A 121,810-nucleotide genomic window follows, 5' to 3' on the forward strand; every position below is an offset into this window, starting at 1 on the left:
CGTTTATTCGATGTGATGATGATGATTGATAGTGGTATCCCCTTTGTAGCGCTTTAATCACGCAGCGCTTTCTTCTGCAGTAGTAAAACTTCGTTTTTCCTGCCAGCTTTTTGCTTTTATTATGGAAGCTTCCCTGTGCAGTGGATCTTTGGTTACCGGCATTAGCTCTCATTTCATTGATCCTGCCTCAAATTCTCCATATTTCGCTTAACTCGAAATTTTCAGCGGATTTTACGACTTTGACTTAACGAGAGATTACAGTACACAAAGCTTTCCATAGGTCCCGTGATAGGGCCGGCGTACGCTGACGAGAGAGAGGGGAAAAGAAGTGTCCAACAGAGCCCAGACTCAAACGCACACATACAAAAGCACTCTTGCAGAGCAAAAGAGGCGGTGTATCAGACGCCGCCGCAGTCAATTGCCGCTCGGGCAAGCACCTGCGTGGCCGAGACGGTTCTGATTCTGCCCGCATACGAAGTTGCCTGAGCGCTGCGAGTGTCTTTCTCTTCCGGCACCAATGCTATGCGGGAAGGCATCTCGGTGCGCTGTCGAGCTGTCGAAGCCCGCGCACCGCGTCAACGCACGCACACACAGTCGGTTCGTAACAAAAGCGTCTCTGTCATTCATGTGCAGAGGTTCCGTCTTCGCTTCCTGGTGCCAAGTATTGTGGTTAGAGACCAGCTCTTACCTCAATTATTCGGCTAATCTTTATATTGTATTATAATTTCCATGGTTTAGGTTAGTTTTCTGGGTTTTAAATTATTGCTTTCTGTTCGTTAGGTTATGTTACGTTGCGTTAGGGAGACCGATGTAGTGCGAGACGCGGCATTCTTTTTGATGAAACGCCGGTGTTCGTCGATAAAGTGGAGTGCGTATAGCACCGTCGGACGTACAGACTTTCATTAAAATCAGAATACCGTATTTTTGCACGTATAACTCGCCCCTGTCTATAATCCGCACCCTCACTTTCAGCCCGCCGGATGATGATGTATAAACTTTATTTGAGTCGAGGTGCTGATGTTAGGGCACCCACACGGTGGGAGGCTTCGTTAGTCCTGGTCTATGCTGGCCATCCGCGCCCTCTCCACCAATCGTTGCTGGTGTGAGAAGTCGGAGCTGGTCAGCAGCCGTACCCACTGCTTTTCTGACAGGCACTGCCGCCGGAAAAAAAAAAGATCCTCACGTATTGTCACGCACATTTGTTACAGTAATGGTTGCACCAAAGCTAGTGCTCAAGCAACGCATCACATACTATGTAGACCGGAAAAGAGTATATTTAGCAAGTAGAATACACCGACTGCAAGCGAAAGTCACAATTCGATCAGTGTCAGCGCTCTCGCTAGAGCTATCACTTGGGCCGCGGTCCTCACTGTTGTACACAAGGTCACGGCACAACGCGCATTTGCACCAAAGCTAGTGCTCAAGCAACGCATCACATACTATGTAGACCGGAAAAGAGTATATTTAGCAAGTAGAATACACCGACTGCAAGCGAAAGTCACAATTCGATCAGTGTCAGCGCTCTCGCTAGAGCTATCACTTGGGCCGTGGTCCTCACTGTTGTACACAAGGTCACGGCACAACGCGCATTGCCGTGAAGCTGCACTAAAAGAAATACCCCGCGTGTTTTCCGCACCCTTACTTTGCCACCAAAATTATCGCATTATTGGTGCGGGTTATGCACGCGAAAATACGGTATCTCGCAGCTCGCACTAATAAACACGCCTGTCAAAGTAGCCATGAAGACAAAACACAAGTATGTTTAATTTAGAACTTCCCTGTGGTAAGTCAATCAAATCGTTTCCATCTCGGACAGGGATTTCTTTTTTTTTTTTTAGCAAAGAAATGTATGGAATATTGCCAAACTTCGACAAGCGTTCTAAATTCGCAGCGTCGGATGTTATGTAATTGGAAAAATAGTGAAAAAATACTGAAATTCGTTGCCCTAAGGTAGTGCGCTCAAGCGACGGGAGTGCCACGCTTGATTATTCTTGGTTATTTTGTTCCTTTTTTTTTTTTTTTGGTTCAGCCACTCTTTCGGCATCAATCGACGCACGTTAAGAAAGAGATCAAACTTTATTTAAAGCGGCCCATGCCCTGGCTGCCGAAAATGGGGTTCTGGTGGGCCTGGAATGTGTTCAAGCGGGAATTCCACAGGTGTCAGGGCCCCGCACGTGGGCAATGTGCCGGGCGAGGCGAGGCCAGAGAATCGGGCGAAGATCAAGCGGAGGAGCGGCCAAGCTTTCCCATGAGTATGGAGTGTGGAATGGTAAAAGGTGTGGATGAAGAAAGTGGGGTGATCGCCTGGCGCGAGGACAAGTCCAGTAAGTGTGTTTAACGTCGGGATATATGCACCGCACACCTGACAGTGAAGCGTGCCATCTCGGGTCATTATATAGTGAAGAATTAGGTCACAAGGGAGGGAGACAGCCTGAGCCTGGTGGATGTAAGTGCCTTCGCGGCGTTGAGATCAGAAGTGGGAGGAGGAAGATTGCGGCGAGAACGGCGAAGGTCCTTCAGCTGTTGCCTCCGGGCCTTGCAATGGGCGGCGCGTTCTTCCCTAGGGCTGTAGTCCTGGGGCCAGGGTTGAGGGTCGCTCGGGTTTCGATTCGCACGAGCAACGGCATGAGCCCTTTCATTCCTTAAGATTCCCTGGTGTCCGGGGACCCATTCTAGAAAGGCGTGCAGCTGACTGTGGGCTGCCATGTAGCATGTCAGCTCGTGATGAATGTGCGCAGGTAAGGAGTCAGTTGCGAATTCTCAGAGGGTTGAGCTTGGCGTCGTTTACGCTGCTGTGAAGCTCGACGAGAGCGACGCTGAGCACCATTGTTGCTCGAAGTTCTCAGCCCGGCCGCTCCGTGAAACTATTGCAGATGATAAAGGCAATCGAGGCGAGGCGTTGCTCAAAGACGTTGGGGCACGTCCATGGGGTTTGTGTGCTGGGAGTCGGTGGTTCGCGAGAGAGAGAGAGAGAGGTATATGTATATAAAATTTATTTTGTGGAAGTGTCTCGAGGAGAATCGAAGTCCGAATGGTGGCGGCAGATAACGGGCTGAAGGCCTGCCCCCTCCTGGACGTCTTCTTCTTGACTTAGGTTGGAGGTCCGTGTTGGACGTTTGCTGGTGCCGTTTGGCGACCTCTTCCGCCCTCGTGACCAGGCGGACCTGTAGGTCCGGGTCGGGGCTGCGAAGCGAGGCCTCCCACCTCTCCTCAGAGGGGATTTCGGGGAAAGGGTCCTGGGGGCATGCCCACATAATGTGGGCCAGGTTGGCATGGGCGCCACATAAGGGGCACGCTGAGGTTGGATAAAGGCTGGCGTGGATATGGGTCATGGTGGCCGGACTGCGGAAGACTCCCGTCTGGAGTTGGCGCCAGACGCGACTTTGCTCTAATGTGAGGAATTTGTCCGCCCGAGAATAGATCCGGCGGGAGAGGAGGTAGTAGGCGGTAATATCATGAAAACCGATCAGACGGTCGGTCCCTTGCGGACCCGGTTCCGTGGTAAGGATACGGGTTCGGCCGAGCCCGGATAGTAAATCCTCGGGCTAGGTCATGGGCCGCCTCGTTTCTCTCGAACCCAGAATGCGCGGGGGTCCAAATCAGTTGTACTGGGGATTGCGGTGGGTTCCTGAGCAAAATTTTGAGCGCCGTTTGGGATATGCGTCCAGCGGCAAAATTTTGGAGGGCAGTTTTACAATCTGTAATGATTGTTGCGGGTGTAGGGGTGAGTGAAAGGGCGAGCGCTATTGTTGCCTCTTCCGCCGGTTCTGGGATGGGCGTCCGGACTGTTATATAATCGAGCATGCTGGTGTCGGGGTAATTTTGAACGGCGATTGCGGTGAAAGCCTCCTTGTGTCTATACTCTGCTGCACACGACTTGCGGATCATTTTTATACTTCTTGTGCAGGGCGCGGGCTTGTTGTTTCCTGCGCTCGGAGTGTAAGTGGGGTGCATGTTGCGGGGAAGCGGTTTGGCTACAATATGAGAGTGAATACTAGGGGGAACTGTACACGCATCCTGATATAGTGTGTGGTATCCCATTCCTTGTTTTCTGAGTATGTGTCTCCCTGTGGGTGTGCGAGCGAGGCGTTCGTATTGTCCCATTAGGTGGACCCGTCTACGATCGGGATCGATGACTCCTCAGGCGACGTGGCCGTTTCCATCGCATCAGCCATGCTTGCGTTCCTCGGTGGCAGATGGACGCTGGGCCTCCTCGCACAATGCACTTAGGCTTGCACGAGTGTCCCTCACTAGGTTTGGTGATGCCACACTTTGGGGCACCTGGCCGTTGGGTTAGGGTAGACGTCAAGTCTGCGTCCTCGCTGCCAGCACTGCGTGCAAGCTTCTGTTTTGTGTCGGAATGGTGTGCGGCGGTACGTGGTGTAGCCGTACCGAATCGAAAACGCAACCTTGTATCCGTCGAATAATATTTGAGCGGCGCCTAGGCTTCCGAGTCGTTTGACCGATAGGACGGGCAGGTCTGGATTGAAGTCTACCATGTTCCGAGTTATTTCTTCGGGAGTATCGTCTTCGGGAATTTCGAAAATAATTCCCAGCACCATGTTGGCGGGGGCCGAGACATGCGTAGAGATTTCGTACTGCTTGTTGTTGAGAACAAAATATTTGATGCTTGTGAAATTGCGCGCTCCCATATGGTCACCCGCCGCGGTACCTCAGTGGCTAAGATGTTGCGCTGCTGAGCACAAGGTCGCGGGTTCGATACCCGGCCGCGGCGGCCGCTTTTCTGATGGAGGCGAAAAGCAAAAACGCCCGTGTGTGCGAGATTTCGGCGCACGTTAAAGATCCCCAGGTGGTCAAAATTAATCCGGAGCCCTCCACTACGGCGCGCCTCATCGCCTGCGTTGCGTCGGCGCGTTAAACCCTACAATCAATCAATCCCATATGGTCGGGGGTACTGATCAGAATGTAGTTGGAGTTTTGGTGCACCCGAACTTGGTCTTCTGAACTCAGGGGGACTGGTGCCGATTTAGAAATGGTATTTGGCGATAGTTGCCGGCGCTACTGACCTTAGATCGAGCCCTCCTCGTGGTCGTAGGACAATTTTGATGTCGGTCTCCGTTAAGCGCTCCATCGGTGGACCTCGACGACGTAGAGGCCGGCTTTTGCAGGTATTCGGTAAGACCACTTCGGGTGACGTGTTGGCATTTCCGGTGGTTACGGTCCTGTTTAGGGTCAAGGCTCGTTGCCTGCGCCGAAATTCGGTCAATTCCTCGCTTGCGAGTTCCTCGGAGGGGGGTGGGGGGTCCCTTCGCCGTTTACAAAGACCTCCATCGCCGCAGCGCGAAAGCGTTCCTCAGGCGTGATGGGAGGCGGGGGAGCGGGCACGTGGCGATCCCCCGCGGCGATCGCCCGGCAGTTAACAGAACCAAGAAAATTCCGAGCTCTCGTCTGTGCGTGCCTCGCGGAGACCACCCAGCGTCCCCGGCGCACATTTGTCTAGCCAAGCATACCCACTTAGGTAGATTGGCCAAGATTGGCAAAAAGAACTCTAGCGTTCGCCGCAATCGTAGCAAAACTTGCTCGGAACGAAAAAGACGCGTCATAGCCCCTCCAAAGTGATTCCCAATGATTAGCACTTCCAAAAAAGTGAAGGAATCTAACGCTTATAGCAACAATGATGGGGTAGAGGTCGTTGCGGTAGCGAAGAAGAAAATCGGCTGCAATCGTGGACTTAAACCGTCGTGAGAGTTGTGAAGCTCGCGTACAGCTTCACCATACCTGCAAGTCTTACGGGTTAGTGTGAGCTTCTTTCGGTTTTTGATTGAGAATACACGTTCCATTGGTTTTAACGACAGCAAATGAAAAAGAAAACAACGCGTCAAAAACGGTGGCGAAGACTGATGAGATAAGAACAAGCACTTAAAAAGAGCTGGAGCTCGAGCTGTCCCAACCACCAAGGAAAGAGCTAGAGCATGTAAGTAGCACGAACGCGGGAAAATTGTATTGAATTGGGCATACCTGCAATACATCCACTGTGGGATGAGCTAAAGGGAAGGCGAAGATGCGGAGATAAGACGGAGTGTTTTGTGGCAGAGGCAGAAATCTTTCTACAACACAATGCAGCGAAGCCCGCAGACACGCAGTCAATTTTCTCTCTTCGTTTAGAGTGCGCATTTTCCATCCGCTTACGATGCTTTACAACTTTTATTCCAGAATTTTTGGCGATTGTAGTGGCCTCTGTTAGATACAGGGACCGGTCACTGCTCAGAGGGCGCGACGAATAAAGTACATCTAGCGCCGCCCCGCGGAAGCTTGAGCTAACTTTGGGTCGGTGAGAGCCAGACGGCGGGCGCGCGTTCATATATATTCTGCACCTCTCGGTTGTTTGTTTTTGCGATCCTGCGATTGTTTTTGAAAGGTGTCTCGTGCTTGAAAACTGTTCCGGCAAATAGTTTCCCCGTGTCTCAAGTGCTTCTGTGCGATTTCCGGACAATTACGGGGCTGAACTACTACTGTCGGCCTCGCGTGCGCGAGGAGTTACATAGATTGTAAGTTCCCGCGCGCGTGTACGCCGTGAAAGAAATTGATGGGACAGACATCGTTGCGAAGTCCTATTCAGCAAGGGAAGCAATTTTTTTCTTATATCACAGCCTAATAAAGTGTCCCCAGCGCATACAACGGCGTTCCACGACAGAAGCGTGTTTGTGTTGTTTCCTCTGTTCGCACAACCATACTACAGTTACTTTTTCGGTTGCCCTTCTTCAGCTCGGTTGCTGTTGTCACTAATTAACAACGGATTCCAAACGTTATTAGCTGATGACAAAGTAAACGCAGTTCCACGCAGTTGCAAATCTGCTGCAGAGCCGTGGTTGTCTTTACGAAGATTCCGCTTAGTTTCGGCTTCTATCTTGTGAGTAATGTTAGAGTCGTCTTAGCGGCTAATTGTGATACAGTTTGTTCAGGCCGTCCGGAATTCTCCAAAAACGTATTTCCTCCTCCTCCCTATCCTCTGCTTAAACAATAATAACCAACTTTCAGAGTACGCAAAACGCATTATAGAAGTCAGCGCAAATGAATGCAACCTTGCCTTTGATAGCTTGCCACGCACTCGCTTGGAATGCGTGGCCGAACTGTGTACACTTCGGGAACAAAGTAGGGCAGTAAGCGGGATGCGTATTGACCGTCTTGACATTGCTTTTGGCAACACCCGCGGAGTGCTGTGAACATATTCTTGTGTCGCCTTTTGGCATCCATTTGGTGCCGTGAATGTCGCTAAAAAGGTTACTGCTGATAAAACAATAGTGGCGGAAGCCGTAATACTTTGTTTTATGCAAATACTACGACGGCATGCGATTCATCGCAGCGCGCGATGTGTATATAACACTGAAAGTAAACGTTTTAGTTTTACGGCCCTTCGTGTCTGCGCTGCGCATAAACAGTCGTCGTACTCACAATTTTACTCCTTCTACTGATTGATTGATTCTGGGGTTTAACGCGCCGACGCAACGCAGGCGATGAGGCGCGCCGTAGTGGAGGGCTCCGGATTAATTTTGACCACCTGGGGATCTTTATCGTGCGCCGAAATCTCGTACACACGGGCGTTTTTGCTTTTCGCCTCCATCAGAAAAGCCGCCGCCGCGGCCGGGAATCGAACCCGCGACCTCATGCTCAGCAGCGCAACGCCTTAGCCACTGAGCCACCGCGGCGGGTTACTCCTTCTACTAATGTCATGGCTTTCTTACTGCTAAAATCCATTTCTTGCGACGCTTATTCTCCATGGCTGCCGGAGAAACCTGTACAGAACAATGGCAGGCTGCCTTTCGCGATTGTGGCGGTCCTTCACGCAGCAGTAGCGGCGCTGCCACTAATTCTTTCCAGCAGCATTTTGATCATTTCGGGCCCTGCAACTTGCAATTATAACTATGTTTCTTAAAAAACTTCTGCCACACAACGTCGAACCGCATGCAGCGCGCGTGTTTTTACGTGCGCTGAACGGCCGGTCGCGACATCCACCGACCCAGAGTTGCTAGGCGGGGACGAGAGGCGGCGCTGCAGTCGCGCGCAAACTTCAGTTTCCGGTGCCTATTGGCGGTGAGCGCGAACACAGGTCAGCTTAGGGATTCTCGCATTTGTCGTCTGCTTCACTCTGTTTCTTTGCGCTCGGTCAACGTCTGATGCTTGTCCGCACCAGAATTGGCGTGTGGGTAACTTTTTATCATAATAATAGGCTTAAAATCGCATACACTAGCTCATGGTGTCAGTTAAAGTATAGTTTTGGATACCGCTACGGGAGAAACATTGCCGGCGCCGCCCCATTCCTTGCGAAGCCGGTCCTGTGCGGAGCGCGAAGAATCGGAGCTAGGCGTCAGCTTCTCATGTAAGCATTCGAATAAAAGGAACAGTCAGCTGCTAATAACCGACAACAGCGAAAATGGAAGACCAAAACAAATTCTAGGCCTTCAGGGCTGTCGGCTTTGGCAGAAGGCATCACGATTCCCGGTAATCATATGTAAGGTAAAACAGTTTTTGCAACCTTGCCGAACGCTCGAATGCGTTTTGTCACATCACTTTACGTTGTCAAGGCATGAAAGTTTGCCGACATGCACTATAGACTGCAAAAACTGTACGTTGAGTTCCAAATAACCCAGTGTGTATATATGCGCGTGGTGATTCTATACCAGGCATCTAACCAGTATGGAGGTTTACTGGGCAAAACGAGTCACGTCTTCGTTAAATTTACAGTGACACATATATGTTTGTTAAGACCTGGAGGGATATTTCGGAACATTTTGCACAGCCATATCTTCCCGATATTCGGATATGCGTTATAGGAAAACTGCACTCAAGAGGAGGAGGAGGAGGAAGGGGAGGAGGAGAAAACTTTGTTTAACAATTATATCGATCTGGTTAGTGGGCCGGGTACTCAGTCCAAGACAAGAGAGTAAAAGTAATTTTCTTAAATCATAGAACGCCATCCCGAGTAGAATATGTATTGTTCTTCACGCCTGGAAGGGTTGAAAAGCAATAAAGAGCTACTTGGAATTCTTCTTCGGTTTCGAGTCTTGTAATATATGCAGGTATAATATTTATTACGTTAGTTAGCGAGTATATCATGCCTTCAACACCGTAATCATGTCATCATTGTTCGAGTTGAGAGTCAGTTCGTTATGATAACGATATAATTACGATAGAAATTCGAAGCACAAAAGCCGCCTTCGAGTACTGTAGACCACGTTGTTTAGGGCGCGATCGCGGTGGCGTAGCACAAACCTTCTCATTGTATTTGCATGTGAATAAACAAAGCACACTGCGGATATGCACTTTCTTGCACACAGCCGCAATGAAAGCCAATTTGTGAAGAAGGGAATGTATGCCATACAAAATGAAGGAAATATCCACACGACCTTTGTGAGGCTCCCAAACATCCCGAAACCTCCTAATAAGAAGTTGGTGACGGCGCAGAAAAATTGATGTGTTGGGCAGAAAAAAAAAAGCAAGAAACATTAATCCGATACAAGACAACAACGAAAGAAACAGAAGAAAGCCGCTTTATTTCCTGCTGTGCGATGAGAGTGTAGAGGCCGCTGCTTGGTACGTAGTATTAGACTGTTGAGTCTTCATAGGAGCATCTCAAAAATACTGCACGGAAGCCTACGCATTTTGAATACTTATCGAGAAGCTCTGATCGCTGATCCTCGCGAATAAGCAAGAAAGGACGAGTTAAACACGATCTTCTGACCGATACTCTGAAGAAAGTTGTTCTCTATCTCTTCGTGTGTTGCAAACTTGTGCGGGATACAGCTTCAAATTATTCAGATGCGTCAGAAGCTGGCAAAATAACTGAGTCGCTCGAAATACGCTTTTTAACGCACTACAGCAACGAAGGGGGCGATTTCTAGCCCAGGCACAGTTGCCCCTCACAAGCGTAGTGTAGCAGACGACAGCGGCGCGAATCCCTAAGCCGACGTCAGAGCCAGGGGGCGCCACTCAAACATCTCACCGCCAATAGGCACGACCAGACTTACGCCATAGTTTTCACTGAATCTCCTCCTCTTTGCCCGGCCCTGTTGTCACCTACCACACCAGCTCTGCTTCGAGCCCCTAACTTTTGGTTTGCCCTTACCTTCACGATAACTTCCTTTGATATGGGCGCCCGTGGGCATGCAGGCGTCTTTCTTGATGCATCGGTGGACGCTGTGGCATTGGATGCTGTGGAAGTGGAGGTATAGTACGCCTATCAATTTCGTAACTTAGGCGTGGTTTCGTTGATTTAGATCACTGCCGCACGGCAAATTCAATGTCATTCGTTGAAAATGACATTTGTTTGCTGCCACACGAGAACATGTAGTGACATTCGATCAAAATGACATTAAGGACCGAATGAGTTTGTGGAACCCATTCAACTGCGTTCTGCCAACAAATGTATTATCTTGACACCAGCGACTCGGTGGGGATGCCCACCGAAAACAGATTACTAAACCACCAGTAGCATTATAATATATTTACATGCGTGTAATGTATGTCATTTATTTATTTATATGAAACAAGCCGAACGTATACCAAGCTTGACTTGGCTTGGCCCATCATGTTTAATCGTATTCAATAAGTTGCTGCAACGGTGCAAGTGCATCGAAAAGTGCAATAAAGGTGTTTAAGCGCTTTTCGCTCCATTTTCGCAAATATGGAAGCACTTACTAAAATATTTTCTCTATGCAAGTTTTTACTCGTGGCAACTGTCATAATTTGCAAATGACACTAATTTTGGCCGTGTAGCAGCGCGTCAAGAAAATGGCATTAAGTCGAACGAAGGACATTCGATGGGAAAGACATTAAATTTGCCGTGTGGCAGGGTATTAGCCTTCTTCAAAGCACGGCTTACTTGCGCTGATCCAAAGTTTGAACACCTGCGGTGCTTGCGGCACAGCCGCATTAAGATGACCACAAACTTGCGACGTCACTCTCGCGAGTTCTGGCTGTCGTGTCGCGAATTTGACGCTTCGTTGCTCTTATCTTGGCCTCTCCGTGTTTTGTAATAAAGTAGAAATAATGAAGCATTTTTCCCTCCTGCCCTCGGTTAGAATTCCCGTTCAATGAATTGTTATAACTCGCTTTCTGCACTTCAATTCGACCATTCAGGGCTAAACTACTGGGTTCCGCGGTCACTTCCACGCGGTTTACAAACTGATTTCACAAAGAGCTGGTTTACTGCGCTAGTTGCATGCAATCTTGTCGGGCTCTTTCTTCAAAATGCGTACACAGCTCAGTCGTATTCGACGCCTCTTCTGTCGTCGCTTTGTCTCCCCCGCTTTCCAATTCCGTTCTCTTTCATTCTTGCCTGCGCATTTCAACTGATTTTATTGTTTTTTTCTTCGAGGTGGTAAAAAAGCATTTTTTAACACAAACCAAAACAAATTAGGATGTGTGCAGCAATGGGGTAGCCTGAAATATCTTTCGGAGAATGTTAACGCCGCAGATAAAAAGAAACCGGGCATACCCAGCTTTCTCGCTCAAAATTACAACCTCTCGGGAACCTAGAAAATCCACTTTAGGAAAATGATATTTGGCATAAAGCTAGAAGTCAACGTGAAGATTAAAAAGCTAAAATAACATTTCAGGTTTCTGAATATGTGTTTGTGTAATTCGCTGTCAAACCTAACTCCCCATGCATTTCTATGGGATAATTCCCATGGCTCAGGAACCCAGTCGCGCAACGTGCGCGACTTGAAACTGTGCACAAAGCAAGTATTCACCCCAAATATTAGCTGTGCAAAAAGAACTTTTCATTTCGCTAACAAATTGCAGAGTAATCACTGTTGAAAGGACTGCCATGAGCGGGAAAGCTGCACATGCATCTCCACTAACGTGAAACCTGGGGAGAGGCGAAGCATGCAGTGTATAAGTATATTCTTGGCGCATTGGCGTTTTTCCCACGGAGATGAAACCGTTTGGGGGGTAGAGGTATACAGCTTTGCTCTAAAAGTCTTTTGTCTGTGAAGCACGAAGTTCTCTAGCGCGAGGCGTTGGAAAACAGTTCCCGGTGTGTTCTTTAGGTACGCGTTTTTGCCCGCGGATATTAAAACGCTCTAGCGCGAGGCGTTCGAAAATGGGTGTCCAGGTGTTTTAGTACCGTGACTGCATGAAACTACGACGACGACAGCTAGGAGTCGCCGACAGCCCGAGCACCTAAGGGGTTTCGCCGCTAAAAAAAGAAAGATTTCCAGTGCCCCAACAAAATTTTAATCATTTTCGGCGGGAACTAACTGACGCCCTCCTTATTTTTTCTTTTTATATTATGTTATGTCGAGTCGGTGTGTAAATAGCCTAGGCGAAAATAAGGACGAAAGGAAGGGGTGGGGAGGGAGGCTGCACTGAGAAAATTTGGGAGTGTTCTGACGTCGAACTCCGAAACACTGAAATCCGTACATATGGGGCTACGCTACGCCGTGGTTGTACGGATAATGTGTCCGCGATACAAGAGCTACAGAACTCCAACGCAGCAAGCAGTCTGACCCGTACTGTTAACAACACATGGCAGCGACTGATCGATCTCTAAGGCATCTTTGTCTTCATGGAATGGACCCCTGTACACCAGAAGAACCCGGGGGCCACTCATGATATGTCATCTGCAGCGCCAGGGCCGGCTTTACCTCATCGGACGTCCTGTGCGAACTGCTGCCAAGACACCCACCCCCTTCTCCGGCTCATCGAACTAATTTTTACAGCGGACGGCTAGGATCCAGCAGACCGTTTAGAGCGATGTAGACAAGAACAGCGCGCGAGCGTTGCACCATTTTGCGATCAGCCAATCAGCCCACGGCATCAGCATAGTCAATAATCAGGGACTGGAGCTAGCTTCTGCTTCTATACCTACCAAGGACAGCGACACCGCCGAAGAAGCAGCCATTGCCGTTGCAGCTACCACTGGCAAAGAACATGTCACCATCATATCAGACTTCCAGACAGCCTGTCGAAACTTTCGATTCGGACGCACTTCTTCAACAGCAGCAAAAATTATATCGCCACACACTGATTTACCTGACATCTCTATCATATGGACACCGGCTCATTCACCCCTGGAATACACACCGGGCGCCTCCTTCTGGGATGACAGCCAGTCCTTCCATAAGCCCAACACGAGAAATAATCCCCAGAAGGTACAGTGACATCCTGGCCCACTACCGCTTGGGACGAAGAACCTTCCCGCCTCCACATCTAAACATGTCTCGCGAAGACACGGTCATCTACAGACAGCTACAAACTAACACATTTCCACATGCTACGCTCAATGCATCCGACATTGTACACACACACCAGTAAATTCTGCATAGAGCCATGCGCTCTCTGCCACATGGTATGGCAGTGCCACCACACACCAACCCTTGCCCCAAATCCAAATCCCTCATTTGAGCAGTGGGAGGGTCGGTTGACCAGCTGCAACCCGGATCAGCAACAATCTCTGGTAGACCAGACAAGACAGGCCGCGAAGACCCAGGGCTTCCTGGACTAAGGAGGTCCCCCATTTAGCGATCAACCCAACAACATTGACTGCTCAATTAAATGTTTATTCCTCCACCTCCTCCGATTTAAAATCACACACTTCCCAGTGAAGTTGTAAATTTTGGCGAATTCTGTCTGCTGTCAATACATGAGCTTCTACGGGAGGGAAACGAACAGGCCATGTTTGTGCGCTGGAATAAAACTCCAGTCCGTCCGAGTTCAATTCAGGTAAATAACTTGGAAGTATGCTCGATCGCAACTTTCGAACAAACGGGTATTGTTTTGTGCTCTCGTTGGACTGCACCCCGGTTAAAGCATATTGTTGCCCACGTTGCGGCTGGGCACCACAACTTCGCAAGTCATCCTTCTTCACAGGGAGGAAGGACATTAATTTCTTAAGCGAAACCTCCCTGGTGGGACCGATGGGGGCCTGTAAAAAAACTAATGCATTTTCCCATAGACTAACTGCCGGCCGATCTGGTTGATCCTTCTTGCATAGGAATCGGTAAAACACGAAAGTGAGGTGTGCCTTCACACGAGCATTTGAATGTTTATTGTGCGTCGATATGAACCTGCGCATCGCTATTTATATTTTGTCCATATGGCACCGTTAGACGCATCAACATCAGACACTGGATTACACGTAGCGCAGCATTGCGTAAATCCGATTGAAACCCCAGTCGCCGCCGTTCCAGTGAAACTTTTTCTCAGAAAAAGTTTCACTGGAGCGGCTGACATCACCAGGTGATGTCAGTTCCGTGGCGGATATGACGTCGGTAAGGTTTGTGTGCCCCGGCATGCAGCACTATCGTGTTAAAAAAAGGAGGTCTTAGGGCCTTCATATTTTGAAATAAGACGTCTTAAATTGCTCCTGAGAAGATGTCTTCCCAGTAGTGCGTTCATGTTTAGTGCTGAAGCTAACTTTCAAGGTATCGGTGTAAGCTTTGGTCTTCGTAAGTTGGCCTCCCGACATTACCTGCTCTGGAGTAAAGCATGACCATGTTCAAAAGGAGTATGATTACAAAAAGTGGCTCTAACTCTTCTGTTATCAAAGTACCCCCAAACAAATTACATGACAATTACCCGCTAAGGCAGCTCTACAAGCGTGAAACCGATCTTCTATTGTGTTAAAACGGTCAGTCGAAAATTACGAATATAGCTGGCCGCTGAGGCCCACGAGCTGACGCCCGCGGCCACGGATGCCCAGGCAGCGGCGGACGACTCCCGCCTGCTTATACAGCGGCACGTGCGGGCACAGCACCCGGACCCACGGCTGGCTGCTGGAGAGGCCCCACCACCTGTGCGGGCTGCACGGCTGCCCCGACAGCAGCGTTCGGCAATCCTGCGCCTCCGCGTGGGGGCGGTGTGGACGGCGGAACGAAAGCACCGCCTGGGGCTGGCAGACAGCCCTGCCTGCCGGCACTGCCGCACACCTGTTCAGTCCCTGCCGCACCTGCTCTTCGAGTGCCCCGAGTATGCGGCAGGGAGGCCGGAACTCCTGGCCGCCCTGGGAGGAAGGGCTCGGCCGCTAGACGAGCTACTATGGCCGCCGGGCAACACCAGGGAGAGGGACAGCGTCCACGAGGCGCTGGGCGGCTACCTGGATGCCTCAGGGCTCAACCTGGCACTTGACTCTCTGGCACAGTGACTGTGTGAACTTTTACGAGACTGTGCGAACTTTTTTTTTCTCTTGCTTCAGACTTTGTGTGGGTGTGGGAGTGAGTGTTAACTTGTAAATATGCCCCTCTCTCTCTTCTGTTCTGTAAACATGTCACCTCTATCATCTGTCTCTCCTCTCTATGAATCTGTCATCCTCTGCCCCAACCCCCACACCAGCAGGCGTTCCGGTGTCCACCCCTAGGTGTGACAATTTACGCCTGCTGGTGGTCTTTCCTTTCCTTTTTCTTGACAATAAATTCATTCATTCATTCAAATGGTTTTAGATAAGACAATATTTGCATCGATCATGAAGAAGGAGTACGAATATATATATGTATATATATATATATATATATATATATATATATATATATATATATATATATATATAGTCGTGAAGTGGAGTCCTTAGTTGCTGCAGGAATACGCACAAAGTAGAAGCACGCTCTTCGGAGACTTTATTTCCAACGTTTCGACCTGAGACAGGTCTTCCTCAGGATTCCTCAGGAATCCTGAGGAATCCTGAGGAAGACCTGTCTCAGGTCGAAACGTTGGAAATAAAGTCTCCGAAGAGCGTGCTTCTACTTTGTGCATATATATATATATATATATATATATATATATATATATATATATATATATATATATATATATATATATATATATATATATACTATATATATATATATATATATATATATATATATATATATATATATATATATATATATATATATATATATATATATATATATATAAATCACGTATCGGTATACATTTAGATTGCTGGTAACTTTTAATGGCCAAAAAATCGTCGCTTTCGCGCTTCTCTCAACTTTCTTTGGGAAGGATGGTAGATTTCTTATAATTACCTTTTCTCGATCGGTTCTTTTGTTTTTTGGGAGCATGTATAATCGCAAAACAAAATTGTGTTTGACAGTTCATTCACGCCAACTACATATCTCGGTGGCTGAAGCCTGCGACGGGGACCGCGAATCAATGTGCCAGTCAGAATTGGGACCTCATGCATGACACCGCCTAAGCTCCGATCAGGTCACAGACCATGTACATTTCAGGAAGACAGTGCTGCTTAAAGGAGCCATGAAGAGAAAAGACAACTTCGTTTAATTTGAAAGAACTAGGATTCAGTATCTCACTCAGCTCCATTACAGCCACAGATTATGTTTTTTAACGAAAAAAAAAGCAAGAAGTATTTAAAAGCTTTCAAATTTTGCGCCACAGTGATGTGTTATGAGCAAGAATGACGTCATACGGGCCAACAATAAAACATAACTTTCAGTGCGTTAACTGCACGTTAGCATTCAAGTGATGCGGTCAAATGGAACTAGAGGCCCCGTTACAGACGTCCAGTCATGTCTCGTCGCGACAGGTCAGTTAGGCGACCGCCAATCGCACAAACAAGGTTCAGTGACGTCATAGAAAAGTTGCGGTAAATTGGCTAGGGGGTCGCGACTGCTTCACACGTTTTCTTTAATATCTCCGTTATTTGTTCGAAGATTGTGATGATATTAGTATCATTGTTATCAGGACTAAGCAGTCTTTCTAATAAACCTAACTTGTATTTTGTCTTGAGGGCTCCTTTAAAATGCACAAACAAAAAAAGGCTTGCCACCAAAAAAAAGGTTAGTTGTATCAGCCATAATTCCACACAAGCGCAGTTATTCATTGAGAAGCTAGCACGCACTAGCGAAGACACAGTATTGACTGATTGATTGTCTGATTTTGTCGGTCTGATTTTAAACCTTCTGTTGACTGACTGATGCTTTAGGAGCAACCAACTAGTGCCAGGGGCACGAATACGACGGGCATTAAAGCGAAACAAGTATACTGCTATAGCGGCGCTTAAATAGCGGGAGCAGGAATAAGGTCTCCGCACTAAAAGAACCGATAAAGCGTCCGTTTTTTTTTCTTCATGCCATTTATCCAACAGACTATCCAGCCATCAGCTACTGCCCAGCGCCCGTTGCCCTATAGATGGTATTCACTGAGAAGTTGAGCTGTCAATTTCTTCGCTTGGCAACACAGGAAACGGCCACGGACATGGCCGAAGCGCCACGGACATGGCGCGGCTCGTGCCAATGCGCCCGCACCATGCAGGCAAAAAGAACACCGGTGTGCGTCGTCTGCTCCGTTTCAACATTATTCTCAATGGTGGTGTCAACAGATATGTTATTAATTGCACTGGCATTTAAGTCGAGATATTACTTCGGGTTCGATGGGGTAGAATTTGGAACGTCCAACACACATAATGTGCTTATTTGCACATTACCGCCATCCCGCGGAGCCCGACGTAATCAGCGACGGCTCACTCACACGGTTGCCTGAATGCGTGCCTCGCCAGTGAATACAACCAATACCATCAGGTGTGGGAGTGCCAGCAAACACAGGACCTGCCACCAATCTCCAACCCCTCCATATGCGCGGTTGACCAGCGAGGTCCCTACGTCCCAGTTTGACCTGGGGAAAAAGGCCCGCGCAGGCAGCCGCAGACAGGGGACCCGGGCTAGGGATCCCCTCCAACAACTGCACCTGCTGTTCTCAATAAAGATTTTATTCATTCATACGTAGGATACGCCCGTAAAATTACGGATTTTTCTATAGAACCATACACGCGCGCCTCCTCACTGGTTAAGCTTGCTGCGCAGAGGACCAGACAGTCAAGAAAACAACGGCGAAATGTGGAAGTGGGGGTCTTAGTACTAAAGAACTAAAACAGAGGGTGCCACAGCTTCAGGTAGACACCTCGGGTAACATATTGACAGAAGGACAAAGTGTTTTTTGTCAAACTTGATGACAGGGGAGGGGGGGAAGGGGGGGGGGGCACCTTTTGGCTTTTGCATACAAAATGCTCATATATCATTCTTGTAATGAATCATGAATACCACCAGCGAGGGAGAGAAAGCGTTGATTGAACGGGTAATATTTACATGGTGAAGTTTTACCTCTCAACAACAGTGGGCACAGGTCTCGCCACACCACCAGCGAGCAGTTTTCTTTTCTTTATTTTTTTCTCACTAGCCCCTCATCCTTCGAGGCATGGTGTTCGACCTCTCCTATCTAAATAAATTCAATCATTCATTCATTCAGCATTGTTATTCGCAAGCTAAATATCGTCTGAAGGGCAGAAATAATGATCCAGCCATTTTAAATTTACCGCGGCTCTGCGACGTCTGCAAGGTACAAAAAAGACCTACGAGAGGGCGCCACATCCGCTGTTTTTGTTGTTTTTATTATTGTAGTCGTTTCAATCCGCGCGGCAACTAGCCAATCCGGTGCTGCGGCCAATGCAGCTGCGGAAGGCGACGGAAGCAGCGGCTTGTCCCGAAGTTGTATGGAGTTGGGCGAGTTGGGGATTTCACCTTTGCTCGACACCGGCTGTCATCTGAGGGTTTCTCCGGAGCATCAGACGCACCGCAGTCGGCTGGGCGGCCCGCAGTTGTGCCCGCAGGTGCTGGACGAGCGCAACGCCGCCAATGTCATCGTGCTCCTGAGGCAAGTCGTCTTCTACCTGCAAACCCTACTGAACACCGTGCTCGACAACGTCGGTGGTGGCGGCGATACGATGAACGATTTCGCCAAGTTGGGCAACGCGCGGCCCGCGCTGCAGCCCAAGTCGGCGCCCATCACGCAGGATTACTCCATCTCGGACCAAGTGCTCGGACTCGGCATCAACGGCAAAGTGGTCGAGTGCTACAGCAAGGCCAAAGGTTCCAAGTTTGCCCTCAAAGTGAGTCTATTTTGGTGACACGGCAAACTGCGTGGCAGCTGAATCGGGGGGAGCCTTTGCTGCCAGTTGTTGTTGCAGCCCGATCTCTTGCCGTGTGCGTAGGCCGATTACATCTCGCTTGCCCGCGCACTAACCACGTTCAGGCGTCGTTTTCCGTTAGCTGATAGCGCGCGAATGAAGAGGAAAGGTTCAGCGGAAAATGAGGGCCTGTAGAGCCGGAGATACCCGGCCGCGTGGTCTGTGCTGGGAAACACTGCCGCGGATTTGCGCTGGCGGAAAACCGGGACGCGATTACGGGCGATCGGTTGCGGATTCCGCCGCCACGGCTGCGTGTTTCTCGTGTTTGGGATGCAATGGATGCGAGTCGAACCGTATTTGCACAATCGCCGTGATGTTTAATTGTTTAAATGGCACAATAGGCGCGTCGGCGCTACCCTTCTCAGCCATCCTTTATAAATGCCATTTGCGCTTTGTAGAGTTTTATCGCGTTTCGGAGATGACGGGCGCCTCGCCAGCGGAGTTCAACGCTGCGCGCAGCACCTTGCCTTGGCCTTTCGCGTGTGCCTGGAGCGAGACGGTGCGTAAAAAGCGTCGTAGGCCGAAGACCGGGAGTTGTCGCAATAACGACCATCCTTATCGGTTGACTAGCCGCCTCGCTTATCGCACGAGCGCACCGCTCGCTTCACTGAGACAGCGCGATGCTAGCCGTGGACGATGATTGCACCGGGCGCAGGTCTGTTGCAGCAATCTCTGCTAGCTAGCTCGGTGTTTATTCGCGACGGGTACAGGCTCCCCCCGAAGCTCGAGCGAGCAACGCCGGCAGTTCTGCTTGCCTCGTACACACAAAACGCGCGCGGTGCAGCACTGCTTGACCTATTTCTTCTTCCAAGACCCCGTCCCACCGGTTTCCAAAATACCGCTGCCCGGGGGCGTCGTCTGATAAGTCGCTCCTGGTCCCCGGTGACGGCATCGGAAGTGAAATCGGGTGTTGCCTCAGCCTGCTGGCAGCGTTGATCCCGACTTCGTCTAACGGTGGTGCTCAGCATATTGGGAAACGTTAGTGCCGTGCCGCCAAGCTTGCACTGCAGAGTTGTTTCATCTTCAGGAGTAAGTTGTTTGGCGAAGTGCAAACGTCTTGCTCGAGGGAGTGGATTGTTACAAGCACCCACAAAGTAACAAAAGGCAAGCTGAGTACTAGATTAATGTGCTCACTAAAGAATAGCGTTGATTTCGAAAATCAAATTTAACGTGAGTTGAAATCCAGAGTTGCACTTCTACACCCAATCAAAACGAATCGATGCCAGTCCACTGTATTGTGGCCAATGCTCCACGACCAGTTCTCGAAAACTTGTAATAATCCTAGTGCCAGTGAGAGTATCAGGATAATTGTACACTTCACGGTTCTTGTGGAGTAAGGACCACAATAAGTAGCACTGTCTCCACAAACTTTCTAAGCAGGAAGTGACAATGTGTACATTTTGTGGCATTCCCATGAAAACATTAATAAACGTTCTCTCTCCAGTGGTATGTCAGAAGAGGTGGGAGGGGTCAACACAAGCGGTCTGCTACTGTAATGAATGTCAAGTGCTCACACTAACGACAAAAAATACTCAAGCCTTTTGGGGTATAGAAGTCACAAGCACGTACTCACGGCTGACATTGACATTATTCTGAGGGCTAGATTCTGAGGCCACTCCTGCGTACTTCCGTAACGGCATTTGTTGGAAGGTTTTCGGAGCACTTTGTCATGGAGCTGTATAACCAGAACGGGGCAGTGCAGTGAGCTAGCTTGAAGCTTTTTGTCCGCACGCTTTTCCCAACATTTTTGTTTGTTTTCCGAACACCGCGCACTGCTTGACTCATTGCTGACACCTTCAATCAAGGGATGCTTGCTCAATCAACCGTATACCAGACTGCATTCCTTGCTCAGTTTATGATGAATGCTTGGGACACAGAGTAGCAAACATTTCCAGCGGCGAAAATTGTTTCTGATGTCTTGTTGAGCTCAAAGCATGCGGGACGAGACGGAAACATTAAACTACGGGGTCCACTACAAGCTGACTAGTTGGACGCCCGAAAAAACAAAGAAAAAAATCCTTGAACTTGACAAGGGTTGTGGAAAGACAGTGATGCACGTAGCATTGTTGTCTCTCAACAGTGCTTGTCAAGTTTGTGGAGTTTCTTCCTTTTTGGTGATGACTCAGCCTGCTAGAAACTTGCCTTTTAGTGCGTGTCTCGACTGTAGTGCTGGCACTTGTTTTACTTTTGCTGTTAGCTTAGCGGTTTGTCGAAACAGTGACAAGGCACTGACACCTACATCGCTTCATGTGAATGGAACGTTGCCAGCGGCATTATCGAGTTTTGTTTGGAAGTTCGCACATTTTGTGGAGTTTCTTCAATCGTAGGTGTGCACCTTAGGAAGGGCTACTGGGATGTCGCGCTTTCATCTTTGTAAACACTAAGCAAATTTATCCCCACTTCTGGTCAAAATAATAGAATTCCCACGTGTTGATGGTTAAATTTACTTACACTAAAAAAATGTTCAAAGTGTAGAGCTGTTTGAAACGACTTGTTCTCACACAAGAGCCACCAATCATCAGTTTATGTGTACTGAATCGTCCATGGAGCCAAGGCAGGGTTAGGAAAGGACTTCATTTTAAAAATAAACACGGTTAAAACGATTCCTTCAGAATTCATGATCAAAGGAATCAACTACTGGGTGTGGTGCCTAATTGTCTTGGCAGCTACTACCTGTGTGCACTTGTGTTGCTTTGCTTATATATTCGTTGGTTTATTTTTTGTCGTTTTTATTTTGGGAAACTAGTCGGCAAACTATTATCAGGAAATTATGCTTGCCTTGTATTTTTCTCGCTGATATTAAAAAGAGTGACAGCAGCACAGAAATTATAATATTTATAAACATTATTGTTTTCGTGGCAATAAGTGCAGTATTTTGTAAATGCTCTTTGTCGTTAACGGTAAACTAATAATTCTGGTCAGCCTTCAATGGACGCTCCCACAAATCTGCCCCTTTTGCTTGACTCCCCACGTACGCATCACTTTATGGTCATATTAAAGAAAAATTGGTTAAAATAACCTTTAGCAAATTGTTTACCTAATTTCACTAACAGAGTTTCTTGGTTCACTTTATGGTGGAACAAGAGAAAGAAGCTCTACTTTGGGCTTTCTTTTAAAGGAGCACTGACACGAAAATTTCATGTTCCACTTTTATTGTTTTTATCGATGCTTAATGGTCTGGCGAACCCGAAACAGCCCTTCAAATACTTCAGCGCGCGATAGTTAATTACATTGAACGGCCTGAAAATCGTTTGTTTCAAATTCCCGCGCTTTCATCCCGAACGGCGCATATGACAGACTCCCGGACAGACGTCACCGCTTTGTGCGGACGTCACCGGCGCCCGCTTGAGAGGGTGTTGCGCCCACTCGCCGCTCGTGGGGTCGCGCGCGTGAAGGGACGTCACGAGTTTTTGACGAGCGCTGTGCGCGTCACTTCTTTTCCGCTCTTGGATTGACGTCACGCTGATGTCCATTTGCTGAGTGCCGCTCCGCGCGCTGCTCCGTCGGCGCGATAAATGAGATCCAATTGAACTACGTTCTTCGCGTCGCAGGCCGCTCATATTTCAGCCAGGGTATTATGTTGAGTGAAGGAAGCGAACTGTGCAATAATATTAACGCCGAAAATTGGTGTCAGTGCTCCTTTAATATGCTGATGTAAGGTACATGAGCGATTGAGCATCATAAGTGCTGATTTCGATTTCTGAGATCTTTTCCTACAATGAAACAAGGAGCAGCATTGCTCGAGTATGCACTTCGAATAACAATGTAGGCTGTACACTGATAAGTTCAGCATATCAAAAAAAAAAAAAAAGCAGGGTAAACCAAGGTACAGTTAAACCAGGATGTAACGAACCTCTGGTAGTGAATTCCTGAATTTAACGAGGTTTTTCAATTCTCCATGGCTACTCCCATTAAAGCCTGTGTGTTTGCAACCTCTACGCAACAAAGGCGTTGCAATAGTTAAGGTTAATGTAACAAACTCGCTAAGCTCAAAAGTCATGGATTTTTGCACTTCTACTAAAAAATCGGCCGGAGGACTGCACTAATTGAGCAGGTCGATTGATTGTAGGGTTTAACACGCCGGCACTACACAGGCTCCGGATTAATTTTGACCACTTGGGCATCTTTTAACATATGCCGAAATCTCGAACACACGGGCGGTTTCGCTTTTCACCTCCACCAGAAAAGCGGCCGCTGCGGCCAGGAATTGAACCCACGTCCTTGGGGTGACCAGCACAACACCTCTGCTACTTAGGCACTGCGCCGGGTTAATTGAGCGCGTCCTTGCAGTGTTGTAAAGAGCTAGCAGCTGCGGAAACGTCTAGAATCGCCAAAAAAAGAAATTCGTCATGATGATGATGAACAGAGTGGCTAGCGCTATCACGTGGCTAGCTGAGCAGTCACTTCTGGTTTTGCTTGTGTAGTGTGACACCACAAGAGATACACTTCACTTTTTTTTTCGCCCGCACCGTAAACTACCTTGCATTTTCATGTGTGAGGGCGGTGTCCGTTAAGAGACTTGAGGTTTGAGGTGCTAGAACTGCTTGTCGGCCTGTAGTCGCGCGTCTCCACTGCTATCTGGGGGCTCGATGGTGTTTTCTAATGCCAGAAAACAAAAAGTTTTGCCTCTCCGAAACAAGCTCACAATTTTAAATGCCGTGTCCGTCGGCGAGAAAGAAAAATGTTGCCACCCAGATTATCCCAGCTAGCACCCTCTCAGCAGTTTTGAGGGCAGAAAAGAGCATCAAAGTTCGTGAAAACGTGCCCTTTCAGCATACGTTTGGTTCTTTAAACGTGGTGAGGCACCGAAAAGGGTCAAAACGCAAAAGTGATGCTTAAGTTACGTTTGTGAATGGGGGTAAGTGACCTTGCTTTTTTTGCGTGCCGTGTAGTGCCTAAGCTCGTGCAAAAGCAGCGAGCGCAACTCACGCAGTTTTTGATTGCGGAATAAATCCTTGAAGCGCGAGTTCACCATCACTGATGTCTATAGCATTTCGCTTTCATTTCTGCTTCGTTCCTGCGAGCCTTATCTTGAAACGTGCATGTAATGAAAAATAGCGAGCTTTTGTTAGCTTCGTTACATCCAGGTTTAACTGTATTTGGAAGAGGCTGTGCTAAAGGAGCAAGACTGGTGTAGTGGAGAAACAAATGTGCAGTTTCCATCATTGCAAAACAAAATCTACACACTCATGCACATTTCCTCCCATTCAAGCAACCGTAGTAGAGCTCTTTCTGTGCATGTTTTCCTTGTGCTCGTGCATTTATTTCATTCACTCTGTGGATATTGTCCCCAAGCTTAGTACCTCACAACTCGAAACGTTTACCAGTTCTCTTAAACTGCTGAGCAAGCTGCCTTTCCAAGTGGGAAAAGCTATGAAGCCAGTGGGTCTCTTCCCATCACGTACGCGTAAAATTTCAGCTTCATCTCCGTAACATTACCCTAGAACTTGTCGAAACGCATAAAAAACATTCTAATAAAATGGGCCTTTATTTTTCTCTGGCCCATAAAAGAAAAGAAAGAAAAACACGAAAACTGTGTGCAGGTATGCAGACAATAAAGGAACATAATCGAATGAGCTCAACAGGTAACTAAGTTTATAAGACTTAGTACAATGTACAGCAAAAACTTAATCAGTGAGAAAGCATTCAATTATGCCAATCTAGAAAACACGTCCCTTGCGATTACGCTGTCAATTCGATATACTAATTGCATTGATGGTGGCATTGAAGAAAGAGATTTGAAAAATTAACCAACGTCCCTGCAAAGGTGTCCATGGGAAATGCAAGTTGAGCCAGTGCCTTTCTGCTAATGCTGACCCACTAGGTCTTTGAAAAGGGAATGTTTAAGGGTGGCATCTAGCTTTTCGAACGTCAAAGCACAAAAGATTTCATTGTAAAGCCAGAAGTGCAGGATATTTAAACTACTGACGCCAAATGAAACAGACCACAGCTTAACTAGCGTGCAGGGACCTTTCCTGTTTCATCTTACTTATTCCTCTTATTGCCAGGTGAGGAACATTGCTTTTTAGCCACGAAAGGTCTTGCTAGCGAGTCAGTTCTGATTGCTTTTGTGCGGGGTCGGTAGTGCAGTTTTCCGCAGTTGTCAGGTTTCATGGTGACATTTTGTTTTTGTGTTGATAATTCAAGATGCTGTCCTCAAACTTCTGCTTGTATAGGTTAAAGTGAGCAAGTCAGCGTGTATGCTGCCCTTGATCACATTATTAAAAAAAAAAGAAAGCCAGTGGCGGCAGCCGTCTTCCTGATAGAAGCGAAAAATGCAAGTGCCTGTGTAGCGAGATTTCGGTGCACGTGCAAAATCTCCAGGAGGCCTAAATTAATCCGGAGCCCTCCACTACTGTGTGCCCTGTAGTGCAGCTGTAGCGTCTGTCTGTAGAGCCGCCCAAAGAAAAAAAGACTGCATGGGACCTATCTGCAGATTGTAAAGGGGCAGAAAAATTGCTTTAAAGGGACAGACAACCGATTTTTGTCAAGTGTATATTCTCTATCCCAAATGAAAGGCCACCACTTAAAACACCTTGACGAGAAATGGCTTTGCTGATAACGCCCTAGAACTTTTCAATTAGAAATTTTTACATCTACGAGCCATATGTGTCCCTCCCAAAAATAATGCTGGCAACCATGGCATAGAGTAGCTCGGCAACATACTTTTGTCTGTATGCGAAACGAAAAACGATACTTAAAAACTTGTCCCCAGCTAAAAAGTTTGAATCGCAGGCTTTCCTGTGCCTTTATGTGCTTTTTTAATGCAACGGTCTATTTTGCACAAATGCGCAATCTGTTGGGATAGACGATAGGTAGAATCTGGCATCACGTTGTGGAGGTGGGAAGTTCGACTCTCCCCGGGCGCGACGTGTATTTTTTTTTTTAAGCTGCCGTTTTCGTATTTGGAAACTGAAATCAAATATTTTGGCAGAACAAACGCCCCTGACTCAGGCAGAATCGTCAAAGCTCCTTCACTGGGTCTGTTTACTGAACGCTGCCGTTGATTCTGGGCAAGGAGTCTCAGTTAGCCACACTGAGAGCAACCCAGCGACGGTGGGCGGCGTGTCTTAAAAATTTTCAAAATAATGTTTAGAAATACATATACAATTTAACCTTGTACAAACACTTGTGTTAAAAGGTTTTCAATACGTAAATAAACGTTTGAGCAGTTAGAGTAGCTGCTAGGTTTGCAGGTCACGTGACAGGGACACATATTGTAGTGTCAAGTTTCGACACTACGAACCGCCACCCTTCCGATTTCAGGAAGTTTGCTGCCAAATTGAAATTATTTCCGCCAATTTTTTTTAGAAATTGCTTGTGGTTACCGGGCTATATGAAACGCTGGCTTTCATATGAGCTAGAGAACATATACGCGACAAAAATCAGTTGTCCGTCCCTTTAAAAGGTTACAAGAATACAGCAGCTCAAAAGCTGTAGTCTTCCATAATTTTTGATAAAATCAAGAAACTTTTACTGTGAAAATTGCCAAATAATTGACGAAATAATGCGGGAAAAGCAATGCCAAAAGATTTCAAGCAGGTCCTCCTTAAAACCAAATTCTGTAAGATAATTTTTGAAATGCTATTCACTGTTCTGTACATTGATTGTGAATGTGGCATTATTAGTAATTGTAAGGCACTTTTGTATGCTGCCTCATCTTGCCCCTGTGGGGCAATTAGAAAGTTTCATTGTAAACCAACTAGTCCAAGGCCTCAATTTTTCGTACTGCTACGATGCTACGGGAATTAGCGGTGTGCTGTAGGCACATGACATGCCCCATGCTTTGGTAGCCACTGTGGAGAAAACGGGGCAAGGTAATTTATTGTTCATTTCCCAGCATTCCACTTTGTGTAAAAAAAGGAAGGCGAATATAAATGAGAGCAACTGAAAGCAATTGACATCGTTGCTCATGGGTGGAAGCGTGCTCTTGTTGCAGGTGCTGAGGGACAATGTGAAAGCACGACGAGAGGTGGATCTCCACTGGCGAGCCAGCAACTGCAAACACATCGTGAACATCGCAGATGTCTACGAGAACGTCTACGGTGGCAACCGGTGCCTCCTGGTGGTCATGGAGTGGTAAGTGCAGCCAAGGTTTTTTCGGCGACCATCCAAGTCAGTCATTTTGTGAGAGGCACCCTTTGCTGTGTGCAACGGGCCACGTTGAAGCTATGCCATCGGTTTCTGGGTTATTTGGATGCCGCGGGCGTTCTGGGGCATTTGTTCAAGTTCACCATCTTTGCGAAACACAACCACTGACTAAAAATAGTGATCTGGCTACTTAATCACGGCTAATCCAAGTCAGTGCTCACCAGGGCCTGAGAAACCGAGACCGTATTCAAGCCAGTAACCATCTGTGCTGGCTGAGTAGTCAAGTGTAAGCCAGGACTGTGATGCACGCAGCAAATGTTGCGCATGCACTCAAGAAATTTACCTTCTGGCAGTGGGACAGGGGCTGCGGCTACGGCTTGATGTGCTTCACAATCCGTGGTCTCTCGTTTTGGCCTCACTGCCTGTCCCGTCATCTGCGTCACATTTGCTCTGATTGGCCCGCTTGGGGCTGTGTTCCTTTTTGTGTCATCCACTGCATTTGTTGACCACCCAAATAGCTCACTAGAGCACCCAAATAGGTTCTGTGATCGCATAAGTGGATGATGACAACAGACATCGCAGTGGCGTTGTGCTGCTGAGCACGAGGGCACGGGTTCGATTCCAAGCTGCCGCGGCTGCTTTTGTGATGGAGACGAAAAGCAAAAACGGCTGTGTGTACAAGATTTTGGTGCATGTTAAAGATCCCTAGGTCTAAATTAATCCGGAGCCCTCCAGTACAGCACGCCTTACCGCCTGCGTCGCGTCGGCGCGTTGAACCCTACAATCAATCAATCAAAACATCGCAGTACCAAAAGGCGTGGCTGAGCTGATTTGTGTGCGACAAACACAAATGCTTCTTGATGACATGGTTTAAGCCGAAAGTGTAGAACACTTGCCTGAATTCTTGTGGGATTTTTTTGGTCGATATAAAGAAGGCGTCGCGTTGGTTTTCCTTATTGTTATTGGCATGTGGGAAGTGGGGCTGGTCGACTGAACCAATTGACACCCCCGGTATTGTAGCGGTGCGGACGACTCTTTCCTTTGCATTTAGTGATCGCTTGAAAACTGCACAAATGACTCGCTTCGGCCAGTGTCTCGGGCCATTGTGCAAGATCCTTGATGTGTTTGGTTGGATCATCCTGTGCACTTCACAAAAAAAATCTTCAAGTGGGCAACGCCTGTGCCATCGATGCCTTTTGTTGCTTGTAGGTGTTTCGGCCTTAGGGTGTACTTTGATCATTATTATTTTTGTGCACAGGGGTGTTCAGATGCATTGCAGCTTTAGAATTGAGGTGGGTAAAGTCGTGTTCGTTCTGGTACAGGTATTCGCTTTAAAATTCTTCGATCTGGCTAGCCGCGTTCAGCTCACAAAGGGTGGTCATTTTAGTAGCTGCCAAAACAAGCTGCGGAACTAAAATTTTCTGAACCACGTGCTAGTCACAGCTACTAAAGTTATGACACCTTTTTACAGGCAGCACTAGTCAAGGCTACAAAGGGTGGCCACGTCATATTTAGTCGGTGTCTCAGGACAGTCGGCTGCTAGCCAAGTGTTAGTATGGGGAATTGTGGGTCATGTTGTAGTCAAATTATACATACTTAGGCTTCCTGGATAATTTGGTTTGTACCGGCAGCAAAAAGGGAGCGTCACTAAGGTTTTGTTCTTTTACATCTAACGGACGTCACCACGTCCCTTTCCCAACAGTTTGAGCAAGCAAGCTAGCTATGTGAAACCAGTAGTTCAATCTCGACATAGCCTAGCAACAACTGTTGTCTCGACCTCCCAGGGGTATCACTGCAGTAAACTGTTTTGTACTACTTTGGTGGCCATTCAAGAAGTAGCTGTCCACTCCTGAGATGCTCTTCATTTGGTGGCGGAGTCGACGTTTTTGTCAGCAACTCGGTGCCAGTCAGATAGCATTCGGTTTCATAATTCGCAGACATCATAACAAGATATCGCTTGCACGTGGTGCGTCGCTATCTGGATGCCGCCGTGTGTCCGAAGTGGGCTCTAGAGGTTTGTTTTTCTGCTTTTCACGACTTATCAAAAAGGACAAAATAATAAGAGGCAGGGCTGTTGTATCTGTATCTGCGCAGGATGTCAGCAAGGGCTAAGCATTTTTGTGTTGTTTGAGGAAGTATCGTTAGCCTACAGTGATAACACCTGGGGGTATTTTCGTGAAAAAAATTGCAACCAAATAAATGCAGTGTGGTCGTCAAGGCAGGCTGTGATAACACCACTCTGAAGGAATATCGTAATTTTGTCACTGATTCCTAATAAAATAGCATTGACGCAAGATATAAGTCTGCGTGCATCTGCCAATGATTTAATTTGTATCTATGCACCCACCCAGATTATTTACAAATTCCTTACAACCCCGTATCAATAAATGGTGTGAATTATGTTTCAAGATACTGTCAGCTTATTAACCTAACTGTACTCCGCCAGTTCACAAACGTGGCATTATCTCCATCTTTTTTAGACAGAACATAAAATTCATACCAGCTTTTCACTTTGAAATCCTCTGATACCTCCAGAATTTCTTTTTATTTTTCTTCAATGCAAATTGTGCACGTAAGAATGGGCCGGCCTAAGCGATTGTGCAATAGCCCGTCTATGACCATCCAACCAGAGCTAGAGTGCTCAGCGAAGGCGGTGTGTGGCAGTTATCGTTTCTCCTTCTGTCACTTGCTTTTCTTTTCTTTCTTTCCTATTGCGAGCGAGATGTGTGTATGCATGTGTGTATGTGCCAGATGCACTATAAAACCATTTGTTGAAAGTTGGTGCTTGTCGTGTCCTACCTTCATCCTCTGTCATTACTGCACCATGTTTTTGTGTAACGCTATACAGCTTTAATGCTTGTGCGGGCTGTAGACAAGCATTGAACGGTTGCATCCACTTTACATAAAAGATAAATGCAGTTGTGCTTCACAGCATTTCAGCTACTGTGCTTTGCAGTGTATTGTTCACAAGGCAGTAATGGTTGATACAAGAACAGAGCATATTGCACACTGTGCAGACGGACAAAATTTTGGGGCAGCCTGTGTGCACATTACCAAGGACACCAACTGCCTTTTTTTGTTTAACAGGTTGAAGCGGAAGTTTATTGGCTCAAAATTTTTCCACCAGTTTTGCGGTGTAGGTGTATGTGCTCGGCATTTCTTCATGGTGAGCAATGCTACTCAGCCCCACTAATGACAGTGCCTGTCGCAGGTGTGTCAGACGTGTCCCGCGCAACTGGTGAATCACTCTTAACCACTTGAAACAGCTGCAGCTCAGTTTCCGCTATTTTTTTGAAGAAAAAGAGAATGAAGATAAGAATAATGCATGTTGTGAAAAACTTCCTGCTCAGATAAACACCTCTATGCTTGCAGAAGGTCACAGGCAACATGACGTTCTCTGCAATAGAACCATTTTAGGGGTGAAGCCCCTCAGGGGCTGGGGCTGTTGCCGTCTCCTGTCGTCGTTGTTTCATGTAGTCACAATACTAAAACACAGGGACACTCATTTACGCCTCGCGCTCGAGGGCTTTGTGCTTCAAAGACAAGAGACTTTTACAGCAAAGCTGTATACCTCTACCCCCCAATGGTTTCATCTCCGTTGGCAAAAACGCCAAGGCGTCAAGAACGCACTTATACTTTGCATGCTTCCACGTTAGTGCAGGTGGCCCCGGATTTTTTTGTGTGTCCCAATAATTGCTTGGTTCGTGAGCAAGCTAACATGAACCAATGATTTTCAGTGGGATGCCAGTCATTGGCTCGTACAGCAGATTAAGTAGTGGCGCAGTTTTGGAACACCACCAGCAGTGGTGGTGGTGATGATGATTGACTTTCTCTTTAGGCCCATGCCACGTGCTGTTGGACCTGTCATTCATTCCTCAAGCTGCGTGCCGCACAGTGGATGCTACATGGCTCTCAGCAATCCTCATACAGAGAGCGTCTAACTCGCCGTGACGTTCTATTTTGGCCAGCGGAAAAGAAGTGGACGTAGCCATTGGCTTCATGGAAGATTTTAAATGCAGAGCATTTCAGTAACTCACGATGTCACCCGCGTTGTCCCGTCGTAGTCCGCACCGTCCTTGTCCGCACCCCTCCCCCTACACTATATAAAAGAAAATACTATCCGGCGCCAGGTTTCGATCCCTCGACCCTGCGGGCGGAACACAATGTGCATGGTGCTCTACCGACTGTACCACAAAGCCGACACAGAACGGGGCGCTATGAACGCGCCTTATATCGTTGACTCATTCAAATTACTGCTGACGAGCGCTCTCTCGTCAGCAGTTGCCACAAGTGCAACTACATTAACGTAACGCAAACTACTTAACGTCGTGCGCCCCCGGAAATGCTCTGCATTTGATCGTGCCCCTCGCGAGGGGGATGTTTATACAGGAACTCCTACTTCTAGCGGACTCCTGGCGCCCTCTTTCTGCCATTGTAGAGACTATGAGGCGGTCTTCGAAGGGCGCCAAATTTGAATTCTACAAAATCGATTTTTTCTTTTTTGTCCCTTCATGGGGCAGCTTTTTTTTTTATATTTATGTTTAACTAATTAGAGTCGTTCTAGTCGGCGCAGCGGGTCGGGCTGAACCACAGTCCTGTAGCCGTGTGCTGTGAGCGGACTATTTTGCGGTGCACCCAGTAGTCGTGCGACGGAATTATTTTACCGCTACGGGATATCGAACTTGTGACCCCACATTTTTGCCCTCATCGAGGCTCGTTTATCTGCGCAAGCAAATCGCGCGAAGAGGGGTGCGATTAGTTCCACCGCGTTCGGCCGGTGGCTCTCGCGGTCGAGTGTGCGCTGGTTGGCAGGCGGCCGGGCAACGTTCGCGGTCGTCGCTGCAACGCCGTCGCGGCCGGCGCGATATCGTGCGACCTTGATGGGGAGCCAAGTGCGTCCCTGCACGGCTGGCTGCACGGCGACCCGGAGCGTAAACTAATGCAGACGGGACGACGATGGGCGCGTTGATTGAGGTCTGGCACTTACGGCCCCGCATCGGCGACTTGCGTTGGGCCTCGGCGGCCGCCGCCGGTTCTTGCCCGGAGGCAGTGTCAGTGCGGAACAGACGCGCACTGTGCCGGCTTGGATCGCTTATCATAGCGAGCGCGGAAGGACGTGCAACACCGCACCGGAGGAGACTCCCGGTAGACCGGGCGTGCGGCGGGCCCACAGTGCGATGAAAAGCGATAGCGGACACGCTGTAGAGTGGTTTTTTGAGTTCGCACGAATGACCTCCAAAATGCGCCGCAGGAAAGCCTCCTGAGTGAACCCCCGTGTGCAGCGGACATAGATAGGTCTGCGCGCCATAGTGCGCACGCCCCGCAACTAAACGCCAACTGTCAAGGGCGCCGAAGAAGGTTGTCTGTACTATATTTTTGCAGTGAGATAAATATTAGGTATATCATACACGACGGACAAATTGAAGGAAAACGTGCGCACCAAACCTAACCCACGAAGTTTCGGTGCGTGCACGTTGCTCTACGCTGCAGTTTTAACCTATTTATTTAAGTGACCAAAGAGGCTGTACTACACTCGGTTGTTTTGTTCTTTTGTGCACTTGAAGCCTGCACTGTTTTATTTTCTCTCAGTGTTCTTCGGTGATGCCTCGGCGGGGTGTAGCGTATCTCGTCGAACATGAGGCGAGATCGTCTCAAAGCCGGCGTCCTTCTGAGACCTTTTTTTCACGGGACTCCGGACAGCAACCTTTTGTAGAGATAAGGCAGATGGCAGCCCCACTTCGGAAACGAAGTGGAATGCTGCAGGATGGCCTCGCAGCCCTAGATGGAGGCACCGTCCGCCCACCTGAAGTGCTGGGTGTTACCGCCGATGGAAACGTTAACTGGAGCGGAAATGTTTCACTTGCGAGGTATTTGACCCTTTCCACACAGTTTTTTGGGCTAGTTGTTGAGGAAACTTCGGCGTGGTAAAAGAGCGCAAAAAAAGAAAAACATAAAACGGGGACACAACAAACAACACTCCTACCACCGCGCCCGTCCTATGTAAGGGTTTTTTCGTGTCCCTGTTTTCTTCGCGATTTTTACTGTGTCGAAGTCTATGACCTGCGGCACTGCAAAGGAACCAACGCCCGCCTTGCTTGTCTTGCGTCATATACGAGTCCTCTGCTCTTAGTTAATCAGAGCTCGCTCGAGGAGGACACTTTGAAGGGGACATAAAATGTACGCAACTAGAGCTCCGCCCCTTGTCTGCTGTGGCGATTAGCAAAAGGCGATGAAGAGGGAGTTGAAAGGACGTCACAACCATTTTCAGTCCATAATCGAAAAGGAAATGCGAGTCTTAGTTATAAAGAATACGCAGCTGTAACTGAACTCCTTGCGCAGGCGAAATGGAATTTCCCGTATCACTGAGTTCGAAGTGGGACGCCTCTAACCGTCATCGCCGTCATAATGTATGCTTTCGCTCACTGCGAGCCTCTAGTTTCCCGTTGGGCTGCAGAAGTCAAAAGCGCTGACTCGCTCAACAAGCGAAAGTAGCACGAGCGCTGGTGGGTAAAAAAAAAAAAAAGAGAGAGAAAACTCTTATATGGAGTCCCACATCTGGCTGCAACTCCTTCAGTTATGGCACATTACACGCTTTTTATGCCTCCCTCCAGGATAAAGGAAAGGCTGTAATCTGTCTGTATTCGCCTGTACCCGCGTACCCATGTAAAGGAGGCGTTATTTTAACAGCGAAGCTGGTTAGCGAATCGTAATTTTTCGTGTCCGCAGTTCAAAATACAAAAAAATTGCCGAGCCCGCGCACGTGAGCGCGGGCCTCGCGGCGCCCGCCCGCCCGACAGTTAACAAAACTAAGAAAATGCCTAGCACTCGTGTGTGCGTGCCTCGCGGCGACCGCCCAGCGTCCCCGGCGCACGTTCGTCAAGCCAAGCATATCCAGTTTAGGGAGACTGGCCAAGCTTACGGTGAACCCCCGGACGTTAAAGAAAAAATTACACCATTTTCCCCTGGGGAACCCTGATGAGGATGCGAAGCATCATGGGGGTTCCGTGTGGTTGCCGTTATGTTGAGTGATCGGGTGTTTAGTAGCGCCAGAGGGAATTCCGCGTCCGGGCCCACACCGGTGGCAAAGGCACGCAAGTACTGTTGTGTTACGGTGAGTAGGCGGTGGTTCTCGAGGCGCCGAAACTCTTCCATCATGTTCTTGTCGATGTTGTCGTCTCTGTGGTAGAATAGGTGTTCTCAGTCAGTGTTGGTGAGGTTAAGGTTGTTGACGTTGGCGCACCGGCTGAGAGCAACGTACACGTCCTTCTCATCGCAGATTTGTCTTCTTCTCCTCCTTCTCCAGCGGTTCCCCTACGGGAAGATGACGACGGTGGTTGAACGCGAACCTATCTCGTGATGGATTCTTTGGTTGGCCAATCCCTAGGGGCATCCTGCCACAATCATCATCAGAGGCGCTGCGGACGGGGCACGGACGCGGGACATCCCCCCGAGCAAGAGATGCTTCGCATCTAAAAAAGAAAATATCGAGCGCTCGTGTGTGCGTGCCTCGCGGCAACCGCCAAGCGCACGTTTGCCAAGCCAAGCATGCCAACCATGCCAAGCAAAGGGAAATTGGCCAAAAAGAGAAAAAACTCCGGCGTTCGCCGTAATCGTGGCAACACTTGCTCGGATCGAGAAAGATACTTCATAGCGCACGCTCCTCCAAGGTAATGTCTGATCATCATCGCTCCAAAAAAAATGAACGAAGCTCACACTTATAGCTACAATGATGGAGTAAAGGTGGTTGCGGCAGCGAAGAAGAAGCAAATCGGCTGCAATCGGGGACTGAACCTTCGTGATGGTCGTGAAAGTTGCGTACACCTTCGCTACCTTCAAGTCTTACGCGTTAGTGTGAGCATCCTTTCATTTTTTTTTTTACCCGCCGTCGTCACCGGGCAACCACGACGCGTCGAGAGCTGTAACATGAGTTACACGACACCGAGGTGATATTGCCTTAATTCCTTCCATACGAAAAGGGCTTTCCCGGGGCAAATTCTCGAAATAGGCGGAGAAAAAGCAAAACGTTCAATGGCTAATCCGGGTTTGCGTTCTTTCAAAGGAAAGAGCGGATCTCGCCAGCTGAATCCCTTTGAAATAGCACCTTTTTCCCACTGAGTATTTTAATTAAGTCACGGCCGCACGTCACGTCGAGCACGGTCGCAGTCGGCACGAGCGGCGACTTCCTTCCCGGTAAAGCGTGCCGAGAAAGGCGAGACGCTCGTCCGCTCTCACTTTGAGTTCCTTCCTTGTCTGCGCCCTTTGTCTCCGCAATATGGGCCGCTCCGTATGCATGTGCGTCTACGAGGAAGCGAATAAGGGACCACACAATGGTCGGTCCCCTGTGATGGGCCTTGCACCTTAGCCTGGGGAGCCTCGGAAACTTCGCGTTCTATAAAATGGACGCCATAAGCGGGCGCGTACGTGCGCCGAATTTAACGTGTTTTTTTTTTTTTTTCGCCTCGTGACGCTGAAGAGCTCTCTCGCGCCCGTACGAGGTCTTTCTTCCGCAAGACCTTGATGAAGTTCGCGCTGTGCGGTTTGTATTTCGTTACCACTTCGTTGTGCGCGTGAACACATTGCGTGGTTCGCGCATGAAATGCCTTACGGGACTTCCAGCGGTTGACGTGCTGTGCGCTGGCCGCTGGCGAGCGTCCAACATCCTTAACCCTGCGAGCCTGGGAAAGCCGCGTATTTTGTATGTCTCAGAGCGGTGTCGACACAGCAGACATGCTTGGAATCGGCTCGAAAAAAAAAAATGACAAAAGAAAAACGTTCTGCCGTTTGCGTCATGTTTCGTGCCAGCAGGGGGTGTGGTACCACTATCGCGATATCTCGGCGATCGCTTCATTTCCTGCGACGTCTTCGCGCCGCGGTGATTGAGCGACTTCTCTCGCGCCTGCCTAAAATAAAGCCACTGTAGTAAACTTAGCTGTGATGACTTGCGCAATGCGATCACTCCGCTGTTCGGCCTTTCTCGTTCGGTTTGTCGAGCCTTGAATGTATTTGCGGCTGTTTTATGTTGTTTTCTTTTTTTTTTTTTGTGGTTGAGGCGCACGTTAAAAAAAGGGAGAAAGAAGAAGTTTAGGTTGCGAGCGCTAAATGGGCTAAATTTAAAAACGCTACTCGATCCTTCCAAACATAATCTCATCCTCGCCCTCGAATCGATTCAAAACCGTGCTGCTTGTTTCGTATTTTCTAACTATTCTCGCCATTCTAGCGTAACTGCAATGAAGAAGTCGCTAAATTTGCCTGATCTGTCATTTCGTCGTAAGTGTTCACGGCTTTCACTCTTTCACAAAATCTTTCATCACAACCCCATTTTAAGAGAACAGCTTTTCACAAACCCCTCCTATATTTCATCCCGTTTGGATCATGGTTTAAAAGTTGGTGTGCCATCTAGTCGAACTAATCTTTATCATGACTCTTTCATTCCACGAACTAGCAGGGACTGGAACCACCTTCCCGCCGCCATCGCCTCCATCACGGACTTATAAATAACTTCAAAATCATCACCCAACAAGAAGTGCTTTGAATGTATTGTTTGCACTTTTTTTTTTTGTTCTCAAACCCCACTCCTTTCTGTAATGCCATCGGGCCCTGAAAGTAAATAAATGAAATGAAATGTGGCAGTGGTTCGTGAAGCTGTCGTTCTATGATAAAGGGGCCATCAAGAAAGACAAAATACACGTTTGGTTTATTAAAAATATTGCTTCATCTCTAAACAGTAGCACCTATGGTATCGCAAACTTCAAAACAAATACAGTCGAACCTCGTTGTTATAACGAACAGGTATCGGGACAGTAAATTATTTCGTCATATCCGATATTCGTTGTAACAGTAGAGGTAAACATCGCGCGTAACAAATCAGCTAAAATAAAAGGCTTAGATAAAAAGGGGCATTTACTAATTCGAACCCACGCTAAACGAGGTAATCCTTAGTTGTCTCCTTGTGGCATTCTAAACTATATAGACCGGTCATGAGAAGGTGAAATTACAACAGAACTAAGTTCTTTTGACAAAACAGGCCTGCGTGAAGCTTGTCTGGTCTTTGTCTGGTGGCTTACCAGAGCACTGAGCAAAAATGAAGTTTTCCGCAGTGTCCACGCACGAAAGGGCCTTTACTTTGTCTGTAGTTTTTCAAGCCGCTAAAAATGGTTGTGTTTTCTTTCAGTGTTTTCCTTTGTTTATGCTAGCTTTTGAGTTTTGAGCCTCGCGCGCACTAAATATTCCTTCGTTACAGCCGATATCGCATGGCGCCCGCGGTTTCGGTTTCGTGACAAAAAGAGCAAGTACCATTGAAATGAAGTGTGAGCAAACAAACTTCGTATTTAGTTCGCTATATCCGGTAATTCGCTATATCAGTGTTCGCTATAACGAGGTTCGACTGTAACGAGATGTTATGGAAAACATGTCAAACAGGGGCAACTCCCGAGCGACTTTCTAGTGACTTCTCTGTGACGTCACAAAAACGTTCTTGCGCGGTTGGCGGCCGCCCTGCTTAGCCCTCAGTAAAGAAAAAAAAAACATGACTGGGCACTACAGTGGGGCATCTATATTCCCGTTTGATCGTATCGCTTCAATGCTAACGTACTAACACCGATAACTATGGCTTTATGACTGGCCCAATCACGTCACGCGTGCCCGAATTACGTCACTGTGGCGCTAAATTTGAAAGTTTTTCCTTATTTCTTGCATTGCTCGGGTTAGAAAGCGTCTTTCGTGGTTTCAAATTAGCCGAAGGTTTATTTTGTCCTCATGGCTCCTTTGGTCATATACATGCGCGCTGTTGGTCGCTGTTGAACTTTGGTTTTGAAACGGTGGATTTCGAACCTAGAAAAGGCGACGTGCGTACATTTCCGAGTTGGGACAATATGTCAAATGCAGGAAACGACACGGAGTATGCGCGCGAAATACCGAATTCAAAACATTTAAATGCGGGCAGCGAGAAAGCTGGACTTCTTTTGTCCGGCTATACCCGGAACCTTTTACGCCGTTTTCGTGGAGCCTGGTATGACCTCCACAGCTGCTGACGGTTATGTTTGGCTATAAAATGTGAACCGCGCAGTGTTCCGTACCTCTGCAGCAGAACTTGGATCACACTCCCGCATCCTAAAATTAATATCGTCTGGGCGATGTGTTTTTCACTCGGCGAGAGGTCGGTGTACTTCAAGGTCTTTTACCCGTCGCGGTGACGCACGACGGCGGGGGTTTGATTTTCCCGCTCATGGCGTTTCTGATAAGAGGTGGGAGTATCCCAGGCGTACGAAGTAATGAACCTTGCGCGGTTGAAATAAGACTGTCCTGCGCGGCGCTGATTTGAAGCCCACGCATGCTTGATTTGGCCGCTGAAGTTTCGTCACAGCGCCACCATGTTGGAAAGTTGCCCGATGTATCTGCGGATGCTCAAATACTGAGTTACTACTTGTGCTCACATGGAGGCGAAAAGCGAAAACGCCTATGTGTCGAGATCTCGGCGCACGTTAAAGATCCCCTGCATGTGGTCGAAATTAACCGGGGGCCCTCCACTACGGCGTGCCTCATTGGCAAGGTGGAGCTCCGGTGCGCTAAACCCCACAATTGGACCTGTGCTCGCTATAAGCTGAAGATCGCTTGATGTTCACATTTTGACGTGTACTAATGTATCAGAATAACGGCTTACGATAAAATTTGAAGCGTTGCTTGAAGCGTTGAAGCATTGCTAGATAGAAGTTGTGCGTCAGTGTACCGTTGCTGTCCTTGGTCAAGAGGAAAGAGGAACGAGAAAAAAAAAAACAGAAAACGACACAAAAACATAAAACCGCTATTTCTCTCTTGAGGGGTGTGCGTCGTGGTTCTGTGCCGCGCGCGTGACATCGCTTTCCGCCCGTGGAAGAACGAGACGAAGCGGCGCGCGGCCGCTTTTAAGTGTGCATACGTAAATGCCATGCAGTGGTGTTTCACGCCTGGCGTCATATCCGAGCGTTTCCGTCTCGTCTAGCAAGACGCCACGCGTCGGGCAGGCGTGGCGGCTAAGTGGCGGCTCGACCGCCCCGCTGTCTCGCTGCCCGTTTCCCGTCGACTCAGCCCACCACTACCGAGAACAGCCGGGCGTGATGTCACTTGCGGGAAGACGCGCTGAAACTGGGGGCGGAATTCTGAGTTCCGTCCACTCACTTTATGGCCGCTTCGGAGTGCCCACTTCGAGCGAGCCCTGATTGGCCGAGAGCCTCGGACGATTCGGATGTGACGCGGCGTCAGTTTCTGTGCACGTAATCGGTCGCAGTCCTTGTAAGTGCAACTACGTCACGACTGAAATGGACGCGAAGTGTACATTCGTGAAACGGACGCACAACTCAGAGTTCAGCCCGAGGGGAGGAGTTGTGAGTTTTGTCCATTTCGTGTCCGCTTCGAAGTGGCCACTCGAACGAGCTCATGTGATTAGCTGAGAGCAGACGGCACGCATGTGAGGCAAGATCGGAAAGGCAGTAATACAGCTTAAAGGGGCCATGAAAGCAAAATACAAGTTCAATTCACAAAATGGCTGTTTCGTGTTGATATCAACAATACCAATGTTATTGCCAACTTCTGGCAAATATTCGAGATATTAAATAAAAAATTCAACAGTGGCGACTGCACAGCCACTTTCCGGCACTTTTCTATGACGTCACAGAATCTTGTTTGTGCAAATGGCGGCCGCCGACCTAAACTACCGCCGGAAAACTTGGCTGGGTGAGAGGGGTCGCTGGTTCTCTTTGATCGCATCACTTAATGCTAGCGCGCAGTTAACACACTGATAAAAGTGCTTTTAGTTCCGATCGCTCCTGCCCATATACGTCACTATGGCGCGAAGTTTGAATTTTTTTTTTCAATATTTTTTGCATATTTTTTTTTTTTGCTCGAGTAAATATTCGCAGCTGGAATAAAGCTGAGTGAGCTACCAAAGTCAAGTTCTTTCAAATAGCACGAAGTCGCATTTTGTCTGCAACTACGTCGCGTCAATTGAAATGGACGCGAAATGAACATTTGTGAAGCGGCCATAACCGGGAATCCCGCGCCTGTGATCTCGTCGGTCGTGAAGAGAGCGACGTCCTGATCTGACTGGGGCCCTTTCGTGACTTCCCTTGAGGCCGGGCTTGTGTATTGCTTGCAAGCCTGTATACAGCCGTAGTACGGTACGCCGATTGGCCAATGTTAAAAAGAAAAGCACGAAGAAAATGGGACGATAAATCTCGTCTTGTGAAGTAAAAACAGGATGCTTAGATCGAGAAGTTTGTGGTCGGGGTGTTCTAATAGCGAAATTTTCGAAACGAATACGAGTGTTCGAAAAATGGCGGTTCGAATATTGCATCGAGTGCCGCCTGTTTTTTCTGTCTGCATTATGGCGCTCACACACTCCAAACGCGAACTGTGCGTTTGCGCTTCCACATTTGCCGTTGTGCCACATTGGTCTTATCTATCCCCATGTGCTGGGTTTCTGTACCACGACCGCTACAGTACTCTAGCTACAGCGTGTGTACCAGTGCCAGTGTACCCGGGAATTTGTTGTATACGCCGGAATATTAGGCCACAGCCGAATGCTTATTTTCGGATTGCGCGCGAATCCAATAATAAGGCCTTTTAGATTCGCATTCAGAATTTCCAGTATTCGCGCGTGGATAGACCTTGTCACACGTGTGGCGAAATGGGTGGTGTTGGGACGATTGATGCAAGCATGTGCGTGGTCGTTTGTCAGAGCGCCCCTCACCTCTCAACGTGCGGGCGTGGCCTGTATTTTTTATAGCGCCGTTATCGTGAAGAGGTGATACCGTCCTCACGCGCCTGATAATCGAAGCTGAACAAATAGGCTGTGACAGGCATGCCTCAGCTTAGCCTTCACCACGAGGCAAGAATAAGATAGGAGGGGAAACGGAGCTTCCTAGCGCGGCCAGATAATGTCACAAGTGCTCGTCAGAGGTTAAGCTAGCGGCATCTGCCGCGGGTGAAGAAACTGCGCGGCCACCGCGATCGTCATTGCACTGCGCAGCCAGGGAATGAATTGCGGCCGCTATCAGTTCGTCCATCAGGTGCCGCTACCCTCTCCTTCGCCGTCTCAGCTACGAAGCTTGGCACCCCGCCTTGGTTTTTAGTTGTGACATTATCTGGTCGATCGCCCGCGCTTGCTCCGTGGCCTTCACTGTCGAGGAAGTTCAAGAAAGGCTTTTTATCTCCTTTCATCGTTCGCCCATATTATACGCAAAGTTATCTGTGTAGTGACTGGGCGTCGATTAAAAATTTTAATTCAATTTGCCGAATGCCTTTAATGGATTAATTAATCGATTAATTTGACGTGTTACTTCAGAAGAAAAATGCCTTAAAAATAGCCCCATTTTAAATGGGTGTTTTCATTGTTAGGTTGCCGGTGCTACTTTACAGGCCATTTTATGCGATCAGCGGCAATTCGTCCGGTTGCGAAGTCCTAGAAGTTCGTTGACAATTTCCGGCAGCAGGAAGTTTCTTCTCCTGTCGGCAGTCATCCTGGCTGCGCTGAACACACGCTCGCATTGAGCACAGGAATTGTAAATGGGATTAAAAATGGCGTTGAAGTCACCGGGACGCACGGAATCATTTCTACAGTGGGTGCTAGTTCTAGAAAAGATTGAGTTCTGCACATACCAACCTTCCAAGGGATCCGGGTCGTCGTTGGCGCGTGGCTCGCGCGGACTTCAATCGATTAACTGACTAAAAAAAAATTAGTCGCGACCAAAACATTAACTTTTTCGGGCCTGGCAGAGTCAATTGGCACCACCACGTAAAAGTTCCTATTGGCGGTGAGCGCGACCACGGGCGGCGCTGCGGAGCGCGCCTCCGTGACGTCGGCTTAGGGATTCTCGCATTTGTCGTCTGCTTCACTCGGGCTCGCTCTCTCTGCTGTTTCTTCGCACGCGGTTGACTTTTTGTGCTTGTCCGTAATAGATCTCACGTATGCGCAACCTTTTTTCGTAACGAAAGACTTAAAATCGCATAAACTAGCTCAAGGCGTGATTTTAAGTATAGTTTTTGATATCGCTCCGGAAAAAAACATTGCCGGCGTCGCCCATGCATTGCTGCGAAGCTGGTCCTGTGCGGAGCGCGAAGAGTCGGAGCCAGGCGTCAGCTTCTGTATTCAGCAATCTTTCGAACAAAGGTAACCGCCGGAGTCTGACAACCGACAACAGGGAAAATGGACGACCAAAACAAATTCCAGGCCTTCGGGGCTGTCGGTTTTGGCAGAAGGCATTACGATTCCAGCTAATCGTATGTAAGGTAAAACAGATTTGGCAACATACCTAACGCTCGAAACTATTATATCAAGTCACTTTACGTTGTCACGGCATGAAAGTGTGCCGACATGCACATGGGGCACAAATAATGTAGGTTGATATCCAAAAAACCTGCTGTGTGTATAGGCGCGCGCTGATTTTATACCAGGCTTCTAACCAGTATGGAGGCTTATTGAGCAAAACGAGTTACCTGTATGGCAAACATACAGTAAGACTATGTTTGTTGAGATTTGGAGGGATATTTCGGTGCATTTGCCGCAGCCATATCATCCCAATATTCAGATAGGCGTTATAGTAAAACTGCACTCAAGAGGGGGAGGACGAGGAAGAGGAGAAAACTTTAACAGTAAAATCGAGCTGGTTAGTGGGCAGGCTCCTCAGACCAAGACGAGGGAGTGAGAGTAATTTTCTTCAATTCATCGAACGTCATCCCGAGTAGGCCAGGATTTGTTCTGTGCGACTGAAGGGGGAAAACTATAAAGAGCTGTTTGGACATAGTCATCGGTTTCGAATTGTGTTATACTGAAAACCGGCATGTATACTATTTATTAGCGTTCGTTAGCAAGTATATCAACCCTTCAACACCGTAATCATGACATAATTGTTCGGGTTGAGATTGAGTTCGTTACGATAACGATGGTTTGATAGAAATTCGGTGCTCAAAAGCCGCCTTCGAGTACTGTGAACAACGTTATCTGCGCCGCTTCGCGGCGGCGTATAAAGCTGAAAACTTCTCATTGCATTCAAATGTGAATAAACAACTCACGCTGTGGGTATGTACTTTTGGGCGCAGCCATAGGAAAGCCCATTTCCGAAGAAAGTGCTGTATACCTTACAGCCCGAAGAAAATATCCACACGAACTTTGTGAGCCTCGCAAACATCCCCAAACCTCCTAGGACGTTTGGGACGGTGCATAAAAATTAATGCATTGGGCACAGAAAAAAACATTCATCTAACACAAGTCAACAACAACGAAAGAAATAAAAGACACCCGTTTTATTTCCTGCTGTCCGACCCGCTGCTTGGTGCGTAGCATTATACTGCTGAGTCTTCATAAGGGCATCTCAGAAATAGTTTAGGGAAGCCTACGCATTTGGAATACTTATCGATTAGCTCTGAGCACTGAAACTCGCAAATACGCTAGATAGTACGAGGTACACGCGATTGTCTGAGCGATGCTCTCTGAAAGTCGTTCTCTGTCTCCTCGTGTGTTGTAAACTTGTGGGGTATAAAGCTTGAAATTATTCAGAGCTGTCAGAATCTGACTGAAAATACGCTTTTTAATGCACCACAGCATCAAAGCGGGCGATTTGTAGTACAGGAACCGCTGCCAGTCGAGCGGGCGGTCGCGGCGCGGGTGTAGCAGCGGCGCGAATGTAGCAGACGACAGCGGCGCGAGTCCCTAAGCCGACGTCAGAGCCAGGGGGCGCCACTCAAACATCTCACCGCCAATAGTGCGTACAGAACGAAACAAAAACTGCTGCTTTTTTGGGTAATTGTTCTTAAAGGATGCCTATTGCGGTAGACATCACCGTTTTCGCGTTTTAGCGGGAGCTGGACGCTACAAAGAAGAAGCTGCGGTAAAGACAACACTACGACATTGAATATAAAAGAAACGGAGGTCCTTGTTTTATTTCAAAGCCTGTAAATCTATAAACACGTGCATTACGAAGGTCATTTTTTTGCTTGTAATCTCATGTAACCATAAAATTTAGGAAAACATGCAAAAAAAAGATGTTTCTGCTCAACAAAGTTTTTGATTGCGAGATTCGCTAATTAATTTCCTAGGTAATAAATCAAGTAATATTTGCACTACCAGCTTTTTTGTTTGTTTGCGGACTTATGGGGCTCTACAATTTAAGAAAACACTCAGAAAACATTGTTTTGCTTCAAATAAAAAAGTCAGGGCCGGAAGGGTTAATAGATTGGTCGGAGAATTAGACAACCAATCGCCCGCCCCTACTATGTAGCGAGTAAAATGTCGATATAAAATGCAGGGCTACTCCGTAGTGTGTCACACCGGTCTTCTGGCCTTGTGCCAGATGCGTTGGCTTTTCCTATCAGATATCTTCTGCGGCGTTCCACGTGTATGTGCGCGCAATGAACTTCACTGAAACACGCCGCTGGGCTCGTTAATCAGTTCGAAAGAAAAAAAAAGCCACAAGGACGATGAAGGACGAGACAAAACGGTGCTCAAGACAGCAGCGTCGTTTTGTCTTTATGCATTGTCCCCTTAAGTGCTGCTGTCTTCGATTCTTCGTCCTTGCCTCATCGCTTTTTTTTTTCTTGCGGTGATTGACCCTATTAACACGCAAGAGAGAGAGAGAGAGAGAGAGAGAGAGAGAGAGAGAGAGAGAGAGAGAGAGAGAGAGAGAGAGAGAGAGAGAGCAGAAAGAAGGAGGTTATCTTGGATCTCAAGGTGTCAGCCGTGCGGGCTGTCGTGCTTGTAAAGAAGGCAGGTTGATTTGAGAGGGAGTGGGGAGTATTTGCAGATGAAACTTTCGCGCAGTTGTGAACGGTCGGTGCCAGGTAGCCGGACAATAGCATTTATTAGGGTGCCAGCCCCGTTTAAAAAAGCTGCAAGTGAAGTGACGTCGTTGTTCAATTACGAAGGGCTTTTGTGGAGTTCGCATTATGGGTGCACGCGTGAAATTGAAGCAGGTGGGAATTGTGTGCATCAGATGAGCGCAGCTCTTTTATAGTTCTCGCGGAGTGTAAAAATCGTGTTCGGTTTGGTACCGTGTGCCACTGAAGGAAGGTTGAAGCGCCAGCAGTGATGTGCCTCTGCCGCGTTCGAGGGAGCCCAATGCCGAGGACATCCACGCCTAGCATGGTGGCGGCGCGGCATTCCGTTTCCAAGTCAGAGCTGGCGGGGTGCTTCCTGCCACACCTAGCGCCGTCCAGTGGTTAGCTTTGAACGCTGCCGCAATCTTCTTGATCAACTGCTAAAACGAACCCAGACCTTACGTCCTGGGTTCGAACCCCAGCAATTCTGCTTTTTTTTTTCTTCGGGGATTTTTTTTTTTATTGGAGAGTTGCTCCCTCAGATCAGTTCTACATACGCATTCTTTTCGTAGATGGTGGTGGTTTATTATCCTTTAGATCGTTTCAGTTAAGGGTTTATTGATTGATTGATTGTACATTCTTTAAAAAAAATGTCGGGGCACTTACTAGCTAAACACTAACCAGTTACTTGTCCCAGTATTGACTAGGTACTTAGTTGCTTTTACTAACTGGTCATGCATGACCCAGTAAAAAGCTACGCGCAACAGTGTGGATCTGCCGAGTGCGCAGCGCGACATAGACACGTTCATCACGCACACATCACACGTGGACAATCAACAACTGAATTGAGCAAGAGAGCCCACGGGATGCACGAGGAGAGCGAGTATTACTTAGTTACCTTATAAAGCATCTGATCTTGCTTTTATAGCCAACAGCTTGAGGTCCCCTGAGGGAGTAATTATGCATTTTAATGGGAGCGTATACAAGACAGCATGTGGATTTGCAAAAGCTTTTTAATCGTGATTTGGTGTGGAAAAAGAGCTGTAGTTATTATGTTCAATAATTCATAGAATTTGTTACTTCAGTGAATGTTAGTATCAAACCAGTAGCAGTTACTAAGTGCACGGTCTAGAGTAGTAACGGTTCCACGCTTAGTGGTAGGACCTACCTACCGTTCTGGGGGGTAGTAAACTCTGAGTTAGTAAATACAACCGTTACGACCCTTTTACGAGCTTTTTTGTTAAGAGTGTAGGGTTTAACGCGCCGACGCAACGGAGGCGATGAGGCGCGCCGTAGTGGAGGGCTCTGGATTAATTTTGACCACCCGGGGATCTTTAACTTGCGCCGAAATTTTTTCTTTCCCATATGGCCTAGCTGAAGAAGCTGAACTTATGGGTGTCCTGGGGGCTGTCCATTCCATCCGCGACAATTGTGACTCACTCTCATCCCGGAAATTTCGCATCATTACAGATTCTCACGTCGCCCTTAAAGAATTGAACCAAACATTTTCACCTAATTATACGGCCACGAATATACTACATGCCATCCGAGACCTTCAACTGGAAGGCATCACCATCCGCATCGTCTGGTCCCCGGGACACACGCCTGGGGCACATGGCAACCACGCGGCTCACACCGCCGCCCGGGAGAGACTTGACACACCTCCAGTGGTTTGCAGTGCCCCATTGCAACACCTACCACGACCAGACTGGCAACTTCATCTGCGGAAATTCAAGGCAGAGAGTCGCAAGAGGCTTCAAGATACCACCCCGGTGGGTGTGCTGGGCCCGCTCAAAACGCTCACACGCTCGGGCGAGGTGGTAGCTAATAAGATTTACGCTAACACGGCCCTAACACCTCATGTACTACATAAATGGACCCACGGAGCCAGCTCGCACATCCAACGCTGCCCGTACTGTGACGAGAAGTGTATTCCTAACCTGTACCATTTGATATGGCACTGTGAGCACTTCAAGACCGATCGCGAGCCACTATTGGACCTCGGTTCCCCACCCGGAGATGAAGAAACGCACCTGCAACGCGTTCGAGAGGACCCCTCAGTGCTTGAGAAAGTTATTGAATACGCACTAACCAGTGGTCTTTACAAGCTGGTGTAATAACCTGGACCGACACCTATAAAAATCGTCGCACCTATCTCTTCACGGTTTCTGCGAACTACATGTTCACGGACTTTACAATGCTATCCACCATTTCAGGTGATTGAACCTTGAACATTGTTCTTTTTTCGATTATTCCCTCCCTTCTTTCATGTCCCTTTCCTTCCCCAACAGGGCATTCATGCCCCCTCTGATAATAAAGGCATTCCTCCTCCTCTTTCCCCCTCCATCAGAAAAGCGGCCGCCGCGGCCGGGAATCGAACGCGCGACCTCGTGCTCTGCAGCGCAACGCCTTAGCCACTGAGCCACCGCGGCGGGTGGTTGAGGTAAGGGGAGCAGTCTATCACCACGTTCTACATCGCATTAAAAGCGCCCGGCCTGCAGTGGCTTGCAAAGGGAATGCCGCAATGGCCGTGCACGGTGACAGTGCCTCGTCTTGCGGCACTGTTGTGCAATGGCACAAATGCTTTAAATGCCGTCGAACGGTCCCGGACGCTGCGAGACGCTTTCGAGGCAAAGCGTGGAGGAAGTTCGGGCAAGGCGCCCGTCAGCTCCATGACAACGCACCTGGTCGAGTCAGCTCAGGTGGCACGCGCGGCGTTTTTTATAGGCTACGAAATCTCGCCTCAGACTTCTCCATCTTTCACGCGTGCAAAGAGCCCATTGGGCGGGAAGATTTTTCGTGGCGGCGAGGAAGTATAGCCACTCAAGTGATCACGTTTGAGAATGAAGCTGTTGTACGAGCCTTAAGTTCGCCATTGCAGGAAAAAAAAAACACCGAGAAAAGGTGGAGCGCTCGTGAGTGTGTGCCTCGCGGCGACCGCCGAGCGTTCGCGGCACGCGCAGTGGCTTTAGCAAAAAAAAAAAAAAAGAAAAAAAAGGGAAACATTACGAGTAGCGAGAAAATACCGAGCGCTTGTAAGCGTGTGCCTCCCTGAAATGAGGCATAACGTAGACTGTCGCGTCGTGCGCATTCCCGGCTGCATTTGGTAAACAGCAACGTGGTTGGTATCAACACCTTTCGTTCCGACCTCCCCTCTCCCCCTCCCCTCTCCCCTCCTCTCTCTCTCTCTCTCTCTCTCTCTCTCTCTCTCTCTCTCTCTCTCTCTCTCTCTCTCTCTCTCTCTCTCTCTCTCTCTCTCTCTCTCTCTCTCTCTCTCTTTCAAGGCTACTGAAGTCTTGGGGACCGGGTGTGTGTTAATAATGCAACGCATTTCAACAGTGGAATTTCAGAAACTACATTTAATGCAAATAACTCACCCCCAGTATTTTTGAGCAATTTGGAGCGATTTCAATTCTGCGATTAATTCTTCGATAACCAGGAAGGATAATACAGTGCATGAAAGGCAGGGAGGTTAACCAGGTTACAGTCCGTTTGGGTATACCCTACGCATGGGAAGTGGGGAATGAGAGATTTAAAGAGAAAGAAAGGGTATTGGAAAGACAGGAAATATTGCTTGAGGAACAAGAAGAGAAAAATTAAAGATAACTACAAAATAATAAAGCCTAAACTGAAACGATAAACTAACCAAATGACAGATGAACAATGGTACACAGTGTCTCTACAATCGTTCAGACAAGCCTGTCACCTTTAAGAAACGAAGTAATATTTTTGTGGCCTTTTCGGACTGTGATGGGCAACGCCTGTGACACAGAACAGTTTGCGCAGTTAATGGCTGGTTGTCGAGTTTCCGGAGAGCGGTTGACAGGTGCAGTCTCTGCGTTGCAAGTCGGGCACAGTGACATAAGAGGTGTTCTGTTGTCTCGTCCATGGCGCACACGTCACAAGCAGGGCTGTCAGTCATGCCGATAGTGAACGAGTAAGCTTTGGTGAAAGCAACCCCAATCCACAGTCGGCACAGTAGTGTGGCATCCGAGCGTGGCATGTTAGTGGGTAAGTGGCGTTGCAGGTCAGGGTCGAGCAAGTACAGGCGGGAGTTTGAAAACCCTGGCGTATTCCAAACAGTCAGCGTGATTTCGCGGGCGATGGAGCGCAGTGACCTTGCCGCATCATGGCGCGATAACGGGATGTCGGCCAATTGGGCACTTCCATGGGCATGATGAGCCGCTTTGTCTGCACATTCATTCCCAGAAATGCCGCAGTGGCTAGGAAGCCATTGAATATTGTGCCCATGCCTCACTAGGAAGTCATACTCCTGACGAATCTCGGCCACAAGCTGTTCGTACGGGCCGCGGCGAAGAGCTGAGTGCAGACACTGGAGAGCTGGCCTGGAGTCGCAAAGCAGAGCCCATTTTTGTGGTAATTCTTGCTTTAGGTACAGAAGAGTCTCGCGAATAGCCGTGAGTTCGGATGCAGTTGACGTTGTTAAATTGGACAGCTTGAATTGAATGTGTACCGATCTGGGTGGCACAGTTACAGCTCCCGCAGAACTGGAGTTCGTTACCGAGCCATCGGTGTAGACATGAATCCGGTCTCTGTAGGCTTCGTGTAAATGCTTCGCATTTAAGGGCAATCATGCGAAGGGAAAATTTTTCTTACAGTTTTGTTTTTAGAGGAGCACAGTAGTCGCGATGAAGAAGCTCTTTTACCGCCACGTATTATTACAAAATACGACTTCGCTCAATTTGAAAGAATTAGCCTTTGGTAGCTCAATGAGCGCTATTCAAGCCGTAAAACACGTTTTTTTAACAGAAAAAAAAGCAAAGCAAATGATTTAAAATTTTGCCCAGCTGTGATACACCTTTTTTTTTTTTTTTTTTTTGCGCTTCTAGCTACCGCCGATTCTGAGCACCCTTCCCCTGCTTTCGGAAAGAAAAAAAAAATTGGAAAAAGAGTTTCCATGCGAATCTAAGCGCACCCCCTTCTCTAAGAAACCATCTCAAGGTGGATTTCAGACGCTTGGAAGCAGGTCCAAGTTGACGTTGTGGCCAAGTAATTTCTGAAGTTTTCAATTACAAACCACTTCAACGGAACAAGATAACCTGCTGGGGGGTTTACTGATAGCGGCGGCACAAGCGACACAATGTAGGGAGGGGGACTTAGAATCAGTCGTAAGTGGTGGGTTTATTGTCAGTGCCTATTTTTCTTTTGAATGTTTGCCAATTATGACATTATTCCTTGCACCCGTTTCGTCGAGATACGACCGCAGAAAAAAAGAAGGGGGGGGGGTAATTGAAGTTTTTCAGTTTTTCGCATCTAAGCACCCCCCCCCTTACTTTGGGCATCGCGATTGTAAAAAAAGAAAAAAAAGGGGTGCTTGTAATCGAGCGAATGCGGTATTATGAGCAGTGATGACGTAATACGGGTCAGCACTACAAATGCAGTTATCATAGTGGTAACTGCACGTTACCATTCAAGCGATGCGATCAAAAGGAACTAGAGGTCCCCACTACAATCGTCCAGTCGTGTTTCTCGGCGGTGGCTTGTGCCGGCGGCGGCCAATCGCACAAACAAGATTCTGTGACGTCATAGAAAAGTGCCGGAAAGGGGCTGGGGAGTCTCCACTGCTTCGTCTGTTTTCCTCAATATCTGCACTATATTTGTTTGAAGTTCGCGATAACGTTGGTGTCATTGTTATCGCGACAAAAGAGTGTTTCTCACGAACCACACTTGTATTTTGTCTCCACAGCAGCTTGAAACAAAATCACTTCGAAGAACGCGCGTCGTCTCTCAGGGTGTCGCGTGAGATTGTGTTGTTGCATTCACGTGCCTCGAGAAATTTATGTTGTTGGCATGTAATCGGCGGATGGCTCTGCTCCGCTGCAACAATGTCGTGCTTCGTGTCCGGCCGTCGCGGTATCATGCACACTGCTTTGTACACCCGCCCCTCGTGACGGCCGCGCTGACCATTGTCTCGCGGCTACAAGGAAGTGCCTGCTGTTCCCGGCGCTGGGCGGGCTCTGTCCATTCACTATACACCGTGGGGATTGCCGCAGCGTTCGTAACAACCTGTCCCACACGGACGCCGCCCGTCTGATCGCGGCGCTTGACAGGCGAGGTCGTTGGTGGGGCGTTACGCGCGGAGCCATCACTGGATCCATTCGTGGGCCCCCCTTTCATACCCTCCGCGTCGCCACTGTGCCCTTTGTTTTTGTTCGGAGCGCACTGGCGTTTGTAGCTTTAAACGCGTAGCCTTCCTTAGCTACTTTTCACACAGGTGGTTTCTTATCATGGACCGCGGGGCCTCTAATGTGCGCTCATCACGCCATAGCCTTTACTGCAAGAAGCTCTACACACGCGCTCGCTCACTTGCTCGCTCTCGTGCGTTCTAAAAATAAGAAAATTACCGTATTTTCGCCCGTATAACCCGCCCCTGCATTTAATCCGCACCCCCACTTTCAGCTCGCCGAAAAAAAAAGTCCTCGCGTATTGCCCGCACATTTGATGCAGGAAAGGCTGCACCAAAGCTACTGCTCAAGCAACACATACATACTACGTGTTTAGCAGTGGAATAGACTGACTGCAAGGCGAAAGTCACAATTCACTAATAAAATTCAGTTGTTACAGTGCGCTCGTGCTTATTTTTTCTTCCTTGTCCTTGTATGTCTTGCTGGCATAGAAGGCTTATTCAGTGTTACGTCGTAGGAGCTTCACGGCACAACGTGCATTGCCGTGAAGCTGCACTAAAGGAGAAACCCCGCGTATTATCCGCACCCCTGCTTTGCCACTGAAATTTTCGCATTTTTGGTGCTAGTTATACGCGCGAAAATACGGTATGTGGTGATCTGACTCACATTCTTTGTAGGTGCGCATGAACCCGTAATCTCCGTTCGCGTTACTAAGTCGGCCGGAAAGTATCTTAAACGTCCTGATTAATGTGTGTGCATTATTCAGATTGTGTTCTTTCTGCGTCTGTCGTCCCTCTCCAACAGTCGGATTGAAGCCGCTTCATTCTCTGGCACCGTTGCTGATCGCGGAGGTCGTACCCAGTACCAGAGTCCGTCAATGCTTTTCTCTGCCAGTACGTTCAAACACCCTCGCGGCGCGTTCTGACCTCACGCGTCTCCTTCTCGGCTGTACCATCTCCGGCCTTCATTCGCTCTTGCCGAGGCTTCGGACACATGCACAGGTGTCTTGTGGTCAGCCCGCCTAGTGCTTGCGCACATTCAAATACCTCCCCCTCGCCAATTCGTTGTTTAAAGGTGCTTGTACCGCCTCCAGATAAATGTTTTTTTCCAGTATGTCATTTCTGCGTAATTGTGAAGCCGACTCCAAGGGAAGCCAGTACATAGCAGTCAAGCTCACTAAACGGTGACTATCTGCGTAAAGTCGGCTTTCGTACAATATTTCGGTGTATTGCAGTGTAAGCTAACAAAATGCTTGCACTTTGGCAAGTGGGCTTTCTAGCAGCGCACCAACGCTAAGCGCGGAGCGTGCTTTACAGGATACTGGTATGCCGTACTGAAGGCGGTCACAATTGTTAATTTGGATGCCCTGGCCCGACTTACTCAAAAAAAGAAAAGAAGAGCGAAGAAAAATGAGCCGTCTGGGCTAAAAACGGCGTCGAAGAGAGGTGAGAGAAAAGCAGAAGAAATAAAAAAAAAAGTGCAATGTCGCGTGTAAGAAGGGTGTTAACACATCAGGAATGTTTTTGCGTGTGTTGAGTGAGCGGGTAACGCTAACAGGGAATCACCGTGATTTCGTCTCAGCCTGCGGTCGCCAACAGTACTTACTGCCAGCGGTGCACCTTGCGATGTTCCGCATGCCCCGTGCCCGTACCCAAACTCCTTCGTGTCCATTCCCAAATATGGCACATACCGACGCGGGAGATCCGCCGAAATTGCCTACTCTATCGAAAAAATCCGTAGGAATTTCATATAGGGCTGTAAAGCGAGCTGTGTAGAGCTCTTTCTACCGATCCGGAGTGTATAGGGTGAGGAAAAATTCAGGGCCATCTCTACTAACGTGAAACCTAGTGAGCGGCGAAGCATGCAGTATATGAGTCTATTCTCGGCGCCGCGGCGTTTTCGCCAAAGGAGATGACACCGTTGGGGTGTAGAGGTATACAGCTTTGCTGTAAAAGTCTCTTGTCTTTGAAGCACGAAGCGCTCCAGCGCGAGGCGTAAACGAGTGTCCCGGTGTTTCTTTAATACGCGTTACATTCTAGAGCGAGGCGTAACGAGTTTTCCGTTGTTTCAGTACCGTAACTACACGAGACGAACGACGATTACGACGATTACGACAGGAGACGCCAACAGCCCCAGCACCTAAGGGGCTTTGCCCTAAAACAAAACTGCCTGGACCCTTTCCCACACGGCAACACTTCGGTTACCGAGGCTCCACCAAAACTACTTGCAAGCACCGTGCATTTAGCAATGCGTGATTGATTGATTGATTGATTGATTGATTGATTGATTGATTGATTGATTGATTGATTGATTGATTGATTGATTGATTGATTGATTGATTGATTGATTGATTGATTGATTGTGTGGTTTAACGCGCCGGATCTATATACGCCTGGGCTATGAAGCGCGCCGTAGTGAAGGGGGGCTCCGGATCAATTTTCACCACCTGGGGACCTTTGACCTGCTCCTAAATCTCGACGCGCGGAATTTTTCGCGCTTCGCCTCCACCTGAAAAGAGAAATTCGTGACAGTCAAAGCGAAGTTACTTTCCGCATTTGGCGCAACCGACGACTTCTTCCTGGGGGAAGGGTCACCTAACACTTTCTTTTTTTCGTTTTTCCTTGTAAATCGCCGTCCGGGTGAGCACCTCATAGCCTAAAACGAACAAAAGGAAATCATGCACCATTCCACGCCGTGTGGAGGTGGGTGCCCAGCGAAGCTGAGATGACAGAATTTTGAACGAAGTAGTACGAACTCTTGACGGAAGTTGGGCTGCGACTCGCCGTTCCTCGACGTCATTCCGTTCCGGTAGATGTTCCGGAATAAGGGTGTCAGCGTATCCGTTCGTCGGGGAGAATCGGGGCACGGCACCTGCAAGCAAGAGAGCCTTTACAGTCCCCGACACGTGGAATTTTCGAATTCCTCCGATGTCCGGGAGTCCATACTATACGCGGCGTCTTCATCACGACGACAGAAATGAAATTCAGAATGAGTATCGGCTGCGTGTCGTGTTAAGGTGAGTGTGAAGCCGAACGAAAGCGAGCAAGCATGCACAGAAAGAAACAAGCGCGCCCACACGCAGTACGCCTAGCGATTTTGTATCGCATTCCGGAGGCGAGTTTTTTGCACGCCGATTTATTCACCGCCGCTCAGTGTTTCTTTATTGATGCGCTTGACATATTAGTGGTCGTCTATTTCAAGAAAACAAGACCAGAGGAGAGTGTTGGTCTCGCAAACCGTATATTCCGGGCGAGCCACGAACCACACGTATGCATCCTGGCCTTAATGATCGGTGTTTCGTTTTTTTTTTTTTTTTTTTTCGTAAACCGAAACCTTCTCTGTATTTGTCTCCATCGGAAACGCCGATACCTTACCGGAACTGCGCTCGGTGAAAAGACCGCGAACTCTTTTCTGGTACGCGCAGCATGCCACGCGTTCTCGATCGACTGAGGGGGAAGTTTGTCTGGTTGTAAAAAAGTTGGGCGTAAGTGAACTTTTTCTTTGGAGAGCGCTGGCTCTACGTGTAGAGCCAATGCGTCTTAAGTTTTCGGGTTCGATTTTCTAGGCCCTGACGGCTGGGAATAAAAAGTGCGGGAGTAAATGTATCTGCAGCCCGTAGCGTGGCCCTGTTGCTTTGTCGCACGGAACTTGATCATTCACTGCGCTGTAGCGTGGCAGGCATTCTCAGATAATGAATGGCAGCCTACCATTGTCCCTGAAGAAGAAACTGTATGACAGCTGCATCTTACCGGTACTCACCTACAGGCAGAAACTTGGAGGCTCACTAAGAGGGTTGAACTTAAATTGAGGACAACTCAGCGTTAAATGCAACGGAAGATGATAGGTGTAACATTAAGGGACAAGAAGAGAGCGGAGTGGGTCAGGGAACAAACGCGTGTTAAGGACATATTAGTAGAAATTAAGAAGAAATAGGCGTGGGCAGGGCGTGTAATGCGCAGGCAAGATAACCGTTGGTTATTAAGGGTAACAGAGTGGATCTCTAAGAAGGCAAGCGTGGCAGGGGGCGGCAGAAAGTTAGATGGGCAGATGTGATCCAGAAGTTTGCGGGGATAAATTGGTCGCAGTTAGCACAGGACCGGGGTAATCGGAGAATAATGGGAGAGGCCTTTGCCCTGCAGTTGGCGTAGATAGGCTGGTGATGATGATGATGATGATTTTTTTAAAGAAAAGACGTTGTAGTAGGTTTTTAAAGCGAAAGCATTTTTATTGGTACCGATGGCGTCCTGTCAAAAAACTGATGCGTTTCCCCATAGACCGGTTGGTCGACCGAAAAGCTCTGATAAGATCTGTGGACACACGGCGCGTGTGTAAAACCGGGCTTCAATTGTGTCAAAACGGTTACTTATTGAAATCGCGAAAAAAGAAACGGCTCTTGGCATGACAATAGACGCATAGATCAGGAGTACAATAGTATAGATGGTATTCGTTGAAAAGTTTAGCGGTCAATTTCTTTGCTTGGCAACACTGGAAACGGTCACAGATATGGCCGATGCGCCACGGACATGGACAAGTACCGCCATCCCGCGGAGCCCGACGTAACGAGTGACGGCGCACTCACACGGTTGCATGGAGGAGAAAAGGGGTGCCTGATCTGGGCGCCGTGCGTACAACGTCGCCTAGCAACAGACGTTTGGCCACAGATATGGCGGCGCACTCGCATGGTTGCCTGCATGCATTCCGCGCCATTGAATACCGGCCATACCTATATCTCATAAACCACGTATCGGTATACATTTAGATCATTCGTAGATGCGTGTGCTTAGTGCGTGAAAAATCGTCGCATGGGTTCGCTCTTCGTTTGCGATTTGGGTCTGAAGGTTTTGCGATCGGATTGCACGCACTGTTTTAGCGAAGGTTGGACGCACTTTTCGGCGAAGGTTTTGACGCAGTTTTGATGCCGGAAAGCTTCCGCGCTTCTCTGAAATTTCTGTAGGGAGGGGTGGTAAACAAGATTATCTGTAGGAATTGATTGACTGTAGGATTTAACGCGCCGACGCAACGCAGGCGATGAGGCGCGCCGTAGTGGAGGGCTCCGGATTAATTTTAGATGCGACTGCATCTCATTCACTCGCCTTGTCCCTCTATACGGCGTTGTTGTTGTCCGTCCACACCCCTCCCCCATTCTCCTTGCCGCGCGAGCCGCCGTTCACCCCCTCTCCTCTCCGATAGCGAACACTCTCTCGCGAGGGGCATTGGATTGGATTAGATTGGATTGGATTGGATTGGATTAAAGTGGATTATGTTGGATTGTGATGCGTCATAGCCGCGCCACGTTGCGTCATAGCCGCGGCAGGGGGTTCACGGCACGTTTCACGCGATGGGAGAATCAACCTAACGGAAACAACAATGGAACCCCCTATGCGTCGCATCTACACAGGGGTTCCCGCGAGGGGAGGTGGGAGAAATTTTTGACCACCTAGAGGTCTTTAACGTACGCCGACATCTCGTACACACGGGCGTTTTTGCTTTTCGCCTCCATCAGAAAAGCGGCCGCCGCGCCCGGGAATCCAACCCGCGACCTCGTGCTCAGCGGCGCAACGCCTTAGCCACTGAGCCACCGCGGCGGGTCTTATCTGTAGGAATTGTCGAGCTGGAAAAGCGAATTGTCGTCGACTCTCTTTCATTGGTCAAGGTCATGTCGAACTCAACGGTGTTCCGCGTGAAAGAAAGAAATGTAGTCTGGACGGCCTTCTTCAGGAGTACTGCATTCTTTAATGTAGGCCATAATGTAGGCCCTAAGAACTTCTATTAGTCTACACTCTTAGGCAAAAAGGACTAAAAGTTCGTCCTTTCGGGGACTAACGGCCTCTGCCACAATCATTAGTCCCTTTGGGGACTAACTGCGAGGGGACGAACGGTTAGTCCCCCACCCGGATGGTCCGTCCCGATACTCCCCAAGGACGAACTGCGTAGAGTGCAGAAAAAAGAAAAAAAAACTTCGGCACCGGCAGGGATCGAACCCCTGACGCCCGAAATTATACACAAGAAGCCCGACACGCTACCCGCTAGACCACGCCGCCGAGTGGCTACAGCGGTAGATAATATTCAAGTCTACAGCGTGTAGTTCTGTGCATAACGCAACAGATCCATTGCAACTGGTGCCCGAATTTCTATCTGTGCAAGCGAACGTGACCGCGTTTCGCGCCTTGCACTTAGCGCTTTGCTAGGTTTAGGGACTATTGCTCAGTTCGATTCGAAGTAGAGCCTCACAACCATAGTTTTCTCGTAAATAACAATCAACTCGTCGTCGCCTAGTTGCGATAGGTAGCTGGGCGATCGGACGACTCATTTGTTTCCGCACAAATTAGCGCAAGCTAAGTGCTTTCTTAGTGTTCGATACATACGTTAAGTGCTGTATGTAACGTATGTGAAAGGTGTTGTCTGTGTGAGTGTCAGAATAAGGAAACATGCCATATTTTCCTGCATCGGCGAAAGCGAATTCGGTATTGCTTAGCCTGAATTCTTCAAATTCCCGTCGCTAGACGATTGCGACTGGGAAATGCAAGCGGGTTTTACAGCAGTTGCAGCATTGTCATAGCTTTGGTGCCCAAGGCAATTATGTACCGAGTGTAAAAGATAACTTCGAGACGCTTACCTGTAGCGAGCATTTTTGTTTTGCAGTTGTCATCAGCAACATGCGTTTTTTCTCGTCTGTTAAACATATAAATATTCATTACGCTGAGGAATCCACTTTTGCTATTTTCACTAATTTTTGCGTTACTGTTAAGGCGCTTGAAAGCTTTCATTGGCCGTTATTACCTTGCACGAATCGTATGCAACACAGCGTATCAACATATCCTCGCTCCGTGCAGTCAACATAGGCTCCGTAACATAGGCTTCGCTGCTCCTTGCCATTACCCGCCGCTCTACTAACCCTAGGCGATTTTCTTATAACTAACATCAATAGTTTCTCCCGTGGCACCATCTAAAGCACCCAGTGACTGCTATGGCTTGTGTTTTGGAAATATAAAACTGTTCGCAGACATATGCGCGAAAGGGCACCGACGACGCCATTAGGGGATTAACGACGCAGCAAAGAGACTAACTGCATGCGTTTCGTCTTGCCGTTACTCCTTATAGGTCGGCGGGGACGAACAGTTAATCCGCATTTATGCACACGGCACGTATTCTGCCGCAGATACTCCCCATGAAGATGAACGGTCGCCCGCGAAGACTAACGGCTGTATTTTAGTCCCTATTTTAGTCCTTTTTGCCTAAGAGTGTACCAAGAAATTTATGCTGCCGTGGAACGTTGTCCGTGGACCTCCAACCCAGTACACCTGTGAGCGAAGCGTGCACTCGGTGCGCGCTTCTTGCATCGCCCGTGCGATATCGTGAACCGTGTGTTGACGTAATTGGTTCCACTTCAAGAGCAGTCGACAGTAGCGCAACGTGTATGCCCGATATGATTTAAGATGGCCGCGTATAAAATGTAGTCCAAAATGCGTTACTCAAGTGCGTTTCTTGTGCAGGCAGCTTGATAAAAAAATTATCTTTAGCGATTCCCGGAAATCGATTGACAATCCGTATCGGGGGTGGCGTCTCGCTATTATAATCGATGGGGCTCTAAATCAAAGCGCGTGCCGAGTTCCTTGTCATTGTCTGGTCCGAAGTATAAAGAGCTCCAGGTGAGAAAAAATCTGCTGCAGCGTCTTGAAGCACTACAGAGAAATCATGTGCTGCGTATTTGAGCTTACGAGGAAGGAAATTTAGAACTTCGCTAATAAGATTTGGATGGGCTATTCGAAAAGGGACTTCGGGGGATTAGGTAGTGAATAATTGGGCCTACGTTTTGGCTAATTCGAGAGATTGCTTCGTTGGAACAACGCGGGCGGCACTTTTAACGCGAACTTCACTCAAATAAGCTGCACACGAGGAAAACAAACACCCATGCGACCCCCTGGTTACTTTTCCGCACTGAAACTATGACGTATTATGGGCAGCTAGTTGCGATTGCCTGTTGCCGACGAAATATAATGCAAATTAAACAGGGATTATAAGCTTGCAGAAAGAACTATTCTTACTCAAATTTAGTGAGCATTCTTTTTGTAGCAGTAAGAATGATGGGGTGAACAATGGAAGTTATGAACGCAGAGGTAAACGTAGAAGCACCAGTGCGTACTGCGCACATCATGGTTTTTACCACTGATCTCCACCAGAGTTGCTGGATGGCGCTTCGAGCTCTCCGGCGCACGGCCGCCGGAAGTTCGAGCGCTCGTCCCGGAAGTCGGGCCGTTCCAGCATTGCGCATGCTACGCATGGGCTGGTTTCGCACGCATTCCGCCAAAAATGCCTGCTTGTTGCGCCGTAAACTGCACAAGCAGACCAGAGAAGTCGTCTGGGAAGACGTTCTACTTGGAAGTATTACAATATTCTGAACTACGTGCGTGATACGCAGCGAAACGCAAATGTCATATCAGTATCGTTTTTAAGTTGGGGCTCTTGTTACGCAGATTCCCTCGCTCTAAGCCGGATTTATACCTTGCATTGGGTGGCAAACTTATGCCCTAGTTACATGGCGAAAGTAACCGCAGTTAAGTTTAACCGTGGTTACTAAACTTTAACCGCGGTTATCGCCAACTGCGGTTTTGGATGTTGCACGCGAAATTGCAAGTTTGGTAACCGCAGTCACTTGATTATGAGCGCAACAAAAATAAATTACCACACTTTTAACTTCACGATAAAAAAAAGAGAAGCAGTGTAGACAAAAAGAAATATCGTTAAAGCATTCGCTTCTGACACAAACGCAACGCACTCGTGCGTGGCGAGAAGAGGGGCTTCCCCAAAGCTCGTAACCGGCTTGGTTTGCTTAGGTCTGTTCGGTGTTGGGAACTTTCATCTTACCATCGCGGTAGATATTTGACCACCGCTATCTCTACAACTGCGAATTACAATCCATAGCACAATTTTTCACCGCACTAACATCCATTTTCTCGAATGCGGAAGTTCTTTTCCGCGATCAGATTGATTTCGAAGAGCAGCGATGCGATAAGCTGTTGCTGCCGTGGTCTGGGACGGTTCGGGCCGCAAGCAGTGCCGTGCGGGCAGGCGCGCCGGCGTGTTTACAGGCACGGCCGACGCGCGCGCCGATCGTTTCCGTGTGCTTTTCATGAAAACGCTTCAAGATTGCCTGCTATATCCATTTCTGGCGGACGACGCGCGGAATTTACAAATTTAGCACGGCGTTTGTCGTAGTTGATCGGGCGGATCGGGAAACGAGCCGCTGCTGACGGGCAGTCGCGCTGATTGCGAGAGCGATGCAAAGAACGTAAGCGCGTCTTGGGGACAGCTTTTGGGCGCCCGCTATTTGAGAACCTTTGTCTCTTCCGAACGCCAGGTGATTTTTTTTTTTCGCTTCCGCTGATGCGCCGCCACTTGCGTCCGAACTGAATTGTGCGATTTTGAGCAGTGCGGCTGCAGAAAGTGCGGTTAGCGTAACCGAACTGAGGTGCCAAGCTCAGTTTGCGCTAACCATGGTTAGCGACGTAAGCGCAGTTTCGTCTGTCGTGTAACGCAGCAAACTGCGGTTTTGTCTAACCGCGGTTTGCTTAACCGTGGTTAACTGTGCCCATGTAACTAGCTCTCCATCCCCAGGCAGGCTCTGCAGTAACCACTTTACTGACAACTGTTTTGACAGAACGGGCGCACGAACTCGGCTACAGCCTGTCGCCGTGCCCACGTTGTTTTCTTTCTAGCATAAATCCCTAGCATAAATTTCTAGCATAAATCCCGTTAGAGCTGCGTCGTCTCTCAAACCAAGACCCAAGTGACATTTTCGTTCTCCTTTGCAATTAAATTCTGCTTCATATTAACGTCGCATATTTCGGTCGCATTTGCGATCTGCGGTCGCAAATGCGGTCGCATTTGCGCAGATCGCATTTGCGATCTGAACGCAAAGTGTATAGCCAAAATGCAATAAAGTGAGAACAAAATGCCAAAATCCGCCAATCGGGACGCTTATCAGCGGTTGAAAAGCATAGCAGACGCCCGACTTCCGGGACGAGCCGCTGAACTTCCGGTGGCCGTGCGCGAGCCCGGCCGCGACAGCGGCGAAGCGCCATCCAGCAACTAAGTGGAGATCAGTGGTTTTTACAGCTGCACAGCAGTCCGGCACTTTGGGGTTGTCTCACACGACACTGGCCGATTAGCTTAAAGGAGCCATGAAGACAAAATACAAGTTGGGTTTATTAGAAAGAATGCTTAGTCCCGATAACAATGATACCAATATCATCGCAATCTTCTTACAAATAGCGGAGATATTAAAGAAAACGTGTGAAGCAGTCGCGACCCCCTAGCCGATTTCCCGCAACTTTTCTATGACGTCACGGAACCTTGTTTGTGCGATTGGCGGCCGCCTAACTGACCTGTCGCGACGACACATGACTGGACGTCTGTAATGGGGCCTCTAGTTCCATTTGATCACATCACTTGAATGCTAACGTGCAGTTAACGCACTGAAAATTATGTTTTATTGCTGGCCCATATGACGTCACTCTTGCTCATAACACGTCACAGTGGCGCGAAATTTGAAAGTTTTTAAATACTTCTGGGTTTTTTTCGTTAAAAAAACATCTTTTGTGGCTGTAATGGAGCTGAGTGAGATACTGAATCCTAGTTCTTTTAACGTAAACGAAGTTGTATTTTCTCTTCATGGCTCCTTTAAGCGACATTTCCTTACGTGACCCTGTTTGTCGAGCGTACCCAATGCTTCACAAAACGATTACTTCCATCGCTAACAAAAATAAGCCAGGTGCAAACACGGTCAAAAACAAATCGAGTGCGGACAGCGGTCATGAGCGGTATTGTGGCGCCATCTGTAGGACGGACGGTAAACAAAGCAACGAAAGCCGTTCCGCGTCCGCTGAGCCCTAGTCAACACAGTGAACATTCGTTTGAAATGTACCTGCCTTGGACACGTCATCGCCGACGTCACGAAACGCACGGTTCAGCCGGATAATCGACATTTTTAATTTCTATCCAAATTTTTAATTGAAATTTTAATTTATCAGTGAATAAAGCATCGTTAGCTGTTGGGCAAGCGCTGGTGAGAGAACACCAAGTCTTTCGAATAAAAGAAACTTGTATTTTGTCTTCATGGTCCCTTTAAAAGTACGACTTGACTCCGGAGCTGGGGGTGCGGTGCTGATAATAGACGGAACTCACATCCCATTCCTTCGGGGGCGCTGATGGCAAAAAGGAAACGCGCCATGGAGGAAGAAAAACGTTAGGAGGGAGCATGACGTCAGGCGGCCCAGCTTCGGCAAGCCAACGTCCTCTGAAGCCGCTTTCTCCTCTCCTCGGGCTCCTCCCGCGCAATGCATTATGGAAAATCTACCACGCTCAGGCCCGCGGTAGCATTTAGTGGCTCCGGCTGGCTGCCAGTGGAGATGGAGGCGAGCGCCGTCGCCGAAGGCGCCGTACAAGATTGTTCGCCAGCGTTGCGCTCCAAGCTTCGTATCGTGGAAGTACTGCCGTTGTCGCTGTTCAAAGCAAGGCGAGACTTCGATCGCATTCTTACGAAGCACCCTCACGAGCTGCAAGCCGAATTTCACTTCTGACGTTGGATCGCTCGAACGCGCCGCCGTAAACATTCACAAGCATGGAGCGGCCTACAGCTGCGCGGTGTTTGCCAGGTGTGCTGTGACGATTGCGTTTGGCATTCTGCTGAGTTATCGCGCGTAACGAGTGTCGTGTCGGCGGGGAGGTGGTGAGACTAGCTTTGGTTTCGCTCGCGCGCGCTTTTGCATACGTTCGCCTTTTCGGTGCTCCGTCGTGGTGGTACGTTTTTATCTACTTCAATGCACTGGAAAACAAAGGGTTCAGAACCCTTATGTTGGGTGTGACAACCTCGCGTCGGAAGCAGTACACCGGCTGTTTGTCAGCTGAGGACCGCTCGATCGGTGCGATACGTATATGAAAAAGTTAAACGAATGCTAGATTACGCCTGGGAGGGACCTTACTGAATTGTGGACTGACTGCGCCTTGGCAATAAATGGTTAAAGAAATGGTTGATCTTTTCAACTTTGCCAGCGGCAAAGTTGAAAAGATCATCTCCACTTCTGCACGCGGCGGCGGCGGCACACAACTCTCCGACTGCGGCGTGAACTTCGACGGGTCCGAAAGCTCAGTAAACAAAGATGTTTTCTGCCTCTCCCGCACGATCAGGCCGCTGCGCGTTTCGGGTTGCAGGCAGAGCTGCGCGCAACGACTCGTCGCCGAAACTCGAATACGCGGACGGCCCGGCAACCAAACGGATAGACGCACGCACGCAGCGTCGGCGAAGGGCCACATGAGGCGCAAAGAACTACCGCTTGCCTGTCACGTGAATAGAACACCTCCCATCAGTGTTTCCTTTTTTATTTTTTATGACTAGGCTTCACGATTGTCACGTGACGCTCCCTCCTAAACTTTTCTTTCCTCCATGAAACGCGCGGACTTGCGCGCAAATCCGGGTTCTTTTTTGTTCTTATTATACCCACTGCACAGTTGTCTTTCTTTTTATAACGCCTATGATAAATTTGCATTAGGGGTATTTTCACCTTAGCGCCGAGGTTTTTGGCGGTATACATTGTGCCTGCGTTTCCGGGCGCTTCCGCCGATTCCGCCGTTCCACTGCGTAAAAACTTCATACGCGTCCGTGTGCCCTCCACGGGAAGCTGCCCATTTCAGTTTCTATTCGTGTAACGGCGCGAAAATACAAATTTAAAAGAAAGCGGGAAACGAAACGGGACCGTGCGCGCGTCGGATTCTCTGCATTCCGATTGCAGCATGGTCGCACTGGAACTTTTTCCGTGTTTCGCGGAACTGTTTGCGGAGGTGATCCGATTTCTGCAAGTACGCGCGTGACCGCGGTATCTGCACACACGAGGCGGTTTCACGTTGCCTTGGCTGCCTGTCCTCGTAAAGGCTGCAAAAGCCAAGGTCGCGCGTGTGATATTACGAAGAAAAAAAAAAGAAGAAAGCGCTTTAAAAAGTAAACGGTAAGTCAGATGCGCTAGAGGGTGTGCGTATTTTGAAATTTAGTGCCTAAATTAAAGTAAGCTGTAGCAACACCAACCTTAATTAACGGCATATTTTCTTTTGTACCGCCCACACTTGTTTAAAGCTTGGCATGCGCAGTAGTTTGTAAATGAACAAATCAATCTCCGAAAGGCAGGGGGAAATCAATTTTTTTTCTTGTCCAGAACAGGTCCAGTACAGGTCCAGTACAGGTCAGAGCAGGTCAGGGGCAATCCTTGACTCTAATATCAAATCACGAATTCGGCCTTGAAACGGGTCCGAATAAAATTGCATGACGGCGGATCGTCACCCCCTAACTCTCTGATGACCCCCGGCGCGCGCCGTTTGTGTCTCCTTCATCACTCTTCATCATCTTAGGGCGCCTTCGCCAACTTCGCGAAAACAAGTGTGTGGTTGAGTCGGCGTTCGTTTTTAAAGCGTAAGCGCTTTCCCTCTCATCCCCGCAGCGCAACTATAGCCCCTACTGATATGTTGGTGGCGTGTGTGTCGTATGCCCCTACGGGCGTAAACAAGCCCCGAAGCCCACAAGCGAGTTACCGGAGTGTCATGAACTAACTTTATCCCGTAACCTTGCTCCGCTGTCCCACAACATGGCGTTTTGGCCTCTGAAGTCATCCATTCTGTTCCGTTTATTTTCCTGCCGAAAGCCGCAGATCTCTCTGATTTATGGAAATCGTGAGGTACAGAATGTCGCTGTGAGGTACACAGAATCGCACAGAAATTCGCAGCGCTGGGTAAATATGGTATACGCCGGGTATCAGGGTATATGCGAGAAGGAAGGTTGTTAGTTCGAAGGAGCCCCCGCAAGCGTTCTTCCTGACGAGGTGAAGGTACTGGTGGTGGCAAACAGGGGGCTCCTGGCGATGGTGAGCAAGCGGAACGAGCTTTCGAGGGTGCTGTTCAGGGAACCGGTCAAGTGGTGACAGGCGCGGCCGCGAAGTTCCAACAGAAATGTTGGCGGTAGATCGAAGGAAAGGGCCAACGTTCTTAAAACGTTCTGAACATATTCCGTAATTGTTCGCCTCTGTAATCTTTTATGTACAGTTTTACGTTTCACACGTCACGGCGGTTGTTCGCAATGTCATGTCTGGCTTTTCCACCGAAGTTTTGGAAATGTGCTCTCAGGGTTAGTACCGCCTCCATCCTACAGCGCATACAAGTTGTTCATTGATGCAGCCTCCGCCGAATGCAGTTTAGCGCTGCGTCTGCTGTTCTTATTTCTCTAAAATCTTTACTGGTTTCGCGATAACTGAAAAAATGGGAGATTTCAGCCATGTGTGTGTGTGTTTGTTTGTTTGTTGCGATGTTTGTCCTCTCTTCGGCCGTACTGTTCAACGCGGTTGTCTCGTGGAAAATGGGTTTGAATCGCCATACCCGATGAGAGATAGTTGATAAATGGACAGTGTTTGCAGCTATGTTCGCGTCTAGTTATAATATCTATAGTCTGTAACGTTACAGTAACATTGTATTAGAGTTTAAATTGAGCCGTCGTGGTGGCTCAGCGAATGAGGCGTTGTGCTGTGGACCCCAAGGACGCGGGTTCGATTTCCGGCCGCGGCGGCCGCTTTTCTGATGGAGGCAGAAAGCGAAACGACCGTGTGTAGATATATCGGGGTGTGTTAAAGATCCCCTTGTTGTGGAAATTAATCCGGAGCCCTCTACTTCGGCGCGCCTCATAGCTTCGGCGTGTAACACACCAAGAATAATCATAATAAAAAAATAGTTTAAAGTGAGTGCTTGCACGGACCGTGGAGTGGCATATATAGAGCCACATGGCGTGCGCCGCGAGCTCGTTCCCGGCGCTTAGGCATTGCTTAAAGGGCCATCCGTCTTACTTAATCGCTTTGTATGACAGCTCCAGCGGAAAGGCGTTCTAATGTCACATCGCTTAGCGTGATCGATTGCGGACTCTTTGTTTCCGCCTCCGGCATGTGCCCCAGCTGGGCGTCATACTTTAGTCTCTTTATACGTAACCATTTGGGCTATGGGAGCACTCACGAGGAATGATTTAGTCTGAACGTGCTGTATAGAGGCAAGCAAGAATGGCGGAACTCCTCGTATACATTCGTTGCGCATCTTCCAGTCGGCATGCGTTGTCCGCAAATATGTGAACGATTTATTTATGTTATTTATTTATTTATTTATTTAATTATTTTTTTATTTATTTATTCGTTCCGAATACCCCTCAAGGACCTCGCGCAGGAGGGTATTACAAGCCGCAGTTTATTTTTCCATACTTTCAGCAGAGCAACTGTAAGGTGCGTCTAGCTGGAGCAGAGTGGCGGGGCATTGCAACGAAGAAACGTAAACGCCGTTCGCACAACGTCTTGGGTCACGATGTCTATGGCGCGAGATTTTCCCTGGCGTGATTTTTCCAGTTTACACGCGTGCAACCTTGCATAACGCGTAAAAGAAAGCGAATGTGTGTTTTCCCGACGCGCTTCACGCTTTTGTGGAAGAAAACCACGCGTATTTTGAGTCACGCGGCGCTCAAAACGAAGTTTCCGGCGCCGATCGAGGAGCATGTTTTAAGCTTATACGTGTGAAAAGTTTTAAGAGTGTAGTCGTTCCCGGCTTGCTATTGTGTCCGCACCTTGCGTTCTTTGTGGAGACTCCCGCCATATTAATGGGACACTAAAGGGTGAATGAAATTTTGTTTTAACTGAAAAAGCATGCGTTGCGTAGCCCTCCGAGCTTTTGTTCGACTAGCAAGGATGCGTTATTTCCTGAGAAATCCGCAAAGAAAGCTGGCATGTGCAGGGTGTTGCGACGATAATAGGAACACTTTAAAAATTTTTCCTGGGCGCTCAAACTTGCCACGAAGGTCGCATTTTGTGCTCTATTTTGTTTGATACCGGGAACAACGATGGTACTTACCTGTGTATTCTGAAAATAAATAAAAACGATTTTCGCCTATGGGAAAATGGCGGCAGATATGGACGTGCGAGCCAGCGCAAGTTGATGTTGGAACGACGGAACCACCTGCAGAGTGAAACGCACGTTTGGGATTTACGTACGGAGTCAAATGGTGCAGCAGACGATCAGAAAGTGCACCTAGAAATGAGCTAGCAGACGATCAGAAAACCCGGTTTTCGGGCCCGCACGTCCAAATCAGCCGCCGTTTTCCGATAGACGAAAGTCGTTTTTATTTATTTTCAGGATAAACATGTAAGTACCGTTGTTGTTCCCGGTGTCAAACAAAATAGACCACGAAATGCGACCTTCGTGTGAAGTTTGAGCGCGAACAGAGTGGCGGTTCGCTTAGGAAATTTTTTTAAAGTGTTCCAATTACCGTCGCAACACACTGTATCTCTCCCCCGCTTCCCTTTAATTTTTTCGTGACGTAGGGATCGTGTCACGAAGTGGGAGCGAGGCATCGGTGCGGTCTAGCTGCGTAAACGGTTGGCGAGAGACGCTTTCAGGCTTGTAGCGGTAGCTTTTACGTTACCAAGCCGTGGTCTACCCCCGAGAACGTCTGTTTGACGGAGAATGCTGACTTTCACTTTTTTTTTTTTGTCACCGACTGAACGAGAGAGAAATGCTTTTCGCCGCTCCAGCGGCCGGTGCTCCCGCCAACACCGGACACCCAGACCCCCATCGCAGCCGGCCGCGAGGGGAAGAATGTGAAAGTGCGAATGCAGGAGTTTAATTTGCGCGGTTCGGTAATGTTCGCGAAAGAGAGATCACACACACACACACACACACACACACACACACACACACACACACACACACACACACACACAACTACAAAGAAAGAAATATGCATTTATTCACAGACACCTATTTGTGTTGTCGTTGTACTTGATTGCTAGAGCGGATCTCAGCTTTGAAATTTCGTGTCAGTACTCCTTTAAGCGGGTGCATTAGCCCTTCTCACGCCCGATTCCTGGCCAATCCCCCACGTGGGTATGTGCCATGTCAGCAGGAACAACAACAAGAATGAGCCATGGGGACGCGGCCAGGCAGCGCGCGCCCATCTCCCCCCGTTGCTAGGGAAGACGAGGAGCGCGCGCACCCGCAGCTGTTGCTATGCGGACTACGGCGGCGGACGATTCAGGCTCGCTTAAGAAGTGCATTCGCACTTAAAAGGGATGCAGGTATCAGAGAAAACGGATGACGCAGAGGCGACTCCCCGTCCACTTTCCGGCGATTTCTCGATGATGTCAAAGCACCTGATCTGGCGATTGACGGCCGCCGACTCAAGCCACAGCCAGGAACCGTGACTGGGCGGTTATAATGGGTCCTCTATATAGTTCCGTTTTGATCGTGCCACATGAAGGCTAACGTGAGGTGAAGAAACTTTAAACCATGTTTTTAGCACTTGCCAATATTACGTCACCCTTCCCGTATTACGACACGGTAGCACAAAAGTTAAAAGTTTGCTTCGTGTTTTGTGTGTTGTTTAATTTGGGGATGGGGGGGGGGGGGGTAAAATATATTTCGGGACAGGAATGGGGCTTAGTGAGTTACCATGAGCTAGTTTTTTTTTTTTTTTTTTTTCAAAGTGAACAAAGTTGTGTTTGGACATCACGGCCCGTTAGCCAAACACAAGTTTTCTACCTTAACAAAAACAAGCCAGGTACAAAAAATGGTCAAAAACAAAGAAAAGGCAGAAAAACGGCCCGCCGCGGTATGGTGGCGCCATCTAGGTTGACTAGCGGTAAACAAGGCTCCGCAATCGGCTGCAGAGCTGTTCTCATGATGTCATTGCAGACGTCAACGAAAGCAGATGATTTGGCGGGAGTCAAAATTTTAACTTAAATTGATTAATTTCTCAGTGAATAAACCATCGAATGTTTCCGGACAAGCGCTGGGGCCACTGTAAAACAGGAAATCTTTCGAATAAAACAAACTTGTATTTTGTCTGCATGGTCCCTTTAAGTCCCACGGACACAGAAGTGCTAGGCGTGACATGTGCGCGTGGGTTTGCGCGGTAGCTTCCCCTCCGTTCATGGCCCTTTCGAACCGTATTTACTCCCCCGTCTGTGCGTTTCCCCAGTTGATGTCCCATCTTGTACTCGTGCATAAACGCAGCAGTCTTGAAGTGAACCCTTGGACCGATTGCGTGACTTTTTTGCAGGTTCTTGCAAGCGTGACTTTGTCGTTCTTTCAGTTACGCGCAACCGATCGGGAATTTGTTTCTTCAAATAAGCAAGACTGCGTATTCTGTTTCGCGACTGCACAGAAACACCTGAGAAGCTCACAAGTGTGCACCGCCCTGGTCATTTCATTTCATTTTTTTTTTTTTTTTCATTTCAAGTCTGCATTTATTTCACGCTTTTTGGTACACAAGGAGGCGGGAGAAAAAGCCACCCAACGGTCACGGTGATCACGCAGGGATCACCGATCTGTTGCTCTCGCTGTTACGTTTCCGGTGGAGATCAGATATACGGACACCTGTGTACACATTCCTCTCAAAGCGGCTGTGAAAGTGCGTGTCTGATGATTCAACTGGCTCTTCAGAAGAGTCCAGACGAGCGTGTAGTACCGAACCCGGAAACTCCCGTGCACCGTGGTTCATGTTTGCTGGCTTTCGAGGTACGGTAGCAAGCCTTTTTCGTTTTAATAAGGGCGATTTCCCGACAGCGGAAACACTCCGCTGCAATCCTATCCCATCACGAGCCGCGTTTGCGTACGCGGACTACACGTGGGAGGGTTAATCAAACAATAGCGCGCTGTCTCTCTCCACTGTGCCCGTGCAAATAGTGCGGGGGCGATGACGTTGTTCGGCCCGTAGCAACGAAAGTCGGGACTGCGTGCAGTTCTCGCCTTGCCCGCGCCCCGACCCATCGAACTGCAACTGGCGGTGTTGAACCCGACCGGATATCGGTTCCCCGAACGCCCGGAGGCTTCCCGGAGAGCGTGGGGCGCTGCGACTCGATGCGGCCTTCCTTGTCACCTGTCACCCGCCCGCCTGCTTTGTGTTTGCTGTACGCGCCGAGGTTGGCAACCCCGCGAGGTCGCCGCCAACCTCAGGTCGACCTCTGTAACGCACGCTGTTGTTGCGGGAGGCCAGAGAGACCAGACGTGGTAGCTGGCGGTAATAAAAGTGGAACTGTTTATTTGCGGTCGTGTGGTGGAACTAGATAGGTGGCGCTGGCTGTCGCCGTGTGGTGCCTGCCCCAAATTGGGGTGGTATTAAAACAAGAGTGTAAAACATGGGTATATGAGTCATTTTTGGTAAGATGACATGTCATATCACCCCGCTACAAAGGGGAAACCAATAGCAATCAATCAATCAGTCAATCAATGGTGGGACTTTCAGGTGGGGGCGCGACACGCAGAGGAGCGGTAAGGGACCGTAAGGAGCGAAGTGGAAGTCTTTGACTTTTTGGGGCGAAAAAAAAAAAATGAAGCTCACTCTAACGCGTAAGACTTGAAGGTAGCGAAGCTGTACGCAACCTTCACGATAATTAAGTCCATGATTGCAGCCGATTTGCTTCTTCTTCTTCGCAGCCGCAACGACCTTTGCTCCATCGTTGCTAAAACTGTGAGCGTCTTTCATTTTTTTTTCGGAAGTGATAGTCATTGGACATCACCTTGGAGGGGCGTACGCAGTGACGTGTTGCCACCATCTGGGCGAATGCTTGGAGTTTTTTAACTGCGGACACGAAAAATTAGCATTTGCTAAACAGCTTCGCTGTTAAAACGGACTCGTGACACACGCCAGAGCTTCTGCAGAAAAATAGAGTTCCGCGCGGCTGGGGTGCACTTATCGCCGCTAAATGAAGGCTATACCTTATTTAGTGTCTCCAGGTGCACCCGTTCTGTTCACGTGCCATCACGTTCACTCGTCGCGCGCACACGCGCGGGTTTAAGTTTCCTTCCACCGCTGGCAGTCTGCGGAGATAGCGCAGTGGTACTCACTGCGCCGGTGCTGTGGGCGCCAGGTTAAAATCCCATGCCAACTCAAACGGGCTTTTTTATTTACTCTTCACAGCAGCGGCCATTCTCTTTACCGGACACGTATAACAACAGAGTAGACCACACAATGATGCTTCGGGCTGAGTTGAAGCACAGTCGAGACTAATCATTTGTTTAAAGAAAAATTTTCAAGGACGCTGGTTTATTTCGGGTCCTTGTACATGCGCACAGGGTGGGGAATTATAGTCTACTTTGTGTTCTTGCGCTGGCTCATTGGCTGACCAGTTGCGCTATTGAACACGAGGTCGCGGGTTCGCTTCTCTTCTCCCACTGCTGCCCCTAGGTGGAGGCAAAAATAAATGACCAACGCTTTGCGGAGAGAGAGAGAGAGAGAGAGAGAGAGAGAGAGAGAGAGAGAGAGAGAGAGAGAGAGAGAGAGATTACGGCGCACGTTAGCTTTATACATTACGGCACGCGTCGTAACTTGAGTCAAGAACGCGTACCCTGTCGCCGATCTCCATTTCGTGTCCGTGATACCAGCGGTGACGTTTGGTTGCATTCGACTCCATGCGTTCCACGTATAACAGCTCAGGCGCTATTAATTTCGCCTCTACTGCGGCCTCATGGCGCGTCACCGACGAGGGAAAACAAAAGTGGCACGCCGGGGTATTTTTACCCGACGAACCTGACGCGTAGTCCTGTTTGGGCGACATATGCCGGGCCGAGTTCAGGGCCGCTGTTCAGGTCGACGCCGCCGCCGAGCGGGTGACGTCTCCTGCTGCCAGGGATGCCATCTCTCCCCGCGCTTGGTGGGCGGGCGGATCCCGGCTCTTGTCGCCGCGCTGGCCTCCTCATCAACGTGGGCCGGCCGTGCCGTTGTTGCGCTGGCCCGATGTAAGGAGCCACTTAGCGCCGTGTGTTCTCAGCCACAGCGGCGGTGATGGGTGCGCGGCCAAGGGCGCGTGATGTCCCGCCGCACGGGCTCGTCACGCAACGTGTGGCGCTCGCCGAGCGCTTCCTGTGACAGCGGCGCGCTTTGCGTAATCGTGAGTTCCGTTTCGTATTAGGCAACGTCGGTACTATACGCGTGTCACCTCCGTAGCACCGTAACGACGGTAGTGGTAGTTGTGGTGACGTGGCGAATTGTTGGCGGGAACGATACACGTGGGCCGCTATCGAAAGCGGCCGAAAGGAAAAGCGCGCCGGCCCTTCCTGTAGCTACAGGATTGGTGCCTCCTGGTGTAGAGGGGACGAATTGCCGGCAATCCACACGCTATCGCATCAGTCGTCCACCGCGTAGCGCTGTTCGGGGCATTTTATGTCGAGCACCACGTTTGAAGTTGCTAGACTTGATACGGTTACTGGAGGACCGTTCGCGAAGGGTTTTCCTCCTGGAAATTGACGACAACGCTAACGTCACTCGCGCTAACAACGTCGCTTGAATCAATCTGAATTGGTCGGGAGAGAGGACGGTGAAGGGGCGGAGAAGTGATGCGAGAAGAGGACCGGGGTGGCGAAGAGCCCGGCCGGCAGGCTGATAGGCCCATTCGCGGGGCACCTATTGTATTCAGGCCAACCTCGCGTATACTAATGTAGGGTAAGAGTGATTTAGCAGCGAATAGGACCGCTGCCGGCCTTGCAGAAGTGAATGGAGTAACCCTAATAAGGAATCCTTATTAAAGTAAAGCTTTAGTGACTTCACTGATGCCGTTGTGCGGCGATGCGCCCTGCAAGAAAGCCGACCTTCTCTGTCGATGATTATGGATGGTCGTGGGGAAAGTGAAAAAAAAAAAAGAAACACGTTCTTGGCCGGAATTGGACTTGGGTCCCTCGCTTTATGAAGCCGGCGTCTTTCCGATTGCTTCATTTCGGCGTGGTCGGAGTGAACGCCAAGCGGCTGAGTGCGGGACTGGGCAACCGAAGAATCCATCACGAGAGAGCTTCGCGTTCAAACATCGTCGTCGTTGGACGGAGGGGTCCATGATTTTTGAAGGATGTATGGGATCGCATTGGCCGCCGCTCGCGGGGTTCACGCGGGAGCAGCGCTGACTTTGCCCGCCGTATCCGCTGACAGGTAACGCACGACAGCACGTGCACAGCCCGCCCATCCCTTTGGCAAGCAAAGCATGCGTTATTGTGGCGACGCCACTGGGTGGCGGCACTGGTTCAGCGTGCTCGGACAGCGGTCACGGCCCCCTGGTATTGTGTAGGGGGAACTGGCCAATAGGGGCGGCTCTCTCCACCGCAAGAAACCCCGAATTAACCGAAATTTCAATTAAACAGAAAACACATTGCCATTAGTCCGCAACAAGTCTCCCTTCTTGATTTTGTTCAGAATGTCGACTTTCATCGGCAGTTCGAGCGTACGGCACGGTTTGTCCTGTTTAGACTTATCGCTAAATTGGACTGCTCACACGGAGCTGTGCGCAGCAAAGAATGATGAGGACCGCAAAACAGAGAAATGCATACGCTGGCGGGAGCCCCACCTGACATGCCGCTTTATGGACTGTACGCTGTCTCAGTCAGTCGGCGATGGCGCTGACATCGGTGCAGAATACGGCGCTGTCTTTTTTTTTTCTTTTTCGCTTGAAAAAAAAAATATGAATTTTATCGGTAAAGGACGTTTACCTCGACGTTTTTAATTCGAAACAATTTCCACTTAAAACCGATACACTGTGGGTCTTAGCTTCGAATTATCGAGCGATTTATTCCACTGAATTGCATGTAAAATTGATTGATTGATTGTAGGGTTGAAGGCGCCGACGCAAGGCAGGCGATGAGGCGCCCCGTAGTGGAGGGCGCCGGATTAATTTTGACCACCTGGGGGTATTAAACGTGCGCGGAAATCTCGAACCGTGGCCTCCGCGATCGGCTGCCGGCGGGCGCGCCGCCGGCAGCCGATCGCGGAGGCCACGCTCGAACGCACGGGCGTTTTTGCTTGTCGCCTCCATCAGAATTGCATGTAAAATTGCTGGTACCGGAACGTCAGTTTCAATTAACCGAAAATTCCAATCAGGATACTTGGAATTGTCGAGAGCCGACTGTATATTGGTGAATAAATGTTCTTCGTCACCATCTTCGCCCGCTCAGCGAACATCGCGCAGTGTCACCCGGTCATGCTAGAAATGCGCGCGCCGAGTGTAGCTCATCGGCCAACACGACATGGACCTGTAACCCTCCGAAAGCTCCTCCATACCGATGTCGGCCGTGGACGCGATGAAGGGGGATTTAACCCCACCCACTGCATCGCGCCCGCGAAGGAGGGAAAGAGCGCTGCAATTTCGCGATAAAACGAGTGCGTCGCCTGAATCAGGCGTTGCCCATCGCGCCAAGTGTTGCGCGTCGCCACCGAAAGCGACCCAAGAATGTGCCGTCGTCGCATCAAAATGGTATAGGTGCTCGAGATAGAGGGAACGAAAGTAGCCTGCAACCGAACGTCCCGTTCCGCGCAGCTTGGCGAGGCGATGGCGCCCCGCGTGCTTGGTCGCGCATGCAACCGCCCCGTGACGTAACCGTGCTCCCAACGTGCGATACCTTTCAACCGACACGAATCGCGCGACGTCGTGCTCTCGCTGCGTGCATTCCGGGCGGTGACGGGATGCTCCTTTGTTGGCCCCACGACGTCTGGTCTGGCCCGTCGCTGTCTCTCCTCCCCGTCTCTCCCCCTCCCTCTCCTCCTCGATCATCTCGCCAGCAGTGCCCTTTCGGCGGGTATTTTTGGCAGAAGCGGCAGGTTGCCTTGGTCGACATTTGCCGCTGCGTGAGTGGGTGTGACTCATCCTTGCGGCATATATACTGTGCGAACATTGAAAAACGTTGCGGGAGCAAGATTTTCCGCGGAGGAAAATAAACGCGCAATCGTGAAGGCCGTGCGTGTCGTGTTCACCGCTTCTTTCTACTTTCCTTTCTTGTGTTTTCTTTTTGAAGACAAGAACACGCGTCGCTTGTTTGCGTAATGCGCCAGTTTTCTTGCGTTATTTTTGTTCCTTTTTTTCCCGCAACTGACCTAGCTACTTGGCGTGTTTTCTCGGCGGGAAAGCAGGGGCGTCTGCGGTGCTTACAGTGTTGCCCCGAAGGAACAAAGGCTGGGAGTGGAGCTTAAAACAATGCAAGGAAGGCTGCTGAGGCATTAAGTGCTTTTGCAAATGAATGTAGATGTACCCCGTTTGGTCGTCTGAGGGACGCCTGCGGGATTCCTTTTTTCTGGGGACTGCCCCGAGCGACGACGTTTACTACACCGTTGACTGCTCTAATGAGGAAACTAGAGTACAGTAATTTTTTTCTTTCTTTTTTTTTCCCCGCACGTTTTCGGCAATCAGGGCACGGTCTCGTTGTTCCGGGCAGTTCGCGGTAATTAAGATTGGTCTGTTCGAAATTCAGGATGATTTGTTAGTTTCTGTTGCCTTTCTCGCGTCTTGCGACTTCGTGAGTATAGTGCAGTTTGCCAGACCAGCCGACAATGCATATGTTCTCATGAAACATTAATGCAGCCAAACCAAAAACAATGAAATGGGGGGACGTGCAAAATGTGGGGAACTACTACTCTCGCTGACAATTTGTACAGAGTCACGAACACGCGATCATTGTACAAGTGTAACATAAGCGACATTGCGGTATTCTCGGTCATATATAAGCTTGGGGAAAAGAAACTTCTAGGCCTTTCACTTGTCGCCGGTGCAAGTAATCACAAGCGAAGTGACTCTCGTTAATACAAAGTCTACGGGGACCGTAGAAACACTTCGAATTAACCGAACTTCCAATTAAAGGAAGAGCACAGTAACACCATTAGTACTGGTCCGCAACACGTCTCCGTTCTTAACTCCGTTCAGGATCTCGACTTCCGTCGCCAAGTCTAGCGTACGGCACGGGTTGCCATCATATATCTGAGGCGGGCCCCTAAAATCGAAGCCTAAAGTCCGTCTACATGGCGCGATTTTCCCTGCGAATTCGCAGCGAATTCGCAGGTGGGGCTCCGCTCGTGCGGCAGGACGACCTTTTTTCGTTGCTGCGCAAAGTGCCAGCCCGGCCGTGGCACGGCCATAGAGTTTCTTACAATATACACTAGAGAGGAATCTGGCGCTAGCGTCTATGCGGCTCACATCAAGGCCGTCTGTGTCGTCATGGGCCGCCATTAATTGGGTCATGCGCTCGCCTTAGTTTCATCATTGGCTTGGATTGAAACGTTATAGGGACCGCAAATTTAAACGAACTTCCCCCAAAACGCGAAAAATAGTGCGCAATTATGTAAGTGGAAAATACAACAGGCTATTTTAAAACTAAGAAAAAATGAGATAAAGCTTATTTTTGCCGGAACGTTTGTTCCTGATATTTTGCAGGCCAAGGTGGTAGTTACGCACAATGCTCATATTTAGGGAGGAAACTTATTGCAGACTCTTATTTTATTAACTTTACCGTTATTTCAAATAAGTTGTTTGAAGAGTTTAGGTGGAAAGCTTTGCTTTAAAAGTTGAGAACTTTGAGAGAGAGAGAGAGAGAGAGAGAGAGAGAGAGAGAGAGAGAGAGAGAGAGAGAGAGAGAGAGAGAGAGAGAGAGAGAGATAACTTCATTGAGTGGTCCGATAGTTTCTCAGAAGGTCGGCGACCGAGTCATCCCTAACGGCGGAAACTACGCTGCCTGAGTTGCGATGGCACAGACACCAGTACAGAACACGGCGTTGTGATTGCGCGTGAAAATTTTGAACTTTCGAGAAAGGACGGTCGCATTGGTGCTTTTTATTCGAATTCAACTTCCAATTAAGTGATGTAATTGGGTTTAGCTACTAATTATCGAACCGTTTCTTCCATTGGATTACATGTGAAATGGCCGGGACCAGCACATCACCAGCAAATAAACGAAAAGTCCAATTATGCGAACTTGGAATTGTCGAGAGTCGACAGTGTAATGCTTCCTGCAGGCAATGTGTCTTGCGGAGCGAGGGGAACTGCGGCATGCTAATGGGACATTTGAAGGCCTATCGCGTAACGAAGCACGGAGACCTCGTTGCTGTGCCCCTGCCATTAGTCGAACAAAGGGTGAGGTTCTTGGAAAAGTACGCGATAAGCCGTAGGTGAACCGGCGTGCATAGCTTGTATGGTGCAACCATGGATGGTTGTGGGACGTGTGTGACAGTGGTACGGCAGCTCATGCGTCTGTGGTCTTGCAAAAAAAAGCCTTCTAATTACATCATCATGTAATGGTCGAGTGCGTGTACTGTTACTCCCTTTGTTCGACAGCACTTCCCCCCCCCCCTTTGTTTTTCTTTTGTTTGGTTTAAACTTGGTTTTATCTAAGGAGTATGTAGGGATCACATAAGGCAGTGCACGGGCCGCACCTCGAGATGAAGCAAGAGCAGGTTTAAAGGGACACTGAAGTGAATTTGTCAAGCTTCCGTTTTTGCTTGCACTGCGTAGACTGGCTCAAATTAGCACACTTTTCATCGTTTATACGGTTGACTAATCGGTAATTATTTTACAAAGCGCGAAAGAAGAAAAACTACCATGCGCGGTTTGCGGCGGCCGCACCAACTAAAGCTGTGACGTTGGGAGGATGGGCGCCGTGATTGGACGATGCCCAAGGTTAGCAATCAAACAAGTTTCGGTTTCGGTTCTGTAAAACAACATGCTTGACATCCGACGGCGTCGTTGGATGGGCATTCTCAATATCACAGTAACCGTAGTACCGCGCTTCTGCCATGTTGTCGGCTGTAAAATGCATAAGATAAGCCTCCCAGGACGGCTTGGAATCGTAGCATTCACTAGCCGAGGCCTACGCAGTGCATGAACGCCCTCCGCGTCCCCGCAGACGCACAAATGCATGCGCTTTTCCCCCATATTTGGAGCTTGCCTCACTCATGCCTGTATCGTAAAAAACGTGTTCGCACCAGGCCAAGGGTCTGTTGATTCTGGCCTGTGCCCACTGCCCGCAAGAAGTCGGTGATTATGGCAACAGCACGCCGACGAGAACACGCTAGCGCGCCAGTGCCAGCCTGCGCGAGTTCTGTGGACTAGTTCGTGGAGCAATGAACGTTGCGGCCCAAACAAAGGTGAACTCAGGATGGAAAACATCGGCGAAAAACGAAAAAGTTAAAAAAAAAAATCTATGTACCCGCGGGGATTCGACCTTGTGACTGGCAAAACACTTCCGATGACATACCTAGCGCTCCAGACCACTATTTTTTTTCTTTATTGCCTGACTTGGCATAACACAAAAGTTACATGCTCAACCAACAGGTTGATGTAATAACACCCTGCCATACTTTAAGCAGGCAGTTAACATTTGTGCACTTTCATCACACATAAATCGTTCATGATTCTCGCTACATCATCATCACACCCCTGTGCTGCGTGCACTTCTCTAAGCTTACACACATTTTCAATGAAATAATTTACGACAGGCATAGCGTCCACGTCATTGTTACGTACTGCCATTCTGCTCCTCCATATGGCGTGAAGGCCGAGCAGGAAAAAAACATCGTATGGTATGACATCCTCTTTTATGTCCAGGTAATGTATTCCATCTAGTGTTAGTGGCAGATCTTTGTGGAAGGTTCGTTGGAGGACATCCCAAAAAACACCGCGTCCCAGCAATCCACAAAGACATGCTGTACATTTTCTGGCTTTTTACAAAGCCTACATTCGTAGCCCCATGGCAAATACATTCCCTTTTCATGCATCCATGTCAAAACTGGCAGGGTCTGTGTGTGTAACTTAAAGAAAAAGGTTTTTACCCCCCCTGTTACTGGCATACGCTTAACTCTTTTAAGGACGTTGTTAGTATGAGCTCCGCGGTAAAGCCCTCTGTACATAGGTTCCGGGCATAAAAGTTCAATAACATCACAATACAGATGTTTGCGCGTTACCTGAGACAAGTAGTCTAGTGTAAATCGTGCGTTCAAAAACCGCAAAGACGACACAACTTCGCGTAAGTACCCACTAACAGCGTATCGTTGGACACCTCTTGTTGACACAATAAAATTAGGCATTGCAGAGGACAATCTAACCTGAATGAATGTTCGTATAAATGGGTCACACTGGTCGCGTAGAAACAAAAACCTTGACACTAACTGTTTTACAAACAGATTAGGCAGTCCCAGGCCCCCACCTTGTAACTTTTTAAACAAGTTGCTGCGCTTTGACGGTGGAAATATAAGTTATATAATGTATAACCAGTTTACACTTTTATTTAGTTTTAGTTTTCAAGCAGCTTAGGTGACTATTTGTTGTATTGCGGTCGTGCAGTAAGCGTCCCCCGAGTTTACACAATAGCTCACGCCTAGCAATTGCATTTCGTAGACGGAAAAGCGTTCGCAGATGCGTAGTCGTGCTGCTGACCGCTGTGCTTGTTCGCACAGCGCAAAAAAGTGCTTCCCGCACCCTAGTTTTCCGCTGTACGGAAAAATATCAGTTGATTTTATTTCCTTAGTACCTATATTGACTTCGCTGACTCTTCTCCGCCTTCAAGAGGCCTTATATTTTCCTACTGGCGTACCAGTCAGCGAAGCGTCGCATGTGCGCTTGTGCAGCGCTTGTGTGAAGCGACCTTGACTTGGAGCTAGATACAGTGTACAAACTAACGAAGTAAAGAAAGGCACATTCTTCCATTCCCAAACGTGTTGTGGCTTAGTTTCAACTTATCGAGCGAATTGCGACGACCCGTCGGCGGCCGCGGGACGAAACGCTGGGCCGACTGACCCTGTCGGAAGGTCGGCGAGCCGTGCAGTAGCGCAGCCAATCGCCAGGTCGTCTCCTCCTGACGTCACACGAAAACGTCAGAGAAAATGGGCGAGGGTGCAGAGAGGAGGACAGGATTTTCAAATTGATTTTTCTACTAAATAAATTCGCGTAAACGCGCTCAGAGTAATCGAAACAGGGTCTAGGGACTCCGGACTACAATTTGCGCTCGTAATCCCGCATTGTTTACAAATCACTTCAGTGTCCCTTTAATTGTCGCGTAAGCGTGGTGGACAAGGTTGGATATGTTGGTGGTGATTCCAGAGCAAAACAAGGCAAGGACCCGCAGGACAAGCGTTTGTCCGTGTCCTTCGCTTTCCTGTGTGTTCTCGCCTTGCGTTGAGCTGTAATCAATTGGTGCTTGCTGGTTGGCTCAGCATTTGAGGGGACACGAGGAACGTCCCTACAAAGACGTTGAACATGATTAAAAACTGACACCGACCATGACAGTTTATAAAAACAAGTTTCGATTGTACGTCCTTGTTGTTTTTATAAACTTCCATGGTCGGTGTCAGTTTTCAATCGTTGTCACGTGTTTTCCCTACCAGACAGGCTTCCGTCCAGCTCTTGATTTCGTGCAAGGACGTTCCTCAGACATTATTTAGCGCAAGCATTAATTAGTGCTTCTTTTTTCTCTCTCTCAGCGCGTCCTGCATCATTCGTGTTTCTGATAGTGCTCATTTGTAATCCGGCTCCAGAGGGTGTGACCTTTTGGAGCCCGGGAATGCGCACTTCAGGGGCTCGTCATTTCGCCGTGCTTTTCGTGGTGCATTGGAGGCACACTTGACCGCAATTTCTTCTGCAGCATGCCCGCTTCGAGGTTTCACAACTCGACATCATGTGAACGGCCGCGAGAGTCGGCGAACCTGCTTACGTAACCGCATAATTTCTTTTCCGGCGCTTATATCCTTTCGGCGCTGCTCGAGATGACCTCGGAGCTTCGGGGTTGATGGCCACGGTCTACGGTGACGTCAGTGCGCTCGGCCTGGCGGACAGCTGATGGAGCGTCATCCTATGCAAATACTCCGACCTTGACTGTCTTGGAACTTCTTGGATGCGCCTTGTGATGCGACGGCATATTTGTGTTTCTGGCTCGGCTTCCTTCGATCAGATCAGCGGGGGCTTCAAGAAAGAAAAGTTTTCGCCCCGATAAAATGGGCTGGGTTGGTAACTGTCAGATTCTGGTTGATTTTCGCCTTTAGTATGCGGGTTCAGTTGCTCGCTCGCGCCGTCTGTTTGATTTGTTTGTTCAATTGGTGAATCGATCGATGGAGCTTGTCAAAGCGCTCGTATTGTCTTGTCCAGTTTGTATTTCTCACTTATGGCTCTTCTCAAACCTAAAAAAAAAAGCTCAAGCAAAAACGCCCGTGTGTACGAGATTTCGGCGCACGATAAAGATCCCCAGGTGGTCAAAATTAATCCGGAGCCCTCCACTACGGCGCGCCTCATCGCCTGCGTTGCGTCGGCGCGTTAAACCCTACAATCAATCAATCAATCAATCAATCAATCAATCAATCAATCAATCAATCAATCAATCAATCAAATTGTGTCTCTTCGGGCTGGAATTCTTTGACAGGTCCGGAATTCGTACCAAAGCCTTGCCAAACATAAAAAGGAAGTTACTACCTTCCACTATGCAATCGCTGCTGACCCCCCCCCCCCCCGCCTCCTCATCTGCGTGACGACACAGTTCACCGTTTGTTTGCGTGACAGAAAAATACTGTGGTTTTTTTTTTTTTTGTCATAGGAATCGGTAATACGCGAAAGTAAAATGTGCCGCGAAATCTGCAGCTGAGCATGATTTGCGGGTCGGCGGCTGTCTTGTGGGTGTGCTTGGCGAGCGACGTCCTGCAGGCGGGTCGCTTCGGCAAAGGTGCACCGGCGTCATTTCCATGACGGATGTCATGGAAATGACGCCGTCATGGAATGAGTGAAATCTTGTCTCAGTGAAATTTTGGGGTATCGTGGCAGAAAACCCTTTCGTGTTGAAACATAAAACCCGAAAAGAACAACCCTAAGTATAACGTACTGATGATGATGATGATGATTGCTATTGGTTTCCCCTTTGAAGCGGGGTAATGAAATGTTATCTTACCAAGAAGGACTAATATAACCATGTTTTACACTCTTGGTATAATACTAGCGCTGCTTACTCTTTAGCACTTTAGTACTAAAGATTACTTCCCCGCAAGAAGACCCGGTGTGCAGGGGTGCACCCTTTACAGTAAAGGCCGCAATTGCTTCGTTGCGCAGGCGTCACTTCCGTGACGGATACGACGTCAGTTAAGTTTTCGTTTATCCGGGAGAAAAACACTTTCGTGTTAAAGAATGGCTGAAAGTAAAGCAGCACGAGTGGCGTCTCTTCCTGGGCATGTCATTGGTCAGAGTCCGCGTAAGTGCAACTACGTCACGATTAAAATGGACGCTGAGTGGACGTTTTCGAAACGGACACAACTCAATATTTCTCCCTTGGAACAAAGCCGCGAAGCGACGACTTTGCTGCACTCTTAGGCAAAAAGGACTAAAAGTTCGTCCTTTCGGGGACTAACGGCCTCTGCCACAATCATTAGTCCCTTTGGGGACTAACTGCGAGTGGACGAACGGTTAGTCCCCCACCCGGATGGTCCGTTCCGATACTCCCCAAGGACGAACTGCGTGGAGGCAGAAAAAAAGAAAAAAAAAACTCCATCACAGCAGGGATCGAACCCCTGACGCCCGGAATCATACACAAGGAACCCGACGCGCTATCCGCTAGACCACGCGGCCTTTTTTTTTTTCTTTTTTTTTCTTTATTGCATATTTTGTCAACAACACACACATTACAAAATCAACCTTTGAGGTTGAGGACAATAAACCTCCGCCAAACTTTTAGTTGGCGCTGAAATGTTGGTGCACTTTCATTACACTAAGCTCATTTAACAAACACAAAAATTCATGATCACAATCATCATTATTCACCACATCTCGAAGACTACAGACGTCTTCAACAAAATAACTATTTACAGACCGCGCGTCAACTGAATTGTGACGAACGTCCATTCTGCTACGCCATATTGCGTGCAAACCTAAAAGAAAGAGCAGGTCGTATGGAATACTGTCCGTGTTTACTGAAAGGTATCTAATTCCTTCGGCTGTTAGTGGCAAATCTTTTTTTATAGTTCTTTGAAGGACGTCCCAGAAAAAGACTGCGTCCCAGCAATCCAGGAAAACGTGCTCCACATTTTCGTGTTTTTTGCACAAAAAGCAGTCTGAACCCCACGGTAAAAACAGCCCCCTTCGCTCTTCCCATGTCAGTACCGGAAGGGTGTCCGTGTGAAGCTTAAAGAAAAACGTCTTTGCAGCCCCTCGCACTGCCATTTTTTTGACCCTCTTTAAAACGTCGCGGCCGGTGCTGTCACGGTACCTGGATCGGTAGATTGGTTCGGGGAACAGGGATTCAGTTAGGTCTCTAGAAAGACGCTTACGGGAAACATTGGACAGGTATTCCATCGAAAACCGGGCCGTGAGAAAACGGAAGGATGCGACTACTTCCCGCAGAAAACCGCTACCACTATGCCTTACATAGTCAACAGATGAAACAACAAAATTTGGCAGAGCCGTCGCTAGTGACATTTGCAAATAGGTTCGAATTAAAGGGTCTGTCTGGTCCCTTAAAAAGAAAAACCTTGACACAAGCTGTTTCACAAAAAGGTGTGGTAACGCCAGACCACCATCCTCCAGTCTGCGGAACAAATTGCTGCGGCTTGTTCGCTCGAAAACCGACTGCCAAACGAAAACTGCAAACAGGCGATGGAACTTTTGCACATTCATCCGGGAACACGATAAAACCTGCATTATATACCAAATCTTGGCCACCAGAAACAAGTTGCACACAGTTGCACGCGCAAAAATAGACAATTTTTTACCACCCCATTTTTCTGTCTGCGCACGCATTTCATGCGCCCTATCGCCCCAGTACGCCGTATTTTCGCGATACCGATCCAATGGTACCCCCAAATACTTTGACGGCGTTGTGAACCACTGGACGTTTTCGTAAACAGCAGGTACCTCTGCCCATTCCCCATGCCAAAGCCCGACAGTTTTGCTGACGTTTAATTGACTACCCGTTACATCACAAAAGCGTTGCGTCATGCGCAGCGCCTTACTCACACTTTCTTTGTCTGAACAGAAAAAAGCCACATCGTCAGCGTATGCCAACACCTTTACTTCGCATGCCTGCAGGCAAAAACCACGTATGCTACTACTTGCAATTATCTTTGCACACAAAGGTTCGATATACAGGGCAAAAAGTAGCGGGCTCAGTGGACACCCTTGCCTCACTGAGGACTGAACGTGTATTTTATCTGTTAATTCCTTATTAACAATTATTCTAGTATTACAATTACTGTAGGCCATTTTAACGCCGTCTTTAATTACCGACCCTAAGTTAACATGCTGCAGTATTTCAAACAGTATTTCATGACATACACGGTCGAAAGCTTTCGCCAGGTCTATTTGTACCATGGCTACCGTTCGAAAGTCGGCATCACAGTACTCCAATACGCTGCGGGCTACATGAATATTTGTAAATATAGTTCTTCCCTTTATACCACAGGTTTGGTGAGGCCCTATTAACGATTTGATAACGCCTTGCATACGTTTTGCAAGAACTTTCATTAATATCTTATAATCCGTATTAGTAAGTGTAATAGGCCTGTAGCCAGTTACTTTGTTCGATTGATCGCTGTCCTCCCCCTTCGGTATCAACACCGTGTGGGCATTTCCGCAAGACGGCGGTAGACTCCCACGCTCATAAGACTCAGAAAAAACCCCATGAAGTAATCCCGTCACTTCTGCCTTAAACTTCTTGTAAAAAAAAGCACCAATCCCGTCAGGCCCCGGCGATTTGCCAGAGTTCAAATCATTTATGGCGTCCTCGATTTCGCTTAAGGTTATCTCCCTTTCCAGAAGTGCTGTCTCTTCACTTTCCAGCTGCGGAAGACAGTTCAGAAATTCTGTTTTAAACCCTTCTTTAGGTTTTCGCAGAGCAAACAAATCGCGATAGTACTGTGTGAACGCACGAGCTATCTCGTCTTTGTTCTGAGTAACTACACCTGCCCACTCAATTTCTTTTACGTCTTGATTGATTGATTGTGGGGTTTAACGCGCCGACGCAACGCAGGCGATGAGGCGCGCCGTAGTGGAGGGCTCCGGATTAATTTTGACCACCTGGGGATCTTTATCGTGCGCCGAAATCTCGTACACACGGGCGTTTTTGCTTTTCGCCTCCATCAGAAAAGCGGCCGCCGCGGCCGGGAATCGAACCCGCGTCCTCGTGCTCAGCAGCGCAACGCCTTAGCCACTGAGCCACCGCGGCGGGTTTCTTTTACGTCTTGCTTACGTGAATGCCTTTTTTCGTCAGCTAGAGCGCGTTTTGTCGGTTGTTCACCTGCCAACATTTTTTCCGCACGAGCCCTCACGGTTGCCCCACGGTATTTCTCGACATCAAGGTCTTCCAGGGCGCGCTTTGTGCTTCTTATGTCATCTATAAAAAGGCCGGGTTCTTTTGTTTCTTCCTGTATCAACTGCTTAAGGATACTTCGGAGGCCTGTTTCTTTTTCTCTTTCTTTCCTCTTTATCTCACTTGATCGCTCTAGAGCGATCATTTTAATGTTTTGTTTAAAATTTTCCCAGGCTTCACTTTTGCTGTTACACTTCAGTCCATACTTATTATCAAAGAAATTTTTAACCCTGTCGAGAAAAACCTTATCATCAAGCAATTTTGCATTCATTTTCCAAAGTGACCAGTTAAAATTGGACTTTGGTATTGTTTTATACCCCAATGAAAATGCGACCAAACAGTGATCGCTAAACGACACTTCTTGCACTTCGTAGTTGTTACACAACGGTGTCAAATCCCCAGAAACATAAATGCGATCCAACCTTGCGTGACTTGCACCCTGGAAGTGTGTGTAAAGAACCCCTTTCCCATTTCCCGCAATCGTGGCCACATCTTCCAACGAACTGTCGGCTGTAATCGTTCCAACTAGTTTCGCGCTGCGATCAGCTACCCCATCTACCTTTGACCTGTCTTCGGGAGAGCAAACACAATTAAAATCACCGGGAAAAATCACCGAGAACACCGAGAACCTTTGCTAGACCACGCGGCCAGGTGGTTCGTGCGGCAGATAATATTCAAGTGTACAGCGTGTAGTTCTGTGCATAACGCAACAGATCCATTGCAACTGGTGCCCGAATTTCTATCTGTGCAAGCGAACGTGACCGCGTTTTGCGCCGTGCGCTTAGCGCTTCGCTAGGTTTAGGGACTATTTCTCAGTTCGATTCGAAGTAGAGCCTCACAACCATAGTTTTTTCGTAAATAACAATCAACTCGTCGTCGCCTAGTTGAGATAGGTAGCTGGGCGATCGGACGACTCATTTGTTTCCGCACAACTTACCGCAAGCTAAGTGCTTTCTTAGTGTTCGATACATATGTTAAGTGCTCTATGTAACGTATGTGAAAGGTGTCGTCTGTGTGAGTGTCAGAACAAGGAAACATGCCATATTTTCCTGCATCGGCGAAAGCGAATTCGGTGTTGCTTAGCCTGAATTCTTCAAATTCGCGTCGCTAGACGATTGCGACTGTGAAATACAAGCGGGTTTTACAGCAGTTGCAGCATTGTCATAGCTTTGGTGCCCAAGGCAATTATGTACCGAGTGTAAAAAATAACTTCGAGACGCTTACCTGTAGCGAGCATTTTCGTTTTGCAGTTGTCATCAGCAACATGCGTTTTTTCTAGTCTGTTAAGCATATACATATTCATTACGCTCAGGAATCCACTTTTGCTATTGTCACTAATTTTTGAGTTACTGTTAAGGGGCTTGAAAGCTTTCATTGGTCGTTATTATCTCGCACGAATCGTATGCAACACAGCGTATCAACATAACCTCGCCGAGAAGCGTATGACAATCGCGCTTCGCCGCTCCTTGCCATTACCCGCCGCTCTACTAACCCTGGGCGATTTTCTTATAACGAACATCAATATTTTCTCCCGTGGCACCATCTAATGCACCCAGTGACTGCAATGCCTTGTGTTTTGGAAATATAAAACTGTTCGCAGACATATGCGCGAAAGGGCAACGACGACGCCATTAGGGGATCGACGCAGCAAACAGACTAACTGCATGCGTTTCGTCTTCCCGTTACTCCTTATAGATCGGCGGGGACGAACAGTTAGTCCGAATTTATGCACACGGCACGTACTGTGCCGCAGATACTCCCCTTGAAGATGAACGGTCGCCCGCGAAGACTAACGGCTGTATTTTAGTCCCTATTTTAGTCCTTTTTGCCTAAGAGTGTGGGGAAACGGGCTTCTCAGGAGGAGGCTGTGGCGCGTAGCATAGCGCGACTGATACGCGCACGCCGGCGCTTTTATCGCGTCAGGTTGGGCAATTCGTAAGCGTCGGAGCTCGCCGCTTATCTCGCTCATACGTCTTGTTTTTTTTTGATAGCACGTGAAGCCTCTGCCCGCGTGAACCGAGCGTCCCCGGAATAGTGACGGTGTCGATAAAACGGTGCCCAACCTGTGCGTGTTGAACGCGATACCATTTTGGGGACTCTTCGTTGGAAAAGCACCCATTGCGACATTGCACTTGTGCGTTCTTTTTGTTCTCATGTTTGCCCAAAGCTCGTGTTTTCGCCTCGCAGCGCTCGGTAGCGGGGACTGTCTAATAACTATCTGGGGATCACTCGAGGCTGAGGATGCTGCACTTCGCATTCTTGAGTGCTCTTTCATTGCTGTGCGCTGTAATCAATTGGTGCAATTGGCCTCAGCATGGTTTCACGGGACACGCGGAACGTCCGTAAAAAGGAGGACTACGTGAAGTGCAAACATTATTTAGTGCAGAGATTATACTTAGTAATTCTTCTTCCCTCTCGGCATAGCCTCGGTAATGGGAAATCATTTGCCTCTCGAGCAAGCGCATTTGTATTTATCGCAACGTGCGCTTTGCGTCCATCGCTAATGAAACGTATGCCGATTTCTGACGGCAACGTGTTCTCATGTAAGTGAGGCGCGTTGAGCAAGTTTAGTTTTGATGGCCTGGTGGACTTTTCGTCCATTTGGAACTAGACGACGTGAATGGAATTTCGGCACAGCTGGAACGCTAGCTCGGACTGTAACCTAGAACTAGCGAAAACCTTGAAGTTTACGAATTCTTATAGCTCAGAGGATAGCGCTCTCTTTGTAAGCTTTTGCCTCTCATAAAGTAAGAATTGTTCGCACACCTGTCTGCTTCCAGTCGCATATTTGTCAATTACAGGCCCCTTTGGTGTGTTATTTGACGCCTCAATAGGTTATCCTCGTGGTTTAACACAACCTATTTCTTTGTCACAGATAATCGTAGGATTGTTCTATTTTACTGTTTGTTAAAAAAATTCCCTCGTGATGACGTGATGGTGATGGGATTTTCAGTTCTAGCTGCAATCATAAGACGCGAGAATATGCTTGCTACGTGCGCGACGCCGTGCAGCACGAACGAGTTCTTGATAGCGGCGGTACTCTGTCTGGTTCGTCGCGCGAGAGCAACTCAGGTAAACACAAAGCCGTCCTTCGCAGTGAGGGAGCGATGGGCTGTGCAGCCGAGTGAGGCAACCGCTGTTCCGAAGCCGCTAAATTAATTTAGATAAAACGTCTGACGGCTCATTAGAAACTTCGCTATATTGCCCATTTATTCATCCTTTCAGCGCGAATGAAGAGCCAATGAAATCCCCCCCCCCTTTTTTTTTGTTTATGGCTAATACGGCTCACTCTAAGTGACCGACGCCGCCCAGCCAACTCACGCGGAAGCACCTCGGTTGTTATATGGCATTTCAATGGCGAAGTTGCGAAGAACGCAAATTCCGCCGGTAAGAATGATAGATATCCACCCCTTTATGTAGTGGCAGCTCAAACTCACAACCACACTCGTAGCACCTTTTCGACCTCCATTTGTGTAACGAACCGGGTGCAAAACCGCCTGATGTGCCCAGGGGCATAATCAAACTGGCGTGATTTATGACGTCATATATGTGTAGAATCGGGCTCTATATGGGGGTATTTGGTCTGTTTGCGCGGAACCATAGAGGTCCGGCTACAGCTGGTGTTGTAAAACCTGCTCTCTCTCTCTCTCTCTCTCTCTCTCTCTCTCTCTCTCTCTCTCTCTCTCTCTCTCTCTCTCTCTCTCTCTCTCTCTCTCTCTCTCTCTCTCTGCGTAGTCAGGGACAAGAAATTTGACCGTGGTGTGCACAGCGACTACCGCACAAAACCACGAAGCAGCGAACTTCGTTCGGCAAAGTTAAAAAAAAAATGCAAATTCGTCGTTTAATTTGACGTTCGCGTCCGTCTTGACTTGAATGGAACCAAAATGCGAACCTCTTGTGACCCAGGAAGTCTCTGTAGAAATGAACCTTTTTCATTTCCAATGGTTTATCTCCCGCACATGCACCTACCTTTACGCATGCTTGCCTCGGAGGTGGCCCTGGGTGCTTCCTTATTACAGGGATTTATGATTATGTAAAGGGTGTTTTAAATGCCACAATTGACCCGCGTCACCTATGGGGCTAATCGTCACCCGCATTGCGGATGGAGTGACATATTTCTGCGAATGATTGGGCATTAGAAAATCAAATTTATAAAGATAGAGGAGGGATTATCCTCCAGAGTTACTCCTGTCCTATGAGTCAACGGTACACTTTTGACCACCCACCCGCCGCGGTGGCCCAGGGACGCGAGTTCGATCTCAGCCGCTGCGACTGCTTTTCTGATGGAAACTAAAAGCGAAAAAGCCCGTGTGTAGAGACTTGGGCGCACGTTAGAGATCTCCATGTGCTGGAAATCACTGCTGAGCCCTCCACTACGGCGCGCCACATCTCCCAGGTGTGGCTGCGGCGGGTTAAAACCCCAAAAATGTGACTCGAATTTAGACCACTTAGGGATATTTCATGCGTGCGCCGAAATCTAGACAAGCGGCCGTTTTCGCATTTTGCCTCCATCAGAAAAACGGCCGCCGCGGCCGGGATCGGGCCAGCAACTCAGCGGCCCAGCGCTTAACCGCCAGATTTATTTGACGTGAATCGGGTACAAAACGAGTGAAAAATAAGCCGCGGAAAAAAACAGTATGGTGTTATGAACGGAAGCTCAACTTTGCCCAGAATCGGTTATTTTATTCAACGTAAATGGCGGTTGTTGAACTATTGGCGAGTACGGCGCTTAGGTCATGTATAGAAACACTGGCAAGAAAGCTAAAGCTATGGAATATTTAAGCGGCACCGAAATATTCAATATTTTTGTTTTAATCACACGGATTTGATGCATCTTTGCTGAAGGATGACGGTTGAAACAAACTTCGTGTCATGTAATTGTGTTCGTAAATTCGCAGTGTCTATATTATCGGTAAGCCAGAAAATTGTTGCTGATGCAACGACGTTGCCTCGCTTGACACTGCCATATTGCGAGCCCCTATAAGGAAGGAGGCAAGCTAGCGTGGACTAGAACGAGCCCGGGAGCACGAGTTACTTTTCTTCGCGAGGACAGGCGCTTGCTTGTCTGCGAACGAGGAAAGTGCGCGGTATGCATACGCACGTGCGTGATATGACGGTCGGGGTGATGTTAGTTGCGGCTGTCCTTTCGTACGCCGCCTCGGGCCTGGGCTTGGTTGCAGTCGAAACGGTCTATATCAAATACGTGTTTTCCCAGTGATCGCTTGTATGGAAAGGCTTGAACATCATCTCACTGTTTTGTGCATTAAATTGTCGACTATATCAAAGTATTTCCCTGTCCCGCTCGATATGACGGCACTCAACTGATAGCGTGGCTTTCCCGTGCTGTCAACTCTGCAGAATACGTGGGCGTGGCACACATATCGTTATTTGCGCCCCTTCCCCAGAGCTGCGCTTGCTAGTGTGCATGCAATTACTGTAAAGCCCCCGGCGTCACTTAGGACTTTACAATCCTGTCAATGCCTTCGTCTGCTTTCGTATCGGCCCACTGGACTTCCGCGTCGTACAACCTCGTAAAGGCACCGTAGCGCAATGACAACAGCCCGACACCAACAAAACCCCTCAAAGCGCCCTAGCCTACGTAGAGGGTGGATGATTGTTGCAAGAACGTTTGTTGTTTTTGTACCCCCTTTGCCGTTCCCACCCCTTCCCTCTCGGGTTAGTCGTTCTCACGATGTCCACCACCACTGTGGCGTGGTGGCGTTTTACAGCGAAGCTGTGTGTGTCTAGGTTTCCCCATGCGTCAACGGAAGTCGCGTGGGCAAAGAATCGCAAGCATTCACTCCAGTGCTAGTGTAAAATGCTCTGTAGCTGCCAATCTAATGTAGGTGTCATGGGGGAAAAAATCATATACTGAAATTAAGACGACCGTGTCATGGCGCCGAGTTCCGTTAGTGAAGTTGTAAGTGATGTGGAATTCCCGTCTGCTGTTAATACATGGCTTCTATGGGATGGGAACGAAAGGCGCCATTTTTGTCCGGTAGAATAAAGCTCGATCCCTTCCAAGTTTAATTCAGCTATTTGGTTAGGAAGTGTGCCCAATCGCAAATTACGAACAAACGTGTGTTGTTTCGCGCGCTCCTTGCATTGCGCCCAGCTTCGCTTTCCCTTCTTCACGTAGTGGAAGGGCGCTAAATTTTTATGACGCAATAATGAGCAAGACGTCCGTGCAATGACAGCGTCATTCTCAACTGCTCGAGGACTGGGAAGCCGAGCTGCGTTTGTCCCTTGACAATGGTTCTCCGCCCTTGTACGAGGAGGAGGAAGTTGTCGGACGTGCGGCGCCCTTGGGAGTCTGTCTGCTCAGCCGCTGTCAGAATATTGGACTACTTGGCGCCGTCTGGCGCAGTTAGCCGTCGTCTTGCGCCCGCGTTGACATCCGATGCCGGCCCTATTGACAACGTGCTCGTCGCACCGTGTCCGCGCTTGGAGCAAGCGCGGCCGTGTTGGAAGAACAGTGGCGCGCTGTCATCGAGATGCGGCAGCTGCGCGTGTGCGTAGCGCCGTGTAAAGCTGAGCGGAAGTGTGTCTGTGGCCTCGGGTTACGGCCCGTCTGAATGGGTCGTGGCCTCATTCTGTTCGTTGCAGTTTTCGCTGGGTGACTGTGTGCGGCGGCTTCTTGTTGTGACGGTGACCGCGTTGTATTGCGTGTTCACGCTTGTACCCTTTATTAAATGTGCCATCTCTTCTTTGCTGTCGATCCCGATGCAAAAAATGATCAGCTCATGCATGGCGTACTCTTGTGCCGGTCTTAGCCGCGTCACCAGGGCCTCCACGGATGGTCGTTCGTGCATTTCCATGGTCCGCCCCAAGGCTGTCCTACTTATTAAAAATTCCCGCGCCTTCCCGCGAGGGGAACACGAGTAAATGCAGAGCATTGGGGCCTCAGTACTGATTGAAGGCAGTGTTGCTTCCATCGCTTCTTCCGTGATGCTGGAGTAGCAGACACGAGTAAACGTGGGCACGAGCGTCAACCAAGGAAGGAAGGAGCAACGCAGTGACTGAAACACGAGCGACCGCTAGCCGCTATATTTGCAGCGCGCGCAGTAGAGGGAGAGCAGTACGAGGGGGAGAGCGCGCATGCGCAAGCAGCGCGCGCCCTCCCACGACCCACCGCGCTGCTATCACGCACCTGTTAGGCCGAGACCGCGACGGAGCGAACGGGCTGGCTACGACGCATGCGCGCGCCAGCTGCTGTTGAGAGAGAGGAGGGAAGGAGAGGCGCACCTGCTGCGGACGCGAAACTGTTGACACCGTCCGACGCAGGAACAGGCGAGGCTAAGAAATGCTCTGCATTTAAAAGTAGTGACTCTACTTTTTTTTTTTTTTTTTTTGGCACTGCTCAGTGAGAACTCAACCTGTCGGCTCTGAGGAAAGACAGGCTGTCAGTGCGGTGCTGAATGATGCAGAGATTCTTCGGTGTTTTGAATGGCTCTGGGGGATAGTATTTTTGAGAACTCACTTTGTGTACTGGTTGTAATCACATTACGGAATACCAAGTACCAAATGGCAGTGCTGCGCTGGAGGAAATGTGGAAAGGGCAGTGTTTTCGTAGCCGTCGTTGTTGTAGTTGTTGCTATTATACTCTACAGTTATCCTCTCAAAGCTTTTCATGACCTTCGTCTGTTGATCAAGTGGCTTGGCAGTCACTTTCTCTATCTGTCGGCTTCCTATATTTCCCCCCCCCTCCCCCCCTTTTTTTTTTTTTGCTACTCGGAGCTCATTGGACCTCATGCTGATTGGGCTCTTGCGTGCTGTAGCGCTAGATCATGCTTAGACGGTGTTGCATCTTTATAAGTGCAGAGAACATCGTATTTTCTGCTTTACCAGGTGTGTAGTTTGTTGGGTCGCTATAGATCTTTCCCGTCTGGCTATTATATGATAGAAAGGCAATATTGAAATACGCTATCATTTTCTTCTTCTATTGCCTCTTTTTTTTCATACTTTAGACTTTTAATTGGCTGACTTCCTTGTGCTCGCTGGACCATCACCTGAAGAAATCTTCTGCGTGTTATTGTCAGTAGAATGTTGGAATTTGTTTCTCACTAAACATCGCAGTTTAGTGCTGATGCTGTTGAACATGACGACGAAAGGCCCACGCATCCTCACTGTTGCCGCCTCTTTTCTTTCGCAGCATGGAAGGCGGGGAGCTGTTCCAGAGGATTCAGGAACGAGCTGAGGGCGCCTTCACGGAACGAGGCAAGTTATTGTTGTTTTTGTTGCTTCTTTACTCACGGCACATACCCACGTGGGGATTGGCCAAGAAACGGGGTGGCTTTTTTGCTCATAGCACTATAAAGTTGTGGCCCTGCGCGATCAGTGTGCATGCATGTGCAGCTGCATTTCTGTCTTCTTTCTTTTTGTGTCAGCCTGCTAAGTGCTTGTGTGCCACTTGAGTTCGTTTCAACAAACCTTTTGTTCCTTCCGAACTTCGCCTGCCTCGAAAGGGTGAGGTTAAGTTATGTGCGAATCATTATCACTACCCGGTCAAATCATTAACAAGAGCCATAGGAGAAATAATCGCCATAGGGATTTGCTTGATTAGCTGCGTGATAATTGCACGTGGCTGCTGGTCATGATAGTGGAAAATTAGGCTGCCCCAAATGTAAATGATGCTGTTGTAAAATGACTGAAAAAAGTTGTTTTTTTTTCTCTTTTTTTGTTCGCTCCAATAAAAACGTTTTCCCACCTTTACTCTTTACTACAAATGGAATTGCGCAATGCTTGCACTTAGTCATAGACAGAGTAACCTGAAAGGGTGGATCGCCAACCGGAAGATAACGGTGGCATGGCTCATATGTGGAGGTAGTAATTATAATAATAAGATAAAGCGTCTAAGCGAAAAATGCGAGAGCTGATTTTGTCTAAGTGTTTCTCCTCACCTGCGTTTCGTCAAAAGCCTGTTATCATATTTAATTTTCCATTGCCCTTTCACTGCCTTTTTTTCAATGCTCTTTTCTTTCCTGGCGAGACCTGTGCCCTCTGTCGAGAGGCAGAACTTCGCCTTGTAAATATTTTCAGTTAGTAAACACTTTCTCTTTCTCTCTCTTTCGTCAAAACACATTTTACAGCAATGCAACCTTTAAAGAAAAATACCTGCGCATTGCATTCGCTCCCACTACATTATGTGTTGGGTGCCACAAAAAATTGAGTTTTCTGTGACAAGACTAACCATACAGTGCAGGATTGGTGCAGCCCCTATTGACACAAGCTTGCTCTCCCTTTATTTACTACAAGCCTTTTTAAAGGAGCCATGAAGAGAAAATACAACTTTGTGTAATTTGAAAGAACTAGGATTCAGTATCTCACTCAGCTCCATTACAGCCACAAAAGATATTTTTCTTAACGAAAAAAAAAGCAAGAAGTATTTAAAAACTTTCAAATTTTGCGCCACAGTGACGTGTTATGAGCAAGAATGACGTCATACGGGCCAACAATAAAACATAATTTTCAGTGTGTTAACTAACTGCGCGTTAGCATTCAAGGGATGCGGTCAAATGAAACTAGAGGCCCCATTACAGACGTCCAGTCATGTGTCGTCACGACAGGTCAGAGTGGCGGCCGCCAATCGCACAAACAAGGTTCCGTGACGTCATAGAAAAGTTGCGGGAAATTGGCTAGGCGGTCGCGACTGCTTCACACGTTTTCTTTAATACCTCCGTTATTTGTTCGAAGATTGCGATGATATTGGTATCACTGTTATTGGGACTAAGCAGTCTTTCTAATACACCCAACTTGTATTTTGTCTTCATGGCTCCTTTAAGTGTGGCCAGCTCCACCGGCATCCCCGGGCAATCATTTCAAGTCAAGCTGGCCATGACTGACTGTTGCAGCAACCATTTTGTAGTGCGGTGAAGGAGAACAGTCCTGCTTGAGTGAAAGTGTGCCTGAGGCACAATGAGAGGCTCTACTATTGCATCATAACAGCTGTTTTTTCTGTGCAAACGTAGCAAGTGCGCGCAGTTTCCAAGGCGGCTGTGGCATTAAGCCTTCCCGTCATGTGATTGTATACCTTGCAAGCACGTGATGGCAGCTGCACATGCAGCCTGACTTTTCTAGCGGTGCACTCTGACAGTGACGGAAATGTCACTTTTATGCGTTGATAACAGTGATGGATGGAAACAGCCGCAGGTTTACAGTGTGTGTTGTCTGAAACGCATCGGTGTTCAGTATTCCCCTCGTCTAAAGCTCATTTGGTCGGGCGCAAAAAATGAAGAGGACAGAGGCAACCTTACTGTTCCGCATCCGGACCAACTCAGCATGGACATTGGCGTGGCTTCATAAGCTGAACATTATCTCTTCGCCTCTGTGCGGAACGTGTGGTGCTACAGGCGACATCGGTCATTTTATTATGGACTGCCGAGAGCATGCGGAGGAGTGGTTAGCTTTGTTTAAAGAACTGCAAAGGATAGCTGCTCCGCATGCCTCTTTGAGCGATTTAATTTTCCCGGAAGGCCATTGGATCACGAGGAGGGACATCTTTCGTTTGATCCTGCAATTTTTACGGGTCACAAGCCTCAGAGAGTCATGGTGAATTCCCGCGCGTAGCGGTAAAAGGTGCTGATCAGGTGAGCAATTGCCGGTATACCACGCAAGGCTAGGTCCACCCGTCAATAAACATCACCACCACCACCACCACATGAGCACATTGAAGCTTTTCTTGTTCTGTTGTGTTCTCACATAAATAGCGTGCAGTGTGTATTCTGCAGGCATTTATGACTATCTGCATGGCCTAATGTGACAAAATGAATAGTAGGAAGCACTGTGTGAAACGGGAAAGTAGCAAGCTAGCTTGCTTAAAAGTCTAACTACTTCAATGAGGCATGTGGGCTGGAGAAAATGTCATTTAGGATTTAAACCAACTGGATAATGTAGGCGCTCTTAGACGTGCCCAAGCCGTTTCATCTTCCTCGTGAAGAGGACTGTGAGTTGGGCGAGTTGGTGATAGTTCGTGAATCAAGATGAGCGCGAAAAAAAAAACACGTTGCAAAAGAACAAGAAATAGACCTTGGGTGAACCTTGGGTTTTGCAAACAGTCAAAGTGGAAGCCAACAAATGAGCTCACCGAGCATGCGTCTGGTCGGTTCTTTACATTGTTACTATCAGTAGTGTGCATATTAGGCCTACACACCCTGTGATCCACTGCATATTTCCTGTGTGTTCCAAGCTGTACTGCTACAGCAGTGTCTTGATGGGCCTGCCGCAGGGTTAAAAAATTCCGGGCGTGCCATTGAGTGCGAGTTCTGACCTGCCGGTGATGCCACAGCCTCGCTGCCTTGAATACGGCAATATTGTCTTGAGCTTTCGGTCGCCCAGCAGGTGATTAGTCGTCACATCCTGTCCCCCATGCACCCCTGTTCCGCTTAAGTTCCACATAAGCCCAACTTCCCGTTCAAAGGGAGTGTGTAAGTGTGTAACTGCAGGGCCAGGCAGGGGCCAAAGACCACACGTGGAGCTTGTGAGCATCGGCATTTTGCTATGGAAATTAGGAGGCCGTTAATAGAGACACGACTTACGTGTTCTCTGAAAAGAAGGTTCACTGTAGTGGCAGGTGATGTGTGCTTCCCCGGGGGTGTTATCTTATTCTACGGGGAGGAGGGTGTTGGACATTCGCTCACATGACAAGTGGATCATGGCAGTTTTTTATTCATGAGGGAAAACATGTAGCATGCCGGTTAGTGGTTTCAGGGGTTTTCGAGTGTGTTGTTTGAGCCGTGCCCCTCCTGGCTCTATTTTCAGAGGCGGCCGAAATCATCCGAGACATCTGCAAGGCAGTGGCTCACCTTCATCGCATGAACATTGCACATAGGGACCTGAAGGTGAGTGTGTGCTTTGCGGGGTGCTGCAGCTTTTCTTTCTTCTCGCGTTGCTTGCTGGTGGCTGCTTTGAGGTGAGAACGGTTTTGCCCCACCCTGCTCCCTTTTCATTGCAGCCTGAGAACCTCCTGTACTCCAAGCCCGGCGACAGTGCGGTTCTCAAGCTCACAGACTTTGGCTTTGCCAAGGAAACCACAAACTTCAACTCTCTGCAGACGCCCTGCTACACACCCTACTATGTCGGTGAGTTCGCCGATTGTTCTGTAGCATATGCGCCGGCATTGGGACTGTAAGAACAAAATTTTAATGATGCACAACAACAAAATCATCTTGTTAAAATCATCCATTCACTTTCCTGTGGTTTGTTTTCCTTGCAGTGAGCAGATTTTGAGGGCTTTCCTTACAAAGGGGCAGATCTCTGCATGTATTAGAACATCACAAAGGTCAAAGTGCTTAGGCTGCATAGAAAATTTTCTGTATAAAAGAAAGACTAGCATTAGCCAGAAAAAAAATTGATCTTTCCAAGCCTGTGGACACAAAACAAGAGGGTGGCTCTGTCTAAAGTTGTATCTGTGGAGCTTTCATGCATGGCATTGTCACATCACAGCACTTTTGCAGTCAACTCTGGTCAAGATAGGGCTACTTGATTGGGTGAGAATAGAATAACCAGCTTTGCACTTCGTCACTGAACAAAAAGCTGTCGGCACTGTCAATGCTTATGCTTGAGTGAAGGGTGCGCTTAGCAGTGTAATGGCTATATGACATAAACGTTGTCAGCTTGAGAGCAAAAAAACGTTATAGGAAAAAGCTTGTGCTACCCTGCGGTTATGTTATGTGGGTTGTCCAATCAAAACATTAAGCACCTGCTATCTTGAAAAACATACAGACATTAGCTCTGTACGTTTTGGTGCACTGGTTGTCCAATATTATGCAAATGTCCTTTTCACGAATGTCAAGAGGTTTTAGCATCGACAAGTCTTGTGATGTATGGGGAAATTTAATTTCAGTGAACTGAGGCGGATCGAGCTAGAGGTCAGCTTTGGCTAGTGCGGCATAGTCCCGGGCCTTTGTTCATGGTGGTACACGAGGGTAGTACACTTCTGAACCGTTCTCAGTCATAGTCAACTTGCCCTGGAAAGCTCATTCTGTAAACGTGCCACAGTGGTTCTGATCTCGAAATGTTTCTCACACCTGTGCTCGTTCTCGTTCTCGTGCTGTTGCAGCGCCTGAGGTTCTGGGGCCCGAACGCTACGACAAGTCGTGTGACATGTGGTCTCTGGGTGTCATCATGTACATACTGTGAGCCACCTTTTCACCTATTTGTTTCTCTTTTCTTTCTGTTTTTGTGCCACAGAATTTGTTGTGGCCGTTTTCTTCTTTTGTTGTTCTTGAAAGCTTTGTTTAGCCAAGTAAAGTACGTTGTTGGGCTAGTTGGTCGATCATTATTAACAGATGTACAGCGCAAAAAAGACGAAGGACAAAGAATGCACGAGGACGAAACGCTAAGTCCTCGTGCATTCTTTGTCCTTCGTCTTTTTTGCGCTATACATCTGTTAATATTGTTTAGCCACCTCTGACAAACCTTGGGCCAAATTTGGTGACAGAGCATGATGGCACATGTACGATGGCTCTCGCTCGATGACAGTGATCAGTGAATTGTGGCATTGAGGCACGTGATTTGGATGTAGTAAATGGTATTGCGCGCACTGATGAATGAAAGACGCAATATGCCATAGCGACCTTGATTGCAGCTTGCGAAAAAAAAAATTTGTGGTGTTTAATCATTTGGGATCACTCCTGTGCAGAAGCCTGAACGCGTTCCACTTACTGCTAGTTTCCTAGCATGTTGTTGTGCTGAGTACTGCTGTCATCCATTCTCATAAAATGGAGAAGCGCAAATGAACAGCTTCGGGCTAAGAAATGGATGGATAGTGAATTCCTCTTTTTCGAGTCTTATTCAGCTGTACTTTCTTGTCCCCTGAGACTTCTTAACTGAACGACGAATTTCACCATAACAACCCAAAGAGATAGCCCATTCAAAAACAGCGCAAGTCTTGGGAATCTAAAGAAGTGTGCTAAGTTTGGGTGTTGCCACCAGGTAGTGTCGTAGGTCTTTGTGGAAGAAGGAAAAATTTGCCTAGTGTCCAAGATTGGTTGGGTTAGATTTTTACAGGTTAGACATATCTTTGGATTTTGGTGTGACATATATTACTTACCTGCTGTGGTAGCTCAGTGGCGAAGGCGTTGTGCTGCTAAGCCCGAGGATAAGGGTTCATCAAGAGGTGTTGGTGGCCTTCTTATTTTTATGAAGGGGAGAATAAAAAAGTTCGGGTGTCAAGGTTTCAGCGCATGTTAACGATTCCCAGGTGGTCGAAATTATTCCGGAGCCCTCCACCACGGCGCACCTCATAGTCCAGGTTTAGCTCCGGCCGCCGAAACCAAAACACCCAAAATTTAAAAAATTGATTGACAGGTATTAGTGATTTTTATCATGGTACCTGCGACGTGGGCTAGTCCAGTGAACCTGGCAGGGACTGGAAATATTCATTTTTAGTATTGCAGCTATTCATATCATTGCACCAGAAATGTTTTGATGTTGCTTTTACTGAGTCGAAATTGTTATCGTAGACCTGCCCTCATTTTCGGTCGGCTGTCCCAGGTTTCCGTAATCTCCGCTCTGTTTTAGAAGGAAGGCCATTGCTTCAAAGCTGTTGTCATGTGCTCTAGATAAGCGAAATTTATGAACAGTGGAGTTTGGAAATGGGAATTTGTTATATCAAGGCAAAAGCGAAATATAGTGCTAACAAAAAAAGCCTTCTCACAAAAGTCGCCGCTTTTAATTTTAAATGTGTAGAACATAAACATTTTTGCACTGAAAGTGTAGGCACTCGGTGTGGTGGGATCAGAAAAAAAAAAAATTGGGTAAATCTAAAAATATTGTTCGCCTGAAGCTCATAGTAACAAGGCTCTGCCATCAACAGCTTTTGCTCAGCTGCGTTTGTTCTTATCGTCGTTGTTCTCTCACAGAGGAAACTTTGTGAAACGAGGGGTGCGTGCATACAAACAAGTGCCGCTCTCGTGTGCTGTTGCAGGCTGTGCGGGTTCCCACCCTTCTACAGCAACCACGGCCTGGCCATCTCCCCGGGCATGAAGAAGCGCATCCGGGCGGGCCAGTACGACTTCCCCAACCCCGAGTGGAAGAACGTCTCCCAAGACGGTGAGCAGCGGCATCCTCCTTGTGATCTTGCGAAGGAGGGCTTACAAAAGTAGTCGTTGATGCGCGAGTGCAATCTTTGATCAACTCGACGTGCTGTTTCGTGAGTCGTTTTGAGGCTAACCAAGCAGGCTTTTTGCGACAGCAGGACAGACTTGGTTGTTGTAGCTCCTGGGGGACTGATGTGCGTGCTGGTTAACTAACCCTTTGAGGGTCGAATTTTTTGGAAAAAAACTTTCCCTGGTGGTCAAATTAGTTTATTGCAGATTTGGAATGTACAAAATGTCTCAAGTCAGGATTAAATGGTAAAAAATTATCAGTAACAGTATTTTGGGGTCAGCATCACTTAGAACTGAAAAATGTTCAATAGTATTTCAGAGTGTCGTATTCCTTGAAACACGGGTCTACGCACAGTGCCTTATCACAGTCTGCACGCATAAAGCGCATGTCCGAAAATGAGCTGTCTTCTTACGAAGAAAGACTGTCTTCCGATTCAGACTCGGTGAAAGGAGCAAACTCAGAGTCAGAAGAGTCATCGCGGTCGGTGTCATCAGAGCGGGCAGTTCGTTGAGCCATATCGCCGCTTTGCCGTGCATCTGAAGAACTTGAAGGCAACCCAGTAAACGAGGAGAGCGAGAATAACTCATGCGCGCCGGTGATGAACAAGCTAATAGCAGCACCAATATAGATAGAAATCAACTTCCGCCGCCCCCGCAACGGAGTCTCCGATTAGAGAGAGAGAGAGATCAAACTTTATTTAAAGCGGCCCATGTCCGGGCTGCCGAAAATGTGGTTCTGGTGGGCCTGGAAGACGTTCAGGTGGGAATTCCGCAGGTGTCAGGGCCCCGCACGTGGGCCACACAGGGGTGAGACAGCTGCGCATATTGCGCACTTTTGATACAAATCTGCTTTCCTGCGCCAGGCTGCTCCAAAAGCTTGGAAATTGCCGAAATTGCGCCAAACTGCTCCAAAACAGTCTGAGAGCCAAGGATTTTAACGCTGCCGCCAGTTTCAGTGGGGAAAAATGCTTACTGACGGCATAATTTTCCAGCACCCCTGTTTGTAAAGGTTTAATTGATTGGTCATACAATAAAACACCTGCATAAAATTGTCCCCAAGATAGTTTTTAGATAGTTTTTTCGAAGGTCATCATGTCGGGTTGCACATGTTATATTCTGTGATTTTTTTTAAGTTTTCCCATGGAAAACAATTGCAAAGTCCTGTAGAAAAAATACGTATGTGTACTCAGGCGACAAACTACTGGTGAAAATTGATGAAAGGACGGCAATTTTGGAGCGCCGTATATCTCCATAACGACATTACTGGGCGCCGCCATCTTGGTGCGGTGAATATTGGAAAACATGGCCGTCGGGCGAAGCAGCTGCTCGTGGTTCAGGCAGAGTGCTCTTCGCCAATTTCTACTGTGGTTTTGGTCATGGGGGTGGCTGGGTTTACATTTAGTCGTTTGATCTGTTGAGGGAAGTTGCGTGAATCGAAGAACGGGAGTTCATCCAAAACAATGTGAATTCGCCGTGTTTCGGCCTCGAGTAAGAGGCGCGGTGCGTGCTTAAAGTGAAATTTCGGACTCATTGCGGTGTTATAATAAAACGCTGAGCTATTGCTGCGTTTGACAGCGACGTTGCGAGTTGCGGAAATGGGACGATCGACACTGCAGAAGTGGCGGCGCAGGCTACATCGCCGCAAAATGTTCAAGCAGTGTCCGATAGCGGGACAGGCTATTATTACACGCTAGTAATAATAGTTCTTCTATCTGAAGTGAAATTTAATGCCAAGAGGGAGGTGGCTAAACATACCAAAGTTATTCAAATTGCGATCGTAGTGAACGCGCACCTTGGGGATTGAAATGGGAGGGCTGATGGGGTGCGAAGATTGTCACCTCGCTTTGCGCAACTTTTGCCATGCCTCTACAATTGTGTGTAAAGCCGAGTCTGGGATTCCAAAAATAATAATTTCAGCGTTCCCATGATAATAAAAATGCCTTACGATTGCTTAGTTTTTCGATTCGATGTTTTCAACGGCACTCCATGCTATCTATGTATAGAGCCGAAGAATTTATTAAAGGGGCCCTGAAAGGCATTTTGAGCACACTAAATGAACTAGCGCAATCGCTAGATTGGGTCGCCAACGTCACCTGTGCCAAGTATTACTCTTTTACGCGCAGCGGAAAGCTCACACATTTGTTGCAAAGTTTGTCGCTTTTTTCTCACCCTTTCCTTCGTGTTTTTGGACGCCGCCATCTTCACATGTCTACATCATCGATTCCCAGATGTTCGTCATGAGCTAGACATCCTGCTATTGGGCGGCTTTTTCACGCACTTCCGGCAAAGAGATGAGTCGTCTGCTCAGCGTCGGCTCGCCGGCTGATCTGCCAGCAGAGTGCCGGAGTGCTTTGACATTTTACGACAAACGAAACAAGTGTAAACAAAAGCTTAACCGTTTGTATTGAATGCAACACGGCCATAACACGACGTGGATTTTATCTTACGTGAGTACGTACCATAAAGAAAGTCCCGTGGCACTTCTTTGGTGCAATCGCAGAGAACGCCCTGAGCCGAATGCCCGGGTTTGACGCGTACATTTTATTCAACTTCAAAACAATCCAGAGATGCGTTTCGAACGAACGCAACGTCACAACATGCGTTGCAAGTCTGAACCGCGATTGACAGACGATGAGTTGCCTCCTCCTGCCCGTCGTAAATACGGCACTCACCTCACACCCGGTTTGCGGGGAGAGCAGCAAGTCACAACTCTGGCGCGCAAGCGAGAAGGCTTTTAGCCAGGCACACTGCACATACCAAATGCGAGGTTGAGTGGTACGTCGTTCGAGAAAGATAATCCAGACCATGGGAAGCACTATCCACCCGCAGAAGTACAATGTCGCATTTCATCGCGAAACGAACGCGTCCACAACACACAGGAGGCGATGCACACACACACACACAGCTTCGGTCGCTGCATTGGCTTAGCTGCAAGCTTCGTTCGGACAATCAGCGATGCTACGACGATACAGAGCTGCGTGAGGACGACGTGCTAACCACTCCACGTATTTAAAAACACAGGGGCAAAGAACTAGGTTCATCGGAAGCAAAAAATCTTTCCTCCATTATAGTGCCTGAAATATACTGGCTAGTGTGCCGAGGGCGGGCTCCAGGCGGGCGCCGGGAGCGATGTACGCGGCCGTCTGCCACTTGGGGCGCTGCCGTGCGGGAGTGTGCGCGTTCATCCGGCCCGAGCAGATCGCGCGGTTACCTCCGAGCTGCGTAGCAGACGGCAGCGGCAGAACTTTCCATTCCCGCTTGCGACGAAAGCGAGCGAAAGCGACGGGAATTCTGTCGCGCAACCAAAATTTGTCCCGACCATTCGACAAAAACGATCGTCGCGCGACAAAGCGACGGAATTCCTGCCGCTCTCACTCGCTTTCGTCGCAAGTGCGAACGGGCCTTTATGCGCAATCTCCGCCCCACATAAAACAAGCTCTTGCTTGTCGCCTGAGCATACGGTTGATATCTGACTACGTTACACTGTGCTTGCCAGTGTATTTAAACGATGTCACTAGGTTTGAAACGTACGCGCTCGGCGTGCAGCTTTGTAAACGCAAGCGGTTTCACATACGCACGCTATTTTGCTGCTAATAGAGTTTTAGTACAGCGTTTGTGGCCTTTGCATACGCTAAACGCTAAATTTTTGCGTCCCGCTACGTGACACCGCGATGGGAGTTTTAGTAGAGCGTCTCATCTGTTTCGCGTAGCGACAACTCTGGTGGAGATCAGTGGTAGCGACACACTAATGCATACGGCGCCATCTGTCAAATGTTTTCCGAAATGTCTCGCCGGCTGATCTGCTAGCGGAGTGCCGGAGTGTTTGGACATTTTACGACTATCCAAACAAGTGCAAACAAACGCTTTCCCGTCAGTGTTGAATGCAACACATGGGTGCAGCTTGTCAGAACACGGGTTCTCGCTGATCGAGTGCAGCGTTGGTTTGCTCTTCGCCTTCACGTTCATCGCCGCTGATAAAGCGATCCGATCCGGCGCGTTTTGTGCACGGGTTCTGTGTCGGTTGAAAATGTCTTTTTTCACATGCCGCCGGTAGTAGGAATTACAACCACCACAAAATAACACCCGGCACCAGCGGGGCCACATCTGAGACCGCGCTTTTTGGATAAACAGTGCGCGGTGCACCAAAGGGAACGAGCGCACGATTCTCCCCACGCGGCTGCGAGTTCGCCGCCGATACCAACTGCAGCCCTGCAGCTACGTACACCGCGAAAGGGCAAGGCCAGGCCGCACACATGCGGCCAGGTCATTCGTTCGCTTTTCCAGCCTGTGTCCATGGTGTCTACAGAGATGAAAAAGCCGAAAGAGCTGTCCCGTAGCAGACGGCAGTCTGTGGGAGCGCAATAGCGGAAGTACGTCACCGCTGAGGAGCGGAGCATCATGGGAGGGGAGGCCAACAGCGAAGAAACAGTTGAAAGGAGGAGGAAATACGGCACGACGATAATTCGCGGTTTTTGATTTACGATTTCTCAGCTAATACTCATCGCTTTAACAAAATTCTTGCAGGAGGAGATTGCTAATACATTGCTTTATTTGGTTACATGTACATCCATGCATCGGCGGAAGGCATTTCAGGACCCCTTTAATGGCTTGTAAAAAGGTAGTGCAGTTCGTGCCTTGTGATACTCTAGTAAAAAAAACTTCATTGAAAGGCTGTTTCAGTGTTATGTACGTTCAAAACCCATTAAACAGTGCGCTCCGCCCCCCCCTCCCGAGTTGCCAAAAATTTGATTTTTAGGCTCTAAGGTGACGTAATAAATGTCTGCTCCAAATCATGGTTCTTCTGCTCCAAAATAGAGATTTCGCTGCTCCAAAAACTGCTCCCAAATCTGATTCAGCTGTCTCACCCCTGAATGTGCCGGGCGAGGCGAGGCCAAAGGATGGGGCGAAGATCAGGCGGAGGAGCGGCCCAGTTTTCCCATGAGTATGGAATGTGGGATGGTAAAAGGTGTGGATGAAGAAAGTGAGGTGATCTCCTGGCGCGAGGACAAGTCCAGTAGGTGTGTTTAACGTCGGGATAGGCACCACACACCTGACAGTGGGGCGTGCCATCTCGGGTCATGATATAGTGAAGAACGAGGTCACAAGGGAGGGAGAGAGTCTGAGCCTGGCGGATGTAAGTGCCTTCGCGGCGTGTGAGGTCAGAAGTGGGAGGAGGAAGATTACAGCGAGATCTGCGAAGGTCCTTCAGCTGTTGCCTCCGGGCCTTGCGATGGGCGGCGCGTTCTTCCTTGGGGCTGTAGTTCCTTGGGGTTCATGCCCTTGCTCGTGCAAATCTCCGATTAGGTTACTTCAGTTCCAAGCAAGGAGGGCAAGAATACCTAGTGAGCGTGGGTAATAAACAAGATAAGAGCAGCGCCAATACAGATCGAAATCAACTTCCGCCGCCCCTGATAGCGAGCGCCGATCAAGTTTCGCGCGCCTCCGATGCGATCACGTGGCGAAACTGAAACCACGAAATGCGTTGACACGTACAGACGCCATAACGCTCCGAAGCCAGAGAGTTCTGTTTTTCACCGCAAGAAGGTAGCACAATCAAATTTCCTCCCAGGGAGCATGCATCGTTAATATGGCGCGAAATTTCAAACGGATGCTCGAAATCGTACCCGTACAGCAAAGACCTTGCGGGACGGAAAACCGCCGCAGTACACGTACGGCAAAAACCCTCAAAGGGTTAAAGGCCAACTGCACTCAAAGTTTCGACCTCTTGAAAACCCTATTGCCATGCAGTCTGCTGAAAAAGAAAGCAACATGCAAAATACAGCAGCTGAAATACGCTCGTGGACGCCGCAAGCGGCCAGCAATAATCGGCGATTTTGAAAATGAAACCGAGGAGAGCGCGGCCATTGCAGTGATGTTGCAGCTGTCCAGTGAGCGGCCGGACGGTCACCAGCTCGGGAGAAAGTCTGCGCGCAAGCTCTACGCGTGCACGGGGCAGCAGATGGGTGAAGCATGTGCAGCAGAGCTCGATCGGTTCTCAAGCTGCGTGGCTGGCCAGAGGAAGAAGCCCCCATCGACTGGAACGTCACAGGCGCGTCATGGCTGTTTACGTGATCCGTCGGCAGGTGCAGCGTGGTCTGCAGCGGAGCTTTTTTAAACGGTTCTGACTGATCAACGAGGCGTTTCACGGGGCTGCCACTCGTGTCCAAGCTGACTTGGGGGTACTTACTACACATTAAAAATAAATTTGGTCAAGGTGAAATTTGAGTGCAGTTGGCCTTTAAGGGTCGGATGTGTGAACATTGCAGTGATTGGATGCTAGGCCCAAGGACCTCTTGCAGCTGCCTGCAATGTCCACCACTTTTGTAATTGAGTACTGTTGGCGTGAAAGTGCCTTTCCAAGGGGATAGGGGCAAGGTTGTTTCAGAAAGTGCTTCACAAGCATAGCGTGCGTGATGGCACAGAGGACGGTGCATTTTCGAACATGGGCAGCGAAAAGCACTCACCTTCTGACTCAAGTTCAGATCTCTCTCAGTAACCTCTGCACGCACGCCACTTTTCTAGCCTTGTGGCTTGTATAGAAAAAGCATTTAAGCGCAAGCCAGAATTTGTTCGTCACTGTGCTACGGCATTTGTTATCAAGGTAAGGGCATCGCTTAGTGCTTTTGCAATTCAGCGTGTCTTTTTTTAATTTTAATTTGTGCAATTTGTGAGTTGGGAGTCAACCTGTGTTCCAGTCAATTCTATTTATGGTTTTTAGGCGTTTTTGGCTGTCCGCAGTGGATGCTTAGGCGGTATAAAGCCTATTTGTTTTGTGCCGTGTGTGAGCCACAAATTATCTGTTTCTCCAAGTGTTACCCTTTTGTAGCACGAGCTCATGAACTCTGCCCTTTTCCCAACTTCGTGCAGCCAAGGACCTGATCAAGGGCCTGCTGCGAACCGACCCAACGCAGCGGTTGAACATCGAAGAAGTCCTGGCAAACAAGTGGATTGCGGTAAGTGCATTACTATGTTTGTTTCATGTGTTTGTTTCATCTGAAGCGTGTTGGTTACTATTTGGCGTTTATTCTTACCTCTCTTGCTCTCCGCCTCTGTCTCTTTCTTTTTTTCAACAAAAAAGAACTGAGAATTACTGAGCAAGTGTCAGGCATGCTCATGCTAGAGATACTCCTTAAAGGGACACTGAAGTGATTTGTAAACATTGCGGGATTACTAGCACAAATTGTAGTCTGGAGTCCATAGGCCATGTTTCGACCAATCTGAGCGCGTTTATGTGAATTTATTTAGTAGAAAAATCAATTCGATAATGCTGTCCTCCTCTCTGCACCCTCGTCCATTTTCTGTGGCGTTTTCATGCGACGTCAGGAGGAGATGAGCTTGCAATTGGCTGTGCCACTGCACGGCTTGCCGACCTTCCGACAGAGTCGGTCGGCCCACCGTTTAGTCCGCCAGCCGCCAACGACGGGTCGTCGCAATTTGCTCGCTCAGTTGAAACGAAGCCAGGACATGTTTGCGAATGGAAGAATGTGCCTTTCTTTACTTTGTTAGTTTGTACACTGTATCAAGCTCCGAGTCCGGGTCGCTCCACACACAACGCTGCACAAGTGCACATGCGACGCTTCGCTGACTGGTACGCTGGTAGCAAAATATAAAGTCACTTGAAGGCAAGAGAAGAGTCAGCAAAGTCAATATAGGTACTAAGGAAATAAAATCAACTGAAACTTTTACAGTACAGCGCAAAACTAGGGAGCAGGAAGCACTTTCTTGTGCTGGGTGAACAAGCACAGCGGTCAGCAGCACGACCTCACATCTGCGAACGCTTTTCCGTCTAAGAAATGCAATTGCCAGACGTGAGATATTGTGGAAGTTTGGGGGATGCTTACTGCGCGAGCGCTACAACAAAAGTCACGTAAGATACCTGAAATGGTAAAACTAAATAAAAGTGTAAACTGGTTGTACATTATATACCTTATTTATCCAACTTGGCAGTGCTGTCTCGTGGCCGAGTGGTCTGAAGCGCCAGGATTATTGTTTTGCAAGTCGCAAGTTCGAATCCCCGTGGGTACATGCTTTTTTTTGTTAGTTGATTTTTTTGTTTGCAGCCGTTATTTTCTAAACCGAGTTCACCAGTTTTGGGCCGTAACGTTCACTGCTGCACGAGCGAGTTCGCAGAACGCGCGCAGACTGACACTGACGCGCTAGCCAGTTCTCGTTGGCGTGCTGTCACCACAAGCACCAACTACTTGCGGGCAGTGGGCACAGGCCAGAATCAGCAGACCCTTGGCCTGGTGTGAACACGCTTTTTACGATACAGGCATGAATTAGGCAAGCTCCGAATATGCGGGAAAAGCGCATGGCATTTGAGCGTCTGCGGTGACGCAGAGGGTGTTCATCCACTGTGTAGGCCTCGGCTAGTGATTGCTACGATGGGAGGCTTATCTTAGGCATTTTACAGCCGACAACATGGCAGAAGCGCGGTACGACGATTACTGAGATATCGAGAATGCCCATCCCACGATGCCGTCGGATGTCAAGCATGTTGTTTTACAGAACCGAAACCGAAACTTGTTTGAATGCTATCCTTGGACATCGTCCAATCACGGTGCCACCTCCTCCGGCGTCATAGCCTTTAGTTGGTGTGGCCGCCGCAGACCACGCATGGTAGTTTTTCTTCTTGCGGGCTTTATAAAATAATTACTGACTTATCAACCGCATAAACAATGAAAAGTGTGTTAATTTGAGACAGTCTATGCAGTGCAAGCAAAACCGGGAGCTTGACAAATTCACTTCAGTGTCGCTTTAAGGTCAATATAATACACTTTCATTTGACATTAGTTAATCTGATGTTTTCATTCCTTACTTTTAACAATTCCATAGTCTCATCCAGTTGCAAATCCTGACCATGTCTTAAAGAACCCACCTAATTAAGCAAGTCTGTCCTAATGAAGCAAATCCTATGAACACACCATTTTTTTTTTTACAAAAGTTGGCTTCGATTTGGGGGTGTCTTCACTACACAAGAAAAGAAATAACAGAATTACGATGTAGATAACAAGCAAATTCCGGGAAAACCTGACCTGTTCTGCAAAAAACACGCACGCAGCAGTAGTGAACCAGAAATGCATATTTATCCACAAGATGCCTCAAAACACGTGACGGTCTTTCTTTGTGGCGTGAAGCTTGTTTTCTCCAGTGGTACGCATGCATTGGGCCAGCACTGAAATGTCATCCAGCAGCGCGGCGCCGTTTCACTGCCGATCGCTGTGTATGTTTGCATGTGTTTTTGTGTGTAAATCTATCCATATGTGTGTGTTTTGGTTCTGTCATGCGTTAGCAATGGACAAGACGTGTCAGAAAAAATTTTCTACGGTGATCTGTGGACACACAGCGGCAGAATAACAGAGAATGACAGAGTGTGAGAAAGAGTGGTGACGTCAAGTTGTCAAGTTCGTGGGGCAGACGCAGCCGTGAGAGTGACGTAGGGTAATTGCTTTGGTGAATCAATTGCAGAAGCAGATAAACAGGGCAATCCTTCTGTGCAGTGTCAAAGTAATTTCAATACAAGTCTTAGATTGGGTACGTTGAAACGGGAAATGAAAACATGGCACAACCTAATGAAGATCCGCACGCAAACTTTGAGGAATGCGGTGTGCTGATGCATTGCTTAAGGTGAAGAAGTTGATCTTCGATTTGTTTTGTTTTCTGGTACCACTCCCTTTTTTAATCCATCTTGTAGTGGTCCGTAATAGTACTTCAAGCCAACAAAGTAAAATAAGCCCTCAATTTGCATGTCCAGTGCGAAGCTACAAACTTTGCTTGCAAGCACACGCTCTTTTCGCTGAAGAAACAAAAACAGAACAGTGTGTCTAAGTACAGATGTGAGGCTGGTTTTTCTCGAAGTCCGATGGCAATCCATAACCAAGTCATCTGGGTTGATTTGGCAGGTGGCTTAGCAGGGTGGTCCTGATTTGAAGTTCTCGAGGATGGTGGTTGAAATGATGAACTCGTGACGTGTTCGATACAATGAGAAGCGAATGCTTAATGTAGTACATCTATTTACATTAACGTAACTGATGTGTACATTAGCACAAGGCAGACAAATATTGCGTTCGCAGGAAGGAAGCGGTCCATTCAGTGCTTGACTTGCTGAGCAGGCTTAACTTGCTTAGTCGTAATCAAATGTGAAGTACTCTGGGCTTAACCGAGTGTCTTGTTTTTTCTTCTTTTCTCTCTCCCCCTGTGGCCCGATGCAGAAGTACACGGAGGTGCCGCAGACGCCGCTGCACTCTGTGCGGGTGCTTCGCGAAGAAGGCGACCAGTGGCCGGAAGTCCAGGTGGGCACCTCTCCTCCTCTCCCGCCAAGCTGGGCCGTGCTGCTGGTTGCCGTGGTAATGGACCGCATGACGATGAGAGATGGACAGGCATGCGGCATGGTGTGGCCTAACACTGTGCGCAAAGGGAGTGCGAGCTAACATCAGTCAATCAATCCATGCATCGATCAATCAATCAATCAATCAATCAATCAATCAATCAATCTATTTATCTATTTTCCTTTATGAGAAAAGGGGGAGTTCAGACTGAGGTGTACCTGGCATGGCATATAGCCAATGAGCATGCTGCAAGGACAACTCTTTCACTGGGGTAGCTGGTAATTCAGAAACCTACCACTGGTTGGAGTGGCATTCAGAGCTGGAACGCATACTTTGTGCGTCCAGTCATCCTGATGCACAAAACCTACTTTCGTTGTAATACAATCTGTTCCGTGTGTACTGCACGTACTGGGACTCGACTGGGCATTTGTGCATTCGTTCCGGTAGGGTGGCTCAGTTTCGCTGGCAGGCCGTGCACGCAGTTGGGTCCCAATACACACGATTCATGTGGAACGTACGGAAGACACCGTATGCTAAAACTCTCTATTGTCCGTGCTTCCTCGTAGCTTTCCTTCTTGCAACATGCATGTAATGTGTTTTGTCAATTCTGAGCATGTCCTGCGTTTTCAGAGTTCATTTGTGTTAAGATGTCAACTTCGTGTTTGCTGAAGTGTGCTTGGAATTCGGGGTGCATGAAATTGAGAAAATGCGGTACATAGGCCCGGCTGCTTTATTATAAATCGCGAAAACACTGGCGGGAGATTGCCCGACGCGCCGCAGGGAATGGACACAGTTGAAGCGCATAACATTCTATGAAAGCAGCAGGATGTACCATTTATTGTCGTATGTCTACAGTCACTAGAAAGGTGTGCCATCATGAGGGGCAGAGAACACTGTAAGGGCCACAACGAAGTGTGCACTTAAAGCATTTTAAACTAGGAGGGCAGTGCTGCCTTTAGCGTGCACCCTCAGCATGCATTTCCCCCTGTCGCAGTAAAGCAGTAATGCTGAGCTTATAAAGCATAGTCACATCTCAATAGCCAAGCTGAGCCTCTGACCTGGCTTCACTGCAGGTGGAAATTTGTGCAGATTTCTGCAACAAACCCAAGAGCAGAAAGTACAGATACAAACTCAGAGTTACTTGATATAGTAGGAGTTGCGAAACTCCCCATAGGCCCCATGCAACAAAAAAACAGCCCTACAATTGGTTCACTTTTTTTTTATTTTTGCATACAGTGGCAGCATCTGTTGGTGACAAAATAAACTATACAACATGCTTTGCCACTTGACGACTTGGGCGAAAAATGGTATTTCAGTGCTTACAGAAATTTGTTGTGCCGAAGGGCCCCAATGTGTTCAACCATGCAAGTGTTTTATATGCATTCGAAGCTAGAGTAGCGAAAAAAAGTGTGACTGTGGGGTCATCGAGATGCGTCGTCTGCTGCGCATTATCTGCAGTCTCCCGGTGGCGAAAAATGGAATAAAATTTCTCTTTGACGGCTTTATGCAAGCTTGAAAGGATTATTTAGAGCCACTTGATCAGCTACTGGATTAGTTTTTGCGTACAGTGTGATGTAGGCCAAGCAACAACTGCAAATTTGTACTTCTGGTTGGACCTATGTTGCGGGCGAGTGAGTGCCTGCACAAGGGCCGCGCAAAAACAATCGCAACATAATAACCTGTGTTAAGAAAGCAATGAATGGCAGGGAATTGCCAAAATAAATAATTATGCACCTTTAAAATAAACTTGTAACGTTAAATTGTTAGTTTGAATACTTCTTGTGTTTTTTGGATAGTGCGTGTGGTGGCCACGGTGGCGCTAGCGTATACACGATCCAAAGTTGAGGGGGTCCAGGTGCGGGCCGTTTTTTGAGGCGAAGTTTTGCAACTGCCTGCATCGAAGAGCTCTGAGACAAACTGTGCCAAAGACGAGACATCGGTGATGTGTCAAATTATATTTCACTATGTTCTTGCTGAACCTCTCGGATTATGTTCCAGATTCAACAAAAACTCTCTTGCAGCTTGCACTGGTTGTCTCGTGCTTAGCGCTGTTTCTGTCGTTGTTGAATAGTTAAGCAGCGTGTCACATAAGGTACAGCACTTCTCGAGAAGTGAGGGTACAGTCAACAAAATGGTGCCTCCTTCGTTAAAGCCAACTGTTATCTCGGTGTTCGTTTGTAATGACGAGACTCGCTACAGTGACTCAGTGGCTAAGGCATCGTGCTACCGAGCTCAAGGACGTGGGTTTGATTGCGGTTGTGTGGCCATTTTTTTCAACGGAGGTTAAAACCGCAAATGCCTGTGTGTTGAGATTTTGGCACAAGTTATAGATCCCCGGGTGGTCGCAATTAATTCAGAGTTTTCCACTATGTGTAGCTCCAGCATGTAAAACCCCAATTCAAACTTTGAGATGGGAACACTGCATGCACTTCATGGGACGAATGGAGTCTGTGTTGTGGAGTATTGCTTGAGCATTTGTGTGATTTGAAATATCTCAAACTGAAATTTTGGGGGTTTAACGGGGTGAAGCCAAATCTGGGATATGAAATGCACCATTATGGAGGGCTTTGAATGAATATTGTCCGCCTAGGGGTCAAAATTCATTCAAAACGTGTACTGAAATATCAACAAACAGGCGGCTTTTACTTTTTGCCCCCATCTGAAAAGCGGATGCTGTAGCCGGGATAAAACCCGCTTCCTTCCGAGGTTCGAAATGTTGCTGAAAATAGTCTATAAAGAAAAGTTTGCCATCCACCTAAATGCAGCCATACGTTTACAAAGGAAAGCTATACAGCTTTCTCGGAAACTTCGCAGTTGAAGAAAAATTCGTCCTGGTCCAGGATTCGAACCCGGGACCACTGCTTCCGAGAAAGCTGTATAGTTTCCGAGAAAGTTTCTGAGAAAGCTGTATAGCTTTTCTTTGTAGCCGTATGGCTGCATTTAGGTGGATGGCAAACTTTTCTTTACAGAAACTTACTCCACCTTGGGGATTTCGCCTAAATCTGGTCGATTAAAATAGTCTAGTGTCATGGCGCGGTGCTGAGCACCTCGTCTGCCCTCTCGCCCAGGAGGAAATGACGCAGGCGCTGGCCACCATGCGGGTCGACTACGACACGGTGCAGCTCAAGAAGCTCACCGACACCAACAACCGGCTGCTGACCAAGCGGCGGCAGCAGGCCACTCACACCAACTGACCACGGGGCGGCCCCACGCACTCTCCGAGAAGAAGCGTTCGTTCTCTCTCCGGCCAGCAACGTTGCCGCGAGGCAGTATTCCCCATCCTGGAAGCGGATTTCAGAGCAAGCTGTGCTGTGTCTTTTCTCCCCGAAAGCCGTTCAAGTGTGCATCGCTCCGCCTCGTTCCTTGGCTGTGCAACACTTCACCAAAAAAAGAAAAGGACCCCCTGCAACGCGAGAAACACGGCAAGACCAAAGCACGAAGGTCGTGGTGCGAAGAGAAACTTTGGGTTAGCGACTACGTTGGTGCCACTTGCTGCGATACTGGGACCTCCCGCGCCTTTTGATGTCCACGAGTTTTCCATGCGAGCCCAGTAAGGATCAGTTCCCTCTCTCGCCAGAGCTCTGATAAGGGTGCTCTTGTCAGGTCTCTGTGTCAGCCAGCGTTTCAAGTAAAAGCTAGGAAGAACTTTTCCATGGAAGTGTTCCCTGGTTGGGCTTCTGAACCAGCTCCGTTCCCAACTCCTTTTTTCTTTTTTTGACATCACATTTTTCTTGTTCTAAACACACTGGCAAGAGTCCCAAGGGATATATGCACGAAGCCATAGTTCCGATGGGAAGGGAAGGAGTCCAGGTGAACGTAGCACCTTGTACCTGTCTTTTTAGTGCCAGTTCATGCTGTCGAGGCACTGTAAGCCACAGTTCTTGAATGCTAGTGTAGAGGGCTAGTGTACAAGGCTAGTGTACAAGGCTGTGTTCACACCAACCGTGTTTAATAATCGAGTATTTGCGTGGCCATGCGCTCGAGCTTGCAGTCAGAGCAGAGAGCGGTGCGTGTACCCGTTGTCGCTGCTCGTGCTGACTGGATGAATTCTGGGAAGACGTGTGCCTGTAGACTTCTTTGACTGCTACCCACCGGGATGTTCTGTGCTGTTTCTGCTTGGCCTCTCCACTACCGTTGAAAGTTCTTGATAGAGCGATAAGGAACGGAATCCAAAAGCCGAAACAATGCCTCCCTGCAACTCGCCCTGCTGTGGTTGGTCACACTTGGGGAGAGCCTGCTTCAATGTCTGTGCTGGATCCTCCATAGTATGCGACAGAACTTGAAGGCCGTGCAGACGGTGCTCGGTCTGTGCGACTAGAAATGTATCGGATGTTATTGAAAGAAGCCTATGTTTGTATGGGGTCCTTTATTTTCAGGACAAACCTGATATTTTTGGTAGTTTCACCCCGGGTGATGTTTATATAAAGACTGGGTTAAACCCTATGATCAAAGATATGCAACGTGCAAAGATATTTATGGTCGCCAAACAGGCCACTAGCTTTAAGCATCTGAGGATGGAATGATGAACTAAATAAGTAATTCCTGGTGATTATCCTATATCTAGAACGAAAACTACAGTGTAGTGAATTAATCGATTGCTAAAAGATTGTTTATTTGGTGACTGGGCACAAGAACTGACTGGAAAGCGAGTTTCGCCAGTGAAGAGAATTGCAAAAACGAAGGAAATCGCAGCAAATGCGTTTCTGAGGTTATTTAGAACGACAACTTGAGACGGTTCTGAGTCATAGCATGGTAAAGTTGGCGGCCCGCCTCAAATGAAATCGTAATTTTCCCGCTACCACTGGTTCTCTGGTGAGCGCGTCCCTTCCCCCTTACGCTTTTCCAGTGCTAGAGAGTATTACTGCTGCTGGACATTATTTTTTGTTTGTCAGCAATTAAGCCCAAACCTTCCCAGTTTACAAGCCGAGTTTACGACTCTAAACAGAGCCTGATTTCAACCCAAACCACTAAAACAAAGCCCGAAAATGAAGGACCCCCGCGTTTATTTCGAGCCTGTTTATTACCCCCGCGTTTATTCCACCCTTATTTTTATTTCTTTGCCTTTTACCCTTATTTCCCTTTTTACTCCGGACTTTCAATGAATTGTGTCGGAAGGGCCTGCTTTAGTTTGTCAGAGTAGCATGTTTGTAAGCAATGTCGTTTTAGCCACCATCTAAGGAACATGCACTGTTGCAAGTTCGTGGCTGTATAAAGCGAGGCTGCTGTTAACACTGTCATTGCCAAGCATCGAAGTGTATGCATCGAACTTTCGGATAAAACGATCCGGCAGCCTTTCTCCCACGTTTCTTGCATTGCGTTTAAGAAAACGTGTTCGAAGCGTCACTGCTCCTGTACCTAATTAATACACAGTGTAGTGGTAATCTATTCAAGCAGTTTTCTTTATCAGCATTAGCTACTGTCTTTCTGTTGCATCAATCATTTATATATGTCTGAACGAGTAGTTACAGATAAGTTTGGCGTAGGTGTTGCGGCCACTTTGAATCGCAGAATGCCTGACAACCTGCCTCGTTTGCAAAACCCATTGTTACACGGGATGAACGTTTATGCTGCGGGTCTGTCGGAATGAATCGGTTGAGTGTTCGGATTGGATCGGATTGGATCGGATTGAATTGGATTGGATTGAGTGCTGGGTGTCTACTCATTGTTCACCTTTTTGGACCGCATCTGAGTATTGGGCAGCCGAACTGTCATTCAGTCTCGTTATATATCTGCATCTGCATCTACATCTGCAGGCTGCCGACAGCAACCAAGTCACACTTAGCCAAGTCACACTTAGCCAAGTCAGACTTAGGGCCGTATTCTCACTTTCTCCTCCACTCCGTGTGTTTCCTTGACTCAGCTGAGTGGACGGTACTGCAATGCTTTTACATGCGAAAACCACTTTCAAGGATCTTCTCTATTGGAGGCTTGAGTGGAGGAAGGATTCAGAATACTGGGATTAGTACGAGACGGTGTTATGTTGGGGCTCGGAAACGTGTTTGGCCGCGTGGTTTTAGTCGCCAGGCCAGGCCAAGCCAAGACCAGGTCGTGTGGTTTTGGTTGCATTGTCACAGTTGTCTTCGTCTGTTTGTCAGAAGAACAGAGGGAGCTGAGGAGTGATTGTTTTTCACATTGTTGAGTGAACTTAACTGTTTGCATAGGCGTGTTCATTATTGAAGCGAATTGCAATGTGCGCGTGTTTTGGTGAACCGTGGCCCAATTTAACTACTTATTTGTGGAAGGCAGTTCTGTTTTTGTTTGTGTCCGAGCCCAAAATTTTGAAGACGGGCAAGATCAAGTGACAGCCGCTTGGTTTAGAGGCTTGCGAGAAAAACCTCGTGTTTGTTTCAAACAACACGGGAGATAGGCGCATGCAAGGCAGGACAGGTGTTCTTTGTGTCTCGTGTATCGTCTGCCCAGTTTTGACTTCTGTCTTAATCAAAGTGACCTGAAGCTAAGAAAGTTATTTGTTCCGGCTTCTTTTGTTGATCTTAGCTACCCCGAGGGACAAAAATGCAACATGGTTTTGCCTTTTAGTGCCTTCTTTAGTATTTGCCACCTGTGGAGGTGTTGAGAAGTTGGATTGAGAAAACAGCTTGCGTTGCAAGGGTGGAGTTTACAGTGGGAACTGTAGCTTTACGCCGTAGACCTGAAAAACCAAAAGACACGCTAGGCTATGATGTGAGCTCGATTCTGCTTGACTCAAGCAAGTGGTGTCACTGGTGTGTGAATGATGTGAGGCTTCATAGAGCAAGTTCTCCAAGACGCGTCAACTTGCTGCCCACACTGTATATTTCAAGCTTGTATGTGTGAATGGGGGTGAGAGAATAGAGTCACCACAAAGAGTGGGGCCCTTTCTTTATAGAGATAGTGCAGGCAAGGGAACACTAAATCGTACAAATAGTTCTGCTGTTTGGTTTGTAGACTGTCATCCAATGAAAAGTCTCTCAGCGCGTGCAGTTTTCTTGTTCATAATATTTTTTCCCTCTCTCTTTTCGAGTTTTACCCAGTCTAGAGAGGTCCCGCAAGACTGCTTAGCGATGTGTCGCCGCCCGCCGACATTCAAAAACTGCCTCAGTGACGAAAACAGCTGCAGTTGCATGTTGGGGTTTGATTTTGTGACTTGTTTGGTAAAGGCTGTGATGTCGGCCGGCCGAACGTTCTAATGAGAATTAGTTGTCCAGCACAGCTGGTGTCAACGATGCATTTGTGGCGAGGGTGTACTATGCTGATCTTCCTCGAGGGATGGCTTTCATTGTAGGGGACGTCATTATTATTATTACTATTATTACTATACCATGTTTACATGTGCATCTCAGGACGAATATAGTGTGTGTGTCATTTGCCTGGAGTGCCGCTACTAGTGGTGAAAATGAAGTGTGCTTGAAAGTACTCCTCGTCCTTGCAGTCTTCGCAGTTGCCAGGTTTTTCACGCGTAACATCTATGCATGTATATGTGGAGCGCACTATTTTAAATAAAGGATGACACTTTACCTACAATCTTGGTTTTGGAAGTTCTGAGGAAGCCGCGTGCACACATTTTAGGGCAAGAAACACTTGCCATTTTGCGACGCCATCTTTGCACTTTTTGCTGGTGAAAAGACTGCTTCATGCTTAAGTGGTAAGGAGCCATCGAATAAAAAACCCTAGGGTTGTTCTGTTATGTGATGCAAACAACATCTTGCTTGAGTGCAACCTGCCATCGGTGGACCAACCAAATAAACTGTATGAATGCGGGCAGAAAAAAAGCCTTGCATTGCTGCAGACTACCTTGGCAGATGTAGGCTAAGGGACCGGGCAGCAGGCAAAAATGTAGGTACATGCAGAGCTATCAAATACAGTTAAACCTGGATGTAACGAACCTGTATGTAACACATTCCTGGATTTAACGAAGTTTTAGATGCGACTGCATCTCATTCACTCGCCTTGTCCCTCCATACGGCGTTGTTGCCCGTCCACACCCCTCCCCCTACACTATAAAAAAAATAGTTAGCGGCGCCCGGTTTCGATCCCACGACCCTGTGGGCGGAACGCGAGGTACATGGTGCTCTTCCCACTGCGCCACAAAACCGAGACAGAATCAAATGCTATGAACTCGCCTTATATCCTTGACTCATTCAAACTACGTCAAGAAGCTACTGATACAACACATGATGGGGCAATGATTAACACTTGCTATAAAAGAAAAGAAGGTCCCACTTACAGCAACAATGATGGAGTAAAGGTCGTTGCGACAGCGAAGCCCCAAGCATACCACTTAGAGAGATTGACCAAGATTGGCCAATAAAACATAATAATAATCATAAAACATAATAATCATATGCGTTCCCGACACGTTTCACGCGATTTCAGAATCAATCCAATGGAAACACCAAGTGAACCCCACAATGCATCGCATCTACACAGGGTTCCCCTCATGGGGAGGTGGTGGTAAAAAACATTTTTTATTGAGCAGTCAAGGGAGCTGGAAAGGGACGTGGTCAGCCTCCTACGTCCAGGAGGCCGCGAGCCTGCGCCGAATCCAGGGCTCGTTGCACCAGGGCGATTTGATGCTCCGGCGCCGAGCTGGTCAGCGCAGACTCCCACTGCTCAAGGGAGGGGGAGTGAATGGGGTGGGGGTGGTGGGGACATGAATAAACAAGGTGGTAGGTTGTGAGAGGGATGTCACATTGTGGGCAGTTGTGGGGGAAAATGGATGGGTACTCGTGGGGAGGTGGGTGCAATTTTTCCCCATTTCTGCCTCTATTGAAGCCCATGTGTTTGCGACCTCTATGCAACAAAGGAGTTGTGATGGTTAACCTGGATGTAACGAATTCGGTACACAGATGAGTCAAGGTTTTTTTACGTTTTTCTAAAAAATCGGCTGGTAAAATGCACCAATTTAGCGAATTTTGCCCGCACTGCAATGTCTCGTGCGTTTCCATGTGTGAGTGTAATGTCGGTCAGGTGCTAGACCTGCCTGCCGGCTTGTAGTCCCGTGTGTCCCCTGATGTCTGTGGTATGGGTTCATGGATGATTTCTGCTGCCTGAATACGGAAAGATTTGTTTTTTGAAGGCAAGCTCTCAATTTTAAATGCCGTCTCCGCCGGCGAGAAAGAAGAACGTCACTACCCGGTACAGTGTCCCAGCTAGCATCCCTTCAACAATCTTGACTGCAGAAAAGAGATGAAGCTCGCGGAAAGGCACCCTTTCAGCAAAAATTTGCTTCTTGAAATGTGTTAAGGCACCGAAAAGTATCAAAAAGCAAAAGTGATACTTAGTTACTTTTTTGTGAATTCAGGGGCCATGTAGTAGCAGCAAGCACAAATCGCGCAGTTTTTCAGTGTGGAATACATCCTTGAACAAGGCTGAGTTCAGCATTACTGATGCCTATCATTGTGATTTCGTTTCTGCTTCATTCCCACAAGCTTTAACTCAAAACCTGCATGTAGCGAAAACCTGGATGTAACGGAAAAAAAAATGCGAATTTTTGTGAACTTCATTATGTCAAGGTTAAACTGTACTCTGTCGACTTGTGGCGATTTAAACACTGCTGAAGTGATTGCAGCCTTACTAGGTAAGCTTGAGGGCATTAAACGTACATTGTTGTCCACTGCAAAAAGCAAATGCTTGTACAGCAAAGGCACGAACAAGCAAATGCACGCCGACCACGCGAGGTTGGAGCAGCTGCTGTTCCACTCAGCTTGCAAGAGCCGCGAAATTGGGGGAAAAAAAAGAAGTTTTTTCAGTAAAATAAGCACGGTTTCTTGCAGCATTCCTTCAGTGTTGACACGTGGTGCTTAGTAAGTATGCCTTTTTTTTTTCCGAACAACCGCGCAGCTATCATTTTCTGTGCCATGCTCCTTTCGTCACCCCAGCCTGGGCGTGGCCACAAAGTAGAAATCCTTTTGAAATTGGTGTTGAGCATCCTTTATATATTGTTTCAAACACTGGACAAGCTTGCTAAAATGCAGGCCACAAACACTGCCAAAACAAAACCTGGCATGCTCATTTCAGCTCGTAAAACTGACCAGTGTTACTTTTAATGAGTAGCAACTGATAACAAAAGTAACAACTCGTGTTTCTTTTTAATGAGGTTGAGTTAAAAGCAATCCAAAACTCGAATACCTGGCCAGTATTCGTAGTGAGGAATCTGCAGAGCAGGCCTGTCGGGCACAGACCTCCTGCCTTGTATGCTATGTGGTGGTGGTTGTGTGGGATCAGATGGTGCTAGCCTGGCTGGATATGACGGCAATTGCTCCGCCTGAGCTCGTCCCATTTAGTCAATATTAACAGTGACTAATTAAGGGGAAAGTAATATTTTTTCTAGCTGGATTATTGACCAGAAATTTCTTCTAGCTAGAAATAGGCAGAATTTTTAGAAATTCAGTTTTATAGCTCATTGAGATGTTCCAGCTAACAGCTATTACTTCCAGCTAACATTTGCCAAGGCCGTTCGCACTACGATGAAAGTGACGAGAATTCTGTTGCTTTGTCGCACGACGACAAAAATGGGTCCTGACCATTCGCCAAAAGTGGTCGTCGCGCGACAAAGCGATGGAATTTCCGCCGCTTTCGCTCGCTTTTGTCACAAGTGTGAACAAGCCTTCAGTCCAGCTGGAAGAAGAAAAAAACCCTGCAAACTGGAAATTATTATCTCTAGCTAGACTAAGAATTTTTCTAGTTAGAAGCTGTCGATTCCACCTAGAATCTATAATTCTAGTCAGAAATGAAGCCGCAAATTATGATATCTTGCTAGAAATGCTCTTTCCATTTTCATGGGGGACTGGTCCTTTCTCCACCAGTCTGCCAGTTCCATCTCCTGGAGGAAGCTCAGTAGAAGGCACGACCCGTCTCTGGCTGCACCATGAGTCCTGAATCCTGAATGTACAACCGCCGTCAAAAGTTTCCGGGAGGCGATTTCAAAAATGGAAGACAATTTCTCGACTGCCTGGTGGCTAAGCTCCTGCTATGTGTATGGTGATGTTGCTCGGAAGTGTGATGCCTCCTTTAGGAAAACAAACCAAGTGCCGAGCCATCAGACAGCAGAGAAACTGGCTTTGGTTTTCGACATTGTGTCCTAGGAACTTCTGATGCCGGGTGTATGTAGAAATAGTGCTGCGCGAGCGCAGCGGTCAGAAGCTTCAGTTGTAACCGGATTTTCAGCCAATCGTAGTGTACAAATCGTGCACAGAAAGGCGCATTCAGCCTTCAGCCCCTCGGAGAGCGACTTGAAGAAAGAATAGGCCATCAAGCTTCGAATAGGAGAAGCCGTGACAAAGGAGGTTAAAGTAT

The 121,810-nt window shown here is 48.2% G+C and overlaps 1 protein-coding gene across 2 annotated transcripts; it reads left to right on the top strand.

The window, feature by feature from the left end:
• Positions 1 to 18,392: 18,392 nt before the first annotated feature.
• On the top strand, positions 18,393 to 118,036 carry Mapk-ak2 (MAP kinase-activated protein kinase 2). Of its 2 annotated transcripts, none has more exons than XM_077683826.1 (10): positions 18,393 to 18,865; positions 26,883 to 27,022; positions 93,254 to 93,318; positions 96,859 to 96,938; positions 97,052 to 97,178; positions 98,159 to 98,234; positions 100,028 to 100,152; positions 107,076 to 107,161; positions 110,420 to 110,554; positions 113,605 to 118,036. In XM_077683826.1, the coding sequence occupies exons 1-10, from the start codon at positions 18,470 to 18,472 to the stop codon at positions 113,728 to 113,730; spliced, it is 1,356 nt and encodes a 451-aa protein (XP_077539952.1). In that variant the 5' UTR covers positions 18,393 to 18,469; the 3' UTR covers positions 113,731 to 118,036. The 2 variants fall into 2 exon arrangements, with proteins under 2 accessions (XP_077539952.1, XP_077539953.1); XM_077683827.1 differs by having other exon boundaries at positions 18,395 to 18,865; positions 110,420 to 110,500.
• Positions 118,037 to 121,810: the final 3,774 nt, after the last annotated feature.

This window comes from Haemaphysalis longicornis, unplaced genomic scaffold, assembly GCF_048455015.1.
Source record: "Haemaphysalis longicornis isolate Haplotype H1 unplaced genomic scaffold, Haemaphysalis longicornis Haplotype H1 scaffold_9, whole genome shotgun sequence".
NCBI lineage: Eukaryota > Metazoa > Arthropoda > Arachnida > Ixodida > Ixodidae > Haemaphysalis > Haemaphysalis longicornis.

What these genes read in the sequence shown, in the direction of transcription:
- Mapk-ak2 (XM_077683826.1), top strand. Translation starts at nt 18,470, where the DNA reads ATGGAGTTGGGCGAGTTGGGGATTTCACCTTTGCTCGACACCGGCTGT. An exon ending in GGGCGCCTTCACGGAACGAG is followed by an intron (nt 93,319 to 96,858) that starts GCAAGTTATTGT and finishes CTCTATTTTCAG; the next exon opens with AGGCGGCCGAAATCATCCGA. An exon ending in GAAGAACGTCTCCCAAGACG is followed by an intron (nt 100,153 to 107,075) that starts GTGAGCAGCGGC and finishes AACTTCGTGCAG; the next exon opens with CCAAGGACCTGATCAAGGGC.